The sequence below is a fragment of the Hippopotamus amphibius genome, chromosome 3 (genome assembly GCF_030028045.1).
Source record: "Hippopotamus amphibius kiboko isolate mHipAmp2 chromosome 3, mHipAmp2.hap2, whole genome shotgun sequence".
NCBI classification, from domain to species: domain Eukaryota; kingdom Metazoa; phylum Chordata; class Mammalia; order Artiodactyla; family Hippopotamidae; genus Hippopotamus; species Hippopotamus amphibius.
The window spans coordinates 3,836,412-3,980,590 of NC_080188.1; positions in this window are offsets into that span (position 1 = coordinate 3,836,412).

Consider the following 144,179-nt stretch of genomic DNA (forward strand, 5'->3'; position numbering starts at 1 on the left):
AAGGATGCCACTCTGTAGCATCCCAGTCATCATGACTTATAACTTCAATGCTTAGCTCTTGCATTCACCCAGCTGAAATGTAGGATTCCCTTATTTGCTTGCATAGTCTACAAAAATCTCTCTTTTGGCATGCATCATTTTATGAGGACTGCTATTTTTCTTGGCTAACTGGAAAATGAATAAAACACACATGTGAGAGAAAAAAGAAGAAAAAAAAGGCTAAAGGATGTGGAGGGTTTCAAGTACTTCTTCTAGTACTTTCAGCTTATTTCAGAAAAGAAGACAGGAACAGGAATTTATCTGGGCCAAGGGCATGAGTGCCATGTTGGGATTCCCTCTGGTGAATGAGATGCCCACATTCATCCTCAAGCTGGCTGGAGGAAGCCTGGCTCCACTGCCCGCTGCTTGTGTGACCTTAGGTAGGGTACCTAATACACTTAATTTTTACTTTCCTCAACTGTAGAAAGCAAATATTTAATAATGGTACCAACATCTTAGTCAATCCTCATCCCAATATCCTATTTTTTAAGCACTTACTACCTTATGTTCTTTTTTGGCTCACTTATTTTTTATCCATCTGTTTTATTTCTCTCCCTCAATGGGCCACAAGCACACAGACCTTGTTAGTCACGGCGTTCACCTTATGTCCAGTGTTCAGAGCATGGCAGGCCCACAACAAATATGCTAGTTATAAAGGAACTTGTATGTTTGATTTGGAAGTTGTGATTCCAAATGAAGGAATCAGCGAGGAGATGTAGTGAAACTACAGCCCAGATGCACTGAAGATACCAACCCAGAGCTTGGCCCACGGTAAGCCGTAAGAATTTCCATAATGCTTCATTTCCATTATGTTAATTTTTATACTTACTTTCCATTAATGGCAAATGGTATAGATTTTTAAATGTGTGCTAGTGACATAAAGTTGGCTTCATAAGCGACCTAAATGTCCATCAACATAAATGTTCATCGACAGAAGAGTGGATAAAGAAGGTGTGGTGCATATGTACAATGGAATATCACTCAGCCATATAAAGGAATGAAATTGGGTCATTTGTAGAGACGTGGATGGACCTAGAGACTGTCATACAGAGTGAAGTAAGTCAGAAAGAGAAAAATAAACATTGTATGTTAACGCATATATGTGGAATCTAGAAAAATGGTACAGGTCAACTGGTTTGCAAGGCAGAAATAGACACATGGATGTAGAGAACAAACATAAGGACACCAAAGAGGCTGTTATGTTATGTTAAATTTATGTCAAATAATATTCTTTGGTAAAATAAATAAATAAAATATTTTTTTAAAAGTAGGCTTCATAAATAAAGGTATCAAAACAAACAATGATGTAGGGGAAATAAAAAACCTATTAAGTAAATAATGGTATAGGTGGTGTGTGTAACTGGCAACAGTCACCGAATCGGTCATGAATAACCGAAGTTCTGGGAGCTCACTACACGGAGAAAGAGCACGGCAGGAGGCTGGGATCCAGAGTGAGACGGAAAGCCTGGGGTGGCCGGGAAGGTCTTGATTTTACAGCTGGGTTGAGGCCCGCAGAGGCAGGAGCAAGGACCCTCTACCTGGGGGAGTCTGACTGTCACTCAAGGAGCTGCAGATGTGGAGTGTATCTGAAGGTTTAACTACCGCTAAGTTCATGGGGCAGAACCCTTGACTGTAGACGGCCATGACTTACAAATTATCTACTGGATTTCAACTTGTAATAATGGGAAGCACCCATCATCTCTGGTTTCTCATGAACACCAAACCTAGGAAACGGGACATGCGAGTGAACGGCCTATTCTAAACGCTGAGGGTATGTGGAAGACATCTGGAGGAGTCCCTTGGCTCCGGGTCAAGAGAGGAGAGAGGGAGCACTACTGCCTTACATGTTTGGAAGCAGAAATTTTCCATTCCTGAGAAGCAAACTGAATTGGGGATGGCCAGCGGTAGTGTAGAATCACAGACTGCTGTACCTTTAAAGGTAACAAAGCGTAAAATGGGTTCCTGAAAAAAATGTACACCAAATATAAGTGGAAATGTGTAAATCCAGCATATATAAAATAGCACCAGCTCTTCTGCAGGAAGTATTGTGGGACATATCCAGAGATGTTCTGGTCTTCTAAAAAAAAGTAGTTATTCGATAATAGAAAAAAATAAAAGTAAAATTCATAACTTATAATTCAAGAGGTTGGAAAAGAATAAAAGTAAATATTAGTGGAATCCTCCCTTTATATATAAATATTTCCATTTAATCATTCAAAATGTTTCTATATAAACTGTCTTCCACTCTACTTGAAGAAAAAAACATGAAAACATACCAGAGGGGAAGAGAGTGTCTACGGCATCACCTCAGGTGTTACTCAAGCTTCTTCTTTGTCAAGAGCTGTACACTCATAAATGGTTGACCGAACAGTTCACTTTTAAATCAATGGTTTGGTGTCGTGAGAACATATACCTATGAGCACGGGCACTTCCTGAGGGCACCTGAGCAGAGTGACAGTCCCGACAGAGGAAAGGCCATGTGAGGACACGGGGGGAAGGCGGCCATCCCCAAGCCCAGGGGAGGGGCCTCAGAAGAAAGCAAACCTGTGGACGCCTTGACCTTGGACTTCCAGCTTCCGTAACTGGGAGACAATAACTTCCTGCTGTTTAAGCCACCCAGTCTGTGGTGTTCTGTCATGGCAGCCCTAGCAAACTGCTACAGTTCTCAAGGGAAAATTCCCTTCGGACCTACACTGTACAAGGCCCATGAAGTAAAAGGATATTATTACAGAACTTCAGGGTCAGGATGGAACAATTGTAAAAGAAATAGAAGAAATAGGTTACTTACAATATGGTCAAAGTAAGTGAAAATTTCAGATAAGCTTTAAATACTGCCCCCTTTCGCATTGTTAAAGGTGTTTTAGATGCCACTTCACTGTGTACATTGCACAGAATATACTTTTCTGTTGCTTTCACATTCCCTTAAAATAGGTTCATCAAAGTAGATGAAAGCACATGTTGTACAATCTCTGGTAAATTCCACAACTGCAACACCCTCTCTTCTTAGAAAAACTTAAAACCCAATAAACATGAACCTCTGTGGTATAGTTCGTACATGGTATAACATTAAAATACTTTAAATCAAGTTTTATTCTTTACTTGCATTTCTCATAGGATGCTAGGGAACTTGGCTTGTATTGCCTGAAACATGTTCCACACCCATTTTTTTTCTCTTCCCCAATGACCTGGAGTGCAGGTTCTCTAGAACCTTTCCTTCTCCATGAAGCTGGTAAATTACATACCTGAGGACTGTGCTGTTAGAGAAAATGAGCCATTTTTTAAAAAGCTTTTCCCTCCAGTTTTTGAAAGGAAGTAACCATCTCTAAGCACTTAATGTATGTGAGTGCTACTCTTATTTTTAAATAATAAATCTATATATTACTTAATGACGATGACAGTTTATAAAATGATATATCTATTATTTAATAACAATGTGGGTTGAGAATATTATTTTTATGTGTGAATCGTAAACATTCAGAGTGTGAATATGGGGCTGCTGTTTTCAGCAATCATTTAATTCCGTGGTCTGCAAGGGGCAAGACTATATATTCTGCAAAAGCTTAACGTTTGCGGCTATGTTGCCCTTTAGGTGGCTCGATGTTCTGTTGTTAAATGAAAGGGCAAACTGAGAAGAGTTATCATCAACAGTTGATGCCTCTCCTGCTCCCGTGAGATTTAATTCTTTAGACACTGGACAAGCTTCCGCCCACTCTGGACAGAGAGCCCCACGTTTATTTTGAATGAATGTACTGTAGTGTCTCCTACAATCACTGATCACAGAGACCATTCCTGCTTCCCATCCTCTCAACTGCTTCCTTCGAGGGACACTACCCAGAATTACATTACCGTCCCATCTCTGCCTCACTCATTTTCTCAAAAAGATTTGTTCATTCTACTTCGTCTGTTTGCACTTCTTATACAATATTTATACCCTATGGCTTGGTATTTCTTACAATGTAGTCTTTGTTCTTGCTAGAGATTTCCATATTTGAATGTTTAAAACTTCTGTTTTCCTTGCAAGCACCCCCCCATCCCCAATCAGAGGTTCATTGTTGTATTTGGTTTTTATTTTATTTAGTTTCTGTTGGGTATGTTCTTGGCACTGTGATTATATTCCAGGTACAATGGATTTTACCTGATCTTCCAATTTTATACCAAGAGAAATATGTAATATTACAACAAGACATATTTATTTCTGATTCTTAGAGAATAAATGGAGACTGAAGAAACTAGTTAATAGCAATAGCTGAGTAGGGTGGCTGTTAGTTTTACATGACACTCTGGTAAGATTCCTACACACATCCCTGCTATCATCACTATGTTTATGCGATTAATGCAGACGAAGGAACAGACACTAAGAGAAAAGGTAATGCCAAGCTATAAAGCAAGATTTTATGATGTAAGGATAAAAACTTTATTTTGATAAATATATTAATAGATTCTCCTCCACTCCTAGCCTACCAAAAACACCTTGTAGGTGTAATTCTCCTTTCCTTCTTTCTCTCCCTTTCAGATGTTGCACTTGGCTATATAAAATATGAAAATATATAAATATTTTATATACATATGATAACTTCTAATTCTAGCAGATTAAGTACAGACATCTGAACCATTTCCGGTGTATATGTGTATAGGATTTGGGCATGTGGATTATATATACTGAAGATTAGAAATAGCAATACATAGAGCCACTCTTTCAGGATATTATCCAAACAGTGGGAGAAAACCAAACAGGCTCCTTTGGGAAATGTACTCTGAAAGGAAAGAAAAATCTACATTCAATGGCCACTGAAAATTTATAGCTTACACTCAATTTCAGTTTTATGTTTGTGCATTCCTCCAAAACTAACTGAATGTCCTGTTTTACTTATGCTTAGAAAACAGATGAAACAAACCAACAACAGGATGGACAAAAGTTACTCGGCTTCAAAGTCATCAATTCTTTACACAGGTTAAAGACTACTAGTCTATTTGACTTAGTTATTTGGTCTATGAACACTTTTCGCCCATACATAATAAATTTCTCTTCCAATCTTTGACAGCACTAACAACATTTTTCAATTTGTTGACTATAAGTTGACATTTTCCTGGAAAAGAGACTGATTTTATGTAACAATCTATCCAGAAAAAACACCTATAATTTCAAACCGTTATAGCCTTGAAAGCATGAACATACCAAGAATAGCCTGTTTCGTACTTTATCATTGGTAACGATAACAGGTGACATTCACCAAGCTCTTCCTACGGACCAGGCACTGTGCTAAGTGCCCTCCAAGAATAACTTCCTGTGATACTCACAACAATCTGATGATAAGGCACCACATCCCTCTTTTACAGGTGGAATAATGCATTTAAAGAGGTGATGTAATCCGGGGAGGGCTTATTCTAGTAAACGACAAAGCCGGGAATTGAATCCAGGTATGGACAACTCCAAGTTCCACACTCTTAAACGTTCTTCAGTGTTGCTAAAATCGAAAAAGACTTCCCCAAGTGCTCATCTGGGCTTACTTTATTGGTTTTGATAATCCTTTATACTAATCTTGGTTAAGAGTATTGTTCCTGGAGTAATAAGGTCCACAACACCTGATCGTAGAAGGAAGGGGGAGGCAATGGCTCACAAAACAGCCCACTTAAATTCGCACTCTCAGATTGCTTAGCTATTTCCTAGGTAGGAGATGAACCTGGACTTTAACATGTTAAAAACAGGTTAGTAAATGGTGTTGAGTGGGCCTGGTGCCAAGGAGGTAGAGAACTGGAGACAGGATAAGGTACAATTCAACGGCCAGGCCCTCACAACGCCACTGAACAAAGACTCCTAATGGCTGGAATTCTCACTGTTGTGTACGTCATACATCAACCACGTGCCAGAAGTGAGTGGGTTCCCTCCCGTCCTTCTCTCCAGAACAGAAATTAGCAAACACAACCTAAGGGCTCAACTCAACGTGCTGCCTCTTTTCGCAAATAAACTGTATTGGAACATAGCCGCACCCATTCACTTACATATCATCTGTCTGCTTTTACCCTACCAGAAGAGAGCAGAGCAGTTATGGCAGAAACTGTATGACCACAAAGTCTAAAATATTTACCACCTAGCCTCCCACAAAAACATTTGCCAACCCTTCAGTTATATTATGCGGTACAAATAAATTCCTACCAAAGTGACTGAACATGTATCTGAAGCCATATATATTCGGAAACAAGGCTTCTATGAAAATAAAATCCCATTTTTTCCCCCTGGTTTCTTTCTTCCAATCCTTCCCTTTCCTAAATATTGTAAGAATAATATCTGCTTCTTTATTAAAACACATAAACACACACACACACCAATTACAAATGTTAGATCTGAGAATACAGAGGTGAATAAGACAGAGCACGTCATCAAGAAATTTTTTGTGAGGAAAGACAAACATTTTTAGCATATAATTAAAATGCAATGCTAAGCACTGCAAGAGATGTCAGCTCAAATGCCGAAGGCACTTGTGCCAGGGGTGGAAAATCCTGTCCCAAAGTCTGAGAAGCAATTTACCTTGTGACAAGCCTTCCTTTTTCAGTGAAGAAAATTGGACTTGATATGCTGTTAATTTGACAATCTGGTACCAAAAGGCTTAGGCCATGTCATTGCCAAAATATTGGAATATAAGGTTACCAGGAGAAGAAACTTAAGGAACAGGATATTCTTCAGGGTCTTTATATCCTGTTTTAAGTCATGGGTAATTGTGCAGGTTTGCTACTTTGTAATATTTACATAAGTGACAAGCCTTCTTCTCAGTACTCCAAACAAGAGGTTGTAAGTGGATGTCAATCTATCAATCATCTAGGTGCAGCATAGATGAAGGAACTAGGTCTTCTCATCTCAGGAAAACAGTGACCTGGTCATGTCTGTGGACCCAACCACAGACCAACTTCTCTCTGACTTCACCACCTAAAGCAGGGTCAGCAAACTGCCCATGGACTGTTTTTGTATGGACCATAACTAAAAGAGCTTTGATTTTTTTTAATTCTATTGAGAAATAATTAACAAATGTAATTGTATACAATTAAAGTGTACAATGTGATGATTTAATCAATATATACATGGTAGAAGGGGTTTTAAGGGAAAACAGAGAAGAGCATGTGATAGACATTATATGTCTATGCCTAAAATATTTACATAAAATGTTGCAAACCTCTGCCAAAGATACAAAGCCTGGACCATTCAGACTTGTGAAATAATTATAGAAAAGAAACTGAATCAAAAAGTAATTAAGAAACTGATGCAGGTAATAACTAATAATATTATTAAGTAATACCTTTGCCTATAAAGCTAAAAAATCCTCAGAAATAAAAATGGAAAGAGTGAATCCAGCAGTAAAATATAAAAATTCAAAGTCTGCAATGCCCTGTATCAGTCAGGATTCACACAGAAGTGAGAGGCCATACCAGAAAAATGGAGCAGGGAAGGGTTGTCAATTAAGTGAAAAGTGGTGAACTGCTAATGGGGGAGCAGGTGGACCCACAGAGCTGAGAGATGAGCTTGGGGAAGACTCCAGAGCTCAGGGTAAGCCCCCCAGGCTGAGGAGGAGCTCATGGAGCTGCCACTGTAACCACTGTAACACCTGGACCTGCTCTCAACTCTGAGATTTACCCAGATGGGGGTCTCCATCACAGGCCCTGTCTGTCTCTCTCTCTCTCTATCTATCTATGAAATTGGTGATAAGAATGATATTTTCTGGAATTTAGTCAAGAATTCATCATAGGACATAGAGAACTTTCCTCTTTTAATTTTGTCACATTTTAAATGCACACTGATATGACAGCTGTCACAAAAAAAATTGTTTCAAATGAAGTTAAAGACAACTAAGCGGTACTAGAGCCAACTTACAGAAAAAACAAAAAAAAAACAAAAAAGAATGCACATTTTGGCCAACCCGACAGAAAACAAAAGGAAGTTTGCTGAAAATCCCTTTTCACTTGTATCTATCTCTCATAATTCAGAGCCTTCTATTCACTGCTTCAAAAAAGAAAATAACCAATAATTTAATGTAGAACTTAGCAAGGAAAGGAAACAAATATTCTTTTCAAATATTGACACTCCCAATTTAAATAGATCTTTATAGCTCTACTGTTTATTGAAATATAGTTGGTTTACATATTGTGTTAGTTTTAGGAATACAGCATAGTGATTGGCTTTTTTGGAATGGTGGATTATATTCTATTATAGATTACTACAGGATACTGGGTATAATTCCCTGTGCTTTACAGTAAATCCTTATTGCTTATCTATTTTATGTATAGCAGTTTGTATTTGTTAATCCTATACTCGTAATTTGTCCCTCCCACCAACCTCTCCCCTTCAGTAACCATAAGTCTATTTTCTTTGTTGTGAGTCTATTTCTGTTTTGTAGACAGATTCATTTGTATTCTTTTTTAGATTCCACATATAAGTGATATAATATAGCATTTGTCTTATTCTGACATATCACAAAGCATAATATTCTCTAGGTCCATCCATATTGCTGCAAAAGGCAAATTCTTTTTTATGTTGAGTAATATTCCTGTGTGTGTGTGTGTGTGTGTGAGAGAGAGAGAGACATCTTCTTTATCCATTCATCTGTTGCTGGACACTTTGGTTGCTTCCATGTCTTGACTCTTATAAATAATGCTGCTATGAACACTGGGGTACACGTATCTTTTAGAATTAGAGTTTTCACTTTTTCTGGATATTTACCCAGGAGTAGAATTGTTGCATCATATGGTAGTTCTCTTTTTATTTTTTTAAAGAGACTCCATACTGCTTTCTATAGCAGCTGCACCAAATTACATTCCTACCAACAGTATAAAAGGTTTCCCTTTTCTCCACATCCTTTACAGCATTTATTAACTTTTCGATATTTTTCTGATAATAGCCATTCTGACTGGTGTGAGGTGATACCTGATTGTGGTTTTCATTTGCATTTCTCTAATAATTAACAATGTTGACCATCTTTTTATGTGCCTGTTGGCAATCTGTATGTCTTCTTTGCAAAAATGTCTGTTTAGGTCTTCTGCTCATTTTTTGATTGGGTTGTTTTACTGATATTTAGTTGTATAAGCTGTTCACATATTTTGGATATTAACTCCTTGTCAGTCACATCATTTGCAAATATTTTCTCCCAGTCCATAGGTTATCTTTGGGTTTTGTTGATGTTTCCTTTTCTGTGCAAAAGCTTTTCGGTTTGATTAGGTCACATTTGTTTATTTTTGCTTTTATGTCTTTTGCCTTGGGAGACTGACCTAAGAAACCATCATTACTATTTATGTCTAAAAATGTTTCTCCTATGTTTTCTTCTAGGAGTTTTATGGTGTCATGTTTTACATTTAGGAAGGACTTAAAACAATTTTGGATTTATTTTTGTATATGGTGTGAGGGAATGTTCCAATTTCATTCTTTTACATGTAGCTGTTCAGCTTTCCCAACACCATTTGTTGAAGAGACTCTCTTTTCCTCTTTGTAAATTCTTGCCTCCTTTGTCATAGATTAATTGACTGTGTGTCAGTTTATTTTGGAGATTTCTATTCTGTTCCATTGATCTGTTTTTGTGCCAACATCATGTTTTTTTAATTACCATGTCTCTGTACTACAGTCTGAAGTCTGAAAGGGTTATACCTCCAGCTTTGTTTTTTTCTCTCTGGGTTGCTTTGGCAATTCTGGGCCTTTTGTGGTTTCATAGAAATTTTAGGATTATTTGTTCTGATTCTCTGAAAAAATGCCATAGGTATTTTCATAGGAATTGCATTAAATCTGTAGATTGCTTTGGGTAGTATGGCCACTTTAACGATATTAATTCTTCCAACTTAAGAGCATAGGATCACTTTCCATTTCTCTGAATTGTCTTCAATTTCCTTGATAGTTTTCAACATACAGGTCTTTTGCCTCCTTGGTTAAGTTTATTCTGGGTTTTTGATTTTTTTTTTTTTTTTGGATGCAATTTTAAACAAGATTTTTTTTTTTACTATCTCTGAATTTCATTATTAGTTTATAGAAATGCAACACATTTCTATTTATTAATCTTGTTTCCTGCTACACTGCTGAAATCATTTATTCTAATACTTGTGTGTGGAGACATTAGAGTTCTCTATATGGAGGATCATGTCATCTGCAAATAGTCACAATTTTACTGCTTCCCTTCCAATTTGGATACCTTTTATTTCTTTTTCTTATCTGATTTCTGTTACTCTTTATATCTCTTAACCTCATGTTTTCCATTCTGTTATCTCCCTCTGCTGGTCTGGATAATTTCCTCAGTTTTCACCATCCAGTTTGTTAATACTCTCTTTACTTGCATCTAATCTGCAGTTTAAATCCACCCTCACACTTTATTACATATTTTATTTGTAGAAATTCTACTTTTTTACTCATTTAAAAATATTTATTGAAAATCCCCTATGTACCAGCTACTGTTCTAGGCACCAGAGATAAAGTAGTGAAGAAAAAATAAAATGCATTGCCCTCATGAAATTTATATTTCAGTGGGGCCAACATACAAATATATAAGCAAAATATATATCAGATGGTAATAACTGCTGTTTTAATAAATAGAGTTAGGGGAGGGTAGAGTGCTGCAGGGAAGAACCTCACTGTGCATGAAGTCTAACTGGATAAGGGATGACCTAGGATATATAAGTTACCATGGGCCTGACTTGAATAATGATGGGTAAGATGGATCTCATCACTCCTGTCAATGATGATAAAGAGAATGTGAATAGGAAATTTTATCCGGAACACATGAGACTGGCTCCTGGGCTCTCTTTGATCTTTTGATGATGGTTCTGCTTCTGTAATTATCTTGTAGATATGTTTAAAATACAGTTTAAGCTTGAATGTTTTAGGGAATGTACTGTTAACAGAAATTTGACCTACCAACTAACCCATGGGAGGTCTGGATTGTGGTTACAAGTGCCAAAGGGAAATTCTACTTTTCCCTTCCATCCATTGCCAAGTTTTGAAACAAATAACTTTTCTTGTTGCCTATTCTCTGCACACCTTGAGGGTCCAGCTTTTTGTAGCAGCGGGTTTCATATTCACCACCTAATATAGGCTCCAAGCTTTGTTCCCTTTCCCTCATGCCCTTATTGCTATCAAAACAGAAGTTCACAAATATCCATGGCAAGGGGGTACCTTGGGGCAAATCAAAATAGCTCTGGAACTGGAGTCTTACACCTATAGATTTCAGCCTCCTTTTCACTTCTGGTTTCTGAGGATCTCCCTTGCATTCTTGCCAGCTCAGCAATGCATCTGAAAAGATACTTCACATATTTATTCAGTATTTTTAGTTGTTTAGTAGTAGAGATTCTTTATGGAATATAGTCTATCTTGCTCTTTTCTCTGCTTAGTTTGAGCAAAAATTTTCCTTAAAAATCTCTACTTAGAGCACAAATCTTTGACAGCTGAGTGTAGAGGAAACTCCTGAACCTTCTCCAACCTCTGAACTAGAAATGAGTTCCTTCTCCCTAAAACTGCTCATTCTACCAGCTCATTAATAAAATTATGTCATTAATGATGAGATTATTTGAATCAGGATATTTACTACATTAATTCTCAACCACTAGGAATTTTGCCTATGCTATGGGGCTCGGTAACTAGCAATTTTCAGAGCTGATTTTATTGTTTTCAACTGAGGATGTGCTGCAATTCATTTCTTGTATATAACCTTCACTTTAGATTTATATTGGGTTTTTAAATGTTTAGCAAAAGGGCTTTTACCAGCATTTTCTTTCCTTCTCTAGCCAAAGCAAGGATTACAACATGAACCAGACTGGATCAATTAACACTGTGAAGTTATCATCATTTCTAAAGAAAACACACACATACATACATACAAATAGAACAGTGACCCTCAAGGCAAAATACTTCCAAATAAAATAGAAATTTACAATCAGAAGTAAATGAATTATTTGCCCTAAGACAACAACCCACTCCCCAAACATCTGCATTGTGTTTCCAATGAGCGATTTTTACTTTCATCATTGTTCACATGATGATTTGAAAAAATAAATAAATAAGCCAATAATAAAGCAGGGCCTAGAGGAACTGAAAGAAAAATTCAATACTGCTTATTTTAATAGAACTCCTCATACAAACCCTTTCCCAAAATAAATTGCAGATAAACCAGAATACAATACATTGTCAAACATTACATGCAATCTTGTGATGGAGGACATAAACCCTCCCTGATGCTTCAGGTAATCAAGCTCCATATAGCTTCTAAAAGGAATTCTAGTAATAACATTTGCCAACATTTCTCATAAGAAATCTCTCCTGCTTTCTTTAGTCCACCTGGGGCAAACAGTTTCATTGCATTCATTCTCTAAATCAGTTACTTTACAAAGCACTATGCAAGGTCCTTTTGGACATATCCTCTTATTGACTTCTCAGAAAAATCCAGTGAAGTGTTATGTACATTTTATAGGCAGCTGAGGTTCAGAGAATTTTATATATTTTCCTCAGATGATTTAACTAGTAAATAGAAGAGACTATATTCTAATACAGATTTTCACAGCTTCGTGTCCAAGGTACTTTTCCCATTATATCAATGATAGAAAGTATTTTGGCATGTAAATTTTTCTAATTTATGAGAAAAATAATATATGTAGTCAAAGAAGAAAAGTAAACAACACACGTAGATAAATGTACAGTAGCAGGTAACTAATAGGTAAAGAGTAGGTAAGAGTGGTGGTTTGCAACTGAACTTGAAATAATACCAGTGACCACCTACTATTCCCCCCAAAAGCCTGCTTTTTCTTTTGTATGTGGGATAAGAGAGGGAAGGGACACAACATTAGATGAGTGGTTATGGAAACTGTGCCATGAATTGGTTTAAGCCACTATGAAGAGATTTGTGGCCAAAGCAATACCAGTTTGGGACACAAGTGATAAAGCACATCTGCCTGGAACACTACTTGGAAAGTAGTGATAATTGGCACATGAAGGGCGTTTTTATGCAGCCGTGTGTCAGGAGGATATAGATGCTGGGCTGGGAAGCAGCTCTGTCTTAGAGCTGTGATGAGACACTCCTCTTAGGAGCTACACAGGCAGAAATCAAGAAAAAAGTGGGAGGAAAAGAATAGAGAACACAAACAGAATTCAAGACGTTAGAAAAACATGTATTTTAGATGGCATGGGTAGAGGACAAAAGAGACTATAACCCTGAAGTTTTTCATGGGAGAAAGAATGTGGGAATTAATTTTACTCTAATTTTTCATAATCTCATGCTTTTAAGACCTAGGGACATCTATTTATCTTACAAATCAAAATGAAAACATTTGTCCACTGTGTCCAAAATGCTAAAATCCATGACATTCTTCAATAATAAATATTTTAGGTTTTTTAGTGTTTTAATATTTACTATGACTACTATTTATTAGAACACTTAGTATTTAATATAGTTTTACATGTCTTATTTATTCTGAAAATGTTAGAAAAGCAGTAATATTATTCTCATTTTATAAGAAACTGAAGCTCAGAATATAAACCTGCCTCCCTAAAGTTGCCCATCAGTTTGGGGGCCACCTTTCTTTGTTTTTGCTTTCCCAAATAAAGGTTGACACCTGTGAGGTAATCAGGATACGTATTTTTTACTCCCATACTGTCAGTAAAATAAAAGCAAAGAAAGAATAAATTATTTAAAGAAACATACAGAAAAACAGAAACAGCTGAGATTAAAACTAGGTTTCCTGACTGCTTGGCCATACTTTACATTACATAACAAATACTCCTTGTTGTTTATCACCAACTTCTAGCAGAGGCCATGGGAATTAATCACTTTGGAAATGTTTCTGAATGAAGACACAAGTGGAGTGAATGAATGAAAGGATGACTCATTAATTTAAACACACAGAGCCCCAATTCTAATGAAACCTAAGGGAAAGAGGCAGTCTCCATACATACAATTACATTTCCTCAACCTCATTCTCCTCTCTCCCACCTCCCCCCTCACCTCTACTTCCAGAAAATGCCCTTTCCTGTTCAGGTGAATCTGAGAGAGTTTGATTTAAAATAATTGATCTCAGAATGTAAAAAGAGCTTCCAAAATGATTATCATAACATGACGCTATATTTCAAGACAGTGTCTCTGCTTGCTGCACCCAGTCCGTGAACCTGTTCTGAAAGTCTCCTAGCTCCATGTCTTTCCTTTTACCTTTTTTTTTATAGTACAAACAAGGGTTGAAAGTCAAAGGCAGAAAAGGTTTGCTCCAGAAGACAGAAGATGTGAGTTTAGTTCCGACATTTAGTAGTTTTGTAACATTAGTGAAGTCCATAAATGTAGCATTTATCAAGCCAAGGAATGACACCACACCACCTCTTTCGTTGCCCAAGCCAGAATACCTCCCCCTCCCTCACATTACCCTGCCTCTGAGCCCTTACCCAATCCTACTTAGCTTAACAATAAAGTATATCCAAAATGAGTCTGCACCTCTCCATCCTTACTTCCTCTGATGTAATCTTCACTTTCATGATTTCTTACTTGAATAAAACCCCTAACCTGTTCCCCCCCGTCCACTGTGAATTTTCACCAATATCTTCTTTATACAATATCCAAAAATCTTTGCACAATGCACTATGATATGACAAAATCGTGACCCTCCTCAAGACCCTTTGACGGTTTTCTTCTGCTCTTTGGAAGAAAAGCTTAAATACTCAACATCCAGAATCTCTAAAAGCTGCCTCATGTGCCCTCACCTCTTCCTGCCCTCTATTCCTTCTAGTCGTCGCTCAGGTTCTCCAGAGCCACACTTTCTCCAGTCTCAGGTCTTTTCCCTCGACCCTTCACATCAGCCCCTTATTATCCTTCTCCCGGCTCAGCTCAAGAGACATTTCCTCAGCGAAGCGTCCAGACCCCTGCTGCACATACAGCCAAATTCCTTTTTGCAAAGCATTGATTTCATTGGCAATAATCCACTACTTAGCAAATTGTTAATAATGTCTGTCTCTCTCGGACACGAAAGAAAGCTCAATGTGAGCTGCGACGTCTGTTTTACGTCCAGCCCTGATGTCAATGCCCCCCAGCCAGAGACCACAAGGGACAGCTCTGTAGTCAAGCCAAGTCGGACTTACTGGCTCATACAGTAAGACAGCAACCATGCGGAACTGTGGGTGCAGGCATCTCAGCAGAGGATATTTCTAAGGAGCTTGTTACAGGATTTGGATTGGTGGTAGATGATTTTGTGGAAGGGTCAAGAAAATGTGACGTTGCCTTGATTGGGTGCTGTGAGAAAATAAGGGCAATGTGATGACTGCACACGTGAGTTGCTTTACTTTAGGAGACAAGAATGGCAATGGGAACCTAAAACTACAAGTGGTAAAGGAACAGCAGTCACTCGTTGGTGAAAACAGCAGTCTCCCTGGAAGCTGGCAGAGAAGCGTACTGTGCCATTTTTGTGGTGTGGTGTGTGCTTCTGTTTTGTCTGACATCAGACATGATCGTGAAGTTGCCTTGTTTTTGCCTCACTCCATCGTGCTCACGCGGTGACTCCGTGCGACGTATGTATTCTGGGAAATTGGGTACATCCAATGGGTGAACACCATGAGTGTGTGGTGAGAGCCAGGCCAGCTCAGCGGGCAGGGGTGGGGGCCTGTTTTTGTTTTCTTTTCTCTTTTTTTAATTCTCACTAACATTTAACCCTGCGGCTTGAATGCCGAAGTCACTCAGATAACTGTTGAAAAACTAAATGAATAAATGCAGACTCTGTGAACTTCAACAGTCTCATGTTTTGGAGGATATTTCACTGGCCCCAAAATAGGTAAGAAGATTACTTTAGCCTCCTGCCACTTTAAAAACCTATGATTCCAGAGACTTTTAAGTTTTATTTTCATATCCTTATGACGACATATGTACGATCACAGGTTCTATAAGAATAAAGCGAAACTGTAGGGTTCTGTGACTTGACAAAGGCTTTATCCTCTCTCACCACACTGGCACTTCCTTTCTTAAACATATACTTTCATTCTCACCCATTCTAACCCCATTCCACACACAAATAAACAATAAATTTAAACCTGAACTGTAGAAACCGAAGAACAGATTTAGAATTTCTACCTGAATACAGAACGAGGAATATAATGTAATGGAGAAAACAAAAAGCACAAATAAAAAATACTGTCTCACTGGCTTTAACCTCCGATAGAAACTAAAACCTCCCCTTGGGGATTCTCGCAGTAAGCATGGGGGGCTGAGGACGGAGAGGCGTCCCGAGCCTTCTGAACAACCACAGGTCTGAGTGGTTGTGTTACTCCATAAATCTATTAAAAATCATTTCACTGGTACCCTTAAAATGGGTGCATTTTCCGGTATGTAAATTATACCTCGATAAAGCTGTTAAAAAATAAAAGTTGGTGGAACTATATCTAGATCTGTGGGTTACCTAACTGGGCTGCAAGGTTTTTCACCTGTTATGCTACAGCCTCACTCTAAAAACTCCTCATCTGTGCCATCTCTCTACGATCTGCCGCCACAAAGCTTCCCCCTCCAGGGAGGATTTCTTGAAGAATATGCGAAGCAGAACAATTCCTCCTCCAGCCACATTGATCCCAAGCCCTGGACAGTAAGCAAGCACACCCCACCCCAGCCACTAGGACTATGGACTTGCCTGAAGTAGAAGGCTTGGCAAGCCTATCAAGAAATCACCCTCAGAGCACCTATATAATTAATACAAGTTGATGGTTACTAATTAATTCACCAAGAACTGATTCTTTCTAGAAATACAGAGGAGGTTCCCAGAAACCATATTAATAAACCATGGCTCTAGGTTGATGAGAACATTAAATAATGTGTCAAGTCGTTCCTATATTTGCACCAGTGTTCCTCCATTGGCCACCTGGCATTAAAGTCCCCTATTATTCAGAGGTCCGCTTAATGGAACAAAATGTTTGACCTTTCTAATCCTCATCACGCACGCAACTAGCTGCATGCATGGATGGCTCGTTGAAATGAGAATTGGCCCCTGGTGCATCCTCAGTCAAGGGCAACCATGGCGAATTGGAGCCTGGCCTTAACACTGCTTCTGTAACTAAGATATTCGCGTGCAGAACTTTACATGTAGTTTAGGAATTTTAAAACTGAATGGACAAAATATTATACTGCCCTGAAAGTTTCGATTCCATAGGATTGTCCAAAGTGTTTGCTAACATAAGAAAATTATATAAAAATTGTAATTTAATCACAACAAAAATTCTATCAAACTAGAAATTTGGCATATATTAATCATGGGGTAGAATGAATGGTAATCAATGGTTTCAGAATCTGACCTATAGTTTTGATGTTGTCACACCCCAACATGGACCAGGACTTTCCTTCATCACTCATCTTCCTTAGGTCATGAGTAGTTAATATATGAAATAAATGACTAATCATAAATGATCTGTAAGGTACATTTTAATGAAAATATTCAAAATTTGGAATTCCTGCTAGAGTCTATTTACTTTCATTTCTCTTTCATGAACATGATTCCATTAGCTCTAAATCTGTTATTTTGGGGGTGGCTCTCCCCCAAATTTGCAGATGACCTGACCTGCACTCTAGCCTAGAAAAACAAAGAAGCCACAAAAGCTCTGCTAGAACTTCTCAAGGGAAAACCTACTCTGAAAAGAAACTCTCTAAAATAAGAGAATTCCCAACAAAAACAAAGCTGGGCATCACAGTTCAAAGATTTCAAGAAATGTTTCCTCAGTGAAGCAATAGGTCCAGAAAAATCCCGCTGGATATGAAAGCATGGGTTCACCTAACACATCTTGAATTTAGGGTTCGGAACTTCCCAGGCTTCCTCATGCATGCCTGGGCATTCATCTAGTGTATCACATGACACAAGACACACATTGTATTATGTTGTATATCCCTAATAGACTGAGTGTGTCTGTGGTTCAGTTACTCATTTAAACCAGAGGATATTTTCATTCCTGCTTATTTTTACTTTACATAGTAAGGATTACTCTGAAAGCTACTTTAATGGTCTGCACTTCAGTCATGAGTTTATTTTACTCATATAGCACCTCTCTGATGGGTCAGACATTGTGCTAGGCATTTGGAATTTGAGAGGGAATTAATTAATGAGGCCCGGGCCTGCCTATTCAGAGCTGACATCCCAGAGAGAAGCAAAGCATTAATCAAAGGACCATACAGGCCATGTAACTGCCTACTATGCTTAGAACTTAAGCCCTTGTTTTAAGGTAACACGGATGCAGGTGATGTTTTACAATTCGAGGGCTCACTCAAGAGCCTCCATCTTGGCAGCTCACAGGAAGCACTAGGGCTTGAGGACCAAGAGGATAGAGAAGGACACCATGAAGGGGAGTGACACCCGTGGGGACTGTGCAAGGTAGACAGGCAAAGCCTTCTGGGGAAAGAAGGCAAAGATGATAAGAGAAAAAAATAATGAAACTATCATTTATTTAACAGCAAATGTATATCACATCACCTATGCACATGATCCCAAGTCACCCTGAAAAGTACATAAAACACGGACTCCTCAATTTCATAAAGGAGGGAAGCGGTACCAAGAAGGATCACACTGTACAAAATCACAGAGCTAGTAAATTACACAGCAGGCACTAGAACTCCTAGCAGTCTGTTCTCTCCTCTAAATCTTTATCCACTCCTTGCCCACCTTCTCTCCACCCAAACCCCATACAAATCAGAAACTTCTCCCTGGTACCTGCAAACTTTTGACAAGAGAGGAGGACTATTATTGAAGATGACTGACCAATAGCTAGGCCAATGTTTTCCCAAAAGAGAGGCATTACATTCCTTTATATTTCAAAGACCAAGCAATAAGATATCCTTGAGTAAGAATCTGAGTAAGGTCAACAAATTCAGAAAGCTATGATCATGGTAAAATGGGGAAGGGAAATGAAGATATTGCTATCTTCCAATACCAACCATTGAGTTGGCATTTAAATACCTTTCTGTGGCCCCAACATATTCCATTCCCATTTTGCTTGTTTGGTAGGGAGTGGGTAGGGGAAGAGGGAAGGGCAAGTATTAGCAGCACATATATTAAGCAGAGAAAGACATTTATGACATGCTTAACCATAGCCCTCTGGCTCAAAAAAAATGTGGACAAATGTAACACATCATGAAAGAATTAGGGATACCTTAATGAATATCAACATATTTGAGGTTTATAACACTTTAAGACCTAAAATCTAACCTGCCACTTAATCCTACATAGATAAGCTGCCTCAGTCGCCAAAGTTAGAGAAAGGTGGATAAAAGTAAAACCCAGCATCGGATTATTACCTGAATCCTCCCATTACTATTCATCACGGGGTACATACACGGTACTATATAAGGAATTGGATAGAAGGAAATTTTTAGACTTTAAAGAAACCACAGCCCATATTTTTTTAAAAAAAGCTAAACAAATGAATGAAATGGATATTAATATAATGCTCTCAATTGTCACTCTTTGCAGATGACATGATATTATACATAGAAAACCCTAAAGACTCTACCAGAAAACTGCTAGCACTAATCGATGAATTTAGTAAAGTAGCAGGATACAAAATTAATGCACAGAAATCTCTTGCATTCCTATATGCTAAGAATGAAAGAACAGAAAGAGAAATTAAGGAAACAATCCCATTAACCATTGCAACAAAAAGAATAAAATACCTAGGAATAAAGCTGCCTAAAGACGCAAAAGACCTGTATGCAGAAAACTATAAGACACTGAGGAAAGAAATCAAAGATGATACAGACAGATGGAGGGACAAACCATGTTCTTGGATTGGAAGAATCAACATCATGAAAATGACTGTACTACCCAAAGCAATTTACAGATTCAATGCAATCCCGATCAAATTACCAATGGCATTTTTCTCAAAACTAGAACAATAAATTTTACGATTTGTATGGAAATGCAAAAGACCCCGAATAGCTAAAGCAATCTTGAGGAGGAAAGATGGAGTTGGTGGAATCAGGCTCCCTGACTTCAAGCTATACTACAGGGCTACAGAAATATAGATCAATGGAACAGAATAGAGAGCCCAGAGATAAACCCACACATATAAGGACACCTTATCTTTGACAAAGGAGGCAAGAATATACAATGGAAAAAAGTGGTGCTGGGAAAATTGGACAGCTTATGTAAAAGAATGAAATCGGAGCACTTCCTAACACCATACACAAAAATAAACTCAAAATGGATTAAAGACCCAAATGTAAGGCCAGACACTATAAAACTCTTGGAAGAAAACATAGGCAGAACACTCTATGACATACATCAAAGCAAGATCCTTTTTGACCCATCAGCTACAATAATGGAAACAAAATAAAAAATAAACAAACGAGACCTAATGAAACTTAAAAGCTTTTGCACAGAGAAAGAAACCATAAACAAGATAAAAAGACCACCCTCAGAATGGGAGAAAGCAACTGATAAAGGATTAATCTCCAAAATATACAAGCAGCTTATGCAGCTTAATACCAAAAAAGCAAATAACCCAATCCACAAATGGGCGGAAGACCTAAATAGACAATACTCCACAGAAGACATGCAGATGGCCAACAAACACATGAAAAGATGCTCAACATCACTAATCATTAGAGAAATGCAAGTCAAAGCCACAATGAGGTATCACCTCACACCGGTGAGAATGGCCATCATCACAAAATCTAGAAACAGTAAATGCTGGAGAGGGTGAGGAGAAAAGGGAACCTTCCTGCACTGTTGGTGGGAATGTAAATTGGTACAGCCACCATGGAAAACAGTACGGAGGTTCCTTAAAAAGCTAAAAATAGAACTACCATATGACCCAGCAATCCCACTACTGGGCATATACCCTGAGAAAACCCTAATCCAAAACGAAACGTGTACCATAATGTTCATTGCAGCACTATTTACAATAGCCAGGACACGGAAACAACTTAAATGCCCATCAACAGATGAATGGATAAAGAAGATGTGGCACATATATACAATGGAATATTACTCAGCCATAAAAAGGAATGAAATTGAATTATTTGTAGTGAGGTGGATGAACTTAGAGACTGTCACACAGAGCAAAGTAAGTCAGAAAGAGAAAAACCAATACCGTACGCTAACTTGTATATATGGAATCTGAAAAAACGGTACTGAAGAACCCAGTGACAGGGCAAGAATAAAGATGCCGATGTAGAGAATGGACTCAAGGACATGGGGCAGGGGGGTGGTGAAGGGGAAGCTGGGACGAAGTGAGAGAGTAGCATTGACATACATACGCTACCAAATGTAACACAGATAGCTAGTGGGAAGCTGCTGCATAACACAGGGAGATCAACTCGATGCTTGGTGATGACTTAGAGAACTGGGATAGGGAGGGTGTGGAGTTGCGGGATGGAGGGGATATGGGGATATATGCATAAATACAGCTGATTCACTTTATTGTACAGCAAAAACTGGCACAACAGTGTAAAGCAATTATAGTCCAATAAAGAGGCTAAAAAAAAAATATAATGCTCTTCATATATTTTCAATAAAGGCTTCCTCTTATGATCCTGTTTAAGGACTTATGCAAGTATACCCACATCAAAACTCAGAAGTGGGCAGGATTTACTGAGACTCACTCATGTGGGGATCGGAACTAGTAGTCCTAGCCCACTAAATTCCAAAGAGGAAAGCTTCAGAAAGAAAAGCTAAAATGACCTTGGGTCTAGGTCTCACTGTCTTTTTTTTTCTTTTCCTTCCTCTAAGACTGAATGAAAGTAGTATGCATGATTTGACCCAGAAAAGGAGTGTGTGACATGACCAGATAAGCCCACAATAAGCATGATGGCTGGAGGAATTTCAAGGGGCACATTTAAGGGGATTCCAAGAAAGCTATGAATTTTTGTCTCAATGGACACAATCAAGACCTGGGGGGGGGGGGGGGTTGGGGGGGGTGGCGTGGAGGCCTTGTCATGGTTGTAAACGAGACAAAAGGGAAATGAATACTGGCAATTATCTAGAGAGTTTTAATATCCACAAATACTCAGTGTTTGATATGAGTTATACCAATATTTCAGTTAAGTAATCATCATTGAATAAAGTTAAGTTTAAATAGTTGTAAGCAATGGTATGCTGGATAAAATGTACACTTTTTGACTCAACAAAATAAATACCAATAAGTATCCTTTATACCCAACACATTGGTATATTGATAATAACAAAATTGGGGTCTTCTTGGTAGCTATGCTTAGCATAGATATTATGCAGCTGTAACTGATGCAAAATCATCCCCTTATTCCTTTGTCTTTTTCTCAGGAAAAAAAAAAGAATGCACCTAGTTCTAGAGGAAGAGAAATCTATTTTAGATTCTCCCACCCCTTTGTTCCTTAATTTTTCCCCTTAAGGTGAGTGCTGTTATCTGATCACAGTCTTCTGAGAGTCCAGGAAAATAAGCACTGTGTGAATAATAAATATTGATTTTTATAATACTCTGCAGAAAAAGCTATAATGGTGGGAATTAAGAACAGATGTCTTAAGTGATATCCCAGATATTGTAGAGGATTCAAAGAAATAATGCAAAGACTGTACTCAAGGGACTCACATTCTAGCTCAGAAAACAAAGCCAACAATGAAAAACTAAACAGCACCATAAGACAACGTTGTGAGCTATTGGCTATCAAAAGGTTAGACTTGTTATTAAATATCAAGATTCTATAACAGTTATTTATGTAATCATTATACTTGGTGAAAATTAATCCCAGTCCACAAATCAAAATTGCAAAAAATGTCAATTTCTTTATTTTCTTAAATCAATACAAATCCAAGTCTATGCTAACATCACATCTTGTGATAGAACATCAACCACTGGAACATATAAAGATCTTAAGCTCCTACATAATGTTAAAGAATGGAGAACCCCCTTCAGTAAGGCCATTGGTGTAGAGCAGAAAGAGGAAGCAAGCTCTCTCAAGTCTCTTCTTACAAGGTCACTAACCCCATCATTAAAGCTCCATCCTCATGACCTAATTACCTCCCAAAGGCCCCATCTCCAGATACCATCACGTTGGGGGTGAGGTTTTCAACATATGAATTTTGGAGGGACAGAAACATTCAGTCCATAGCATCATCCTAGAGAAAAACTTTCAAGAAACCTGCCCAGTCGTCACAAATTATGAAACTTGACACAAGTCTAGCAATCCAAGGACACATATCTAGTTATCACTGGTACAAAACCATAAGCAAACATAAGTAAATAGGGAAAGAAGAGAAACAGGTAGACTAACACCAATATATTATTTTGGTTGCATATGAAAACATTTTTTTAGACCTTTATTGGAGTATAATTGTTTTACATTGTGCCAGTTTTTGCTGTACAACAAAGTGAATCAGCTGTATTTACACATATATCCCCATATCCCCTCCCTTGTGAGCCTCCCTCCACCCTCCTTATCCCACCCTCTAGGTCATCACCAAGCATCGAGTTGACCTCCTTGTGCTATGCAGCAGCTTCCGACTAGCTACCTATTTTACAGTTGGTAGTGTATACATGTTAATGCTACTCTCTCACTTCGTCCCAGTTTCCCCTTCCCCCTCCCCATGTCCTCAAGTCTGTTCTCTACATTTGCGTCTTTATTCTTGCTCTGTCACTAGGTTCATCAGTACCATTTTTTTAGATTTCATGTACATGCGTTAGCATACAGTATTTGTTTTTCTCTTTCTGACTTACTTCCCTCTGTATGAAAGACTCTAGGTCCATCCATCTCACTAGAAATAACTCAATTTCATTCCTTTTTATGATTGAGTAATATTCCATTGTATATATGTGCCACATCTTCTTTATCCATTCATCTGTTCATGGGCATTTAGGTTGCTTCCATGTCCTGGCTATTGTAAATAGTGCTGCAATGAACATTGTGGTACATATTTCTTTTTGAATTATGGTTTCCTAGGGTACATGCCCAGTACTGGGATTGCTGGGTCATATAGTAGTTCTATTTTGAGTTTTTAAAGCAATCTCCATAGTGTTTTCCATAGTGGCTGTACCAATTTACATTCCCACCAACACTGCTAGAGGGTTCCCTTTTCCCCACACCCTCTCCAGCACTTATAGCGTGTAGACTTTTTGATGATGGCCATTCTGACTGGTGTGAGGTGACACCTCATTGTGTGAAAACCCTTTAAAATAAATAGGAGCTACATTTCCAATATGCATATGCTATAATGCAGTAAATGCAGCAAAGTATAATTGAAGGAGGGCTTACCCCCTTCAGACAATTATTTATCCTTCACTAGATGAGCAATTAATGCAGAGATAGAAACATGCCCTGAAACAGTGTCATGAAGCACTTTTTCTGGTTTCTGTATAAAGGTAGAATCATTGATGTCCTAGATCTGAGTTACCACTGAATGAAACATAATACTAAAAATAATTTCCAGATGTACTGAGTACCTTTCATATGCCAGACACAGTGATACAGGCTTTACATACACCATTTCACATAGTAGAGCATTTCTTCTATGTCAGTATATTTATTATCTTTTTGGAAGTGAGGAAGCCAAGGCTCACAGAAGATAAGCCAGGATTTCAAGGCTGTACTGGGAATCATAGATTTATAATGCACATCTTTCTAATCTAATCTTTTTCAGTCTAAAACACTATGAAATGTCATGGATCCTTGATCAAAAGGATACTTATGCAGACATATTAACCTAAATGTATAGTAAAATCTAATTTATTCTCTAGGCATCAGTGGAGTTGACTGAACCCCAACAAGACCAAAAGACTAAAGAGGGACCTTTTCAGGCTGACACAGGTCTAAGTAGAATAGGGAACTGAAGCTCCATTTACCCAAACTTCACAAGCCCTATCACTACCTTCAAACTAAAAGCACACATGTGGCTGATTCACTTTGCTCTACAGCAGAAACTAACACAACACTGTAAAGCAACTATACACCAATTAAAAAAAAATTAAGAGCACAGGTAATGTCTCCTCCAGATACACGGTGTCCTTAATGACAGCCTCAATGTTTAGTTCCACAGGATACTATGTCCTGCTCCAGCAGAAACTATTAAAATTGATATGGACTTGTTGCCATAAAACTGAGGAGTGAATCCCAGCTCTACCAAAGAATTATTCACGCATCTTTGGCTAAGTCATGCACTCTTTCTTAAATCCATTTGTCACCAAATTTATAGAGGTTCAGGGAGTCAGATAATATAAACAAATGTACTAGGTAAACTATAAAGGATTATACAAATTATACGTATGATTAATTCATTTAATTATTCATAAGACATCCTATGGTCATAGTGTACACTGGGTTAAGAATGGAGAGTCTAGAACCGTCTGCTAGTTGACTCTCATCTCAAGCAGCAACTAGCTATGTGATCTTGGGCAAGTTGTTTTATGCATTGATCCCTCTTCCTCTTCATCTGTAAAACGCAGACAGCAATAGACTTGTGAGCATTAAACACGCAATGTCAAATGAGGATAAAAATGGGAAGTGGAAAAAACAATAAATGGAATAGACAATATAAAGGAATAAATGTGTAAATATATGTAAAAACTTTTATAACAGTCTAATAGGCTAGGCATCTTCAGTGGCATCACCACCACCACCACGTCCTCATCACCAGTACCACTGTCAGTAAAGGTCACTAAAGCTCTCATAGTTCAAGTGACAGAATCCTCAGAGCTTTAAAGTAAGATTAAACGAACAAACTTGACCTCTAGCTTTAACAAACACAGCATAATTATTTTCTGAGTGGATGCAGACAGATATCTACAGGTATGCACTGAGACAGAAGAAAATGCTGTTTTATCATTTTTATCACTTGAGAAAAGCCAGATGCAAATGATCATGTTTACAAAGCTAGTCTCCATTCTCATGAAAGTACAACTTGTGAAAATATTATTATAGAATAGTTTTCAAATGAAAAACAGAGTTCATGAAGTCTCTTCTTCAGATCTCTCCAAGCCAACACACTATTTTCCCCCCATTAAAGAGCTTTGGACCATCTGTCCCATCTAGGCTAACAGCTGCTATGATCTCCAGAAATATCTCCTCAATTGTAGCTACTAATTAGGTTTTTCCATAAGAACAAAGTGTAGATTAGCTGTATTTACAAATAAAAATTTTTAAATCCAGTTTTGTCTTTGCGGCAGGTGACTTGATTTCATTAATGAAGACGACACTCACAGACAGATCCCTTGGGAGGCTGAAATGTTTCTACTATCAAAACTACTGCTGGTGGGAACAATGACATTGGCATATTTTTGCTCTCATCAAAAATCACATCTAAAATTATGATATTATTTTAAAAAGTGACTGTAACAGAAACCAACTGTGGGTTCAGAAGAAATCACCAGATGAATGGGCACTACCAAAACGACCCTTAACACAGTATGTGTCAGGATGTTATACAAAGCACTCATCACGCAATTAACTATTTCTAGCTAATAGTGATGGTAACTCTGAATATCCAGGGACATTTTATTAAACCTTGGGAATTCAACAGTTAAGCTATAATACAATTCATCTTTGAAAGGGAAACAATCAAGAAGACGAGGAAGCAATTAGGAAACTGAAAAGGTAAAAGACTCCCCAACCCTCACTCCCTAATCAAAGAAAATGTCTATAGAAAGGCTCAGGCTGGAGGTTTAGACTTTAAAGGTCTTTACAGTCTGCAGATCACATCTCCATGACACGTCCTCCTACCCTATCTCCTAATACGCAGTCCTTTCTCTCTCTCTCCTTAACCCTTAACCTGGAAAGTCTCTTATTATTTTCTCATCCTCCTGCCATCCTATCTGTGTAGGATTCCTTGTGAGGAACTGTGTCTGCCTATCTGCTCTCTACATCCTACGCCTTATTTACTTGATCTCCAAGCTTCCATCTGGAGCATTCTGTGCCTGACTCTCAGATTTCCTGAGTTCAGATCTTGGCTTTGGCACAACCATTCAACCTTGGGAAGTGTGTTTGACCTTCTCACCCTCAGTTTCCCTATCTGTAGATTGAGGATAATAATAATTGAGATTAAATGATGGCATTTAAGCTTAGAAAGTGGTTGTGAGAATTAACTGATGCATGTAAAGCTCTTAGAAAAATGTCTTGTAGTAAGCACTTGGTAGATGTTAGTTGTTTTTATTATTATTATTATTATTATTATTATTATTATTATTATTATTATTATTATTATTATTATTTCCATGTCACTAATGCTGACTCTTTTTTCCTCCTCTCCTCTTGGTTCCTTTGCTCTGAATGCCCTTCACTCCAATCCCACATGTTAACAACTTTGCCCACCCTTCAAAGCCTGAGACCACTGCCACTTCTTCCACCATTGCCCCTTGGTTTCTCGCACAAAAAGCATCAATCCCTCTTCTGAAACCTCTAGCGGTTAATCCAAAACTCTGATGTGCTTCTCACTTTCTATGTTATATTCTAGAGATTCACATGTACATTTTATCATATTTATAAGTCTGTGCACACTTAGAGAGCAGGTTCTGTGTATTTTGTTACCTGCTGGCCTGCCCAACTGAGAACGTAGTGGATCAGGGCTGTTCAGTACAGTAGTCACTAGTGATATGCAGTTTTTAAATTGAAAGTGAAGGAAAATTATTAATTCAGTTCTTCAGTCTCATTAGCCAAATTTTATATAGTCAATAAGCCACACGTGAGAACTGGCTTCTACATTGGACAGTACAGCTACAGAACATTTCCACCATCACAGAAACTTCTATTGGACACTGTTGCAATAGATGGTACTTGAATAAATAAACAGTTTATGATTCTTAGAGCTCCTCTAGATTTTAGAATTGTTATATTCTGAAAAGCTCTATCTCACCATAAGCTTTTATCAAACAAATGCTCAAAATGAAAACAAGATTTACCTCATCGAGATAATTTATCCTATAGGACTAGTGAAAAAATAATTTCTATATAAGTAGTAATGAGGACAGAACCAGTTCCTTTCTGCAGCTAACCAAAGAGCGTCCTAACATGGGAAAGCCATCTCCCCTCTTTCAGGGTGATGGGAAGCCCACCTACTCTCTGGTTCTAGCATGACCCGTCTCTTAAATCACAGCTAATCCATATAAAATTCATGCCTAGATTTCCAAATTTCTTCATAAAGTTTTAAATAAATATTTTCCAGGAAATAAAAGGGAACCATATAGTTTAATTTGCACTAAAGCCTTGCAATAGCTTTCTGTTGCACTCAGAATAAAATCCAAGCCTCTTTGAATGTTCTGGAAGCTACCTATCCACTTAAGCTTCATCTGTCTCCATTGACTGCGAACTTCCAGCCACCCTGGCCTCCTTTCAGTTCATGGAAGCGGGCAGTTCTCCCCCTTCCAGCCCCGCCCCCGCAACCTCATCACAGTTCACATCACAGTGCACAGCACGCTGCAAGGCAGGCTGCTTCAGTCCTCACTTTGACTTCTGCTTCCTTGGTGCCGTCTTACATGACCAGTCAATACAAAATAGTTCCTTCCTTTATTCTTTTTTATAGTATCTCTCATTTCCCTTTATTTATAATTTGATATTTGTTTGTTAACCTGTCTGTCTCCTGTAGCGGACATTATTAAATTTCGTGAATGTCAGGACTATACTGTTTTTGTTTCTACTATTTATCCAGCATCTTATGTCTCTGGCCACTCAATATTTAAGAAATATTTATTAAATAAAGGAAAGAAGCAGAATCCCATATGCCTACATGATTGTGTTGGAGGAAACAATGTAATGATTTTTATTTTAAAGAAATGAATTTTAAACTAACTTATTTTTGTGATTGCCTTTGTAGATGTGTGTGTGTTGGGGTGAGATATAGAGAGAAGCAGAGGGAGAGAGGTTTTATTTTCAAAATACATAAAACTATAAAATTCTATCATTTGTTCTAACTTCTAAGGTCTGAGAGATGTTCACATATTTTAGAGAGAAAATTATGAGGCAGTCATTTTTGATGCACAATATGAGATTTGGTCACTCTTAGGGACACTGTGAACTAGGATTTAATCTTCAATGTTCATTACATTTAGTGGCTTAAAATACTGGAGCAGTACCAGATGGAAAGTGGCAAGATATTTAAGATTGATATAGCTAACTAAATGACCTTTGAATAATAAAAAAGAGGCTTTCCAATAAAAGTAATGCATTTTTTCACTCTATTAGTTGGGATGAATCAGAAAGTTGAAAGATAAAATAAAGAAGGCAGATCTCTAAGAAAATATGAGATGATCATAAAAAATTAGATATCCCTTTGGACTTATTTCTTCCCATCTCTTACGAAGCTCACATCAAATGTCAATGGAATAAACAATATATAGTACAATAAATCATTTTAAAAGACACTAAGTTGTAAGATATGTATGTACACATACACACCCAGCACTGTAACCTTGATTTCCTATATATGTTGACCCACATGCAGAACTGATTTAGCTACAGCCAGAAAGCACTTCTTGAAAATGATTCTGTTGAATCTATACAAATCTGGAAAAGCATTTAGGCTACAAAAAACCATCAGAATTATGGGCACTGAATTCAGCTGATCAAGAGAAACAAATCACTACCAGAGGGGCAACTAATTCTGCTTTCTCTTTCATTTTAATTCATAAAGTCAAGATACAGTCTTCATCTAATGTATTTTTAGAACTCGAACGGGCTTTGGAAAGGTCCAGATGCTTTGTTTATTTTGCTGTGCTGATCATTTCCCATTAGCATCATAATTGGATTTCTCCAAGTTCACTGACATTTCAGTTGGTTTCAATGATCATTACAGGCTTTCTTTTTTTTCCTTTAATCTAAATTTGGTTCCTGCTCATAGGACTGCTCATAATGCAAACAAGCCCATCAGAAAACCGCTGGCTTCCACATTAGAGGGCCATGCTACTTTGAGACTCCCAGGTTGCAAAATCCTTGTCATTATTAATTGAATGTCATGCAACTGATAACTGAGCATTATCATCACAGATAAGTGACCATCAGGCATATCTGTTGTGAGAAAAGACACTGAAATATAGTTTCAGCTGTGTCCTATAACTCATTCCAAGGACCATGTTACTTAGAGGGTGAGTCAAAAATTATATGCACTCCAGTTATACTAAAACTTCTGTTGGCCACACTGTCTTATCAGCGGTTTCCATTCACGGCTACTGTGTCCCCACTCACTGCTGTGCAGGTGTGAATGTGTTACATCAGTTCATTTGTAACTGTGGTACGAGCAAAAATGGATGCCCCACCTGTGATTTGCACGAAAGAGCAGCGTGCAGTGATTGTTTTTTTGTGGTCCAAGGTTGTGCATGACTGCACACTTCTGTCCACACTGTCGACACTCTGAAAAAACTTCGTTTCGAGGTGTTAAAGTATCCTCCCTATAGTCCCAATCTTGCTCCATCGGACTTTCACCCGTTTGGTCCCCTGAAAGATTCACTTCTGATGAAGTGATGAAGATTCACTTCTGATGAAGACGTGAAGACAGGGGTGCATTCATGGCTTGCAGCTCAGCCTAAAGCCCTTTTTAATGAGGGAATATGAAAACTTGTTGACAGATGGACAAAGTGTATTGAAAAGTGAGGAGATTATGTTGAAAAATGATGTACTTGTCTTTTCTAAAAGTTAACTAAAATAAATTCTACAGCCAGAGTGTGGATAATTTCCTCGTATTTAAGGAAGAAACAGTCTTTGTTGATGATTTCTAATCATAAGATGCAGGTGTCAATGGTAGCCATTGTTAACTGGGGAAAACTTGCTACTCTACTTTCTATGTAGCATGCTTAGAGGCCACTGGCAGTCAGGTGGTCAGAGCCCCTGTGGATAACCTGGCCTTCTGGCAGTCGTCGTGTATGTCTTGACTAACCTGGGAAGCATGAGTTTAAAGTTGATGCTGTTGAAGGCCCCATTCAAAAGATCTCCTCTCCAACACTACGTAAGACATCAGCATCCCCCTGATTGAGGCCCGAATAATTTTCATAAACTCTGCTTTTAGGGTCACGGAATTTTCTACCAGATAATATTAAAAATGATACATTTCCTTGGAGAAAAAGAAGTCAGAGCCATTCCATTTTAAAAGAAAAAAAAAAATTAAAATTTTACCTACCACTTAAATTGTACAGGAAAATTTTTAAAGTTTGAAGAGTGGATGGAACTTAAGTTTACATTGGATTTTAAAATTTTTCAGAGAAATTAGAAAACACGAGAATAAACATTATGAAAATGTTTTAATGTTCTGAACAAACTATTAAATATAGAGTGGCATATGTGGTGATGTAAAATGGAAATGTCTTCATTTCAGGATTTCTCGTGGATCATCACAGCCCCACTACTACCTAGCACTTAATAGGTTTTCAATAATAATGAGGTAGATAAATGAATGAATGAAAGAGTGAATGAGTAAATAGGTACGTGACGTCTCAGCAGTTACTCACACTGCTTATATTATATATAAGTAAACTTTATTTAAAACATTTAATTAAAAAATTGTAAACCTTATTAATTAAACCTTTGATTTTAAAATGTCAAAATAAAAGAATTTTACTTACAAAGGGAAGACTGCAATTTCTCACTTGGACTCTGAAGTACTTCCTAGCTAAGAAATGAGAAATGTGCTTAATAACATCTTTCTTAATTCACATTTTTAAATTATTTTCCTGAAAGGAAGCACATCTGACATATGCACCTAAAAATTAAAACTAGTCCAAGATGCAGCTCTGAAGCTAATGTTTACAAAATAAAACACAAGGGAAAAGAAGAGGTCCCCAACATATTCTGGAAGCAAAATGTATGAGCACTGAAATAAAGCAGGCATTGACTTTGCATCAGGATTATAAAAAGATTCATCAGGATTTTAACCTGCCAGCCAAGCATAAGATTTACCAAGAGACATATGACATACTGGTATTATCTTCACAGGACATAAGACAGGACAAATAACATTTCAATTTTTCTTACGCTTCCAGAAAATGAAATGGCAAACAGCATACCGAGAATTTTTTATTAGATGATAATAAAACTGTTTAATTAGTCTCCAGAGGCAGACCATTCTCCAGAAGTCTTCCTGTGATTTTCTACAGGAAGTTGCAAGGAAGAGAGCTTCTTTCCTCTGGGATTTTATTAAGGACAAATCCAGAGTCTCAACCCAATAATCAAACAAGCAGATATAATCACAAGGTATTAAAACTCACTGTGTTGCCCAGGACTCTTTGATATTACTCCAAAACAAATGTTTTTACACATAAATTTGTCCCTTGTTATTCTCTAACGATACATGTATCTCGCGGTCTGCTCCACAGAAAGCTGTTAGTTTTCATGGTGTTGTTTCAACAACAGGATTGTAAGTGGTAGAGATTATTTGCCTAGCATATATAGCATATGGCTTACCTATATTTAAGCAGATATAAATCAAATTTACAAGTTAAAATATAAGATTACTACAAATACAAAGCATTTTATCGAAATATTTATCCAATCATTTTCACATAAATAATATACTTGGCCAAAGAGTTAGAACCTAAATATAATTTTTCCTAAGTCATTAGGTAGAAATAGCACATATATCACTTGGAAAAAGTCTGATTTCCTACTTTCCTATTGCAGCTGCTCACTTTTCTTAAATCCACCATGTTCAAAATCAATAAAAAAGATCTTTTTTAGGCAAATGCTTCATACAAGATCAGATTCTGTGGAAGGTATATTATCAATTATAAGAACATATTGCACTTCTATGATATATATTTTAACAAATAGCTTTTCATACTCTTTAAGTTTATTTACATGACAGAAAATGTATCATATGGGCAAATAGGAAATTAACTCACCAGCGTTTGAGTTTAACTGGAGATGAAAGAAAACCATACATTGTTTGATTCAATTTTTTTCAAATAAAACATGAATTTCACAGAAATGCACGCTCTCAACTGATTGCCTCATACTTCTTGTCCAGACAGTAGCATGCATACCATTTCTGTACTGTCTTCAAAAAAATACTGTCCTTCTAGATCTCCTATATTACAATACATAGGTAAGTCTAAAAAAAAGATTCATGGACCTCACTCCAAATACAGTGAATCAGAATTGGGTTGGGAAAGAATGCTGTGATCTGCAAATCGACAGGCATAGAAGACGTTTCTCACACATATCAAAACTGAGAACTACTACTTTGGAAATTCAGGCTTAAAAGTTAGAAAAACATTCATTCAGTGATTAAAGCTTAAAATTTCTTGGCTCTGTGATATTTTGGTTTTAAAAGATGATTTTGGGAAGCCCTTCTAGTAAGTCACAAAAAATGATCACCAATCCCTCCCAATCCCATATGTATACCCCTTTACAGTGTGACTTCACAGCTCCTTCTAGGAAGAGGTGGTATGTGTATCTCTACTACTTGTTATCAGGTCTTGGGCACGTGACATACTTCAGCAACCGTGACGGAAGCAGAGACTTGTGTCATGGAGCATCCCGTCTTGCTGCTACCATGTGAAGAAGCCTGGGCTAGCCTGCTTGATACTAGGGACACATGACACGGTTGCCTCCATCACTGCGGTCAGCAGCCAAACATGTGAAGAAGGCCATCCAGTACCAACCTGCCCCTAGCGGACTGCAGCAGTGGGTGTGAGGCCAGGAAACACCTGGAGAAGAACTGTCCAACTGGGCCCAGCTCAAATGACCAACCCACAGTATTGCAAGTTAATAAATGATTGCTGTTTTAGGACACTAATATTGTGGGTGGTTTATTACATAGCAAAAGCTAACTGATATACCCCTTATTACAAAAAGAAAAATACATAGGAGACAAAGTTTTTGAAGTCAATTTTGGTGGCGCTAAAGCTTTACCGCACCGGATTATTTCAAGTTTTTCATTTCAGGACCTGATGTAAGTGGTAAACATATTTATACAGAAACAACCGGATTCCAGACATTGTGTTCTACCTAATCAAATGCCACTGAGAGATGTCACCTATTCAGGAAGAAAAAAAAATGCTGTCTAGAAATAAACATGAAAAAAACACACAACTGGGAAATCAACTGTGACATTTAGTTTTGAATATTATGAAAGAATTTCACTTGCATTATTGAAAATTTAAGTTTACCATGGTAACTGCTTCCTCATACATCACTTTATTCCCAACAAAGGTATTTGTAGAGGATGAAGTGAACTATACTAGAACATGAAATTCTCATCATAATGTTTGTGTGAGATATCTTAAAAATCCTATCATCAGGTTGCCTTTATATAAAATTTCTTTATTATATTTATGATAATTAGAACTGTTTCCACATAACTGAAGATAATGATATAAAGTATGTGAATATGCTTTAAAAACTGTCTAAGACTATAAAATGTTACATACTATTATAACAGCAATGATATTATATTGAGGAGAATTCCTTACTTCGACTCACTTGCTGATTTATTTACCATAAGAGTACCCACTCTGTGCCATGCACAGGTTTAAGTATCAGGGATGTTGAAGTTAACAAGACGGAAAATGTCCTGTTTTAATGGAAACTATATTTTAGCAGGAAGAACAAGATAATTTCCAATGTTTATAAGTTCTGTGACGAAAACAAAATGGGAAAATGGAAAAGATCATGGCAGATAATTTAGAATGGGGGATCAGGGACCTCTTAGGGAGGGGACATTTAAGGGGAGATCTGAATTTACAAAAAAAAGCCAGTCACACAAATTTTAAGGAGGGAGGACAGAAAGTTCAAAGGACCTAAAGTGGGAATGATATTGGCCTTTTTGGATTCCAAAAGAAGGCCTGCATGACCTAGTGAACCAAAAGGAAAGTGCTAAGAGAGATTACAAAAGTGTAGAGTAGGTGGAGGACATAGTCTTAGAAGTCACTAGAATTCATTCAGATCTTATCCTAAAAGTCTACGTATATTTGAAACCTACAAAGTTGTTTTTGACAGAGCTGCCTGGCTTTGTTTGCCCAGAGAACTATCTGACACTGAAAACCCGCCAAAAGCAGACAAGCTGTCTGGACTGTGAACTGAAGCAGTACAATGATTTCACATGGACTACAAAATGGTAAGAATTAGAAATATTTGGAGTGGCAAAATATTTCCATAAAAGGTTTACCATCCCAGTGAAAGCCCTTTAAATATTTCCTAAACTCTTCCCACGCAGATACCTTGGCCTTAACCCATTCATCAAGTACTAACAGAACAGCAACAACAAAAAGTACAGAACAAGTCAATAAAGTATCATATTAAAGAACTTATTCAAACCAGTCTAGAAGAAAAGCTATAGGACAACTGAAATTAAGAGAATGGTCACAAAATAAGACTGTTTTAGTAAATTAGTGTTCAGGCACATTAAAGATATCATCACGTGGAAAAAAATAGATTAAAAAATTGCAAATAATCTAAAGTCCAACGACTATTGAAATCCAATAAATTACAGTTGTCAATATATGAAAGCAACCTATATGTCCATCAACAGATGAACAGATAAAGAAGATGTGGTATACATGTACAATGAAATACTACTCAGCCACAAAAAAAGAATGAAATTTTGCCATTTGCAGCAACATAGATGGACTTGGACGGCATTATACTAAGTGAAATAAGCCAGACATAGAAAGACAAACACTGTATGATATCACTCATGTGTAACCTAAAAAATACAATAAACTAGTGAATATAACAAAAATGAAACAGATTCACAGATACAGAGAACAAACTAGTGGTTGCCGGTGAGTACAGGGAAGAAGGTAGGGGTGATACACAGGTAGGGGATTCAGAGGTACAAACTACTAGGTATAAAATAAGCTACAATGATATATTGTCCAAAATGGGGAACAGAGCCAATAATTCATAATAACTATAAACAGAATACAACCTTTAGAAACTGTGAATCACTATATTGTACACCTGTAACATATAATATTGTATACCAACTGTACTTCAATAGACACTAAAAAATATAATAAACTTCAACTAATTATAAATTGGAGAAAACTTCACTATAACAACAGATAATTTATTTCTACTAAATTAAGTATATACATTATATCACTTGCATATGATGAGAACTGAGTTAATAACAAGTAGAAATGCTTAAGTTTGAGATTTGAAGTAAATACTGAAAATCTAGGAATGATGGTATAAGGAGACTTAAATGAATTTTTTGAGTCTGTTTACACAATAGGAAAAAATGTTTAAAATATACAGAACTAAATAATATAGAAAGTAAATTACCATGGAAATGAAGTTGAACAAAGTGGTGTGTGGCATTAACATTTCTTTACGTGCAATATTTTTGATAGTGTCATGGGTTCCCTCATAAAAGTAAACTTAAGACTATATCTTACAATAATAATCCAACTGGTCAATAACATGGATGTATATAAGTAGTAAAATGTAAAATACAAAATAATGTTCACTTATGTTTAAATATTTCACACTAAATAGATATTCAATAAAATCTACAGAATACTGTAACAATAAATGGCTACAGTCTACATCTCAAATTTCTTCCAAGTAAAACTAATAAAACTGTGCTTAAGTCCCATAACCAACTAGTCAGAAAAATGTAAGAAGGGAGGAACACAAAGGACTTAGGAACAAACCAAAGGAAACGGAATAAAAAAAGTACTTCTTGGCAGACTTTAATGTCTAACACTACAGAGGAAATATTTAAATATTGAAAAGTTTAATGTACTAATAAATTGAAACAAAGGTGGAATTTCAAAGAGGCCAAAAACATAGTTAGAGCAGAAACTAGTAGATAATTAAGCATTAAAGTCTGCTTTCATCCAGAGGGTTTCTGCCAAATTCAGGAAAACTTAAGAGTCTTCTTTGAAATATCCAGGGCACAGAGGACAGGAAATCTATGGATAAATACAGAATCACCAAAGTGAAGAAGAATAATCTTGCCACACTAAAAGGATAACAAGCAAACCTATCTGTTGTGAATTTGGCCCTGTGTTGAGGGTAAATAAACTCTCCCGAGCCTTCATCACCGCAAGCTGGACCTCACATGGGTTCACAGCCTAATTTAGACTATCGTGTCACTAAAAAAGCAGCAAGGCTAGGTCTTAATTTAGTGTTCCAGGTGTGGCAGTGCTCCCCGATGTCTGAAATAACAACAAATACTTTCTCTAGGGGAAAACGCCTTCAACCAAGGCCCCAAAGTATTCCCACATATAAAACTTTAAGTAAAACAAGGAGCTCTAAGTTAAAAACAAGGAAAAAGGCACCATTAACAAGAGCTGGGGAAAAAACACAGTAGAATAAGATCCACAAATACTTCACTTATTAGAACTATTGCCACAGAACGCTAACTATATGTATTAATAACATCAAAAATTAAAATTTAAAATATGACAGGAATAAGAAACAATTTTTAAAATAACTGAGTATACTAAAAAAATAAAGACATTTCCATAAATAATTTATATAATTATTGACATTAATATTCAAAGAAATGACTAAACAGATTAGACACAATATTAGATTTGTAAACTGGGAAGCAGTTTCAAAGAATTCACCCTAATTTGAGCACAGGAAAACAAAGATATGGGAAATGAGAAAAACACTTACGATACACCAAAGTATCATGAGAAGATCTAACACAACATAATTGAATTTCCAGCAGAAGATAATAAAGAAGCAACAATATTTGAAGAGATACCAGAAAATTGCAAAACTGTTGAAAGATATGAATCACAAGCTCTAGTAAAATATATAAATTGAAAACAATATAAATAAAAAAAGTCATTCCAAGATACATACAGTGAACCTATAGAATACCAAAGACAATAAGATCTTAAAGCAGAAAAAAAAAAAAAAAAAGGACAGATAATTTAGGGCTAGACAGCAATGAGAATGATGACTGATTTCTAGATAATAATAAAGGCAATGTGAAATAATATCTTCTTATTGCTGAGAAGAAAAAACAAATCAAAATAAAATTATATACTCCAAAACCAAAAGTGAATCAATGAGATTTCAGACAAAATCCAAAATAGAGTGTACCACAAACTAAAATAACACAGATAGAATTAAGACTGAAGGGAAATGATACCAGATGGGAGCTTTGAAATGTAATAAGAAATGATGAGAAATATGGTGGTTAATATTTTGGTCACTCTGCAAAAATACACATGGAGGAAAGCAAGAGAGAATGACAATAGAGGGGAAAATAACACTGACATTGCAAGGAGGTGATGGCTATTAATATGTCCTTAGATTCTTGTGCAGCTCAAAAAAGATGGGTATACGTTTATTAATCTTAGATTTTATTAATTAGGAATGGCAAAGTGTAAAAGTAACTACTAATGGAATGAAAAGTCAATGTGAAACTTCCAAACAGCCAAAGGAAAAAAAATGAAAAAAGAAAAATCTAAAAGAAAGCAATAAAAGAAATTTTAAAAATCACAAATAATATAGAAACAAAGCTAAATATTGTAGCAATCAAGTATAGACACAAATAAAAGAATCTCAGATATATGCTGCTTACACAAGACACATCTAAAACATAACACCAAATGGTTGAAAGTAGAGATTTTGAAAAAAAAGATATATCAAGCAAAATATAAACCACAAGAAAACTAGTATAGCTATATTACTAGTAAACAAAATAGATTCAAAAGATAGAAAGCACTTTAAGAGCTAAAGGACAATGTAACAATAAATTTTTCCATTTACCAGGAAAACAATTCTGAACATATGTATATCCAAACAACACTACCCATGACATATAAGGCAAAAATTAATGGAATTATATGATAACACTGAAAAAGTCCATAGCACCTTGGAAATTTAAAGATCTGGTATACGTAAGTTGCCAAAGCTACAGAAGATTTAAACAACACAGTGAAAGATCTTGCTCAAACATACATACAATGAACAACACATCTGTAATTAAGAGAATATTTTGTACATGCTACAGTTACACACACATAAAGACAATATTCTCCCTGTGCCTGAAGGATTGGTATCAGAGTATATACCATAGTCACTAATCACAAAACAATTAAATTAGAAATCAGTAACAAAATAACAAAAAGATAAGTAGAAAAACTAAGTACATTTGGAAATTTTAAAACACTACTAAATCACTCAGTCAAAGAAGAATTCATTGGCAATTAGATATTTAAAACTTAACACTAGATACCAAAACTTGCTGGATGCAAGTAACTGGTAGACACAGAACGTTTGGGAAAAGTTCAGAATTAATAAGCGCAGCATCGATTTAAGAAGTTAAGAAAAGAACAACAGATTAAGCTTAAAGAAAACAGAAGGTAGGAAGGAGAAGTAGAAATTAACAAAATTGACTGAGAAGATCAAAACAGCAACAACAGCAAAAAATCCTAGCGAACTAGGAATAGAAGGGACTTTTTTGTTTTACATGTGTCTTTTTTCTCCAGCTTCATTGAGGAAAATTGACAAAATTGTATATATTAAAATATACAACCTACTGTATAGCACAGGGAACTTTTGTCAGAATATTGTGATAACATGTGGGAAAATAGTCTGAAAAAGAATATGTGTATATATATATAAACACACATATTATAACTATATATATATATATATCTCAATATGTATAACTGAATCACTTAGCTGTACACCTGAAAGTAACACAACATTATATATCAACTATACTTCAATAAAAATTAAAAAAAATAAAGTATACAACATAATGATATGATATGCACACACTGCGAAATCATTATCAAGATCAAATTAGTTCACACATCCAATACCTCACATAGTTAACTCTTTTTGTGCATGTGGTAAAAACACTTAAGATCCACTCTCAGCAAATTTCAAGAATACAATATCGTATTATTAACTACAGTCACCATGCTGTATATTAGATTCTCAGAACGTATGCATATTATAACTGAGTTTGTACCCTTTGACAAGCATTTCCCCATTTCCCTACATCCCAGCCCTGGCAACTACCACTCTGTTTTCCGTTTTACAAGATTTGCTTTTTTATTTTTAAGATTCCACAAATGATAATACCATACAAATTTGCCTTTCTCTATCTTGCATATTTCACTTGACATAACATCCTCCAGGTTCATCCATGTCCTTGCAAATGGCAGTATTTCCTTTGTTCTCATGGCTGAATGATATTCCATTGTATACACCACATTTCTTAATCCATTTACCTGTCAACAGACACCTTGATCATTTCTGTATCTTGCCTATTAAGAAAACTGCTGCCATGAACATGGGAGTGCAGCTATCTCTTTGAGATACTTAGTTTCCTTCAGATATATACCCAGAAACAGGATTTCTTGATCACACGTTAGTTCTTTTAATTTTTTGAGGAACCTCAATTCTGTTTTCCATAAAAGCTATACCAATCTACATTTATTCCAACAGTCTGCAAAAGTTCTCTTTTCTTCACATTCGCACTAACATTTGTTACCTCTTGTTGTTTTGATGCCAGTCACTGTAACAGATGTGAGGTAATATCTCATGTGATTTCCCTGATGATTAGTGATGTTAAACACTTGTTCATGTACCTGTTCACACACCTGGCCATTTGTATGTTTTCTTTGGAAAATTATCTATTTAGGTCCTTTGACTATTTTTTAGTCAAGTTATTTGCTTTTTTGTTATTGAGTTGTATGAGGTCCTTATATATTTGAATATCCACCCATTATCATATTTGCATTTATTTTTTCCTTCCATAGGTTGCCTTTTCATTTTATTGATTTTCTTTTCTGTGCAGAAGCTTTTTAGCTTGATACAGGGCTATTTATTTATTTTTACTTTGTTGCCCATGTTTTTGGCATGATAGCTAAATAATCATTTCTAAGACCAAAGTCAAGAAGCTTTTCCCCTATGTGTTCTTTTAAGTGTTTTATGGTTTCAAGTCTTATATTTAAGTCTTTAGTCCATTTCAAGATAACGTTTATGATGGGTGTAAGGTAGGGGTCCAGTTTTAATCTTTTGCATGTGAATATCCAGTTTCCCCATAACATTATGGAGGAGGCTATCCTTTCCCCATTGTGTGTTCTTGATGCTTTTATCAACTATTAGTTGACTATACAGTGTGGGCTTATTTCTGGGCACTCTATTCTGTTCTATTGGTCTATGTGGTATTTTTATCCCAGTGCCATACTACTTTGATTACTACAAATCAATTACTGTGTACACCACACTAACAGAATGAAGGATAAAAAAATCACATGATTATCTCAATAGGTGAGGAAAAACATGTGACAAAATGCAACACTTTGATGATGAAAACTCTCAACAAATTAGGTATAGAAGGAATGTATCTCAACATAATAAAGACAAACCTAACATCATACTCAACAGTAACAAGCTAAAAGTCTTTCCTCTAAGATCAGGAATAAAGACAAAGATACCCACTCTCACCACTTCTATTCAACACAGTACTGAAAGTCCCAGCTAGAGCAATTAGGCAAGAAAAAGAAAAGGCACACAAATTGAAAAGGAAAAAGTAAAATTTTCTCTGTTCACAGATGCCATAATCTTATATATAGAAAATATTACTCTACCACAAACTGAGGAACTAATGGATAAATTTAGTAAAGTTGTAGGACAACATACAAAAATCAGTTGCGGTCCTTCCTAGCAATGAATTATTTAAAAGAAAAATCAATATTTGTCCTTCTCTTTCTGACTTACTTCACTCTGTATGACAGATTGTAGTTCTATCCACCTCATTACATATAGCTCCATCTCATCCCTTTTTATAGCTGAGTAATATTCCATTGTGTATATATGCCACATCTTCTTTATCCATTCATTTGTTGATGGGCATTTAGGTTGCTTCCATGTCCTGGCTATTGTAAAGAGTGCTGCAATAAACATTATGGTACAAGTTTCTTTTGGGATTATGGTTAACTCACATATACGGAATCTAAAAACGGTACTGATGAACTCAGTGACAAGAACAAGGACGCAGATACAGAGAATGGACTGGAGAACTCGAGGTTTGGGAGGGGGCGGGGGGCTGAAGGGGAAACTGAGATGAAGCGAGAGAGTAGCACAGACATATATGTACTACCAACTGTAAAATAGATAGCCAGTGGGAAGTTGTTGTATAACAAAGGGAGTCCAACTCGAGGATGGAAGATGCCTTAGAGGACTGGGGCGGGGAGGGTGGGGGGCACACGAGGGGGGCGAGTCAAGGAAGGGAGGGAATGGGGGATATGTGTATAAAAACAGATGATTGAACTGGGTGGACCCCCCCAAAAAAAATAAATAAATAAATATATGCAAAAAAAAAAAAAAAAAGAAAAGAAAAATCAAGAAAGCAATCCCATTTACAAAAGCATGAAAAACAGTAAAAGACTTAGGAATAAATTTAACCATGGAGGTGAAATACATGTACAACGAAAACTCTAAGCACTGATTAAAAAAGACATTTCATGAGGTACCATCAATTAAAAAAAGAATCACAAATAAATGGAATGATATTCTGTGCTCTTGGGTTGGAAGAATATTGTTAAAATGTCTATATTACCTGAAGTCATCTACAAATCCAATATGGTCCCAATTAAAATTACAGTGGCATTTTTCAAAGAAATAGAAAAAGTAGTCCTAAAATGTATATGGAACCCAAGAAAATCCCAAATAGCCAAAACAATCTTGAAAAAGAATAACAAAGCTAGAGGCATCACTCTCTCTGATTTCAAACTATATTAAAAAAGCTTTGGTAATCAAAATAGAAGGGACTTTCTGAAATAAATAAATGACAAGTACAAAAAGCCTAGAGTGAACATTCCCCATAATGGTGAAATGTGACATATTAGTAATTTTTTTTTTTAACTAGGGGAAAGATAATGCCTGGTATCACCACTTCTCTTCTGTATTGTAATGAAGGTCCTAGCCAGCACAAGACAAGGAAACAAACAAAACAAAATAAAATAAAATACTAGGAAAAACATCCTTAGCCCATGATTTGTCTACACAGAACGTGCACACATACAAACATACAGATAAGTAATAAGAAATAATAAGAGATTTATATAAATACCTGGATACAAAATCAATTAAAATTTAATTATATTTAGATAAACCAGCAGAAGATAGAAAACTTCTATACTGAGGAAAGATACTTTTTAGGATAGCTAGAAAGGCAATAAAATGCCTACAAGCAAATCTAACAAAAGACATGAAAACCTTAATAAAGAAAATAAAACACTGTTGAAAAGTAATAAAGCCCTAAATAAATGAAGATTCCATATTCATGTATAGGACGATTCGATAAATCTCAATAGCATTGTCCAAAGAACATAACCAACTTATTCTAAGATTGATATGGAAAAGAAAAGAGACAAGACTAGTCAAGACACACTTGAAAAGAACAAAGTAGAAAACTTTCTTGGCCACAAGCAAAGATTTTTTAAAAACAAAGGTATGATAATTAATGTATTGTGGCACTGGTGCAAGAATGGAAAGAATACCATGGCAAGCTCAAAGACAGGCTCAGCACTACATAGAGACAGGGTGGAATCTGTGGACTGAAGGAATAAGTATGGTCTCAGGGCAACTAATTACCCATACAGGAAAAACATAAATTTGAAACTCCCTTTCAATCCAAAACAAATTCCAGACGAATCCAATCCATAAATATTATAGGCAATTTTTTTTACATTTTTAGAATAAAATACAGAAAAACATCACTATGAACTTAGAGTAAGATTTTTTTTAGATAACATACAAAGTGTAAACCACCATAAAAGACAGTGACAAATTCTACCTACATAAAAGTTTTAAAAGAGTGAAAAGACAAACCAGAGATGACAAAACACTGGGTAAACTGATGTTTGACTCTTTTGACAAACTCAATAATTAATAATTGAAAAACAACCCACAAGAAGAAATAGACAATCGCAATAAGCCTGTATTTGTTAGAGAAGTTGAATTAATAATTAACAACTTTCCAAAACAGAAAGAACCAGGTCCAGATGGGCTCACTGGTGAATTCCGCTAAATATTTAATGAAGAAATTATACTAACTTTCTATGATCTCCTTCAGAAGATAGAAGCAGACTCATTCTACTACCCTAATACCAAAATCAGACAGACATTATAAGAAAAGAAAATCAGTATTTCTCATGAACATAGATGCAAAGATCCTCAACAAAATATTAGCAAATATATGCAAGGTGGTGCAACATTTGAAAGTCAGTTAATGTAATCTATCACAGCAACACAATTAAAAAGAAAAATCACCTGATCACATCAACAGATACAGAAGCATTTGACAAAATCCAATACTCATTCATGATAAAATATCTCAGTAAACTAGAAAGAGAGAAACCTTCTCAACTTCTTAAAGACAACTTACCAAAAATCTACATCTAACATCATACTTCATGGTGAGAAAATTAAAGCTTTCCCACTAAGATCAGGTAAAAGGCAAGGCTGTTCCCTTTTACCATTCCTTTTCGATATCTTACTAGAAGAACTTACTGATGCAACAAGGCAAGAAAAGGAAATAAAAGATATACAGATGGGAAGGCAGACATAAAACTGTCTTTTTTGCTAGATAACATGATCATCTATGTAAAAGAAATCCTAAAAAAATCACCAAAAAATTACTGGTACTGATAAGCAATTATAGCAAGGTTGCAGGCTTGCTCTCCTTTATGCCAACAATGAGTTAGCAGATTCTGAAATTAAAAATACAATACCATTTATATTAGCACCCCAAAAAGGAAATACTTAAGTATAAATCTAATAAAATATGCACAATATCTACATGAGGAAAACTACAAACCTTTGATGAATGAAATCAAAGAACTAAATAAGTGGAAAGATATTCCATATTCATGGGTAGGAAGACTCAATAATTTCAACGTCTGTTTTTTTTCAACTTGATATATAGATTCAATGCAATTCCATTAAAAATCCCAGCAAATTATTTTATGGATATTGACAAACTGGTTCTAAAGTTTATATGGAGAAGAAAAAGGCCCAGAATTAAAGAACCAAACTGAAATACTGATGCTATACAACTTTAAGACTTATAACACTTCAAGACAGTGTGATACTAGCAAAAGAATAGACAAATAGATCAGCGGAACCAGACTAGAGAGCCCAGAAATAGACCCCTATAATATAGTTAACTTATCTTTGACAAAGGAGCAGAGGCAATAAAATGGAGCAAAGAGAGTCTCTTCAACAAAAGGTGCTGGAACAAGCAGATATCTACATATTAAAAAAAATATCTAAACACAGACCTTATACATTTCACCAAATATGCTCAAAGTAGATCATTAAACTCAAAATGGATCACAGACCTAAGATGCAAAACTAGGAAACTTCTTAGAAAATAACATAAGAGAAAACCTAGATGATCTTGGTATAACAATGCCTTTTAAAAATACACCAAAGACATAATCCATAAATGAAATAACCAATAAACTGGACTTCATTAAAATTAAAAAACTTCTGCTCTGCAAATGACTATGTCAAGAAAATCAGAAGACAAGCCACAAACTGGGAGAAAATATTTGCAAAACACATCTGATAACAGACAGTTATCTGAAATATACAAAGAACTCTTATCACTCAACAATAAGAAACTAAAGAATCTCATTAAAATACGGGCCAAAGACCTTTACATTCACCTCATCAAAAAAGTATATAGATGACAAATAAACATATGAATAGATGTTCCACATTATATGTCATCAAGACAATGCAAATTAAAACAACAGTGACATACCTATTAGAATGGCCAAAAACCAGAACACTGATGATACCAAATCCTGGTGAAGATGGGGAGCAACTGGACCTCTCATACATTGTTAGTGGAAATGCAAAATGGTACAGCCATTTTGGAAGACAGTTTGGTGGTTTCTTACTCAACTAAAAATACTCTTACCATACAATCCAGCATTCACACTCCTTGGTATTTACCCAAAGGAGTTGAAAACTCCCACCCAAACCTGCAAAGGGATGTTTATGGCAGTTTTATTCACTACTGCCAAAACTTGGAAGCAACTAAAATGTCTTTCAGTAGGTGAATAAACTTCAGTACATCCAGACAATGGAATATTATACCGCACTAAAAAGAAATAAGTTCTCAAACTATGAAAAGACATAGAGAAAAATCAAATGCATACTACTAAGTGAAAAAAGCCTATCTGAGAAAGCTACATACTGCAGGAGTCCAGCTATGACATTCTGGAAAAGGCAAAACTATAGAGACAGTAAAAAGAAAAGTGGTTGCTACAGATTAAAGATGAATAGGTAGAGGATTTTTAGGGTGGTGAAAATATTCTATATGACACATAATGAGGAATATATGTCATTAGACATTTGTCCGGACCCATAGAACGCAGAGCACCAAGAATGAACTCTAAGGTAATCTAAGGAATTGGGGTGATTATGAGTCAATATAGGTTTATCCTTGGTAAAAAAAATAAAATAAAATAAAAATGTACTATTCTCTTGAGTCACCTTAACAACAGGGGAGAATATGCATGTGTAGGTATAGGGGGTATACGGGAAATCTCTGTACCTCTCTCTCAATTTTGCTGTAAACCTAAAAGTGCTCCAACAATTTGTCTAAAAAAAAAATAAAAGATTTTAAATTCCCTGTCAAAAATAAAAAGATGCTCAGTCTTAGTGATTTGGTAAATGCAATTTAACTATGAAATATCATTGTATAACTACCAACCACCTCAAAAATTTTAAATTGTCCGATAATAAGCATAGATGACCATGTGAATCAATTCAAGCTTTCAGCAACTATCAGGGGGTAGAGGGTAGTAAAATGGTGCAATAACTTTGGAAAACACTTTAGCATTACAAATGATGTATTTAATTTTCATACTCTATAGCCTAGTAACTCTTCTCAAAAGAAATATTTGCACATATGGGGACATGCATGAAAATCATCTTTGCTGTTTGTAATAAGAAAGACTAGAAGCAAACCAAATTTTAATCAAAAATAGAAAGAAAAAATGGAATGAGGAATATTTATTCCATTAGATACTGAAAATGAATGAACCATGGGTAATTGCTTCAGTATGGATTGATCTTAAACATGTAATATTTAGCAAATTAAACAGCCACAAAAGAATACCTGTAGTATAACAATTTTATACAGTTCAACTATAACCAAAACTAAAAATACTATATTTACTAATGGGTACAGGCATAGGTGACAAAATTCAGGGTGGTAGTTACTTTTGGGGGTTACTGGTTGTAAAATCAATAAGGGGCCCACAGAGGGCCCCTAAATTACCTGCTGTTTTCCTTTTGTGCTGGAAGGTGGGTACGTGGGTTTTCATTTTGGTAATCTTTAAGTTATACACAATTTAGTATTACATATTTCATACCAAAAGTTTTTAAATTAGAGAGAAATGAATAAAAGGACTCAGCTGTACTTCCTGATAAATGCCCTTTCTTCTTTAGACACCCTGGGAAAACTCATTTATTGTACATCAACAGCTTTTGCCTTAAAGTAAAGAGTAGAAGGGAGATAATTGTCTCACCTTTATCTGAGATTGAGAAGCTATAGCCTGCTGGGAAAACCCAGGTGTTCAATGATGTCAAGAGATGTCCTATTTTCCCAAGTTTTAATCCAAGAGAATGGTGTTTACACTCTACCTCATTGTATTCTACCTCAATGCATATTTTCAGGCAAAAAAAAACACCATATTTTGAAATAAATCACAAAACATGGCTGCTAGTAAACTGGCAGTTAACTAGATCTCTAACATTGCAGTTTTACCATGACACTTTCACACTGTAAAAGGAGCTGTTCCCTAAAGAAGAGGGAGATGCCATGGGAAAGAGAAATAAAAGTCCCTTGTCTAAAAGCAAAGGAACTTCTTCCCATAAAACCCCAATACATGTTTTCTTGGTTTAATTAGTTCCAGGGCCCTGAAAACAGCTCTGTGGTCCGAGCCTCAGATGTACTCACGGCCTTAATCTAGGAGTTGGATGGATTTATTTTTTCCCAAAGTTCAGAGGCTTTGTGGGGAAGATCTGGAAGCTCAGACACAAGCTGGGATAAACACCAACAGGCAGGGGCAAAGATACCACACAGACCCACCAAAACAGACAACCATCCACTTGAAGGGTTTCCACAGATTTTCCCTCTCTCCTCTAAAGTTCGGGAGCATAATTAAACAATTAAATTATGTTGTGTCCATAGAAGATGTTCAAAATGAACCTGCTCCCAAATTTAAATTTGCTTGAGATGGCACAAAGAAAGAAAATTTTATAAATCAGGTTTTTGGACCCTGGATTATCTAAAGTTGATTACCTGCCTTTGCTAGTGAATAGGCTTTTCTTAGACATTCCATCAGTATTTCTACCAAAAGAATGTCCTAAATTCTTTTGGATAGCACTGGGCCAATTATCTCCAGGCACATTTTTCTCCTTACGTCTGTCATTTTGTGGAATTACATTAAATTCTGTTAAAAGCATTCCATAAATAATGAATTAGGACAAAAATAATTCATTACTCACTTAAGTGCCATAAAATATTGAATACAAAATTTAAGCATGAAAAAGTAATTTCTAATTCACATACTTTACACCAGTTAATAAGGCCTGCATCTTCTGCTATACTGTGGAAAAGAAGATATTCCACTTGATTATTTCCTTTCAGGCTCCAGAGGGCAGAAAGGAGGGGCAAATTCTTTTTATCCTCAACCCCGCTGGACCAGCAGCAGTAACTAAGAGGAACCCATGAAAGTAACATGAAGAAAAGTCAGGAGACCAGGGTGCCAGGTCTTTTTCTGCCAACCTAATTATTTCCATTGTCTTGAAAACGTGTCCACACTCTCATGCTGTAAAAGTGGGGCTACTGCAACGAATGACCCCTAAGGCCCTTTCCTGGTCTAGGAGTGCATGGGACTACATGACTCTTCCCCTGGGACCATGGTGAGAGGGCACTGCCTCACAGAGAACCTTCTCATCTCAGCTAAGGAAGAGTGAAATTCCTTCCTAATGAATTTCTTCTATGTTTTCTGGTTCCCTGCTGGTTAATCCTCATTTTATATCTCCTGATATGTAATATTATGATCATATGACCTTTTTATGAATTCATATTAGATTATATTTCAAATGTTGATATCATTTAAAATATTGTTCAGCCATCAGTATTAAGTTCTCTGCTGAACTGCCCACCATTTCCCTTTGGCTAGTTTAAAAATGTGTACATTTATATCTATAGGGAGGTGAATACAATTTGGGGTTCTATATCCTCAGGTTAAAAAAACAATCATCTGTACTTTCTCAAGGGACTATGAAATGTTCTTCCCATATTATACTTGAACAAGGAGGAACAAAATTATACCTCAGTATCTCATATTCCTATTATTCATGATGGTTATATAATATTTACTGCTACACATGATTTTCTATGAATTACCCTCAAATAGTTGTTACTTAAGATAGAGTAAGCAAGAGAAAGAGTTATTTGTTTTTTAAGCTCTTTATTGGAATATAATTGCTTTACACTCTTGTACCAGCTTATGAAGTACACCAAAGTGAATCAGCTGTATTTATACACATATCCCCATATCCCCTCCCTCCCGCGACTCCCTCCCACCCGCCCTATCCTACCCCTCTAAGTCATCACCCATCATCGAGTTGATCTCCCTTTGTTATACAGCAACTTCCCACTAGCTATTTTTACAGTTGGTAGTGTATCTATGTCTATGCTACTCTCTCACTCCATCCCAGCTTCCCCTTCGCCCCGCCCCCCACCCAACCCCATGTCCTCCAGTCCATTCTCTGCATCTGCATCCTTATTCTTGCCCTGTCACTGGGTTCATCAGTACTATTTTTGTTTTTTTAGATTCCGTATATATGAGTTAGCATACAGTATTTGTTTTTCTCTTTCTGCCTTACTTCACTCTGTATGACAGACTCTAGGTCTATCCACCTCATTACATATAGCTCCATTTCATTCCTTTTAATGGCTGAGTAATATTCCACTGTGTGTGTATATATATATATATATATATATATATATATATATATATATGTCACATCTTCTTTATCCATTCATCTGTTGATGGACATTTAGGTTGTTTCCATGTCCTGGCAATTGTAAACAGTGCTGCAATGAACATTATGGTACATGTTTCTTTTTGGATTATAGTTGAGAAAGAGTTATTTTTAAGGACACAGTTGTGTTCCTTGAATTAAATTAAAATTACGCTTTAGAAGGCAATATGGCGCCAACAGTTTAGATGAAGATAAAATGCTCTCTTTCTTCAAAACTTATATTCTCTCAACACTGAGTTTTATTAAATTTGTTGTTTGGTATATATAAATGGATAGATATCCTGACAGTTACATTCACATGGAAAACGTAATTGAATGAATAATAATTCAAAATTAAATCTTAAAAAATAACATCATACTCAGAATTTACAAGTTATTTAAATTAGACAATAATTTATCTGTATTAAAGTTCATGTGATGCAATCAGACTATTATGAAAATCTGAAGTTAGATATCTCTAAATCTTCCAGAGGAATTTTTTTAAATGCCAAACAGGTATTTGAAGAATTCACTGTAATATATAATACATGCGGTGATTCACCTCCTCCCTCTTTCCCACAAAAGGGAGAATATGCACACTCTTGTACAAGTACATTGTTTTTTTGAAAAACGTGAACCAATACTGAGCACGAATTCAAGTCTGGCATGGGACAAAGCAGCTGCAGGATAAAGAGCTGTCATGGGGGTTATTAAACAGGTATGATGACCTAAATCTCCATTTCAAATTACATGGAAACTATTCCTCTCCATCCTGCATCCTGCTACCATGCTCATGAATTTCAGGACAGCTGAGTTTCCTGGTGAAGAGCTTGCTTCCCAACAACTTTCTGTGGCATTTGTGCAGGCCTCTTCTGCTATTGCCTCACTCCACACTGACGCGCCACCACTCCAAAGAACCATGAACTTGGCGCCATTCTGCAGTCCGGATCACAAGGCAGGTTTAGGGTAATGGAGAAAACGTAGGGCATGGGAAGTACAGGCAAAAACTTACAAGAGAATATTAGATGCAACTGTGCTAACTCCCCATCAATCGTCCCCCCCGCCCCAAGGAGGAAATTCATGTCAGCCATGGCCCTCCATAGAGCCCAGACATTCTGCATCAGTGGGGCTCCTCTGTTACCTCTTTTCATGGCAGAGAACTCTGCACAAGCTGCTCTCTGAATTTCCAAATGCCTTTCATTTTATATGCACAACACTTCATCAGCTTCATACGGTGCCCTGCTCTTCCGCATGCATTTTAAGAAGGGTGGGCATCACCGAAGGACGCTGAGAGAAGTTGAGAATTCATGGCTCAACCCAAAGTGGGTCATGATAGTGCATATCTGTGTTCTCCTCTTACACGTGCCGCATATATGCCTGCCGCTAATAAGCACCACACTTTTGCTTTGGGAAATTATCTCCCCCACCCCCACCACTGAATAATATGTCATTGAAGGAGTTTTTCTTTCCCAGGCCAATGAGTGAGTACATGAACCAGGCTAAGTTTTGAAATTATATTCTCTTCACATCTTTTTACCACAATTTGAATCTCGAGCAGAGTGACACCGAGACCTACACTGGCCAGTGTTATCCCTCTGATGGCATCCTGGAGACACGATACATGAGTCCCTGATACCCCCGATTTCCACAGAGGCTTTGGTTCCTGTCCTTCCCAAAGCCAACATCACAGAATTGCCTTCAATTCTGTGAGCTGTTTTTTTTTTTCATCAATAAATTCCACTGTTGCTCATGTCATGCACCAACCGGTTTCTATTGCTTACAATCAAATCACACTAACTGATCCCATTGAGATATTTTCCTAACAGAGATACAGCTGCTCTGAAATTGTTCCTACCTAGTATGTGAAAGAAATCACTATAAATTGTCTTTTATTTACTTTCCAAATACTTGTTTCATACATTTTTAAAATAACCATGAAAATTATTTTCTCTATTGAAGTTATCCTTTTAGGAAGATCTCTGAGGTATTCTCTTTCTTTAATTCTTATAATGCTCATGAACTCAGGTGGTGATCTTCAACACTGTATCAATTTTCTTTCTCAGATCACCGCATTTTAAAAGGTCCATACAGATCATTTAACTCGAACTCATCAACCCAAAAGAAAATTTTCCCATAGCATTCTTAATGAATGGTTGACTGGTCTCTTTTTAAATTCTCATTTATTTCTTCAATCAATCCATTCCATTTTAGTGGAACCTCCTCATGGGAATATTCCTCCTTATGTGGAGATAGAATTTGATTTGCCATCATCTTTCCCCTCTTCCTGTGTCTTTTCCCCTTCACACCTGCCTTTAGATTCTATTTCGGCATGAGCAACGCCTTCAGTCTGGCCACTCTCCAGTGATTTCAAGATGGCGATCCAATTTTAGGGCACATATCCTTGTGGTCGTAAAATTACTCCATGCATGTGACTGAACCATATGGAATCTATAGGTCAAATGGTTGTTTTGAAATTTTCTGAGGAGTCCTTAAAGTAAATGGATATCCACATTGTCAAAAGACCAGGACTGAGATTTTTTAAAATAAGCTTGGAGATAAATAAGTTATAAGGAAAATGTTATGTTGGCTTCTTTTTTGAAAGAGTCTGTTTCTTTTGTGCTTAAGATTATCTGAAAACAAAGTACTGTTGTAACTTCTGGATATCACAGAGTTATTTTACCCAGCAGTAAATTAAAGACGTCTTCTGTCAGCAGCAAACCCTGTGTTGTCGGAAACTACTGGAACTCCCCTTCTTTTTAGGAATCCTTCTCTCAGGAGTTAACAGCAACCACAGGAGACCACACACCTTGGCAGGACGTATGTATACTGAAAATGTAAACAGCTTTGAAATCTTGCTGGAATAAAATCTTCATAAATAACATGATTTATCTGATAATTTACATCCCAGAATAATGCTTTGCGTCTCGACAACTTTCCAAAATAGGTACAGTATGTAGAAATCTGATTCAGAGTTAACTGAGAATTTTTTAAATGTCTATCACCTATGTGCTCTGATTAGAGGTTTCTCATACATTATTTCATTATGAATTGGACCTACATTTTAAAAGTGCAAATACTTTTATACTAGATTTTTGGAGCTCCATGGAGATGCTTTTACCTTTCTTAAACATTCTGTTGCGATTTCTATCTGGTATATATTTTCACCTCGTACAAATTTCTGACAAGTAATATTTGTCTCTGAATAGGACTCACTACTCAAAAGTAACTCTCCCTAATATTGAGGTAGCATTTTATGATGATTACAAGAGCAAGGCTGAGAGTTAAAAAGCTTAGGTTTCCAGCCAGGCTCCACCATTTCTATTCCTCTCGGTACCTCAATTGTCTCATCCATAGTGAAGATCAGCATTGTACCAGCTTCATGGGGTTGCTGTGAAGATTTAGAGTTAACCAACTGTGAGGTACACAAAATAGTCCCTGGCACTTAATTAGTGCTCAAAAAAAAATTAGTGTTTCGTCCATGTCTTAATAGCAGGAAATATTTCTTTCATCCAAAAAGAAAAAAGATTTTTGTTCTTGTATTTTTAAAGTGGATGTTACTAAAATCCTCATTAAGAAAAAGCTAATAGCCTCAAAATCCTGCAAAATTTGTACTTATATACTGTCTCATAATTGACACAATCACACCAATTAATTTTATAAACTATTATCCACATCAATTAGCATCTTTTGAAATCTAAATTAACACTTAATAGCTTTTGCTATTTTTTGTGAGAATGGGAAGAATAAAACCCCACTACTAATAATAACTACCATTTCTTGAACGTCTTCTACGTTCCAGATACCTCATCAAGGGCTTTATATTTTATTTCATTTCATTTAATCTTCTCATCAGAATCATGAGACTGACATTTCTAGTTCCTGGATGAGGTAACCTAGACTTGGACAACACAGCTAATAAGGGACAGAGCCAGGCTTTGACCCTGATCTGATGTCAAAGCTCACGTTCCTCACTAAAAGGTATAAAAAGTCTATAATAGTCTAACCCTCATTATAGAGGCATCAACATGTTTTGATGATATTAATCTACCAAGAAACCACTTTCAAAATTAGTTTCCAAGTAATATTCTCTCCATATCCAATGATTATGTTTACAGCATGGAAATACATATGGGTTATTTAACTTAACTATTTACATATTACCTGCGGTTTGAGATGATTGGCAATCCAATGAACTTTATGTACAGAATAGATAGATCTGATAGTACCTAGTATCCTAATACCCAGGCCCTTGGTCTTACTTTCTCTATATTTTTTCACAAAATATAAATTCCAGTTCTGAATTCAAAATTATTTATGTTCAAGTGAGAATTTCAAGAGCTGCTTCACGTTATATGTAAAAGTGGTTCATGATGAAGGCACTCAATCGAAATGTTTACTGAACCAGAATAAGGTCACTTATAATCGAATCAAGTCTCAATCATGCATTTATCTGGCCCTGAAAAATAAAAATGCTCTTGAGTAACAACCTGAGAGTAAAGGTGGCATATCACAGTACTATTTTAACTTATGAATTAATCAGAATCCACCCCCTTTTCCTTTTTAGAGGAGCTAGAAATTAGAACTTAAAAAAATAGCCTCTTGGGGGATGGATAAACTTAGAGAACAGGATAAACAAATACACACCACTAGGTATAAAATAAATAACAAAGATTTACTGTATAGCACAGGAAACTGTATTCAATATGTTGTAATAACCTACAATGAGAAAGAATCTGAATATATATGTATATTTATATCTGCATCACTTTGCTGTACACCTGAAACTAACACCATGTTGTAACTCAAGAATACTTCAATAATAAAAAAATAAAATAAAATACACATCTTTAGAGTCTAGCTTCAAATTATATATCATTTCATGTGTTCTATAAGGACCTTATAACAACACACTCCCAATATTTCTCCCTCCATCATTTATGATTTACATATACTATAAATGCACAATATGTTCTACTATTTTTGCTTAAATAGTTACCTTTTAGAGCAATTAAAAGTAAGAAAAAATGAGGGAAAAAAAAGCCTCTCAAAGCAAGCAATGGCATAAATAGAGACGAACAGGTCAAATAGTCATGGTTTGTTTGAAGTTAACTGCCACCTCGGGAGAAAGAATGTTCTCACTGGCTGATAAAGCCAAGTCCAGTAGTGTAGAAGCGTCACTAGGAGGACAGGAAAGGCTTTAAAAGAAGTAGGGGGAACTGGAAAGTGGAAAAGAGAAAAGACTAGCCTAGAGCCCCAAATGACATGAGCTCTACGGACACTTTCAAACATGAAATGAGAGCATCAAGATGGAGAACAGCTTGACGTGACTAACAGAAACAGCTGGAGAGAGAGAGAGAGAGAGAGAGAATATGACGGTCACAGTATACGTAACTGGAGGTCTTCAATACATAGATAAGGTAGCTCTGAACACTTCAATAGCCTCTAAGGGTCCTGCTATATTGTATTTAGCACTTTTGAGAAAATACCCAAACAACCCCTAATTCACAGCACCTGTTCCCGGACATTCAGGAGGGCACCTGAATGGAAAAACAAAACTTTTCATGCAATTCAATCGCAACATTTGCCAACTGCCTACTCGGTGCCCCTAAGCTAATAAGCATAAGAAACAGACGATGAAAGACTTCTCTTCACAGAGCTTACAGTATATTCACTCATTCATCCTACATACATTCATTTAAGCACTGACTTTGTTAAAGGCGATGTCCTGGGTACTGTGGGGGGAAAAGAAACAATGAGCGAAGGATCATGCCTTGAAGACACACAGTATTTCAGAGGAATATAGGACACAAGCAATCAAAATCAAAGATAGAAAAAGCATTCCCTAAGAGCAGAGAAAAGGGCAGAGGAGAGAGGCGTGGGCGCAGAGACACTCATCATTCTTCAATCTTCAGAGCTAGATGCACATTTCGTACATATTTTATGCTTTAAATATTTTTAAAGAAACAGACATGTTTTAAACAAAAGAGAATACATGGGTAGCGTTTATCAATACAGAGATAAGAAAAACAAGCGGATAAGGGGATTGGTAATTATAGACAGACAACATAAGCACAATTCTGGCTGTGAACGCCAAGTGCAGAGTTACTCTGCCCTTTTTGTGTGTATTCCTTTCTTTTCCTATCATACATCTACACCCATCGAACTGAGATTTCTACATTGTGGTACAATGGAGCACAGGAATCATAATCTTCTTGCCAGCTGACATGCATCTTTTTATCCTAATTGCCTTACCAAATCCATTCATGGGGTGAAAGAAATCCAAGAACTGTTCATTTCACAAGTTTAATTAGGCATGTTAAGAAAACCTCATTCCAAAACCGAAATGTTTTCCTTCTTTATCTTCATGAGGCTACATATTTTAACAGGACACAGTTTACATAAAGTCTTTCCATTATTAAATAAAATACGGGAATGAAATTGATAGCCCACTACATCACTTGTCAGAGGATGATATAAACTTGTCACTAAAAAAATCCTAAAAGACAACTGCATATTCTGAGTCAACCACAGTTTATGATTTTAATCCAGGACGTAATAGCAATATAAACGACAGGATGGTTAAATCTCACACACACACACACACACACACTTATTTATTTATTTATTCGGCTATTTGTTTATTTGTTCCCTTCCAGGCACTAACTCTGCTTCCCTAGGATGAGATGAGCATTTCAAGTGTTTCCCAGGATCATAGATTTATAATTCTAAGACAGGGTCAACAAACTGTTTCCATAAAGGTCCAGAGAGTAAGTGCGCCATGCTTGGCGGGTAAGAGGGGCCCTACTCAACTCTGCTGACACAGCACACAAAAAAAGCCACACACAATATTTAAATTCATGACTGAGGCTATAGTCCAATTAACTTTATTTCTGGACCCTGAAACTTGAATTTCATCTAATTTTTAAGAGTCACCGAATACTATTCTTCTTTTGATTTTTTCTAAGCATTTAAAAATATTAAAAATATTCTTAGTATACCAGCCCTGCAAGAATAGATGGAGGGCTGGGTTTGTCTCAGTCGCCTACCCCAGCCCTAAGATGCAATCATGATTCTAACACATTTCTTTTCTAAAAGCATAAGAACAGATTTTTCAAAACTGTTTACCTACATTCTTTTTTTGCCTTTGTTTGCAAGATATGATAGGAACTGATAGGACCTTGACACTTTTTAAAATGACAAAATTTATTTTTTTATGGCGGCCTATATCAGTGGTACACAGTGAGTTAACTCTTTCAATTCCAAATACCCCTTGGCACAGGATTCACTAATTATAACTTAGAGTTGGGAGTCCTTGCAAAACAGACCCAGATTCACAGCCTAGGGACTGAATGGTGCTTTGAGATTTTTTTTTCTGAAGTATCTCAGTAATTTTTCTGTAACTTTTCCGACACAGTGTTTTCCTGTTTTCTAGCTTTATGGTAACATCTCTAACTTCACAGTGTCCCAGTACTTGGCTTGGTTATATGTTCTGGCTCACAAAATGTTTTCATTTTCAACGTCTGTTTGGAGATTCTTCCTCACTGCAATGTTTCTCTCAATAACAATCACATAAATTGCGATCTGGGGCCTACACCTAGCTGTTTTGTTTTTTACTTCTGAAATGGATTTGACCACCTAACTATCCGCTATTTCAGAGACTTAATGCCATAAAACATGGATGCTTCAATATTACACTCATTCATTTTAATTTTCCCATTTATACCCTTTCAAGACACTCATAAATCTATAATTTTTTAAGCTCTAGTAGTGATTTCTATTTTCACCATAATCCTGGAATAAAATTTAAGATACTCATTTCCATGCACATAACCAACATTAATCTTCTAATGTATAACATTAATTCGATTCTTACTGAAAAGTTTCAAATTACAAAGACAAGTGTATATATATGTGTGTATATACACACACACGCATACATATATACATAAAGATAAGGCATATATAGGTACATAAACACCTCTCCCTCTGGGTTCAGATCCCAGTTCTGCTACTTCCTATCTCTGCAGTCTAAGGGCAAGCCATCTGACCTCTCTTTGCTTTAGTTTCTTCATCTGTGAAATGGAAATAATAATGGTATATACGTCACAGGACTGTTGTGAGACTTTAATGATTAATGCATGAAAGTTCTTAGAAGAATGCCTCACAGTAGAGCATGCATTTCACTAAGCGCTGACTTCCATCATTCCCCACCAGCCACCTGCATTGATACATGACTCTGATTTGATAATGACCAAATCTCAAGTCACTGAGGATCTATTTGCTAGCTCAAGTGGGACGTTCAAGGATGCAGCTGATTCTTTTTGGAGGCTCAATCAGGGGGGCCCAGGGCTCTCTGCTCTGAGTTTTCTGTCAGGCTCCCTCCACAAGTTGGGTAAGACAGCAGCTGGCAACCCCAGACCCACATCCCCCTGACCGATACCTGTGGAAAACAACAGTCTTTTCCACCTACTCTGGCAGAAAGTAACCAAGGAAGACACTGATTGGCTCAATGAGGGGCACATGCCCATCCCTGTTGCTTGAGGGTAGAGGAAGGGTGAAGGGTGAGTCCCACCTACTGTATCCGCAACCAGGAAGACGAGAAGGGAAAAAAGTCCTGGGCAGGTAGGAACACCATCACCTCCGTAGGTCATACTCCCTTTGCATGTGCTGCAGGTGTCGATTTGGCTTCCTGCTTCCGTTGCAAAGGCCACTGCATTTTCAGCTCACCACCCTCTCTGACTGTCCAAGTAGACCTATGACATACTTGACCCCTATTCTATAGTGAATGAACCATAACTAGCCCAGGTTAGTAAAATGCAACAGGTGAAACACACTCAGTGCTGTACTTTTATATACCTTTATCCCTATGGCTATTTCCAGTTAAGAAGATCAGATTAGTCCAATGACTAAACGCCCCAAGTATATGTAGAAAAGCTGTCCTAGGATAGATGTACTTTTAACATTATCCAATGATGCCCAGCAGTCCATAGTGAAAGAGAAATGGGGCCAGAACACACATTTTCTTGTTTCATCTCCATCACTTATTCAAGAAAGTAGGCAAGTCCCTCAGCCTCACAGATACTAGAGTTCCATATTTCTTTTTTTTTTAAATATCTGCTTACTCAAAGTATTTCGAAGCTTGAGGTTTTTTCAATTAATTATTTTTTTTTAATTGCGGTATAGTTGTTTCACAATGTTGTGTTAGTTTCTACTGTTCAGCGAAGTGGAGTTCCCTGTGCTATACAGCAGCTTCTCATTTATCTATTTTATACATATTAGTGTATATATGTCCATCCCAATCTCCCAATTCATGCCACCCCCTCTTTTCCTCTTTGGTGTCCATACGCTTGTTGTCTACATCTGTGTCTCTGTCTCTGCCTTGCAAACCGGTTCATCTGTACCATTTTTCTAGATTCCACGTATACATGTTAATGTATGATATTTGTTTTTCTTTTTCTGACTTACTTCACTCTGTATGACAGTCTCTAGGTCCATTCACATCTCAGAGTTCCATATTTCTAAAACAGAGACTGAAGCATCCACTTAACCTATTACACAGAACCACTGTGAGGATTAAATATCATATGCAGAAGTGATTAGTAAATTTAGTAAAAAGAATTAGCAATGTGATCTCTAATAATTAAATTGTTCTTTGTTCCCTAACCCTTCTCTTAAACACAGAAATGATTTCTCCCCTTAGTCTGATTTCTCTTCTGCTCTCAGAATAGCTGTCACTTGACACCCTGTTGACACCCTTTATATACAGTACTTCACCTTCTCTTACCTTTTCTGCCACACATCCGCGTCCTCTGCTATTTGTCTCACTCATCTCCATTTTTCACCCTCTTAGATTTTTTTTCTTCCCTGTGCCTCTCCTTTTTAATTGGGTCACGATCCCTTCACTGACGACGAAAGCCCACCTTTCTTTTCTATCCACGGTGGGGCCACTGCAGCACGCCTGCTGCAATGTTCAGGTCCTGACTTCACCTTGGCTATTTTACTTGATTCTGTCTATTCACAATCACTGCAGAGGAGATTTCTTTCTGAGTTTTACTGCTGAGTTTGGCACCATTCAGAAGGTTTACCTTTGTGGAAAGTCTCACTCCAGACAATTTAAACACTTCAACGGTCCCCAGCAGCTCAGGTATTTGAGTAGCCTCTCAGATTCCATGCACTGGATGAATTCTCTGTGCTTCTGGAAAAGGGAAGCCCTAGTTCTACATGAGCGGGCGATGGCGCCACCTGCCTGCAGCACGAGGATTCAGTGCGCGTGGGTGTTCAGGGAGACCGGATCAGAGGGGCGCTGGGACCAGAAAGAAGGAGCAGCAGCACTAGCCAGAACACGTCGGTGACAAGACAGTGCCGAGCTCACACTCCGGCGGCATCGCTCACCAGCTGTGTGACCTCCAGCAAGGGACTTAAATGTTCTGGGTGTCAGACTACTCCTTCATAAGAAAGGACATCTTAACACTTTCTCGCAAGGATTTGTGAGGACAGAAAGTACTTGACAAGCAGCATCTATCATCTTCCTCATTATCATTTTTATTATAAAGAAATTCTCAAAATTGCTCTAAAATATCCAGAAGGGCTGGTTCCTCCAAGAGAGCTGCCGATCGTGTTGCAGGTAAACGCAACGGTGGGTTTGATCTCAGGGGGCACCAACCAAATGAGAATGCTTATTGCACTCAATCCCAAGATTCTTTCCGGAATCAGATTATGGCTGGGAAAATGTTTTCACTCTGGCAGCAACTATCTCAGAGTCATCAAAGAATCCACAAACAGTAAATGCTGGAGAGGGTGTACAGTGAAGGGAACCCTCCTGCCCTGGTGGTGGGAATGTGAACTGGTGCAGCCACTGTGGAGAAAGTATGGAGGGGCCTTAAAAAACTAAACATAGAGCTACCATGTAATCCTGCAATTCCACTCCTGGGCACGTATCCAGAGAAAAACATTGTCCAAGGGACACAGGCACGCCAGTGTTCACTGCAGCACTATGGACAACAGCCAGGACATGGAAGCAACCTAAATGTCCATCAACAGATGAATGGATAAAGAAGATGTGGCACATATATACAGTGGGATATTAGCCATTAAAAGGAATGAAAGAATGCCATTTGCAGCAACATGGATGGACCCAGAGATTGTCATACTGAGTGAAGTAAATCAAAGACAAATATCATATGATATTGCTTATACACAGAATCTTAAAAAAGATACAAATGAACTTATGTACAAAACAGAAACAAAAGTAGAGAATGAAATTATGGTTACCAGGTAGAAAGGGTGGAGGGGAAGGATAGTTAGGGAGTTTGGGATTGACGTGTCTACAATGCTATATTTAAAATAGATAACAAACAAGGACCTACTGTATAGCACAGGGAACTCTGCTCAATAGTATGTAACAACCTAAATGGGAAAAGAATTTGAAAAAGAACAGATACATGTGTATGTATAAGTGAATCACTTTGCTGTACACCTGAAACTAACACAACTTTGTTAATCAACTATACGCCAATATAAAATAGAAAGTTTAAAAAAAAGAACATATATGTGGTCTATAAATGAGGGGTACCTAAGGAAGTAGCACGACAAGAGAAAAAGGGTTATTTTCTGAAACACACGTTTCCTTTAAAAAAAAAAATATGGTGACTGAAATAACTGATGAGCACATGCCAATCCTTTATTGAGTTTTTAACATCTGTTGAAATCATCTCTTCTGGGAGAAACAAAATAAAGAACGAGCTCAGGCTACCTGCCTGTCTCAGTTCATCTGCAATGAAAATATTCATTTCTAATGAATGGAATATTTTATGAAATAAAACCGGCTTAATTCTGTTGTACAATCCTGGGTCTTTATTCTGCATTCTAAACCACCCTATTCTCTTAGCTGTGCAAAAAGAATGGGAGCATGCCTATGGCAATATCAATTATGCATATCTTGAAAAGGGGCTCTGTAAAGGGAGAACATCAAGGTCAACCACATTGTTAGCACATAATTTCTGCTATAAGTGGTTTTTGTTCTAATCTAACCATGTCTCTTTCTGTTATAAAAGCACACCTTCAAAATCTGCCCGCAAATCAATATGGACATCAGAGAAGAAACACCAAAACAAAACACTTATTGAAATTGTGCTTCATGCAGTCTGATCAGCAGTAAAAATCAGCTTGACTGGTGTACACTCACATCATCCCGGTAGGAAAAAAATCAATCAGAAATATTGATCACCATGTTTTATTGTGTTGTCAGAGACAAATTAATCAGCATCACATATGACAGTACCTATATAAAATGACAGTGCTTACCTAAATTTATGTTCAATTTAGATCATTAATACAGTTATTTTAACAGTATAGAAAAAGAATATTGGATGTGAAAACTTCCAAGAAGGTAGATGCTGTTCTTCTAAAACCTTTATGTACAGCAAGCAAATTCAATATCCTAAAAGTACTGAATCAATCACATATTACCACATTCATGATAGTGTGTGTGCTTTGCGTGTGCTTTGGAAGATGGGAGAGGTTATGATAAGACAAGTTTCCATGTTCACTACACACATAAAGAGAGCATGAGCGTCTTAACTACAATAACAGCTACAATGACAGCACGCATTGGTGGCAGCAGTGGGCCTAGAAGTCGTATTATAAATCCTATTCCAGTATTCCTGCACCGTACTTAGAATGGCAAAAATAAGAAATTCAAGAGAAATCCACTAAAAGTCATTTTGTGAAAAACAACAAAACCTACAAACTTCAAATAACTTCAAATATTGAATAAAATAATTTATTTTAAAGGTGTATTAGAAATTCTTATATTTCACCCCTATCCAATGGAGGTCTTTAGGGCTTACTTACAAAATAATATCTCCCAAACCAACAATAATAAATAGCAAAATCTTGGGCAGGGTCCTCTTATCCCAGCAACACAGAGAACACTATTGAGAAGTTTAATTGGTTACTAACCTCGGTGATAACACGGCCTTGTTGTAGGGCCCGTTAAATTTCAATTCTATGGTCTTTCCATTTTTAAACTTTAAAAATGACAGAAAATTATATTGTTTCATTTCAGTTCGACCCAGAGAAGATGATTTTGAAATTGGGGATGGTCCCATTCAACTCAGTTCATCCATTCCGAAGTCAGGGACGCTCTGGTTCTCATGATTTTTTACCCAAACACTACATATTCTTTCATTAACTGGGTACTCAATACTTGTGCAGGATTCTAAACTGATTGACATGCATGCATGCAAAATGCAGACAAAATCCCGCATCATCATGAAGCTTACAGCCTCACAAGGCAGATGGACACAGACCAGAATTACACACACACACACACACACACGCACGAAAGTAAAGAACCTCACTTGCTTTGGTGAAGGGAGGGATGACACCTAAGTTTAGAGAAAAAAGGAAAAAGATAAAAGTTAGTGTGAAATATACTGACTTTTTAAATTTTAGATCCTGCCAGGAGAGGGAGAAGTTAGCCCAGCAATGAGTGTATGGAGAGAGGAGGGCGCAGGGGAAGTACAGCCAAAGCTGAGAGGATGAGGAGGAGCTCGGAAGGTACCAGGCAGATTCACACTCAGGATCCTGAGATGCCAGAGCACATTCCTGTACCCCGCAGGGAGAGGGCACTGGAAAACAGCCCCCCTATGCTGAAGGGTGCTGATTTCTGGGAAACAAGCCACATAGAATATCTGTTTTAAAAAGAAAACAAAAAAGGGCCAACTTGAACATCGAAAGATTTTTTTCCTGATTGCTAGATGAATGCATGAGTAAATGGGGAGGAAAATACTGATCAGGCTACCAGACACCAGAATCCTCATCTCAGCTCTGCTTTAATAATCTTTCTGATTTTAAATCAATTGTTTCATATCTATATGCTGTCTATGATGGTCTTTTAGGATAAAGAGGCTAGACAAAAAAAAAAACAACTCAATGAATGTACTAGACATGATGGGGTGTGTGTGTGTATGTGTGTGTTTTAAACAGACGTTTGTATTATAAAAATCATTTAGAAAAGTCAGGGACAGCAAGGCCCTGAATTTCCACTGCAAAGCCACAAAGAGAACCACATATGCATTTGCATTGTTATATCTGCCATGATGACATCATTTATTATTACAGCCTGTGACATGGCCTCATTTTTCTTCTTTGAAATAGAATCCCGCTTTAGGAAATATTTTGTTCCAAAGAGGTCTACTTTTAATGTAATCAACTAGTGCCTTTTCCAAGGTCAGCTGAGAGTCCTCACAAAGTACTATGAGGAAAGTAAATGAATCTAGCTAAATACAGTTTCTTTCAATTTAACAAACACCTGCTCAGCACGTACCATGTGATGGGCATAATCTTTGCTCTTAAAGGCTGGTGGAGTAAGGCAGAAGTGACCCAACAGTTGAAGTGGCATAAGTGCTATAATAAAGCTACCTTAGAGGAGCACACCTCTGTGCGCCAGGGATGTGTCCTTCAACATCCGGACGGTGGTGATGACAGCAACGTCATCCCCAGCTAACAGCTGCGGAGCATGTGCTATGGGCTTAAACATTGGCATGACTGTGTAAACAACATAGAGAAAAGGAAGTCTAGAAAAGTGGTTAAGACGTTGGGCTTGGGAGTAATCCTGTCTGTGTTCAAATCCAAGCAGCATTAACATGTGTAAAAGGTAAGGAGAATCATGTACAAAAAATAAACAGGCACGAATTTCCAACATGTGATGTTCTCCCACCTCTTCCAGCAACACAGATTTTGAAGCATTCAGGCAGTTTTGTATGTTTACATTCAGGCTAGATCAACCACATTGGCAGAGCTCTACAATCCTTGTGACCTCACTTGGAGATTGCAACAGTGGGAGTTGAGATCATGTTTGTGGGTGAGGTGGAAACCCTTAGGTAGAGAGGCAGATTTCTTTGCATAGAAGAGCAGTGATAATATTTTGACACAATTTTGTAATTGATACTGAATGAGTTTTCCTTTTTCCTAATGACGTCAGTATATAAAGCAACAGATTTATAAAGTAATCATCCCAATGTCTTGCTTGTCCATAAGCATCGCTAAAATATGAAGAGGGGTGCTCTTGTACATACTCGTCAAGAACTTTTCACTGGGTTCTAAACCCCATATTCCATGTTGGACCCTCTCCTCACCCCAAGTCTGTCTTCATCTCCTGTCACTCCTGGGACCCGCAGCCACTGTGGGGTGCAGCCCTGTAATGTCTGAGCTCTCCACAGTGCAGAGTCTTGGGGGATTTATGCCTTGATTCTTTGTTTGTTTTCCTCTCAAGCATCTAGTATTTTTTGTTTGTTTGTTTCTAACGGATGATGTGGAGTTTCTTGGCCTATGCTTGACTTCATTCTGTGAAAACTAAAAAACGAAAGTCTTTTGCATGCTCCTCAAAAATGCTTCTATGTTTCTAAGTAAGACATCTTTAACTTTAGTGTAAGACATTGCATGGTTTAAAAAGTGCTTTATCCTTCTTATACATGACCACTCTAAGCCTCAGATTCAGCCCTGTTACTCGAGAGAGAGACAACAGTCGTTACACCCCAAGGCTGGTGGCATGGAGAAAGAGATCATGGTGATGTCCTCAGCATAGAAAGTGCTCAATAAACGTTAGCTGTTATTATTACAATAACCCTTAGAGTAGATGTTACTCCAGATTTTAAAGATGAGGAAACTGAATATTGGTGAGGGTTAAGTAACTCACCATTGGACACAACATGGACTGAATCCAGAGCTTTAACACTGAACTAATTGAGCTAAGTCCGGATGGTGTGTCTGTCATTTTAAATTTTATAAAGTATATTGAGGAAAAAAGAGGCCAGCGTAACAAAAGAGCACCTACTTTTATGTTCAACATTATTTGTTCTTCCCTATAGATAATAATTACATTATTTACAGTTATATTTTATATACATGACTTATAATGTCTTATATTTTATTTATACTATATTATAGTTTATTATTTATATACTATTTGTATTCCATTATGTTATGTTTATGTTATATTCAGTGTGCAATGACAGTACATAATGCTTCAGATCAATAGAAGCATTATGCTCTTTTTATAAATAATCATTCCCCTCTCCCTTACCTTCATGAGTTAGGGAGGAAATGCTGCCGAGAACTCATTCCTTAATCTTTTATTCAATAAATACACATTAAACATCATTAGGCAATGGTATAAAGGCAAAGGAGATTCACAATTGACAAAAAAATTTAAAAAAATATATAAAGGGCCTTCTGGGAGAAGATTTTCTGTTGGGAAAGACATGTAAACCATCCATTACAACCCATTATGGTCACAGGTAAGGAAGCCCAGGGAGTCCACCTGGGAAGGTTCCAGACTAAGTCACTGGTTTCTTTGGCCCACGTTTACTAGGTTCCATTATAACCCTCGCCCTTGTTGAGGTCCTGGGGACAAGCACTGTGAACAAAGCATGGTCCCTACCTTCCATTAGGTACCTAACCCACAATCCCAATGAAACCTAACCCCCTGAAAAAAATAGAGCTACTCAGCTACTTAGCAAAGATTCTGGAAGAGTGGGAAATGTTTTCCTTCTCTTCGTGCTTTTCTCTCATTCACATTTAATTTAATCAGAAAGAGTCTCGATGGGGCTTCAGCAGAGCAAAGCAGCAAAACAACTGGGAAACCTGATTTGTTAATTGGGTTGATCTAGGTCAACGTTTTTAGCATAGTACACATAGCTTCAATGCTTTCTAAGTAGAAAGAGTGTGCAGCCCACAGAGACCATGTTCCCCTTGAAGTCCCGCTTGGAAACCCAGCACTCGGGAGGCTGCTCAGAGCAAGTCGCATCAGTAATTTAGCATCACACCTGAAGCATTCAAGCTTCAACCAATTTGTAGATTTTATTTTTCTTCCTCTTTCTGCTTAGATCTTTAACTGGAATTCTGCAAGTTTTATCATATACCATTGCCTTAGCCCACTCAGAATATGATTTCAAAGTTCTTCACCTTTCTAGCTAAAATAGCAAAGAGCCACAATTTTCTTACTGTAAGAATTCCCCACAAGAACAAAAGCAAATCAGGATAATATAACCTGGGTGACAAGAGACTTGGAGAAAGCTTTTTAACATACAATCCCAAGTCCTTCCTTGAAGAATATCTTTGCTAACAAAGCTTTGTCTTGCTGAATTAGAAAAAAAAAATTCTTTCAAAAACAGTATTAAGAGGGAGAGGATCAAGATGGTGAAGTAGGAGGATGTGCACTCACTCCCTCTTGCAAGAGCACTGGAATTACAACTAACTGCTGAACAATCATCCACAGAAAGACACTGGAACTCACCAAAAAAGACACCCCACATCCAGAGACAAAGGAGAAGCTGCAATAAGATGGTAGGAGGGGCGCAATCACGTTAAAGTCAAATCCCATAAATGCTGGGTGGGTGACTCACAAACTGGAGGACAGCTATACCACAGAAGTTCACCAACTAAAGTGAGGGTTCTGAGCCCCACATCAGGCTTTCCAACCTGGGAGTCCAGCAACAGGAGGAGGAATCCCCAGAGAATCAGACTCTGAAAGCCAGCGGGACTTGATTGCAGGACCTCCACAGGACTGGGGGAAACAGAGACTCCATTCTTGGAGGGCACACAAAAAATAGTGTGCTCACCAGGACCCAGGGGGAAGGAGCAGTGACCCCATAGAAGACTGAACCAGATCAACCTGCTGCTATTGGAGGGTTGCCTGCAGAGGTGGGGGGCAGCTGTGGCTCACCAAGGAGAAAGGGGCACTGGGGGCAGGGGTTCTGGGAAATGCTTATTGGTGTGAGCCCTCCCAGAGTCCGCCATTAGCCCCACCAAAGAGCCTGTAATCTCCAGTGTTAGGTAGTCTGAGGCCAAACAACCAACAAGGTGGGAACACAGTACCACCCATTGGCAGACAAGCAGATTAAAGTTTTACTGAGCTCTGCCCACCCAGCCCTACCCACCATCAGTCCCTCCCATCAGGAAGCAAGCACTAGCCTCCTAGATAGCGTCCTCCACAAGAGGGCAGACAGCAGTACCAAGCAGTATCAGCAGCATTTTGTCTTGTGGAACTGAAAACCACAGCCACAGAAAGATAGAGAAAATGAAAAGGCAAAAGACTTTGTACCAGATGAAGGGACAAGATAAAATGCCAGAAAGACAATTACATGAAGTGGAGATAGGCACTCTTTCAGAAAAATAATTCAGAATAATGATAGTGAAGACGATCCAGGACTTTGAAAAAAGACTGGATGGAAAGATCAAAAAGTTGCAAGAAAAGTTTACCAAAGACCTAGAAGACTTAAAGAACAAACAGAGATATGCAACACAATAACTGAAATGAAAAATACACTAGAAGGAACTAATAGCAGATTAACTGAGGCAAAAGGAAAAATAAGTGACCTGGAAGACAGAATGGTGATAATCACTGATGCAGAAAAGAATAAAGAGAAAAGAATGAAAAGAAATGAAGACAGCCTAAGAGACCTCTGGGACAATGTTAAACACACCAACATTCACATTATAGGGTCCCAGAAGGAGAAGAGAGAGAGAAAGGACCTGAGAAAATATTGGAAGAGATTATAGTTGAAAATGTCCCTAACATGGGAAAGGAAATAGCCACCCAAGTCCAGGAAGCGCAGAGAGTCCCAGGCAGGATAAATCCAAGGAGAAACACACCAAGACATATAGTAGTCAAATTAACAAAAATTAAAGACAGAGAAAAGTTATTAAAAGCAACCAGGGAAAAACGACAAATAACATGCAAGGGAACTCCCATAAGGGTAACAGCTGATTTCTCAGCAGAAACTCTGCAAGCCAGAAGGGAGTGCCATGATATATTTCAAGTGATGAAAGGGAAGAATCTACAATCAAGAATACTCTACCCAGTAAGGATCTCATTCAGATTCGATGGAGAAATCAAAAGCTTTACAGACAAGCAACCGCTAAGAGAATTCAGCACCACCAAACCAGCCCTACAACAAATGCGAAAGGAACTTCTCTAAGTGGGAAACATAAGAGAAGAAAAGGACCTACAAAAACAAAAAAAAATTAAGAAAATGGTAATAGGAACATAACATATCGATAATTACCTTGAATGGAAATGGACTAAATGCACCAACCAAAAGACACAGACTGGCTGAATGGATACAAAAACAAGACCCATATATATGCTGTCTACAAGAGACCCACTTCAGACCTAGGGACACATACAGACGGAAAGTGAGGGGATGGAAAAAGATATTCCATGCAAATGGAAATCAAAAGAAAGCTGGAGTAGCAATACTCATATCAGATAAAACAGACTTTAAAATAAATATGTTACCAGAGACAAGAAAGGACACTACATAATGATCAAGGGGTCCATCCAAGAAGAGATAAAAATTATAAATATATATGCACCCAATATAGGAGCACCTCAATACATAAGGCAAATGCTAACAACTATGAAAGAGGAAATCGACAGGAACACAATCATAGTGGGGGACTTTAACACCCCACTTACACCAGTGGACAGATCATCCACACAGAAAATTAATAAGGAAACACAAGATTTAAATGAAACAATAAACCAGCTTGATTTAATAGATATCTATAGGACATTACATCCAGAAACAGCAGATTACTCATTCTTCTCAAGTGCACATGGAACATTCTCCTTGGGTCACAAATCAAGCCTTGGTAAATTCAAGAAAACTGAAATTGTATCAAACATCTTTTCTGACCACAACGCTATGAGATTAGAAATCAATTACAGGAAAAAAACTGTAAAAAACACAAACACATGGAGGCTAAACAATACACTACTAAATAACCAAGAGATCACTGAAGAAATTCAAAGAGGAAATCAAAAAATACCTAGAGACAAATGACAATGAAAACACAGTGATCAAAAGCTATGGGATGCAGCAAAGGCAGTTGCAAGAGGGAAGTTTATAGCAATACAATCCTGCCTCAAGAAACAAGAAAAATCCCAAATAAACAATCTAACCTTACAGCTAAAGAAACTAGAGAAAGAAGAGCAAACAAAACCCAAAGTTAGTAGATGGAGAGAAATCATCAAGATCAGAGCAGAAATAAATGAAAGAGAGACAAAGAAAACAATAGCAAAAATCAATAAAACTAAAAGCTGATTCTTTGAGAATATAAATAAAATTGATAAACCTCTAGCAAGACTCATCAAGAAAATGAGGGAGAGGACTCAAATCAATAAAATTAGAAATGAAACTGGAGAAGGTACAACAGACAACTCAGAAATAAAAAGCACCATTGGTGGGAATGTAAGTTGGTACAGCCACTACAGAAAACAATTTGGAGGTTCCTTAAAAAACTACAAATAGAACTACCATATGATCCAGTAATCCCACTCCTGGGCATATACCCAAATAAAACCATAATCCCAAAAGAAATATGTACCATAATGTTTATTGCAGCACTATTTACAATAGCCAGGACATGGAAGCAACCAAAATGCCCATCAACAAATGAATGGATAAAGAAGATGTGGCATATATATACAATGGAATATTACTCAGCTATAAAAAGGGATGAGATGGAGCTATATGTAATGAGGTGGATAGACCTAGAGTCTGTCATACAGAGTGAAGTAAGTCAGAAAGAGAAAGACAAATATTGCATGCTAACTCACATATACGGAATCTAAAAATGGTACTGATGAACTCAGGGACAAGAACAAGGATGCAGATGCAGAGAATGGACTGGAGAACTCGAGGTTTGGGAGGGGGTGGGGGGTGAAGGGGAAGCTGAGACGAAGCAAGAGAGTAGCAGAGACATATATATACTACCAACTGTAAAATAGATAGCCAGTGGGAAGTTGTTGTATAACAAAAGGAGTTCAACTCAAGGATGGATGATGCCTTAGAGGATGGGGAGGGTGGGGGGGACTCGAGGGAGGGTTGGGGGGAGTTGAGGGAGGGAGGGAATATGGGGATATGTGTATAAAACCAGATGATTGAACTTGGTGTACCCCCAAAAAAATAATAAATAAATAAATAATTTTTTTTTAAAAAAGCACCATAAGAGACTACTACAAGCAACTATATGCCAATAAAATGGACAACATGGATGAAATGGACAGATTCTTAGAAAGGTATAACCTTCCAAGACTGAATCAAGAAGAAATAGAAAATATGAACAGACCAATCACAAGTAATGACATTGAAACTGTGATTAAAAATCTCCCAACAAACAAAAGTCTAGGACCAGATGGATTCACAGGTGAATTTTATCAAACATTTAGAGAAGAGCTAACACCCATCCTTCTCAAACTCTTCCAAAAAACTGCAGAGGAAGGAACACTCCCAAACTCATTTTATGAAGCCACCATCACGCTGATACCAAAACCAGACAAAGATGCTACAAAAAAAGAAAATTACAGACCAATATCACTAATGAATTTAGATGCAAAAATCCTCAACAAAATACTAGCCAACAGAATCCAATAACACATTAAAAGGATCATACACCATGATCAAATGGAGTTTATCCCTGGAATGCAAGGATTCTTCAATATATGCAAATCAATCAATGTGATACACCATATTAACAAACTGAAGGATAAAAACCACATGATCCTCTCAATAGATGCAGAAAAAGTTTTGGACAAAATTCAACACCCATTTATGATAAAATCTCTCCAGAAGGTGGGTATAAAGGGAACCTACCTCAAAATAAGAAAGGCCATATACGACAAACCCACAGCAAACATAATGCTCGATGGTGAAAAACTGAACGCATTCCCTCCAAGATCAGGAACAAGACAAGGATGTCCACTCTCACCACTACTATTCATCATAGTTTTGGAAGTCCCTGACACAGCAGTCAGAGAAGAAAAAGAAATAAAAGGAATCCAAATTGGAAAAGAAGAAGTAAAACTGTCACTGTTCACAGATGACATGATACTCTACATAGACAATCCTAAAGATGCCACCAGAAAACTACTTGAGCTAATCAATGAATTCAGTAAAGTTGCAGGATACAAAATTAACACACAGAAATCTCTCGCATTTCTATACACTAACAATGAAAGATCAGAAAGAGAAATTAAGGAAACAATCCCATTCACCATTGCAACAAAAAGAATAAAATACCTAGGAATACACCTAACCAAGGAAGTAAAAGACCTGTACTCAGAAAACTATAAGACACTAATGAAAGAAATCAAAGATGACAAACAGATGGAGGGACATACCATGTTCTTGGGTTGGAAGAATCAACATTGTGAAGATGACTATACTACCCAAAGCAATTTACAGATTCAATGCAATCCCCATCAAATTACCAATGGCATTTTTCACAGAACTAGAACAAGAAATTTTACGATTTGTATGGAAACACAAAAGACCCCGAAGAGCCAAAGCAATCTTGAGAAGGAAAGACGGAGTTGGTGGAATCAGGCTTCCTGACTTCAGGCTATACTGCAAGACTACAGTGATCAAGACAGTATGGTACTGGCACAAAGACAGAAATATAGATCAATGGAACAGGATAGAAAGCCCAGAGATAAACTATGGTCAACTAATCTATGACAAAGGAGCCAAGGATATACAATGGAGAAAAGGTAGCCTCTTCAATAAGTGGTGCTGGGAAAACTGGACAGCTACATGGAAAAGAAAGAAATTAGAACACTTTAACACCATACACAAAAGTAAACTCAAAATGGATTAAAGGCCTAAATGTGAGGCCAGACACTATAAAACTCCTAGAGGAAAACATAGGAAGAACACTCTTCGACGTAAATCACAGCAAGAACTTTTTTGATCCACTCCCTAGAGTAATGGAAATAAAAACAAAAATAAAGTGGCACCTCATGAAACGTCAAAGCTTCTGCACAGCAAAGGAAACTATAAGCAAGACGAAAAGACAACCCTCAGAATGGGAAAAAATATTTGCAAACAAATCAACAAAGGATTAATCTCTGAAATATATAAACAGTTCATCCAGCTCAATATCAAAAAAACAAACAACCCAATCAAAAAATGGGCAGAAGACCTAAATAGGCATTTATCCAAAGAAGACATACGGATGGCCAAGAGGCACATGAAAAACTGCTCAACATCACTAATTATTAGAGAAATGCAAATCAAAACTACAATGAGGTATCACCTCACACCAGTTAGAATGGGCATCATCAGAAAATCTACAAACAGTAAATGCTGGAGAGGGTGTGGAGAAAAAGGAACGCTCTTGCACTGCTGGTGGGAATGTAAATTGATACAGCCACTATGGAAAACAGTATGGAGGTTCCTTGCAAAACTAAAAATAGAGTTGCCATATGACCCAGCATTCCCACTGCTGGGCATATACCCAGAGAACACCATAATTCAGAAAGACACATGCACTCCAATGTTCATGGCAGCACTATTTACAATAGCCAGGACATGGAAGCAACCTAAATGTCCATCAACAGATGAAAGGATAAAAAAGATGTGGTACATACATACAATGGAATATTACTCAGCTGTAAAAAGCAATGAAACTGGGACATTTGTAGAGACATGGATGGGCCTAGAGACTGTCATACAGAGTGAAGTGAGTCAGAAAGAGAAAAACAAATGTCGTATACTAACACATATATGCAGAATATAGAAAAATGGTACAAATCAACCAGTTTGCAAGACAGAAACAGAGACACAGATGTAGAGAACAAACATATGGACACCAAGTGGGGAAAGCAGGGAGGGTTGTGGGTAATGAATTGGGAGACTGAGATACCAAATTGTACACTCTAAATATATGCAGTTTATTGTCTGTTAACTGTATCTCAATGAAAGTGCTTAAGAAAAACAACACAAACAAACAAACAAAAAAACAGTATTAAGACTGAACAAGTTTCACTGGGTTCTCTGGATTTGAGAAAATTGAATCACTCTGGTCCCAAGTCCCTTAAAATTCTGACTTTTGATTGCCTAATTGGGAAAACAGTTCAGTTGCCTTGCTAGCCTGATAGGCTTGTAGCAGTGGGTCCTGTAACATAGGGCAGCATTTGGGAAACTACAAGAAAAATATAAACCATGATGATGTCACTTCAGATTTTAGGTTGCTAATATTTTGCTGCCTGTCACTTTGGAAGCAGTGAGATATGGTAGGAAAAATATTGGCCTGGGAATTAAAAGACCTAGGAGAACTGAGTTTTCATTTGGGTTTATCACTAATTAGCTGGTTGAGCTGAGAACAAATCATGTAACATGTACTGAGTTTCATCCTCACTATGGAGGAGAGGACCTGACAATATTATTTCCAAGTCCCTTTTCACTGATAAGAATCAGTGTTTCAATGATCATCTGTTAATTCAATTAGCATTTGCTGAGCACTTAATATGCTCAGCACAGTATCAGTCACGATGGGTCTGGGTAGAAAAAGCTGACATCAAAATCTGACCAAAGAGGCAAGACAACATTATTAATCAACCAGGTCGTCAGCACGTGGCAGTATCTGAGGTAAAAGTATCAGTCTGTGGAATCTGTATGACAAGATTAGGCATGAATAAAACAGGGCTGCAAGGTCAGAACTAGCTGTGCAGCCCCAGGCAAGTCACATAGCCTCTCTGGGCCTCAGTTCCCTCATCTAGAAAATGAAGCATTTGGGACCATGTCATTATTGCCATAGTCCTTTTGATGGCATCTAATGGAGTCATTGAATGCTACTCTGTGCAAGGCCTTGAGATAAAAGAACCACGTGGCCCAAGTAGGGAAATAAATCCGGTGACCACACGGCCTGGGGGGCTCAGGACAGCCCCCGTGTGTGCCCGCCGTCCCTCAGGAATTATTCACGGCGCCAACAGCCCTCTCCCTCTCCCGGTTTCATTCTCCAAACTGTTTCAGTTTGGATGCCCAGTTACAATCATCATCCTAGTAATCAAACATTACACACACACGCCAATAAGGCAAGGTGGTACGACAGTAACTGCCAAGGAAGGAACAGACAGAAGTGCTCTAGGGCCTCAGAACTGGCAGATTTAACAACCAGTTTGCTTGATGAGCTAAGGCATCATGAAGGAGTAGGGACAGGATTTAACCTAGAAGGTGAGACGGCAGAGGGGAGGGGACTGAGCACAACCACTGTACTTCTGCTGAACTTGAAATTGCGTCCCAGCTCATCCTGCATTTTAATAGCACAGCAGGGTTTGAATCCCTTTTGCCCTCAATGGCATATTTAACTTAATCATCCCCAAACCTTTATCGGCCTTCTCCTCTTTCCAGAGTCTATGACGCCAATTGCTTAAATGCCCCTCAATGATCAGGTCAAGAACGACAAAAGTATTGCTTATTCTGTGTGGATCTAGTAAATCCCTGCTTACCAGATTTTAAGCGTCTGCGTCTGGGCTCCACCGTTCGCACACCATTCTTTTTGCTTCACATTTTCTCTTTGGGAAACATCAGTCATCTCCAACCTTTGCTAGAATTGATTCCCAAGCTATATTTTGAGCAATTGTTTTCAATCATGATGTCTCTTTTGGAAATCAGGCCCTTCTTTCCAGCCTCTGGACATCGCCACTTAGATATCTATTCCTTGGATGCTGGAGCTCAATCTCTCAAACGGCGAATACAATATCTATTCTATGCTATTGCTATTAGTTGTTTAAATGTTTATCTGCCTTGAGAGCTTGGACGATGTCTTAATCAATATTGAATCATCAGGGCCTTGTCTTGCATCTGACAGTACCCAATAAATTCTGTTGAACTGACATGACTGTTGCTTTTTATTCCGTGTTCTAATATTCGCCCCCTGCCGACTCTTCTTACTTTTGTCTCTGAATAGAGATGAGAGATACCACCACGATTTCAAAGGAAATTTAAACTTTGTCTTTATGCAATAGACAGAACGTTCACTCTACAGGAAGCTCAACAGAGAACCACCAGTTGTTCAATGTTCAGTATCAAGCTAACTCAGGATGGGGACATTCACAGCTGTATCTCCCCTTGCCTATTCTTCCAGCATCATGGTCACCATGAAAGCTTTTAGTTCCTGGCTTCACTTCTCTCCTGCCTGTGACTGCAGACTGAACTCTGTTTGCTTTTCCCCCATCTGTTTCACAAAATCACTCTGCTTCTATTTTCATCTTTGCTGTCCAGCCTCTAAACCTCTGAAGCTGTGACCTTTCAAGCAAGTGTAGCAATGGTATCTGTGCATTTTCTGATTGAAAAATCAAGACTGAGCCCATACATGGTATAATTATTCTGTGTGCGCAGGAGTGGTGCCTGCACTTGCGGAAGGCAGGTAATTGGATTTGAGATTACTGATAAAAATATGCACATCCCACCTGAGCCCCAGCAGTTGTTTTTTTTTTTTTTTTTTTTTTTTTCCCCTAGGACCCCAGAGAAACTTAAAACTTGAATTCTTCCACAGGCTCTTAGCCCTACACAGCTGACTTCTAGGTCCTGCCTGTTCTAACTCCTGAAGGTCTCTAGCCCACCTCTTCATTCTTCCTCTGGAACTACGAGGGTGAGTCAAAAATTATTCACACTCCGGTTAAATTAAAACTTCTATAAATTCTACAGCCAGAGTGAGAATAACTTTTGACTCACCCTCGTATCTGCACTGTTCCAATATGAGTCTTCAATCTCATTCATCTGGCCATTTGGTCCTTAACTACTTCCTACCTCCAATCATGCCCTCCTCCCTCCATCTCCCAGGTGGTTACCATAGTTACCATAAAACTTCAGTTGGATCTTCCCTTCAAACACTCTCAACAAGGTTTCCTAACCCAAATAATTTCCTTTAAAATTTAAACTCGTTGCCAATATTGAAAAACGAGGAGATTTTCCACTAAAATGAGATGTCTGTCTTCACAGACGCAGCACCGTGCCCAGGTGGCCATGATCTGACGGAGCTGAGCAGTGGCCGCCCGGCTAGGAAAGGACAGCAGCTGTCGCGTTTGCCGCAGTCCTCTCCACTCACTATTGTTTCATCGTCACCTGAGGTGGGGCCATTTCTCATGGGCTGATGTACCACCAGAGACACTTCACGCATCTACATAGCCCGGCTGGTTCCTGGGGACAGTGGTCCTTTGCAATCCTGCAGTATGATTCTCACTAGACGTAGGAATGCCAGAATAATAATTAGTAAACACTTAGAGCTACATGTGAGGGGTAATCCCGAACCAGGCTTAAAATGAGCCGCAGGTTCTCCTTGAGGATATAAAGTTATGAGTGACTGTCTTTACAGACATTTTAGTTAATACTTTTATCACGGTGCCACATCTATACTTGGATATTTGGAGTGTAAAGGGAGAACAAAGAAGAAAAATGGTTGGGAAAAAAAGTTAGATTTCTTGACAACTCTGAGAAATACTTCTCTTCTCATTTTCTGGACTGATAACTAACACAAGGAGAAAAAAATAAAAAATGTCTCAGATTTCTCAGAAATGGAATTTAATTAGAAACTCCAGTGGCTTAATTTCTGTACATTTCATTCCCCAACTCTCCGGAGAATTTAAGTAGAAATTGTAGCTATGCAATGAAGGACTCAACACAAAAAGTTAGCTATAATATTATAATAAAACATAATTTTAGGAACACAATGGTATTTTTAATATATAGTCTAGCTTATAGTAAAGTGGCTTTAAAATAAAGTTAAAAGCAAGTTAACTTGCTATCACTACTAATTGTGTGTACTTTTGCTATTCACATTCTTCTTAAGTAAATTTTTAATACAGCTTCAAAGTTTTCCACATAAATTAGAATTAAAGAATTTTCCTTCCTTTAATAGTGTTTGGAATATCCTGTTGATGATAGTTTTGAGACAAGATATTTGCCTGACATTATTGTAGCTGATAACTGAAACCAGAGTCCTCTAAGCCATACCCTTATAACATACTGGTTGTTTGTAGTTATTAGGGCTGCAGTTAGAAAACACTGAACATTTGTCAAAACAAACATTATAACAAAACTGTACAGGATTTGAGGAGTAGAGATAGGATTACATAGGATTAGCCAGTTTCTTGTAAACAGCCCTAAAACAACAACAGACACAAAGGAGATTCTGAAAATCACTGCTCTTGGAAAAGGAAAACTTATTCAGACATAGGATATAAGACCTAAAAGAATATGTGTGAGTAACATACCATATGCAAACATAAATAACCTGACAAATTTCTACTGAAATAGTCATTCCTTCTCACATTTGGCAAAGGACAGGAAATTTCACGATTTTTTTGTGCAAGTAGGCTGAATGTTCAAGAAAGACATTTGAATCACATTTACCACTGTCCTGCAGTCCCTTTAAAGACCATTTTCCCTTATTTAATTGGCCTTTAATGTGCTGTTAGAGTAACCACTTACTTAGAACAGTGCTTCATTTACCTAAAGAACCATCTCTAGAGCTTTACTTTTGCACCTAAAGAGCTGTTATCAATTTGTTTCTGAAGGGAGTTTAAGAAAGTGAATCAGAGGTGTTGCATCAAGCACAGTCAAAAAGAAACTCATGTGTTTAAGATCAAGAGAGAGCGATGAATAATTTAAAAGAGTTTAAAATGTTTCAAATTTCAGATAACTATAATTTTAAGTAAGTTATTGAATTTTTTTCCTATCCTTTGCTAAAACAGTGATTATCTCATCTCACCAAAATATGCTTAAAGAGCAGCCTGCAACTTCAACAATGGAATTTGAATTCTGTGAGGATATCTCAGCCACACTTAAAATAATTGGCTACCATGTATACTCTCAGATTTCTACTGACAAAACATAATCAGGTAAAATTTTTTGTTCTTAAAGGAAGTTTAGACCCTAAATCTCAAGGTAGATATCCCTGTGCAAAAAGTCACACATATTGAGAATTCTGACATTCTATCTTCTGAACCTCCAAGTTGCACGTCCTTCCCATCCAGTCAGCTCCCACCTCATTCCACAATTCTCACTGCTACAAAAGACAACTATATTTTCCAGCACAGAACAAACTGCTCAAGAACATCAAAATTAGAGCATATGTTAGGCACACATGGATATTAAAGACGGAGTATTTTGTCATCAATTATTCAAGTTGTAAAGTCCTAGAATTTTTTTTCTTCCCTCAATAGTTATATATGCTCATGTTAGCTATCCTTCTCATATTTCAAATATTACAAAGTTGGACTTATTTCCTCACATATTATTTTAAATGTAACTATATAATGGACTTTAACTTAAAATTCACTAGTTTCAAGGGTTAACATCCTTGGCAAACTTATACAATCATTCAAATTAAAAACAAGTCAAACCTTAAAGTCATTTTTAATGCCTTTTTTTTATCATTTCATATCCAATCCTTTATTCTGATTCAACCTTTGAAATACATCCAGAATCTACTTTTACAACCTGCACTGCTATTACCTAGTCCAAAGCCTCTGGCTTCTACCTGGACTCTTATAATGACCAACTGGTCTTCCTTCTTGGCTGACAAAGAATAGCTCAAGCGATCTTTTTAAAAACATAGCTCAGGTCATGTCACCTTTCTGCTCAAAAATCCTCAAACTGCTGCTCTTCCTACTAAGAATAAAATCCCATCTTAACCATGGGGCTTGTTCTAAACCCTGTATACATCGCCTGTCTTCCACTCCAGCCTCCTTGACCATCTCACTGCTCCTGGACTAGCCCAGACACAACCCCACCTCTGAGCTCTTTACCTCTGTTCGTTCTACTGTGAAGTCTTCTCTCCCAGATACTGGCCTCCACAGCACCCTTTTGTCACTCCAGTCCACATGTCACCTCCTCAGCAAGGCCTCTTTGACCACCTAATCCAAATTAGCATCTCCACCACCATCCTCTGTGAATTTAGATCGCTTCACTTTGCTTCTTAGAAAAAGTTCAGCAGGTATACTAGTTAGCATAGCTAGTATCCATATACAGGGGGCAGAGACAGAATGGAGATGACAGCCAGGACCTCATCTACTCACTCAACATAACGTTTACTGCTCCTTTGTGCCAGACACTAGACACTGAGGATACAACCAATGATAAAATAAATTATCTGACCTAAAGGAGCTTACATGCTTAATCAAGACAGAGAAATAAGAACAAATAAGTAAAATATATGCAGATGGCAGCAATTGCTACGGAGATAAAAAAGCAAGGCACGTGGAAGGGTAAAGCAGAACAGAGGGGCTCTGTCTGTCAGTTGAAGAGGCAGGGAAGGCTTTGTTGAGAAGGTGACATTTGAATAAGGGCGATATTTGTTCTGGTCACTTGTGATTCCCAGGCTGATGGTAGGTATTCGAAATAAATATTTGCTGAATGAATGGATAAATGAAATTAAGGCAGAATTCCCAAGAGTACATCTTAAGCAAACAATTAAACATCTACATCGCTGTTTTTGGCAGTATCACCAAAAACTGTTACTCCATGTAGAAAACGTACTCTTCAGCAAAGGCAACCCAGAGTCAATTTAATATCATTCCTAGGCAGCTTTTAGTAAGTGTGTTATCCATATACGTGGCTCATGAACCTCACAGATCAAATTCTTTTAGTTTTGCAAACGGTCTGAGAATGTGAAGCGAAAGCTATTTTAAGTATTCCTGTACACAGTAGTCATCAACAGCCCTCCACTTCCTGCCTGTGGAAGTGGGCATGTGACATACACCCGAACAATCAAATAGGCACCATCCCTTCTCAATTTTCACTTGTCCATAAGGGGGCAGGTCTACTGCCCTAGCAACGATAACCAGGTCCTTCCCATTATTTTTTTGTTTGTTCGTTTGTTGTTTTTTAAGCTTATTGGAATATAATTTCTTTACACTCTTGTACAGCTTATGAGGTACACCAAAGTGAATCAGCTGTATTTATACATATATTCCCATATCCCCTCCCTCCCATGACTCCCCCCCACCCTCCCCATCCTGGCCCTCTAAGGCATCACCCATCATCCAGCTGATCTCCCTTTGTCATACAGCAACTTCCCACTAGCTATTTTACAGTTGGTAGTGTATACATGTCTATGCTACTCTCTCACTTTGTCCCAGCTTCCCCTTCACCTCCCCCCAACCCCGTGTCCTCCAGTCCATTCTCTACATCTGCGTCTTCATTCTTTCCCTGTCACTGGCTTCATCAGTACTTTTTTTTTTTTTTAGATTCCGTATATATGAGTTAGCATACGGTATTTGTTTTTCTCTTTCTAGCTTACTTCACTCTGTATGACAGACTCTAGGTCCATTCACCTCATTACATATAGTTCAGTTTCATTCCTTTTTATGGCTGAGTAATATTCCACTGTACATATGTGCCACATCTTCTTTATCCATTCATCTGCTGATGGGCATTTAGGTTGCTTCCATGTCCTGGCTATTGTAAATAATGCTGCAATGAATATTGTGGTACATGTTTCTTTTTGGATTATGGTTTTCTCTGGGTATATGCCCAGTAGTGGGATTACTGGATCATATGGTAGTTCTATTTTTAGTTTTTTAAGGAACCTCCAAACTGTTTTCCATAATGGCTGGACCAACTTACATTCCCACCAACAGTGCAGGAGAGTTCCCTTTTCTCCACACCCTCTCCAACATTTATTATTTCTAGATTTTTTGATGATGGCCTCTCCCATTATTTCTAATATATAGTTGGGAAAGGAGAGTGTCACTTTTCCTTTCTGAACAAAGAAGAAAAGAGTGAAATAAATTTAAGAATGGTAAAACCCATCTCACCCAGCACATAGGGAGAACAAGGCTAGTTCCAAAGCAAAGCAGTGGCATGCAGGGTTGAGAGCAAGGAAAAGGAAGGGACAGCAAGATAGGGCAAGGAGAGAAAGAGAGAAAAACCCATCACCATTTTGTTTGAGCTCCGAGATCCAACCATACCTGAAACTGTACCCTCATTTCCACTTACTCTTTTTAGCTGTGGAATTTGAAATCTGAGATTTATGACTCAAGCTGACCTATGAGCACATTTACAAAATAAAGGACTTATTTATTATATGGATCTCAGTTTTGCTTGGCAAATGCAAATATTAAATAAACTACATTTCTATGTCGCTTTAAATGGAAAAGCAATTAAGATTTTGCTGTAATATACTCAAATATGTAATTTTTTCCATAGCTAAAAATGTAATAATTCTGTGAGACTTTGACTAATAGTGACTTTGTTACATAATTCATACCAGATAAATATTCGCATATACCCATGGACTCACACTGTTGGTATATAGTAATCCAAAGATGAGTTCTAGTATTCAGTGTACTTCCTCACTATAAGGTATGGCTAAGCTGTCTCAATTCCATTTATGCTGCTTCTTACTTAACTTCCATGTATAATACTGCAACCTATTCTACACAAAATGAAGATGTTCTTATAAGCGAGGTACACACGATATGTCATAATTTTTATTTATTATCAAGAATATTCAACACAATAACTCCATTTATTTCTGGCACCTAGTGATGTAAACATGCTTTTTCATCATAACCGTGTTTTCCAGGGCGAGCTTATTTTCCCATGTGTGCTTTATGAAAGATTGCCGTGTGTGTGATGAGGCCCCAATGGACAAGCAATGAGAAGATACTCATGTACGGGTCTTGTATCAACACTGCCAGACTGGAAAGCTCAGGATTTCTCCAGTTACTAGACATCTGTCATTCTTGTGCATGTCTGGGTTGCCAGAAAATAGACAATATTAGAAAACAGAGATTTGTTTTTCAATAAATGAGACACTAGGAATGCTTCTTTCCCACTCACACATTGACTTTTTTTTTTTTTGACAGTACTATTGAGAATTTCTTTTCAAAATTTTTTCCCCATCCTAGAATTTTTTTTGGCTACTTTATTATTTTTTAAAATTTTTATTGGCATACAGTTGATTTACAATGTTGCATTAGTTTCAGGTGTACAGCAAAGTGAATCTGTTATACGTATACATATATCCACTGTTTTTTAGATTCTTTTCCCATATAGGCCATTACAGAGTCTTGAGTAGAGTTCCCTGTGCCATACAGTAGGTCCTTATTAGTGATCTATTTTATACATGGTAGTGCATACACTGACTTTGATTCTCACATCTGGTGTTGGGGAAAGGAATGCTGTGGCTAGACTTCAGATGTGTCAAAAAGACAGAGCTCCTGGAATCCTTCAGGCTGAGTACCAAGTCCATAAAGCAAAGATCCAAAGCCCCAAGAAGGTAAGTTCACAAAAGTAATTTTAATGACCTTCCAGTAAAAGTGGAGAAAAGAAAGTCAAAAGAGAGAAAGAAGGCTGGTGGGGAGTCATAAATTCAGGAAGCCGGTTTGTCTAGTAGATGCACGCAGGCACGATTCCCTTTCGCACATCCCACCTGATAACGATCTGACCTTCACAAGGTGAAGCTTCAGGAAACAAACTGGATGGCTGAATTAACACTTTTTTTAAAAATCAGCAGTTAGTGATGGAACCACATGTGTTATCCCAAGGAGCTATAATTGAAAACTGATTCTTTTTTTATGCAGTCTCATATTTCAATAATTTAAGTCACATAAAAGAAGCACTCATTCATGAGAAGAGGGGAAAAATTCTACACAACTAATTAACTTCTTTTCAAAATGATGATCCGTCTGTTTGACTTCTGAAAGGTGGATTCTTACAAGAAACAATAGATGATTCAATCACTTATTAACTTACTGAGACAGTCACTCACTATTTGTGATCAGTTTCATCAGTGACAAAACAAAGGAGGGAAGGGAAGGGAAGAGGAAGAAAGGAGGGAGGAAAGAGTAAGGATGGGAAAGGAAAAGCAAAGAAAAAAGAACAGAAAAGAGATGAAAAGCCAAAGGAAAAAGAGATCAACCTAAAACTCATTACTTGATATATCGATTTCTAAATTTCACACTAAAATATAACAAATGAGACTATTTTAAAACTACTAGAAAGGTTTCAATGACACTCACCAAAAAATAAAAATAAAAAATAAGCTATTAAGAATCTATCTAAAGTGACTGACAAACTCAATAAAAAATAAACCTCAACTCAAAAATAAATGCCATGAGACTAGAAGAATTGTTTCTGAAATGATTGCCACAGCTGCATGGGGCCTTTAAATAAAGCTTTCAGAGTTATATTCCTGAGGCTTGGTTATCGAAGCAATTTGCTTTTCTACATGTATAAATAGATACTACTTTAATTTGCAGCTTAAATCAAAATTGGTACAAATACTATGAACGGAGACTTTGTTTGCAAACCATCACCGGATTCAGGCAATTCACAGCAAGTCTTCTCCTTCCGCACTGCTAGTTGAAATTTATTATATAAAATTGCTTTCTCCCTAATTCCCAGAGGGGGACCAGGATCACACCCTATGCTGAGTGTTTATTCAGAGGAAGAAGCAGGAAGCAGTCCCACTACCATAAATAAGCCTGTTGTCCTTTGCCGTCACACCCATGGGGGAGCTGCTGCTCCCATCCCTGGTACAGATGGCCCCAAGTGCAGGCAGGTCTGGCTATGAGAAGCCGAGATCCTAGGAAAAGGGTTACTCTCCTGTTTCAGGGCCCCCAAAACATTCTTGAAGAGTAAGAATAGCCACTTGCATAATGCATACAGGAATGCCTAGAAGGAGGGCTCAGAGAAATGGAAAAGGAAAACAAGATATAGAATATGCTGCCTCTCTCCACATATATCAACAATCACAGCAGAAATACATGTCTAGGAATATAGGTAAAATTGTATTTGTTTCAGAAAAAGAGCAACGCTTCCAATCCAGTTCCACCCCCATCTACAGCTCAGTTTGGAATCCCTTATTATAGTGCTTTCAAGATTATTACAGTGCTAACTTGTATCAGAATTATTTAAGTATGTGTCTTTCTTCCTCATTAGAATATATTAAAACTATAACCTAAATCACAGTCTGCCATGATACATTGCAAACAACAGAGATGCAATAAATTGTTTAATTAAACGGAATTAATTTAGTGCCACAAATTGGGAGAAGGGGATCATTTAAATAACCCATCCAACTGGAAATAGGAATGGGTCTCACCTTTCATAAAAAAAATCTTACTGGAAGTGGAGGTTGTAGAGAGCAGGCATACTACCCTTGATCTCATAAACCCTTGATATAAATCACTAGGATCAGAGTTAATCTGCAAATTCCCCATCATGACGTTCTTTGTCTCTAGAATTCAAAATGTACACATGAGTTTAATACAGCTTCTACAGAAGACCGATACTGTTCTTCCCATTGTTCACACCAGACCAAGCCACTGGTTAGCTCAGCACTGGCCACTCCAAGGTAGCGATGCTGATAAAGCGGGCAGCTGAGCTTGCTCAAGACAAGAGAGCCAAGGTGCCGCAGGGTCCTTTAGCACAAGCCACAGCCAGAACAAAATCTCCCACATGGAGAATGGCTCTCACCAAATCCACCGAATAAGTAAAATTCCCTGAATGGCAGGAACCATAATTCTAGGAGTCACTCAAATATGATGACACAGTCATTCTAAAATGAGTCTTCTAACCCAAAATTTCTTAATTTTTCAGAACCATGTTTTCTTCACAGTGAGTGGAGGAAACAAAAGCATTGGCAACCTCATAATTCACAGAGATGGTCTATGTTTTTAAGTGCTTAAATATCTTCAAGGACCTTTCAGAGGTCATTCTCCATACCAAGTTCACCAAAAATTACCTTCCTATATTTTTGCCTGTTATCCTAATTGTTAAATCATCTTTCACTCAATAGAAGTTAAAACATGAGAATCCTATATCTAGCCAATAAAAGATTTTCCTACCTAGAAGTCCTGAATTGTTCTGAGATAACCAGTGGGAAGAAAGAGTGAGCCTTTCCAGTCTCTGAATTCTTTTGGATAATATTTCCATGTGCATCCAGCGACTTTAGTTCCCAAAGTCTGTTGTTGAACATGTTCATTACCGACAGCCCTTTGACAAAGCAGCGAAGGTGCTTTCTTAAAAGGCTTGAAAACAATAAAGTGGAATTAGCCAGGCTGTGTTATTTCCAATAACCTGAAGTTATCTCATCAAGAGGCTGTACAGTTTGAGAGTGGAATATGACGGCCTGAGTTTGTGTCCTAACTGCTACCGCCACTGCTATGACTTCTTGGTCAGAAGATCTCATGTCAACACCCGCTCAGTTTCTGTACCATTAAAGTGGAAGTAAGAACAACAGCATCCTCACAGGGTTATTGGGAAGATTTGATGGTTAACACCAAGGCACCTGGAACGGCGTCTGGCTCACAGGCACCCAGTAAGTGCTGGCCATTGTTGCTAAATTTATTCTATTCCTCAAGAAAACACAAATGCATTGGGATCCTTTAAAAAAAAAAAAGTCGTAATTGACTGTTGATTAGGAGATAATGAGAATCCATCTTGAAACACATTCCAGGGAGCTTTGTTTGGAAAATATCTGCAAAAGCAGAGTGGGATAGAGCAGAGGTGATTCCATCTCATGCCCCAGAACACAGCACCATAAAGAAAAATGATGAAAGCCAATTGGCACCCATCTTCCTCTGCCCAGATATTTATGCAACATGTTGAGAGCAAAACGTGTTTATAAAAACTAGCTGACAGGAAAAGAAATATCTGTTGAAACGTTCTTACTGGGAGAACAGGTAGGAGGTCCAAAACAAAAAAAAAAATCTGAGGAGAAGCAACTTTTTGTTTCCCCAAAGCACTGAAAACCCTGTTCAGGAAGTATCCCCATATAGCCCCATGATCCGGGGTTACAGGTACTCTATAATGTCCAAGCAACACAACTTCAGTCTCTATCCTGTTTGCCTGGGGAAGTCCAGCACTGCTGCTGTTATGTCTGAACTTTCCTAGGGGCGGTAGCCTATATTTTCTTGTCACTTCTCACTCCTGGTTTCTTCTCCCAGCTGGACCCTCACTGACCTCCCACCCATCCCCCACACACCCTCCCCACTTCCTGTGGGTGCTCAGCTCTGCCCAGCGTGCGCTCCTTCTCCTTCACTGTGCACAGCGCATCAGATACCCAGCGGTCCCCGGGAGGCTGGAAAGGAAGGATGCTAGGGGGTAGAATCCAAAACCAAACACAACCTACAGTAAGTCCCTACATACGAACGAGTTCTGTTCCGAGAGCTCATTCATAAGCCCAATTTGTTTGTAAGTCCAACAAAGTTAGCCTAGGTACCCAACGAACACAATCGGCTATATAGTACTATACTGTAACAGGTTTATAGTACTTTTCACACAAATAACACGTAAAAAGCAAACATGCACACAAAAAATAAAGAAAACATTTTTAATCTTATAGTCCAGTACCTTGAAAAGCACAGTGGTGCAGTACACCAGCTGGCACACAGGGGCTGGCATCGAGTGAACAGGCAGGAAGAGTTACTGACAGGAGGAGGGAGAGGAGGTGGGAGAGGGTAGAGCTGAAGGATCCTCAGTAACAGGGGACGGAGGGCGAGCTGCCGTGTCACTCACGCCTGACGTGGACGGCACAGGGGCTGGGTCCTTGCTCATTCAATTCTATCCACCCTCCTGAAGAAACGATCCAGTGAGGTCTGGGTAATACTATACCGGCTACATCACTGCCGCTTTTACACATGCTTCCAGACATCCTGGGCTTACAATAAAGATACTGTTCTACTGTACTCTATACAGTGCTATAAAGTACACAGAAGCACAACCACTTGCAGAGGACGCACGCACGTGACAATGTATGCCAGACGTGAAGTGACGTACGTGACTGGACACGCGAAGGCACGTTCGCATCTTGAAAGATCGCAACTTGAAGGCTGGTATGTGGGGGACTTACTGTAAACTGTACTCTCGGACACATTCGAGTTCCTAGGCTTTCCCTCCTTCGAGGTGCTCCGTCTCACTGCTCAATCCCCTCCGTGACTCCCGGCCTGCTGTCTTGGCCTTTATCCTTCTCATGATCCTTCCTGGCCTCTGTTTCCTCCCCACATCTCATGGTCCCACACTTTCCTTGAACTTCCAGAAATCAGTCTAAATTAACTGCCACTTTATTACACAAAATAGTTCAGTTCTTTCCCTCTTATTCTCCCTCATCAGCCTTTGGGGCCTACCTCTGTAATCTGAGGGCCCTTTGAGGTATTTTCCCAAATAAAAGAACAATCCTTTCCAGAAACAAATTACGTATTTCTTAAAGGGCAGGAACCAGAAACTCAAGTACCTGCAAGGCCTTTGTGGGCTTCTCTATAGATACAGATACAGAGATAGAGACACAGATATAGATACAGACATTTAGATCTGTTTATCTACATTATAAGTGCACGCGCGAGCACACACACGGCCTGATGCCTGGTGTAAGGCAAAAGAATCTATTCAAGGGAAAATACATCAGTCTAAAAGCGTTTAAATTAGAGAGATAAAATGCCTAGAGATACCATCATTGTAACGATGTGGACCTTTTTAGTCAGTCAAATCTGGGTTCATATTCTAGGCCTACCATGTACCAGCTGTGTATCCTTGGACAAGTCAAGATTTTAGAAATCTTTCTGAATGGAGAGGGGGAAGGGGGAAGGATGGATTGGGACTTTGGGATTAGCAGATGCAAACTATTAGATATAGAATGGATAAACAACAAGGTCCGACTGTATAGCACAGGGAACTCCAACAATATCCTGTGACAAAACCATGATGGAGAAGAGTATTAAAAAGAGAATGCATATATATGTATAACTGAGTCACGTTGTTGTACAGCAGAAATTAACACAACACTAAATCAACTATACTTCAGTAAAATAAATTTTAAAAAAAGAAAAGAAAACTTTCTGGAACTCATTGCCTCTTCTGTAAGAGAGGTCACCACATTTCAAATCTGTTGGCAAGATAAAATGACATGATGCACTGAAAGCAATTAGTGGACAGCCTGGATTAGAATACGCACTAGCAAAATAAATAATAGCTCACCAAATTTAAAAAGGAAAAATAATAAAAGGGGAAAAAATAAAAACCACAAAACTCGTGGGGGAGGGGAGAAAAAGCAATAAAAATGGTGAGGCTTTGTCCCACAGCTGCAACCCCTTCCCCTGGGAATCTCTGCAGCCCTCGGAGAAGGGGAGCGCCCGCAGGGCCCAGCAGATCCTGGCTGGGAAGATATCTGTTCAGTATCCATAAGGCTGAGCCAGAGGTTACGATATTTCTGAACTGCTCTGTAGCCAACTGTCCTAGACGTCGAGAATAAAATCCCTCCTAGCCCACCTACCCCCGCCCCTCCACCGGGATGTTCTCACGATTTGATAACTGAAGGTGAAAGAACTCCTGGCATGCATGCCTAGGGCGTCTGGGCCCCTGTTCCAGCACTACAGGCCGGCCTCTGCTCTATCAGGTGGCTGCCTTTGCCCTCAGGTTGTTGAATATTTTGATTATTCTTGCTGAAGGCAGAAGAGATCCACAGGTTAAAGTGAATCGGCAGGTGTTTCCACCACTGTAGAGAGGGGAGCAGAATACACTCCCCCCAAATCTGCCATTTTGGCACGTAGACTATTTTGAGCTAAAGGCAGCCAAGATCCAGCAGACTCAAGAAAAAAGTTTACCTCTCCCTTAACTACCTAAAAGATCGGGGGCCTGGACCAGAAAGAGAGCTGTTACCAGAGATAACTTCTTATCTGAAAGACCCATCTGCGTGGCAGGGCAAACTTCTAATCATGATACAAACATCTGCTCTTCTCATGCTCCTGTGAATCCGCCTCCTCCCCTCCGGAGCCCCAGACCTCTGTCCCACACAGGTCAGGATGGCTTCTGCGTTTCAATTATCCGACTTGTTCTTAGGTCTCAAATCTTTGGGTCTCCTGTACATAGGAAGTTAATTTTTTTTCCTGCTGTTAATGTGGCTTATGTACTTAATTATTACACCAGCCAAAGAACCTAACAGGGCAAAAAGGAAAAGTTGTTCTCCCTTCCAGTAGGTATGCTTTCGCTTTCACTCCAGGGTAAGGCGTAGAATAGTGAAGCAAAGGCTGGTGAGGTGTTTTTATGCCTTAGAACACTTGAAGAAGAGAGGGAGGAAAAAAAATCCGGACGCCATCTGATAGAATTACCTTAGGAAGGAAAAGAAAATGGATTCAATTCCGCGATTCATCCACTGTTTCCCTGCCTCACAGGTTGTGTGTGTAACCATAACACCTGATGACTTCATTCCCTTCACCAAGAGAGGTGCTCCTGAAGAGATGTGGTACTGAGAAACATCTTTCAAGAACTGTTAAAATTGTTCTGAGTTGTAAAATTTCATTGCTTTTAACTAAGGGACAAATGTATCACCACCTTTTTCTATGAAGCTGAGGTGAACACCATGTAACTGTCACAGGCAGAAAATGTAACCTTATGCTTCAACGTGCAATTGTTTCTCCGATTCCACTTGGAAGCGGTCTGGAGCTGAAAACTCAGTCATTTGTGATGTAAAACACGTGCCGTTAGCCTCACCATTCATATATAGATTCACAGATACCCGTTAGTGAAAATCTTTAGAAATGTGAATGGAAAGGTATTCACCAATTTATATGTGAATTTTTAACTGTCACTTTTTAAAATATGACAATAGTAGGAAGAAGAGAAAAACTGAGAACTACACATTGTCCAAAAAAAGGCTAATTCCTTTGAGGGCTTAAACCATTACATTAATTTATTCAACAAAGATTTTGAGAGCCTTCTGGGTGCGAGGTAACATATACTTGTCTGTTACTACAAAGGTTTCCCCTCATTGAAAAGAAGTGGTACTAGACCTGACAGGTGCAGTGGCCGACCAGGTGAGCTGAAGTGCTACTCCTCGTGCACAGGCCTGTCACAGACACTGCCCATCTGTGACAGAACTCTTTCTGCGGAGCTCAAGCTAGACTTGAGACGTGATCTCAAGAGAACAATGCAAAAACAGTATCATCAGTCTATCAGAATTAAAAGAACTGAAAGTGATTTACCCTATTAGAGCCAGATGACGCATCTTTCACAACTACCACAGTGCCTGGCACAGAACAGTCGCTGAGAAAATGTCTGGTGAATGAACGATTCGCTGAACGAATGACTGCGGAAGGTCTGAATTTTTCTTTTGCATAAAATGACAAGACCGAGCATTCGGAACAGTTTCGTTGAACACGCAAACAACCTCATCTACCACAACGAGATTGTAAATAAGGCCCAAAGGAATCCCTTGTTGAAAGCATCCCTGTCACAAAAATAAGTCCTGAATTGCATTCTGTAAACAGATCAATAGAAAGCTTCAAATGAATAGGTCTTGCAGGATCCATCAATGGCAGCTGAGTGAAAGATTCAGCAGGCTCTGGGACAACAGAGAGCATTTATCTTTGAACAGATTACCCAGCTGCTTAAGGACAGGGAGAAAAACAAGGCTGAGACCTTCTGTCAGGTTAGCTGCAGTGTCTACCTCCCCACGCACTGGTTCACTCTGTCCACAGAAGCTAATTCGCTTGCGAAGCTCCCTCCACAGTTCCCAGACTTGCAAGGCAAAACCCCTGCACTTCCGTGGCGCGGCCGCACATCCACTGCGGCTGAGGATACGAGAAGGAACCGCACCGTCACCTGAGGGGCCTCCTGACCATACCATCTGGTAGAACTGTTACGGCTAAATGGCTGCATCACACTTTAACATACACACACGTGCCTAGAGCAGGAATTATTACAGGACCAGCTTTCACGGTGGGAGCGGCTTTCTGTGACTATTTTAATTCTTAAGGTGCCCTCCTTCTCTGAATTTCTAAATGCTTGCAATATTTTGCTATATTCTGTTGGACTCTTTAGATTCACTTTCCATCCTTCCCCATCCTGCTTCGCGAGGCTGTCTTTACCTGGGTTCCTGAGATCTCTGGCTTCCGGTCACGTTTCAGGTTTGATGAGGACAGAGATCAGGATATATATCCCCTGGGCTCCCCCCACGTTGTGGTGGAGAGTGGCTAGGTAAGGCTATAAACTCCTGTCAGGAGAGGTTCTTCTGCAGTGATAGCCACGGCTCTCCCCAGGTTCTGGTAACGGCTTCCTGCCCTCCCCAGTTCATCGGGTAGTAACGGCTCCCCAGGTTTTCCAGCCCTTCGGTGCAGCACCATTCTGTCTTGGTTCCCTTAACCTTACCCACATATCTGTAAATTGTCCTTTCATTAGAGACTCTTCTGTTTTGTGCCAAGATAATGATTAATGTAAATATATACCATAACATTTAACATTTGTTTTTACTGCCATTTGGTATTTTCCATTTGATTCCACCCCATATACATATACGTTGGATTTAGAATTACCTAAATATATATGTAATTTCTAATGCACAGTCATCCTTTGGTAACTGTGAGGGATTGCTTTCAGGAACCCCTCAGATAACCAAAGCTAAGAATGCTCAAGTCCCTCACATAGAGTGATGCAGTACTTGCATATGACCTACATACATTCTCTCATGTACTTTAAGTCATCTCTAGATTACTTATAGTATCTAAAATAATGTAAATGCTATGTAAATAGTTGTAAATATAATGTAAATGCTATGTAAATAGTTCCTTGTGTGTGACAAATTCAACTTTTGCTTTTGGGAAATTTCTGGAATATTTAAAAAAATATATTTTCAATCCGCAGTTGGTTGACTCCTCAGATGCAGAACCTGCAGACACAGAGGGCTAATGATATATCTATATGTATATCTATATGTATATGCAATCATATGCTATCTAATTTCTAACTTAATTGTATTTCCTTGAGACAAGGAGTATGTTATCTCCTCTGGGTCATGGTAAGAGTTAAACTGAGTTTAGGATTTGACATAATTCTTGAACTCACTGCTAGAAAAGAGACATATCTGAGCAGAGTTCTGACAACAAGTAACAATTAAAATATGTCAAGTGGTCAGTCTGTACCAGAGAACTATGGCAGGCATTTTCCATATAACTCTTTTGACCCATATAACTCATTTTCCATATAACTCTTTTGCAAGTCATATTTTATTATTCTCATTTTCAAGACAGGCAATTGAAAGCTCAGGTATAATTTTAACATGGTCTCAGACCTAGAAAGTAGTAGAGCTAAGATGCAGACTTAGGTCCGTCTGACACCTGAATTCAAGTGCTTTACCAAGATCTGACATCATCTCTCACAGTGAAAGTAGGGGGCTCCTGCTGCAATTAACCCATCACTGCAAATGGAGTTGCCTCTTCATTAGCTACAGAGTCACCAAGCGCCAACTGAGACTCGGGATTTGATTAATTCTGGAAATTCAATTCAAATAAATATGCAAAAATATGTTGCTGTGCTTTATCTTTTTTCGTCTGTTTTCTCACATAGTGCTTTCTAACGTTAAAATATTCTATGGTTATTTGGGCATGCTGCGTTTAGTACTCTGTGTGTTGTATTAAACATTCATACACCAATAAAAGTGGATATTATTTGCACAGTGTCTAGTATATTGTAAGCATTTAATAAATATTTTAATCAATTAAGTTGTTATAGAATCCCTTTTGTCATAGAAAATCAATGCCTGTATTCAGCAATTGGAGAAAGAACATCTTATCATTCATGGCAGAATAAGAGTTTTGATTATTTGATGCTGAAAAGGGAAACAGAGCAAATTTTCAGATGAGTGTAATTGCACTGTGGTAATTACACAGGTCTGATTTCATTACAGAAAATGTTAATTTAATGTCTGATTCATTTTTCTAACTGGCACTAAAAATGCCTTTATTTCACATGCAATATAAAAATGTATTAGATCATAGGATTTTGGAAGAAAATACAAATTTGTTGACTTACGGGCATTTCAGGGTAAGTAAAGAACATTCAAACTATGGTTAACATAGAAAAAAGAAACATCAGAGAAACCAATTTAAGTTCTTAACAGTTTTTGAACGATGGACTCCTTTTGCAGGTTTATGAAGCCTATGGACTCCTCAGGACAATGCTTTTAAATGAATAAGAGGACATACACAGGATTATAAAGGGAACTAATTATACTGGGAAAAGCTATCAAAACAGTACAAAAATAATTGTGATACCATAATACGTTTCCTTGTAAAAATATTAAGTATCAGTATGTAGCAATGCACCCAATAACCACATCAGCAACAACTGCAATGTGCTGTTATATCTGTGATTCCACTGCTGACGGGTTGCATGTAATTTCTATTGTTTATTGATACCCATAACTGAAGGACTTGCTCAATTTCAGTTAGCTAGAAGTTAGTAAAATAAGGACAGAATTTATACTCTGATGTAGATTTCCTGCACGCCTGAATTCTGCTGCTGGACCCCAGGTGAAGGAACTTGACACAGTAGAAGCACTGTAGGCAGAGTATTTAAAGAGGAAATACGGTAACCAGAAAGAGAGGAAGCAGGAAAAGCCTTCCTTTCTCCAAGACTGAGTGGAGAGAAAATGAGAATGGTTCAAGTAGAATTAATTTTATATCCTTGCTCCAGAGAATAAAAGAAAATGCTATTAAAAAAATAAGTTAAAATAGATTTCAAGCAGACTGCCGCATGAAAGTCTGTGAAAAAGTAATGTACTGGCTTTTTAAGTAATTGACAGCACGAAGCCTCTTTTTAAAATTTCTAATGTATATTTCATCATAAAAAGTGAATGAAAGTTCAAAAGGAAAAATGGTAGGACTACTCATTTATTTGATACACATAGAAAAGCAAATGTGTTCTATCTCCTGGGGGCTTGAATGTAGTTTATTAGCATTAGCATGCTACCAAAGCTGTAGTGACATAACAGGCCAGGTGCAGACCAGCCCATCTGTTAGTGGCCAGCCAGTCTCAAATAGGCACCACTCAATTGCCTGGAGTTCAATCAAAGAGGATTAAATGTCAGCAAAAACACACTGACCAAGACCAAAATCAGCAAATTAAAAATTAGCTCCATTAAAACCAAATACTGTTCCCATTCTCATTAAATGTTTAATACAGTGCCAAGATCCACCACATGGGGACATCCTAGAATTGATCAGAGGAATCGATAACATAAAGGGAAGACAGAAGATGCTACCTAACAGGAGCAGATGGTGACTATTAACCAAAACAAAAAACAAAAACAAAAAAACAAAAAATTAGATAACAGGCCCCAAAAGGAGCTGCTTATACTAAGCCCCACATCACCAAATCAAGACTTAATTACAGCTTCCCCTTTATTCTTGCTCTGTCACTGGGTCCATCAGTACCATTTTTTCAGATCCCATATATATAAGTTAGCATACAGTATTTCTTTTTCTGTTTCTGATTTACGTCACTCTGTATGACAGACTCTAGGTCCATCCACCTCACTACAAATAACTCAATTTCATTCCTTTTTATGGCTGAGTAATATTCCATTGTATATATGTGCCACATCTTCTTTATCCATTCATCTGTTGATGGGCATTTAGGTTGCTTCCATGTCCTGGCTATTGTAAATAGTGCTGCAATGAACATTGTGGTACATGTTTCTTTTTGGATTATGGGAAGCTGGGATGAAGTGAGAAAGTACCATTGACATACATACACTACCAAATGTAAAATAGATAGCTAGTAGGAAGCTGCTGCATAAAACCGGGAGATCAACTTGATGATGGGTGATGACTTGGGTGGGATAGGGAGGGAGGGAGGGAGTCACGGGAGGGACGGGATATGGGGATACATGTATAAATACAGCTGATTCACTTTGTTGTACAGCAAAAACTGGCACAACAGTGTACATTATATTCCAATAAAGAGCTTTTTTAAAAAAAGACTTAATTACATCTTCAGCTCTCCCAGAAATGGAGTTTTAAACCAGTAAATTGGGAATCACCTGATAAACAACAGTTGAGTCATCTGTCTATAGACCCCTGCCATTTCCCAAAGGAAAGTAACCTTGCAATAACCAACCCCCTTTTTATCTAACATAATCTGCTGGTTCCTACTGCCTTCTGCCTAGAAAAGTCTTTCATTCATACAGCTCTTTGGAGCGCCTTTCTATCTGCTAGATCGGATGCTGCATGATAAAATGTTATTTTTGCTCAAGTAAACTCTTAAAATTTTTAACATGCTTCAAGTTATCTTTTAACATTACCTTAGCACTCTAATGTCTTGTGCCTTAGATTTCTTCTCCTAATTCCCTCTCTTTTCAAGGTCAAAGTGAACTGAAGTTCAACTGTCAAACAAGAATTCTGGGGGTTCTTGATTTTTCCTACACCTCTTCTTTGCTCTCTGGTAGTTACTGTCCTCCTGCCTACCCCTTTCTTAACCACTGCTTATTCTGACCTAAAATACTTAGTGCATTTTTTATACAAATCACCAATCCCACTGCAGATGCCCCAGCTCTTCCTGGGTCACCAGATGTTCTCTAGTCCTGGTTCTATTTCTGGCTCCTCTCCTTTTACAGAATCCTCTTAGGCAGTAAACCGTGGCCCAGCAAAGAGATGGAAGGTCTACAAATTTATCCCCCAGTCGTTCAACCTTCAAGTAGACAGTGGGGAATTTTCTGGGGTTGCAGGCAAAGAGCCAGACCTCAGAGCAATTAGGATGAGCTGGGAGAGCATAAAGATATTTCTGAGAGTAGGAAGGTAGAGCCTCTCAGAAGGCCCTTAATATGGGGACATGAGGTACCTAAGAGCTTGTCTCTTTGTCTGAAAGGTCACCATGTTTTCGGTTCAAAGCTCTCTGTGTATGAAATAGTTATTGCATTTTCTGCCTATAATTGATTAAGCTGTATTATTTCCCAACATCGGTTGCTCTCTTTTCATCCATCACCATCACCGTCTTAAGAAGCAATTCTCTGTAGATTCTGGTTCCTCGTTCCCTCCTGGCTTAATCTAGACAATGAGCAAGGGTTTCAATAATTTTGTTTAACAAATTTACTATTTTAAAGCTTAGGTCACTCCTAAGGTAATTTCTATATTAAAGTCAATTATTTTTTCTTTTTATTCTGGACAATATGTACACAAACAGGAGATGGCACAATAAAATCTGGTCAGATAAGCCCAAGTTCCTCCTAAACCACCTGGGTCTCAGCGCCCTCATTCCTACAAGAGGATGATGACCATTGTTAGAATGCAGTGAGGAGATTACAGGGAAGTTAGTGGTTCCTTAAGTGGGAATTTCCAGACTCATGTTGGTCCGTGGTGATGCTTTCACATATCTAGAATAAAACTAAAAGAAAACTACAATGAGGTTTTCATAAGGCAATATTTATCCAATGGAAATATTGTCTTTTATTCTCAAACTATAATATGCTGCCTACATTTGGGGACAGAGCTCTTTCCCTTATAAAATCACCATGATTATAGATGGTAGTTTTTCCTCTGATGTATTGGGATTGCAAAATGAAAATATGACCCTATGCCACGCTATGACTCTCCACTTTTTGAGAAACTATGTATCTTCAAAAAGTAGAGAAGTCTGAAAACCCGAGATCCTAGCTGTGAGGTACACCAGTTTCTGAGAACAGCTGAACTTGAGTTTGTTTGGAAGCCCAGAGGAATCATGTTGAAGCCAAGCAAACCCCACATTAGAAATGTCTGTCAGCCCTGCTGTGCCCCATCCCTCGGTGGCCTCTCCTGGAAGATGCCAGAAGCTTGTGAGATGCTCCTCTTGGATAAGAGGCTGATCTGACCAGCATATCCTGTGAGTAAAAATAAAGAAAGCTTACCAAAATCCTATCTTTGGAAGACAACCACTGTTGCCATTTGAGTCTTAATTTCATGTCTTAGATAATTTATATATTCTTTTTTTAGCATAATTTGAATCAGACTCTATGTACAGCTGACTATCTTTGCTTTAAAAAAACAGAAACAAAAAAAACATGGTCTTGAGAGACTTTTCTTGTTATGAAGCAAACTGAAATCACTGTGTTGAATGACCACATGTTTCAACACATATTTTTCTATTCTTTAAAAACAGCCTAATGGAAATCTTTGTTTACAAATCATTGCGAGAAATGCAATTATCTCTGTAAGCAAACTAGTAGAATTACTAAATCAAAAGATTTGAAATTCTGAGATGTTCAGTGCAGCCTAATTACTTTGATTCTCCCAACTTACACTCTTACCATCAATGTATGAATACTTGTATCTCCAATATTGATATCTACTGTTAACCAGAGGCAATTTAAAAACTACAAAGTCAGCATCTAGTTATTTTTATTTCTTCATCTTAAAACCCTACTGAGGTTGAACATTTTTGGTGTTTTCAGTCACACCTGTCCCTCAGCAATTTTTCTATCACTGACTTAAAGTTTCCTCAACAAAATGTCACTTCGCCTGTCAGTTTCTAAGGAAAAAAGGAAGGAAGGATACAGTGTATGTTAATTAAGATCTTACTATATGGCATATATAAAAATCCATTCCAATCTTGCAGTAACTCTTGTAATTATTCTACTGGGCAACCACCTAGATTACCCAGTAAAAAGACAGGCTAGAATCCAAACCCAGCTGTGTTTCTCTCCAAAATCTTGAGCTGTGCAATACTGTGCACTTCCAGGGATGCCATCAACTTGTGCGACTTAACAATGACTCTATAGTTTTAACTTCTTACTCAAATGAATTTTACCAAAAACCAAAGTAAGCCAGGAGTGGCACAAATAAAGATAAGACCCTTATTAACTTGCAGTTCCCCATGTCTTCCTTTCCCAAGGATACCTGCTTCTTTATGTGGGAAGTTTTCTGATATCAAATTGTTAAATTGTATTCTTTTAGGAATGCAGTTGATTTTTTAATCATTATTGTGTATTGCGGTATTTTTAAAAGTCTCAAAGTTCTTAGTTTTCAACTTTGTTTTAAAAGAAGTACCTTTATTTCACTTTAGAGAAACCCTGCTCCCTTCTTTTGACTAACACTTTTTTCTGCATATAAGTTAGCCAATCGTTCTTCACCAAAGACATCATTCCAAGAGAAATTCACTTATTATATCAAAATAAAGGAAAAGAATAAAAGTGCCGTCATAATTGGGTCAATATACAGCAGCCAACTATTGTTTTCCTAGCATTGATATGTTTAATTACAGTAAGTTTCAGACGCTAAATATTCAGGTAATGAAAGGGAAATGGCACCTCGCAAAAATAGTAATTACTATTTTCAATTAATAAAATAATAATGAGGATTTAAAACATTAATTTCAAATCCATTCAAGAAAATACCCGATTATAACTAGGTCACCATCCTTGGGATTTTAAAGGGCTTCTGGACTAATCTAATGGTTCTGGTGCTAGGAATAGTATTAACACATCAGATTCATGCGTAATATGTAGAGTTAAGAAGCAGCACTATATCTGGGTTTGTGCAAGCTGTCTGAACAGAAGTAAAAATTTAAGCTCATTTACATAGCTATAATTTTCTAAACATGTTTTAGTTGAGTTTCAGGTAGCCCACTATTAATGACCATTTCCAAAAAGCATCATCATTCAACTTTAAAGCCTTTGAGTAGGTTAAATTGCCTTGACCCAAATTTGGCTCAGTATTTTTCCATTGGTTCATATAAAACAAACAATAGCAGTTGCTCATAGACATCTCAGAGCCTGCCGTTTCATTTGTTACAAGTCCATATCCCATGGACATATAAAGGTATATATAAAGCATGGAAGAAGCCTTTTCCACTTCTGCATACTAATTGAAAAGGATCTCTGCTGACTCCCATTGACAGAGATTTGAATCTACTAATATACTAATGTTTATTAAGCAGAAATTGTATCTGCTACTTTTATAGTTAGGTATTTTGTTCATATGATAGTGAGTACTGTTAAGTATATGTACTACATCTCTGAGATGCTACCTTCACTTTTTAAAATTATTGTATAATTAATAGACCTCAGAGGTGAGATACCTAAGAAGGGAAGCACCATGCTAAATATTTAAACAACCTTGGCTTATTTCATGCTCAACTGCCCCAGGAAGTGGGTATTACTGTCTCACCTTTGTAGGTGAAAAAACCAAGGCCAGGAGAGAATAATTCGCCTAACACCACAAAGCATTCAGATCCTGAAAGCATGGCTTGAAAAGCTATTCCGGAAACAAAGGGCAGAAAAGAGTGAAAGGAATAGTTTTACAGAAACACGAAGAGTTTTTCAGACTTTACGTTTTGATTCTTATTTGGTCTTTAATGTTTCAGAGGTGGACTTAGAAGTCCATAATTGTGTGTATTTCAGGAAGAGGAGGGGAGAGCTTTTGGAATCTGGATGTGGGGCTAGTGGATGGGCAGAGGAAAAGCCTGCAGAGGGAGAAAGGCAAGGATGTAGGAGACCAGGCAGGGATAAAACAAAGACTGAGACTGTGCCAAAAGGCAGTCTAGAGCAGTCTCTTTCAAATCTTTGAGTTCCTGCCTTTTGTAGGAAGAGAGCAGAGGGACTTTGAACTAGCATGGACTTTGTGAAGCTCTAACGTTTATTTAAAGGTATGGAGAACTTATGAGCAAAAAATGGAATGGGAAATCTCATTGGTGAGAGGTTTTCCTGAATAAGGGTCTCAAGAACTTCTCATCAGGAATAATCAGATGCTACATGTGTGAGTTTCTGATGTGCTGCACTTCGCTGAGAGAGTAAAAGTGAGTAATAAATAAATTTTGACAAAAAATCTTAGTACTTGATTTTTTCCCCTGAAGTTCATCTAAATTCAGTGTAGTTATTCAGAACCTCGAAATAAAAACAGACTCATCATAGACCTTATTTTCTGTGCTATCTAGGTCTAAATAATAAAATTTTAAGAGCACTGAATTGGCATCAAAAAGGGGCAAATAAGCTCTGTAAAAGTAGACTTGTAAATAGACAAAACTATAAAACATTTGTAAAGGGGAGAGGAGTTAGACTAGATTGACAAAGGTATGTTAATGGAAAAAATTTTAAACACCCTAGATCCATAAAGCCACATGCTAGGAACTACTGATCTTACGTTCCATCTAAAAGTAAAGACGGTACTATTTTTCTGACCACTGCTCTGGCAGACAATGATCCTAATTAACATTGCACATATTTTCCTCACAGCAATTGTCATTCTACAGCGTCACTGTCTACACTGTGTTTCTGTGAACCACTAGTTTACTGAAAATAGAGTGTGGATCTTTTCAAGGTGTTTTTGTCTTTGCATCCACGGCTCACAAAAGTCCTGACACATAAGAAGTGCTCAGTACTTGACTGATTAAAAACCTTCCAACTAACTGGTCAATGACTGACATGACTGGAGGATGGATGGGTACCCAAGCGAATGGTTAAGTGGAGACCCCTTTGTCTGGAATGAGCGAGGTAGGAATTGACTACTTTAATCATTAGAGTTATTCAGAGGTGGATCACATCAGCATTTGCTGGGAATATAGAAGAAGGAGCTCAAACATGGGGTGAATGAGAGACTAAGCTTGCTTTGGAAGCTTCCACCAAGCGGAGAGCCTCTGGTTCTATCTGCTATTTATGGCATGAAAGGAAGTGGGGCCTGTCTATGGGAGATGCAAGGAGATATATTTTAGGATGACAATAAGACCCACAGCAATAACAGACATTTTTTTTCCAAAGCACAAATAAAGCAAACTGTGCTTTCATGTGCTGAAGCATGCTGGCCAGTTCTTGAGGACAAGCCACTGTGAAACAGAATACCCCACTTCAACAGAAGGTGACGGAGAAAAGCAGATGCAGAAGGATGGTGGTCGGCGGGCCACTCGGTTCTGAATACAGTGCCGTCAGCCTTGGGAGGCGACTGCCAGAGGAGAAAGCTCAGCCAGAGCAGCTGTCGCTGGAGGATGACGCCCCCATCACAGCTCCCAAGCCCGCCACGCTATCCCAGCACCATCAGAGCCAGGGGCCCCCTCAGGGGCCCAGTGGTTCCCCAAGCCTGGCCCACTACCTTTAGAAAACTCAGAAGGGGACAAAAATGATTTATTTGTACATAATTCCCCAATGTAACGACCATCTGGGGCACTGAATGTTGCCATTTTGAATAAGCTAATAAGAAGGAAGGGGAGAAGGCAGGAAGAGAGAAGGGAAAGACAATTCTGTGTCTTCTTGCAGATTCAACAAAAGAAATAAGAGTGCGTTCCATCACTTCCACACACTACCTGGTAGATCTGGAATTTTCTGGAACACACATCGACATAGTTACCTCCCTTCCCGAATATGACTTGTCTTTGCAGCACTTTCCTCACACACCCAAACGGAACGTAAGTGCCAGCAGAATAACGACCACACCCAACACCCCCGAAAGCACAAACGCTTTACACTCTCAACCCGGAGGCAAAGCTGTGTCTTGAAGCCTCAGACAAAAATATTCATGGGGAGCTAGTTTTGCATTCTGTCCTCCTAGCTAACAAAACATACATCAGCACGAAACACAATGGAAACCCTTGGTAAGAAGCAGTGTATCGTCCAGACGTCCATTGGATGCCAGGGCACAGACCCCACGCCTCGCACTCAAGCTCTACGACCTCAGGTTACCCTCCTGCTCCGACAGCGTTTCCTCCTCTGTAAGTGGAGATAAAGACAGTATCCACTTCGTAGGGTTATGAGCATTCAGGAAACTTAACTCATATAAAAGTACTGAGCCCGACACCGGCCATGTAATATGTGCTCAATAAATGACATCACTGTCATCATTAGCAAGTCTTGAATTTCTGCGGCTTTCTGTGTTGCCCGTCTCACAGTGAAGAGCAAGTGAGAAAATTATCTATAGTCAGGATGACTCGATGATCGCTCCCCCAGAACTAATTCAAGGGCCCGTGCACCTCAGATCCCTGGCTCGGCGACCTGCCAGGCTCTCCTCTCTGTGAGATGTCGTTCAGCATCACGCTGAGGTATCATTCACTGCTCTCCTCACTATGTCCACGTCACCTCTGCAGGGAGAACTCACCTGGCCCTCCCCACCAGTCCGCTATCACACTTCTCTGCTCAGACCTCCGTGTGGCACTTTCCATCGACGCTCACTCTGCTTCTCTATCATCTGCCCTCTCTACCTCCCCCCAGCCAGGCCTCGTCTCTCTGCTGATGTTCCCCAAGTGCCTAAAACAGCCCCTGGCCTTGGTAAGTCCTAGAAACAACACCTGTTGACTGAATGAATAAGGGCCGACACAGTACATGGTGGATGTGGGCACTGGGTCGCTTTGGTAACGAGGGGGGACTGCACTGTCGTGAGAGCCCAGTCAGAAACCCACCCAGCACGGAACCAAAGTGAGCCCTATGAGCAGGGCTCACACCGCTGTCTTCCATATTTGTTTCTGGGAACAACCAGAAGGAAAGAAATGACACAGTCTGCTTTCCCACTGCAGGTCTTCCTTGACTTATGATGGAGTTCCATCCTGGAAAGCACATCATACGTTGAAAATATCATAAGTTGAAAATGCCTTGAATACACCTCACCTACCAAACACCAGAGCGTAGCTGAGCCCAGCTTGAACGTGCTCAGAACACATACTGTAGTCTATCGTTCAGCAAAATCATCTAAAGCAAAACCTATTTTACAATAGAGTATTGAGTATCTTGTGTAACTTACTGAATACTGTACTGAAAGTGAAAAGAAGAGTAGCTGTCTGGGTGCAGAATGCTCCTAGGTGGATCAGTTGTTTACCCTCGTCATCATACAGCTGGCAGCTGCAGCTCACAAAAAGATCAAAACGCAAAATTCAAAGTGTGGTTTCAAATGGGTACCACTTTCTCACCATCGCAGAGTCAATGGATCATACGTGGGACCATCAAAAGTCGGGGACAGTCCACTTTCCAGCCATGCCACCTCTTTCCCAGATGCTGAAAGGTGATGTCACCACTACAGCCACTACCATTCCCTCTCCCCCGAACCCTCTCCCATCATGTCTTCAACAGCTGGCAGCTCCAGCCCACCCCGCAGGGAACCATCTCAGAGATACTCTGCTGGCTGCAGTACCTTATCCTCTCTACCACCACTGCTGGTTGCTAATTTAGCTGCTTGATTGGGTCCTCCACGGCACGTGTCACAGTCTGTAATTACTTAATATATTTACTTTCTTTGATTCTATTTTGCCTATTAGAATACACACTCCATGAAAGACCAATTTTTTTGTTGTTTGGAATTGCATCCTTGGCACCTTATACAACTCCTGGCATGTAACTTGAGTTTGATAAATAAATATCAAGGGAAGAGAGAAGAAAGGGAGCCGGGAGTAGAAGGAAGAGATACTTGGACCAATCTATCTCATTGTATAGAAGTCTTTCCAAAATCCACTCAATATTCACTTATTGAGAAGCTACTGTTGACTACAGAAGAGAAGCTAGCACCAGTCTCTCCATGAAGACAAATGCAGATACCATGTCTAGTAAATGCTTAGCATTTTGCTTCACTGTTATTGCAAAATCCTAAAATAAAACAGTTCATTTCTTGACCCCCAATCCACAGCTCTCTGTCCTTCAAACCAGGAACCACAGGAAATAGCAATGAATCACCTTCCCACCAACTTCTATTTCTCATTTTCTTGCCACTGGCTCTGTTCACCCACTTCCAGAGTCTTAAGTCAATCAAACTTTTATAACCAAATCTCTCCTTAACAAATCCAAGACTCACTTCCCACCAAACAACCCTAATTTAGCACAAACTTTAAATTTCAAAGGAAATTTAAACGTGCTTCGCTTTAAATGTCAGGACTGGATATTCAGATGGAATAATTAAGGGGGAGGAAACATTTCCTTCCAATAAAGAAAGGATTGCCAGTTTATGCAAAGTTCTAAGAATATTACATTTTAAATACGCCTGCCTCTGTATACTGCTAATGGACATCCTGGCTGTCAGCATGGAGCGTGTCCCTGTGTCCTGACTGCCAGCAAGATGGGGACACTGGCACTGAAATTCAAAGGACAGAATCACCTCTTATAAGACAGATCCATCAACTCTTACGTCCTGATATGCCAGCAGTTTTCAGTGGTTGCTGTTCGTTTTCACGATACTCTAGAATCCCTTTCCCACATGCATGAGGTCAGCGGATTCCTGTTTTTCTTACTATTATATAAGCAAGCCATTCTCAAGCACACACCATCCTGTATTGCTGAGGAATGAGGAAGGTTCTGGCAGTTTTATAAACAGTGTTTTTGTAAACCGTTTGGAAATTCTATTATAACATATTATGATTTTCCAGGTTTGATGTTGAGAATCTGAAAACCATGACTGTGAAAAGCTATGTTGGAGTATATTAGACTGACGTGAAGCTCTAAAGATCCCGGAAAACAAACAAGAAGCAGATCTTCAGAAAGTATTTGTTCACAACACAAAAAATTTCACATAACTCCTCATTTTCTCTCTAAGCCCATTTTCCAAAGGTCCTTGGATTTCTCTCATTGTATCAGGGAAGATTTCACAGTGAGGTACTAAAATATACCTAACATCCCTCTTCCACATTTACGCCTCGTGTGTTCTTACATGAGGGGGTAAGCTATGTGTTTTCTGCCAGAGTCAGAGAGCTACAACCAACTTACTGGGGCGGGGAACAGAATCTACCTAAAGCTTAGCTCAAAACTGTGAATCCGTACTCTGTGAATCCAAAGATTGAAAAATTTCATCAGGGTTTTTGTGTCTTAAGAAGGGACATGGTATTTACGAGCTTCAAATGTCTCTAAAGACTGATTGAAATATCAGTGATATTCAAAGTTAAGTAAAGGCATCCAATACCTGTGGCACTCAGGGCACAAAAGAAATGTTATATTTAGCTATTTCCTCATGTCCTTTTTTATCTTTCACTTCTTTCATCCTTATAATGTTCATTGTTAGGAAAGTAAGACATATGTATAATAGATGCTTTTGCTCTATAGGGTTTGAGTGCTCAAATGATTATGGCTTGGAGATGTACAGACAAAACAGTTTGAAGACAATGAAAAGACTGAATGAAGTCACACAGTAAGGAAATATGCTGAAAGCCCTGGTCTTAAAGATGTCCTGAGTAGCGAGTTTTCGACATAATTGTCAGCTTCAAGACAAAGCCAAAGTTAACCATTTTTTCAAAAAAGAAAATGACTTTCTTGTATAAAAATATAGACTCTTGAGACAAAGTACACAGGAAATGTTGATTTTAAGGGTAGACGATAATTCCTTGGGGACAAGGAATTTTACTTTACAGAGATGCCATGAAGATGTCTGAATGTTGGATTACCCCTTCCCCCCATTTATTTTGTTAAATTGTTTCGGACATATAGACTTATGGAAGAAAACGAACCTTCTCTCTTTAGTGATTAGTGTGCTTAAGGAAATTATGCTAAACTCATTTGCATGCAGATGATTCAGTCCTTTGAATAATGATTTCCTTAACTAACACAGTTATTATTATAGATGAGGTTATATAATAGAAAAGCATAAAAGAGGTTGTAACCACCTTTGATATATTCTAACCCATAGAGAAAACATTGTTGCTGATTGAAACCAGTTGATTTCGCTGAACAGCTGCTGAGCTTGTAGAAGAGTCTTAGCAATTACTTTCTTTCATACCTAAACTTTGGACAATTACAAAAAACTGTTAAAACTTCCTATCTAGTGTTTTATTACTAGTTGTTGGATCCTGATAGTTGGCTATGTTCCAGGTACTGTTCTAGCTGATTCGTGTTCATGGTTTCATTTTATGGCCATACTCTAATGGCATACGGAGTATTAGGTATGAATATTAGCAACACTTTACAGAGCAGTGTAATCATTAAAACTAAGGCAGAGAGGTTAAGGGACTTATCTAAGGTCTCACAGATAATAAGACCTGGAGCCGGGATTCAGAAACCAAGTGGTCTAGCTCCACAATCTTTGCTCTTCACTCTACTGCCTGAACCCAACTCTGAACAAGGATACACCAAAGACAAGTTTAACACTCTGACTCATACAGAGAATGCGTGATACAGGGGAGAAACTGGCGTGGGCCAGAATCGTCACTTAGGAACATTCTCTGTGGAATTTCATGCGACGCGTGTTGGATAATTTTTCTCTCTTAACAGAACAGCAACAAAAATAGAACTGTTGACTAAAGACTTACTCTTCTTGCCTAGACTCAGAGGAGTCAGGTGCAATAAAGACAAGTGAAAACTTCAAGTCCACATTTCCATAATAACTCTGCACCCAAAGCCTGTGAGCCCAAGGAAGAGAAGGAGATAAAGGGAAATTAGACGGGAACACGGGACTTTCTGAAAGGGCCATGACACACAACAGTAATTCGGAGCCATTCTCCTCAATGACTGCTTTTTCCACCCTCAGGTTCAATCATACCAGAAGTACTTAATTATAAATCCTCCCCTTTGCTACTTTCGTATCTTGTATGTGCTGTCCCGTTGCACCAACCACAGTATATTAACTGTCCAGCACCTACTAAAGGGCTCTGTCCAGCCTCAGAACTGGTCTAGAACTTGCCTCTCTGTGGATCGTGTAAATGTTCCAGTCTTTGCCTCACAGCCTCTGACCTGAAACTTCAATCTCTCTTGAGAGGCCTTCTTCTAGTCCCCTGGGCTTTGGTCTCACATCTAATTTGATTCCTTATTTCCAGTCAAAAGGATCACCTGTCCAGTTCTACTCTTACTACTGCTTCTAATAACTACCTGCAAGCATCATGCTAGATACTTAAGACTCATGTACCTCAAATGCTGATCAACATGTCAGTCACAAACTATAATCCCTGTTGGCTAATTGTAGAGGGGAGGCTGGAGAAGGTTTGTCTTGGGAAGTGACATTAAGCTAAGAACTGAAGTGTAAGCAGGGTTTCAACTTGTAAAGATTAGAGACAAACCACTCCAGGCAGAGGCTTCAGTAGACACAAATGTCTTTAAGTAGGGAAAACTCTGGTATTTAGAACAAGCTAATGTGACTATCAAAAAGTATGTGAGGAGCAGAGCAGTGGGGTATCTCAAGATGAAGGACATATGGGGCCAGCTGGCTTTATATACATGCTTGACCAGAGGTAGACCTGAGGATTCGAACAAAGCTGAATTTAAATAATTTACAGCCCTTAATGATCACACCCTTAACATAACTCTTTCTGCACTTCTAAAACATGCTGTGGCTCTTGTGCAAACACAGCCTAACCCTACCTGAATCCCCGAGCTGTGACACTGTTACCCGGAAATGTTCTCTCTACAGGGGATAGATTTGGAGAGCTTAAAGACAGATTTTATAGTTTGGTTAGTAAGTCAGTATTCATCCAGAAGGGCAAAGGAGCCGGGGAGAAGAGGAGCTTCCTCTTTCATGAGAATATTATCCACCAGCCAGGAGGACTTTTATAAATCACAAGTTCCCTTAAAAATTTATAAGCACCCTCCTACCAAATACTATTACGGAGATGAATAAGACATAGTCCCAGACCTTCAGCAGCTATTAATGATACCATTTATTCAGCACCAAATACGTATATTAAGTTCATAATATCTATTATGTTAATCTAATGGAAACATGATACCAATTTCATAATTGAGGTAACTAATGCCTAGAGAAACAACTACTTTTCCTATTGAAAAAAGCCATGCACTTGCCATCCATCAATCTTACCTCCCTTCCTGCTCCATGGATAAGGACACCAGGAAACATTTACTAGGACTTAATGACATCAATGAACCTTAAAGCTAAGGATCTAGGGTCCAAGGCAGAGAATCCACAGGGAAGTCCCACAGCACCCTCAGGATCCGCAGAAAAGCACCCCAGGCAATCAAACACCTGAAGGAGGGGCACTGCTGCTGTCACTGAAGCGGAACACACCCTGCGAGCAGGCTGACATACTGTGACCGGTGGTATTTGGTAGAAGGGGGCCGGGACTGAACGGGGTTAGGAAACCTGTCTGAGTACATGTGGTTAAGCAACAGTTAGTGAGTCACCAATTAATTACTTAATCATCTTGAGTTTTCTCATAACAGTTTGTTCAAAAAATTTTAAAACAAAACTCCCTATCAAAATAACAGAAAACCATGTGCTTAACTCCGCCTATGATGAGCTCCTGCTCTGAAATTCCACAATCAAAAAGTTGTCTCTTTAAATCAAGATACTGTCCTCTGAAATAAATGTGGAATTAGCAGACATGGCATACCTTAAAGTAATGTGCCCTTTCCTTACTTCAGAGAGGTTTTGGTTAATGAAGTTGGAAATGTCGTAAGAATTACAATAAGTAAAAGAATAGAAAGGTTTGGAAGGGAAAAGCTAGAGGTGACTTCTGCCAACTTAAAACTTGCAGTTTGAAAAGTCTGAGATTTTCCTAGGTATATACTGAATAGAAGTGTGTACGTGTTCACCAAAGATGTGCACTAGAATGTTGAGAGAGTTCCGTTGGCATTAGATAAAAACTGGAACTGTGAAAACTTCCACCAGTACTAGAATGGATAACACGTGTTGTATATTCACACAAAGAAACACTATAAGCAATAAGGATAAATTAATCACTGCTGTACAATACAACACAGACAAATCTCACACATGTAATGATCATCAAAAGAAGGTATACACAGATGAGTACATAGTGGGTGATTCTGTTTAAATACAGAGCAGTAGATGAATCTCAGCAGTGCTGTTAGAAGTCAGCATAGTGATGCTCTCATGAGAGAATCAGTGATGGGAGGAGGCCAGAGGAGAGCATTTGTGTAGCTGGTTACACAGGTGTGTTCAGTCTGTGAAAATTCACTGGGCTGTACATGAATGGCATTGCCATTTTTTTCCTGTATGTATATTATGGTCCCCGAAAAAGTCAGAGGAAAAAGAGCCAGTGATTTGGTATCGGAAGTCTAGATTTAAAGTGAGATGTACACTATTAGGCGATAATCATGTAACCTCTCTTAAAGCTTGAATGTTTTGTCTATAATATAGGATTGATGCCCATCACACCAAATTAAAGGAGATTAAAAATTGGGACATGCTTTGTAAACTATAAAGCTCTGTACAACTGTCAATTATTTAGGCCAGTGGTTTGCAACCCTAGCTGTGAGTGAGAGTCACCTAAGGAGATGAAGGAGGACAAAGAAATAGATGCCCTAGTCCCACCACCACCCTAGAGATTTTGACTCATTGGTCTGGGGAGGGAGCAGTGCATCTCCCGTTTCAGAAGCTGCACAGGTGACAATGGTTTTGGACCACCAATGTAGAAAATAGGGAGTGACAAGTACACACTACTATATTTGAGATAGATAACCAACAAGGGCCCACGGTATAGCACAGGGAACTCTGCTCAATATTCTGTAATCATCTAAATGGGAAAAGAATTTGAAAAAGAATAGATATATGTATAACTGAATCACTTTGCTGTACGCCTGAAACTAACACAACATTGTTAATCAACTATACTCCAATATAAAATAAAAATTAAAAAAAAAAAAAAAACGGAAAAAACATTAACACCTATGCCATCCAGGCTCATTTCTGGGATCCGTGCTATCCATCTACGAGCCAATCACAAGTTATGCAGACACAATGAACTTTCAGAAAGTCCGATGCGGTGGAGTAACAGATACCTGCAGAGCATGCAAGGCCCAAAAGGTAGGATGGGCCACGAGGTATCTCATATTAAACCAGGTACCCGGAAGCAAAACACCGCTTCATATGTGAAAAACTCACAAGTGAATTATAAGAGCAGAACATCTTCGCAGTAATACCCAAAGTCTAAATACATATGCCACTGCTTATCTATGCCGGGAATCACCATCCAACGTACGCTTTGGTTTTGCTTTTCCTCCACTGAGGAAATGAAAACCAGATGTTGGAACGGTTTTTGATAATACTTCTTTTGACATCTTTTTGTGTTGCTAATAGTATACTGTTTCAACAGCATGACTCTTTAGACTTATAAAATTGCCAGACTTTGAGAAGTACATCAATTCCCACCAAAGAGTAAAGTGCGTAGTCAGACGTTTTTTTGGAGGTTTTTCTTTGAATCTCTATGACATTCAAACTGCTTCACTTCTCTCCCCTTAATTTCTGACTTTCTCCTTAGATAAAGTCATTACACACAAGAAAGAGTCCGTAGCAAGGCAATCTAACATTTGGATGTTGCTTGGGTATATGTTGCTCCAACAGGAGGCACTGAATAAATAATTACTGACTTTCACAGATTAGTCATTTTGAGACTAGATCATTTTCTCTAGCCAAAGATAAGACCATAGATTTTATGTGGTCTAGTTGTTAAAATGCAGTTAAAACTAACAACTCTTCATTGAATCTATAAAGCTATATTTGGGTGAGACTTTTATAGGCAAACATATAGTGCTGCTGTAGATTACATCTGAACTGAATTTTTAACGCTGCTATGTGAATATTAAGAGTTGCCTTTATTTCCTGTTTTAGGATCCTGGTTAGCATTATTCATAGCCTGGAAAGAGTCTATTCTAATAGCATCCTACAGTTTTGTCATATATATGTCTGGAAGAATTTGTCAACTAGGTGAAGATTTGAATTAATTAAAAAAAAAACCAATGAAACAATGAAAAGACAGTTATTAATTCAACTTCTTAGAAACTTACTTAGATTTTCTTAGAAACTTGTTTAAATTTAATTAGGTGTAGTTCTTCAATTCCCAGCTATCTTGAACAATAAAGCATCACAAAGATAGTAGGTACATCATTTGTGACTAAGACTGTGAAGAAAAACAGAAATTACAAAGAAGTAACTGAGTAATGATATTGGGGTATTATGGAATTTTCCATTTTCAGCCGATTGTGTCATCCAAGACATAATGCAGAAAATTATAGAATATTCAATAATGAACATTAAAAATTCATATTCTGATTAGTGTTACTTTATCGCTTATAAATAACTTAAATAAAAGTTTGGTACTGCCCTGTTGTTTGACATTGTTAAGGTATTAGCACTTTCAACCAAGGTTATTTTGGGTGTTTTTTACTTTCAAAGAAAACCTTCATTTTTTCTTCTCACACAGCATAGGGTTGAAATCTTCCCACAGCTTAGTAAAGAGAAGGTGCCGAGTTAAATGTCTTGATATTTTAGTACTCACCTTCGTCCCTAAACGTTAAAGCCACCTGAGGGTCTGACTCTCCTCCCTGCAGAGCTGCTCTCCATCCTCCGAGGCGTACTTTTGCTGCTGCCTCTCACTGTCCACTGTCCTCTAATCCATGTTTCCTGATCTCTTCTTCCCTGACATTCTCCCCTTGTCTGCCATGTGAGTAGAGGGTCTTTTCCACCTAAAACAGGACCACTACTTTTTCCCCCAATTCTAAACTAGAAAGTGAGTGGGTTGGAGAATTTCATGGAACATCTTTGATATGGATGTCTTGCTAGACTTAACAGGACCAGATTTTTTTTTTCCCTATTATGATAATAGGATAACATTGACTGAGCAAAGACCTAGGAAGATGAGGTCACTTTCAGTCAAACTGGGACATACAACTGATTTCAACATACATTTCTTTTTCTCTTGGTATGTCATAAGGAGAGAGGATAAAACTCTCAAATGGCAGTCAGAATGCAGATTTAACAGTGCCCTGAACGACAGTGTTGCCTTCAGAACCATTTCATCAGCACAGTGCAGTGGTGAAAGCATGGGCCTCTGAGATGTACACTTCGTAAATTCAAACCCCAGTTCTACCACTTATTAGCTGTGTACCCAGGGCAGCCTCTCTGTCTCAGTATTAGTAATGATAAGAATCCTATTTCATAGGATCACTGTGGGAATTAAATAAGTTCATACATTTCAGACACTGAAAAGAGGGCACAGCATAACTTAAGTGCTCAAGCGTTAAGTTATTATTAACATCTTTTGGATTCCGTTAGGCCGGTGAAGGCCGCAGGAGTGATGCGGTCGTGGCAGTGAGAATCATGGTAAGAACCCGTGATTCCACGACACCTCTCACGATCAAAAAGAAACTAATGAGAAAATGGCCCATCATGGAAAAGAAAATGGAAATTCCTCAGAAAATGAAAATTAGATCTACCATGGGATCCACAATTCCAATTATGAATATACACCCAAAGGAAATGGCAACAGGATACTGAAGAGAGACATGCACTCCCAAGTTCACTGCCACGTGGCTCACCGATAGACAAGGTATGGAAACAACCTAAGTGCCCGTCAATGGACGAATGAATAAAGATGTGGTATAGATGTATACAATGGACTACTCTTCAGCCATGACAGATAAGAACATCCTGCCATCTGTGCCAGGAAACCACGGCGAGATAAGTCAGACAGAGGAAGACAAATGCTATATGATATCACTTCTATGGGGAATCTAAAGAAGCCAGACTTGTAAGAGCAGAGTAAAATGGTGGTTACCCGGTGCTGGAAAGTGAGACGATAGGAGAAATGCTGTTTAAAGGTGCAAACCTACAATGAGTAGTAAATAAGTCCTACAGAGCTAATGCACAACATAATGAAACATACAAGGCTGTATTATGATCATTAAAATTGCTAAGATAATAGATCTTAATTATTCTAACCATTCAAAAGAAAGGATAATTATGTGACATGACAGGTGCTAATTATCACAATGGCAGTCGTATTATACAAATGTGTCAAATCAGCATGTTGTACAACTTAAATTTATACAATGTTATATGTCAAATATATTTCAATAAAAAATGAGTAAGGGAAAAAAAGAAAGTGGCCCAGAACATCTGCCCTCTGATCAGGAATGGGGAAAACAACCTGTCCCCTGTCCACCTCCAATTGGTTGTCACCAATACCACTCAATAAAGCTCAGATCATTGATTGATTGATTGATTAATGTTCCCCATCTTTCTATCAAAGTGCCTTAACTTTGCTTCGTAATACATTCTGTGGTGCCCTCCCTGAATCGCCTAGGCATCTCTAGATTTCTCTGGGTCAAGAGTGGCGTGGGGAGGAAAGCTGTCCAGTATATACTGGTGAAGCTTTGCCAGCTCCACCAATAATCCAGGGCTCTAGGTGTCATAAAACAAGTCCATTCTAACCCAGGCTAAGCTCTCCACACAGACTGTCTCATTTCCCCCTTATAACTCTCCTATGCAACAAAGCCTATAACTTCCTCCATTTTACGTACATGCATTTACTATTTGCCTGGCATTTAAAACCACAGATAAAAAAGGATCCAGACAGACACACTCGCTACCCTCCTAGAACTGACATTATCATGGAGAGAACAGACCGTTAACTCTAATAACAATACAATTTATTTACAACTGTGATACATACTTGAAGGAACAGTACAGGTGCTACGAGTTCACATCTCAGGGGGATCTGGGTCTAGGGATCCAGACAAGAATAAGTATATGCATGGAGATAGGTGGTTTCGGGGGTGGAGGGTGGGGGAAGTCCAAAAAAAAAAAAAAAGAATTTGTGTTTGCAATGAACCTCGAGTAAGAGGTAGCACGACCCATTCTAAGATATAAAAGAAGACCTGGATTGTTAGAAGACAGAGAGAGAGAAGGAGGAAAATGGCAGAGGTTAATGTGAGTGAGGGCAGTTGGGGTTGAGTTAATGCAAGGCCTCACAATCACATAAAATACTTTAAACTTGATTCATAAAATAATGTAGAACCATTGAAATATTTTAATCATGGAAATGGCATGCTCATATTTGTTTGTAGTATACAGACTGAACTGTGCCTCTCTCTTAAATTTAACTCTTCATTCTTGTGTGGTACTTTTGCATAAAGCTTTATATAACAGATTTTAAAATCTACGCTTTACTTTTAGTATGATGGAACCGTATGCGTTTCAGCCACATTTCATTTTTAAGAGGATATTTACAATCCTCAAGAAAAGTCAGTAAAGGTATTGACTACAAAAATAGGGATTTGGGAATAAGAAGATACTTTGCCCTTCTGCCAACATTCCAGTATTTCAGGGATTTTGATAAGACAGCAAAAGAATAATGTACCTTTAAAAAAAAAGGGTTATAATTTACATACCAACTTAATTGGCCATGAGATCTTCAACTTCACTTTCTTCTAGCCAAAGTGTCAAACTTTTTTTCTTGCTCTAAAAATCCTCAAATGGTAAATAGATTTATATAACCCAAAGAAGTTCTTAAAACTTTATCCTAGTCATAATTCAGTGTTATTTTAACTCATTTATAAATAAGTTCTAGGCAACATGCTGCAGTGTGAAATATGAAAGTGAAAAAGACACATTTTCTGTCTTACAGAGTTTGTAGGGCAAGAAAATTTTTAAAAAACAACAACAACAACAACAACAAAAGAGAAACCATGAAAGGTCCTTACAATGGAAATTATATAAACTTCCAAAAATCAAACTAAAACATTCATAACTTTGATGAGATTGGAAACATATATTTTATAGTTATTCTGTTCCAGAAACTAAAACCTAATATTTAAACAATATTTGGTCATTAATCCTTTGATTGTTCTTCTAATAGCAGTAGTTTTTAAAAATGGTGGGAAAATATAAAGTTGACATTTCAAATGCAAAAACATATCAGTAAGTTGTGGCCAAGATGGTAGAGTAGAAAGACTCTGAGCTCACCCCCTCCCATGGGAACAATAAAATTACAGCTATTTACAGGGCTATTATCTACAGTGACTACCTGAGGACTAGCAGAAAAGATTTTACACAACTGAAGATAAAGAAGGAGCCACAATGAGACAGGTAGGAGGTGTGGAGATACGGTATAGTCAAGACTCACACCCCTGTGTTAGCATCCCACAAACAGAAGGATAATCCTAACTGCAGTGCTTCTCCCTAAAGAGCGAGGGGTCTGAGCCCCACCTCAGGCTCCCCAGCATGGGGTGGGTCCTGCACTTGGAAGATAAGCTTCCAGAAGTCTGGCATTGAAGGCCAGTGGGACTTGCGTACAAGACAGCAAGAGGACTATAAGAAACAAATACTCTGCTTTTAAAGGGCCTGTGCAAAATCATACACTCTGAGTCCCAGCAAGGCAGTAATTGTAAAGGAGCCTAGATCAGTCAGACCCACTTGCTAATCTTGGAGCACCTCCTGGAAAAGTGGGAGGCAACTGGGACTGCCCCTGGAGACACAGACACTGGCAGCAGCCATTTGGCGTCTTCTGCCTAACCTATTAGTACAAGGGACTTACCAACTGAAAGTGGACCAGCACCAGTCCCAGGCCCCCACCGGGTCCCACAGCCAACCACCCTGGGACAGAGTCCCACACACCAGTGGCCTGGTACCAGCCTCAGGATTCCCCAGGCTGTGCAGCCAGCCATACTAGGACCTGGCCCCAACCAGTGGGCCAGCAACCACCAAATAAGAGAGGGCTTGGCAGCCAACCAGGACAGGGGTTAGCCCTGCCCACCAGCACACCCATAGTAATTGGCCATGCTACAACAGAAGGGCCCATGCAGCCCAATAGGGGGCACCCTTAGAGCATACAGAGCTGGTAACCAGAGGGGAGTGTGCTGCTGGGCCCCACAGGACATCTTCTACACGAGGCCACTCCTCCAAGATTGGGAAAGGTAACCAACATACATCACACACAGAAATAAGCACAGAGAATGAGGTAAAATGAGGAGACAGAGGAATGTGTTCCTAATGAAGGAACAAGACAAAACCTAACCTTACACCTAAAACAACTGGTTTGGTTGGTTGTTTTTTGATATGTTCCTTCCTCATTTCAGGGTGATGCTGGCCTCTGAGAATGAGGCCAACGTCACTCTGATGCCAAAACCAGACAAAGACAACACAAAAAAGAAATTACAGGTCAATATCACTGATGAACATTGATGCAAAAATCCTCAACAAAATATAAGCAAACTAAATTCAATCATACATGAAAAGGAACAGATACCACGATCAAGTGGGATTTATCACAGGGATGCAAGGATAGTTCAGTATCCACAAGTGAATCAATATGATACACCACATTAACAGACTGAAGAATAAAAAGCATATGATCATCTCAGCAGGTGCAGGGAAAGTTTTTGAAAAATTCAACCTCCATTAATGATAAGAACCCTCAGCAAGCTGGGTATATAGGGAGCAGACCTCAATATAATAAAGGCCATATATGACAACCTACAGCAAACATCATACTCAATGGTGAAAAGCTAAAATATTTTCTTTAAGATCAGGAACAAGACAAGGATGCTCATTCTCATCACTTTTCTACAACACAGCATTGGAAGTCTGGGCGACAGCCATCAGACAAGAAAAAGAAAGAAAATGCAACCAAATTGGAAGAAAGAAGTAAAACTGTCACTGATTGCAGATGACAAAATACCATATGTAGAAAATCCTAAAGATGCCACCAAAAAACTATTAGAACTCATCAGTGAATTCAGTAAAGTTGTAGGATACAAAATTAATACACAGAATCTGCGGTGTTTCTACATACTAACAATGAATTAGCAGAAAGAGAAATTAAGAAAACAATCCCATTTACAATTGCATCAAAAAGAATAAAATACCTAGGAATAAATCTAATCAAGGAGGTAAAAGATGTGTACTCAGAAAACTATAAGATGCTGATGAAGAAATGTGAAGACAACACAAACAAATGGAAAGATTATATTGTACTCATGCATTCAAGGAATTAATAATGTTAAAATGACAATACCATCCAAAGCAATCTGCCAATTTAATGCAATCCCTACCAAAATACCAATGGCATATTTCACAAAACTAGAACAAATAATTTGTAAGGAAATACAAAAGAACCTGGAATAGTCAAAACTATTTTGAAAAAGAACAAAGTTGGAGGTATCATGCTTCCTGATTTCAAACTATACTATAGAGTTACAGTCATCAAAACAGTATGATATTGGCACAAAAATAGACACATAGATCAATGGAACAGGAAAGAGAGCCCAGAAATAAACCCATGAATTTATGGTCAACTAATCAATGACAAAGGAGGTAAGGATATATAATGGGGAAAAGACTACCCCTTCAATAAATGGTGCTGGGAAAAATGGACAGCTACATGCAAAAGAATCCTACTGAACTACCTTCTCACACCATCTACAAAAATAAACTCAAAATGGATTAAAGACTTAAATATAGGACCTGAAACCATAAAACTCCTAGAAGAAAACATAGGCAGTAGGTTCTCTGACATCAGTCTTAGCAATATTTTCTTTTGATATGTCTGCTCAGACAAGGGCAACAAAACCAAAAAAACAAATGGGATTACATCAAACTGAAAATGTTTTTTGCACAGTGAAGGAAATTACCAACAAAACAAAAAGACAACCTACTGAATGGGAGAAGATATTTGCAACAAATATATTCACAAGGGGTTAATATCCAAAATAGCAAAGAGCTCATACAACTCAACATCAATAAAATAACCTGGTTAAAAAATGGGCAGAGGGCCTGATAAGACATTTTTCCAAAGACATATGGATGGCCAACAGACACATGAAAAGATGCCCAACATCACTAACCATCAGGGAAATGCAAATCAAAACCACAATGAGATACCACCTCACACCTCTCAAAATGGCTATCATCAAAAAGACAACAAATAAACTTGGCAAGGATGTGTATTACCCTGTTGGTGGGAATGTACATTGGTACAGCTACTAAGGAAAACAGTATAGAGGCTTCTCAAAAAATTATAAATAGAACTACCACATGATCCAACAAGTCTACTTCTGTATATTTATCCAAAGAAAACAGAAACACTAATCTGAATAGATATACACACTCCAATGTTCACTGTAGCAATATTTACAATAGCCAAAATATGAAAGCAACATAAATGTCCATTGATAGATGAATGGACAAAGAATATGTGGCATATATATATATATACATACATACACATAATGGAATATTACTAAGCCATGAAAAATAATGAAATCTTGCCATTTATGACAACATGGATGGATCCAGACATTATTATGCTAAGTAAGTCAGACAGAGAAAGACAAATACCGCAGGATCTCACTTATATGTGTAATCTAAAAAACAAAACAAAACGAAATGAAAACAGGTTCACAGATGCAGAGAACAAATAGGTGGTTGCCACAAGAGGGGCTGGGGAGTGGGAGGTGCCAGGTGAGGGGTTGGAGGGTGAAATAGGTATATGGGATTCAGAGATACAAACTTTTCAGTTAAACAACAAAAAGTCATGGGGATATAATATCTAGCATAAGAAATATGGTTAATGATATCACGATAAGTTTGTATGGGGCCAGAAGGTCACTAGACTTATCATGGCGATCCGTTCACAATGTAGGCAAATACTGCGTCCCTATGTAGTACCTGTAAAACTAACACTGTACGTCAACTATTTCAATAAGAATAAAAAACATAAAATCAATCATTTTTATCATCCCTGAAAATTTGGGTTCAGAACATTAACACTAAGGGAATTTGCTGATGGATCATGAAGATAAGTCACAATGAAAAATAATTAGAAAAATCTGAGGCACCGCAATTTAAAAAAAAAATAAATAGAAGCAAGAGTGCTAACAGAAAACCAGAGTCTCCTGCTAAGGCTGATATAAACCTCCTGAGAGTTTAGAGCCAGCTTGGTTGGCTGATTCATTACCTGAATGTGTAACCCTCACCTCTGCCTTCACTTTAGCCAAGTAAGAGGTCTTCTCTCCTGGCTCCAACACCAATACATGCAGCTGCAGTGGATTTGGCACCTTGCACTGGAACTGCCATAGCTTTTGTGAGGACAGTCACACAGACCATCAAGAGACTGAGCAAGAATTCTGCACATTTGACTCACTAACTGCATTTTATTATTTATAAGTAATTCTCCAAACTTTTCCATAACCACACTTCCTGTTTACTACACTTATAATAATTGCATCTTAAGTTTAGATTTTTGACCCAAAGTTTAGTCCCCAGAAACACCAAAAACACTGTTACTTTAGCCAGAATCTATACTTTTCTACTATTCCAATATTGCAATTCTAAGTGAAATTATATGCTTTCTCTGTGTTTCTGTTTTCTCTGTTCTCTATTGTATATACTTCTGATCAGTTAGTAGACACCCATATTCAAATTCACTTAAAAAATACTGAGTGTTCTGGGTACCATTTTAAGAGGCTGCATAAATGTCATTTTAATTTCTGCATAACCATCCACCTTACGAGTATACCATGATTAAGTGGCTTATTTCTGCAGTGTTCAACATTTAATCTATGTCTACCCTTTCGCTATTACTGATGCTAGGATGAGCATCATTTCCCTTACATTTTCATCTGCATTTTATGCTGAGCTTAAGGTAGAATCCCACAAGAGAGATTCAAAGATCAGGAATACTTTCAAGAGTATTGAAATATATGGCCATGTGCTTTCCCCAGAAGTTGTAAAAGTTTTCAGTTGGGAATTGCTTATGATAAAGTGTTGCTCAAAATGCTTGGGATAAAATTTAACACACAGCGTGCTCTTTATCTCTGGGGTACCGGGTGGGGGTGTGGGAGTGGGTCTGGCTGGGAGGGAACTATTCATCACTGTCATTTTCTAAAATTGCCCAAGCTTGGTGATCATGAAAAGCAGACCCACTTTTGGTTGCTGCTATTATTGTCATTTAAATCTACAGACAACACACTACCCACTTATGCCTACAACCTAGGCAGCCACTGCTTTCAACTATGTACATTTAAATACATAAAGGAATATACTAATTTTCTGACATGGGCAATGTATAGGTTAGTTACTAAACAATGTTTACTGTGCACTTGTCATGTGCCCACACCACTTACGTGCTAGAGACAGAATGTTGAACAAGATAAGGTTCGGGCTCTCAGAGGTCAAACGGGGGCTGATATGATGAGTGATTGGTTATTCTCTTCTACATACAGTGCCAAATTTGTAAAAATGAACAAATTACTTTTATTATAATAATGATAAATGTGTTTATTGCTAGAAGTTAAAACTGGTAAAATGAAACCTAGTGATACTCATGCTTTAATCTTGCAAACCTGATCCAATACTCTGTCAACAAATGCTTGTTTTTGTAAAAAAAAAAAAAAGCCACTGAAGGGCTCAAAAGGAGAGTTGAGCATGTGGGTTGACAAATTTGGGGACATCTCTGTGTTCAAAATGATCCCTTCTCTTCCCTTTTCCCTTATCCCTTCCCTCAGCCCACTGATCTGCCCAGACACACCCACAGAGCCTCATGGAACACCTGAGACACAACCAACCACAGATGCTTTACAAACGTAACAGAACCATAATCACAAAAGGCTTGGGGACATTAGAATCTGTGTCCGGGTCATTGCTAAGTCACCAGACTTATCACTTGAAACCCCTGAAATGCTTGAAGAACATGTGCTCTTAAGTAGCCTGGGTGATGTGGATTACCTGGGCAAGTGAAGCAAAGAAGGAAGGAACTAGCAGACGTGAGGACGGCTCAGGTCCTGTCATTTAAGATTTGGGGCTGCACCTCAATGAACGCAGGGCACTTCACTACTCATGCACACGGTGCCATCAGCCAGTTATTCATTCACAAATTCACAAATATTTTTCAGTGTACTTAGCTAAGTTATTACCACAGAGTACTACTGGATATAGAAAAGTAAATTAAGTAAACAAGCTTTGCCCTCATGGCCCTTGTAGTTTAATAAGGTCTAATAAAACAAGAAAAAGTAAAATTACATATTTTCAAATGTGGTACAAGAGAACAGGGCGGCCTGACGAGAAGGAAAAGGGTCCCCTATGTAAGATACAGTGGGCACAGAAAGCGCCTCTGGGAAGATGATGTCCCATCTGAACCCACAGAGCAGGAAGCCACACTTTACAGAGTAAAAGGAAGATACCTCTGGTCAAGGAAATGGCAAATAAGAGGCTATTAAGTAGGACTGGTAGCATGGGAAGCCTTGGTATACCAGCTGGCTGAAATGAACAAGTAGAAGAAGGATACAGGATAAATTTGGAAAGGTGAGCTGGGACCACGTTACCAAGAGAGCTATTTGGAGATCAGTGAGCAGAAGAATATGGTTAAAGGTTAGACGGATTTGGGTCAGGTTCGATTGGAAGGGACTTAATATAAAGAGGACTGCAGTGAACTCGACAGCTATAGGAAACCACATCTTCCCTTGGAGGAGAGGGACACAGAAAGGTGAGTCCACATGGAACCCACGACATCACAGCGGCAATGCCTCCCTGGTACATCCCATGTACCAGGAACTGGGGAAAAAGGGGACCCCTGCCCATCACATCAGATGGTTAAGCAAGATGGTGGAGCGTGGTTACCAAGCAAGCCAGAGTGCTCATTTCTCATTCGGGTCTCACGTTATCACACAGCTACGTGGGTTAACAAATAACATCCTTTATGGAGGAAAGACATGAAACTGAATTCAGCATCTCTCATCGCTGATTATGTCTATAACATGCACAGTATGTTTAACTATGATAGAACTGTAGGTGAAAGGATGGCTCATTCCTTTATTCCTTCTGAGGTCATCGACGTCTCAACGTAAAGAGATCATTTTGATATAGATAATGCAGGTTATAGGAGGAACACTTTTTTCTCCCTTTGAAAGGCTGGATGTAGGAATAATAAAATAATAAATAACTGAAATTCAAGTCCATCTCAAGCAAAAAGGAATTACAATGATACAATATTACTAATCATATGGAAAAAAAATGCTTTCATTGCTACACTAATTCTGCTACCAATAAGATTAGTGCAGGAAGGACTGAATGTTGCCACTTCAATATTAATTGGTTTTTCAAAGCTCAAACAGAAATGGCCATTTACAATCAGTTTAGGAAGCCTGCAGGCACTGATTCTTTTTTCACTAGTGTCATGAAAAGGAAAAAAAATAAGTGTTAAGAGGCTTAAGGACATTACTAAACCCGTTTATTGTTCTTTTTTTAATACAGAGTAAATTATAGAAATCTTACCAAATCAACAAAGGGAAAGATAATAGGCTATAATGAAATATCTATTTTTAAATGGGAAAAAGAACTATTAAATCATAAATGGCAGATCCGTTAGGAAGTTATGCAAATATTTCCCTTCCAAGTCATATAAATTCCATAACACGCTAATGTCTACGCTCCAGTTTACTCATTATTGTAAATTTCAGAAGTCTCATTTTTTCATAATACATTTCAAAGACACTCTATTTTCATTTTAACAATTAAACAATTTTATAGTCACATCTCTTCAAAATACATTCTGCAACTTGTTAAAATAAACTTCCATCTCTCCCCTAGCTTCAGTTCTTACCATTTTCATGCCCTAATAAGAATTTGGATTCCAGAGTCAGATGTACTTGGATTCAAATTCCTACTCTTCCATTACCGTGACTATGCATTTGAATAAGTTATTAAACCGTTTCTGGGCCTCAGCTTACTACTCTGGAAAATAGGCACACTGATACTCCAAAGGAACCACTTACAATGTATGTAATAGGGTCTAACACCACGCTTAGCCTTAACTGGATGGTCTATAAACATTAAGTTCACTTTCCTTAGAAATCAGTTGGTATATGTTTTTTTCAAAGCCTGGCTCATTGAACCTGTGTCTCACCAAATTTCTTTTTCAAAGTCTAGCAATGTCTTAGTCCATTCAGGTTGCTATAATAAAATATCACAGACTGGGTGGCTTATAAACAGCAAAAATTTACTTCTAACACTTCTGGAGACAGGGGGTCTAAGACCAGAGTGCCAGATGGTCAGGTAAAGGCCCTTCTGCTTCATAGCTGGCACCTTTTCACCGTGTCTCACATGGTGGAAGGGTCTAGGGAACTCTCTGGGGTCTCTTTTGTAAGTGCACTAATTCCACTCATGAGGTCTTCACCCTCATGACCAAATCACTTCCCAAAGGCCCTACCTTCTAACACCATCACGTTGGGCACTAGGATTCCAATGTGGGAATTTTGACTAGGACAAGCAATCCCCTACAAAAGCTAAGAGTTAAAACAGTGGAATCAGACTGAGTTTTCTTGAACAGATGACATCAACAGGGTTCTCCTGGTAGCTTGCAGAAGTGAATATCGCTGCTTCACAGGCTCGGATTCCCTTAAGGCTTCGCAAAGCAGAGGTCTGCCTTTCTGAGCACGTGCGGGTAACCAACAGCATGTCTGGGACGTGCCACAGGGTGATGCTGAGATGACCTCTGCTGCAGGCACTCGGCCTGCTCCTATGAGGGCATTTCTGATGGTTCACTACCAAACCCACTCTCTAATGCCGGGGGTGAGGCCGATAAAGCCACCCAAAAATGTAGATGCCTTTCTTTCAACAAATTTCTACTTTTCTGGGAAATTCAAGAATTTACTAACACCATCCAAATGTTGAAATCATTCCTTTGTGACAGCTGCACCTTTGAAGCACACACAGAAGATGTGCAAAACGCTGGTGACAGTAAATTTGGCAGAAGGCTTTCTGCAAGGAAGGAGAGCCTGAAGGAAGCTGTAATCAGCTACAAGCCTGTGCTAGCCCCACAGAGAGCCAAAGACTGGCATCAACTCAATGCTGCCCCGTGGCAGGTCCCAAGGTCGGTTGGTTACCCAAGCACGCTCAGAAAATACAGACCTCTGCTTTCGGAAGCCTTAAGGGAATTACAAATAATAGGAGCCTGTGAGGGAGTCCTCATTTAATCCTGCCAGATGGTTTAAGGCACAGACAAGACTCAGTTACGGATAACAGTGTCCCAGGTTCTCCTGATAGTTTGCAGAAGTGAATACTGCTTCTTCACAAGATTGTCCTGATGGATTTATCTTTATTCTACGTCACAGGTAGGGAGACAGCCTCTCTCACCATATGCTAATGTGTGTGGTAACAGATACCTCATTGTTTAAGAAAAAAAAAAATTTTAAAGCTACGTACAGTGCTCATTTGCACAGGACACCAAGACCGCAAACTTCAGCACCACCCTCAGTCAAATGCAGTCACTTACCTGTTTCGTAAATAAAGTTTTTATGAAACACAGCAAGCTCATTTGCTTTTGTGCCATCAATGGCCACTTTCAGAGGACAATGGCAGAGTTGAGTAGGTGTAAGAGATCAAACAGGCCACAAATCCTAAAATATCCTTCCTTCCCTGTAGGAGTCTGCTAAGGACTCCCAGGGACACAGCATGTCCTGACCTGTGAATGTGATCTTATTTGGGGAAAAAAGGTCTTTGTAGATGTAATTAAGTTAAGGACCTTGAAACAATGAGCTTATCCTGTTTTATCTGAGTGGCTGTAAATGACACGATAAGTGTCCTTATGTGAGAGAGGCAGAGAGATAAGACACAGAGGGAAGAGGAGAAGGCAACACAAAGGCAGAGGCCGAAACTGGAATAATGCGGCCACATGCCAGGGGATGTGAAGACCTGCTGGGAGACACCAGAACCTGGAAAAGGCCGGGAGGGATTTGCCTTCAGAGCCTCGGGAGGGAGCACCGTCCTGCTGACACCCCGATGTGGGATTTCTGGCCTCCAGAACTGTAGGAGAACATCTTTTATTTTCTTTAATCCACTAAGCTCGTGGTCATTTATTTCAGCCATGCCAGGTGACGAACACAGTGGCCTCATACAGAACAAGTTTGCTGCCTCCTGGCATAGACTGCGATGTGCTAGTCCCCCCATGCCCCGCCCCCTGCCACCGCGCAGCACCGTGGACCTCCAGCACTAAGCCAAAGGCCGGAAGGTCCGGGTGTCGCCAGATAATCGCAACCTGCACTAATGCGTCCAGGGGTCTGTTACGGACTGAAGGTTTGTGTCTCCCAAAAACGCGTATCTTGCAATCCCAACCCTGCAGCGCCATGTTATTAGGAGGCGTGACCTCTGGGAAGTGATGAGTTCATGAGAGTGGAGCCCTCGTGCGTGGGGTCAGTGCTCTCATAAAAGAGACCCCAGAGAGCTCCCTCGCCCACTTCCACATTGTGAGGTCACAGCGAGAAGGCAGGAACCGGGAAGCAGGCCTTCCCCAGACACCCGATCTGCCCGCAACGTGATTCTTGGCCTTCCCAGCCTGCAGAACTGTGAGAGATTAATGCTTGTTGTTTAAGCTACCCAGTGTAGGGTATTTTTGTTACAGCAGCCTGAATGGACTAAGACAGTTTTGTTCTAATATTTTTGGAAAGATAAAAGAATATTGCTTATGACTGTGCAATTGTGACAATATTTTTATTCTTTTGCTTATTATATATATTTTTTAAAACACCCAAAACCAATAAATAATAAACAAAAATACTTACGTATCACCCAACCTAAGGAAAAATAAAACCTTACACACGTTGTTATAGCCATCTACAGGCCTTTCTTGATATTGTCTAAATGTGATGTCTAGTAAGCCTGTGCACCTATTTTTACATTCACATAACAGGACTGTCATGAATGTTCTTAAACACATCTCTTGTGCACAACTGCAAGGGTGACTCTAAGAGTTTTACTTGGGAATGGATCTTCTTGGCTACGCAGTGTATGTGTCTTCAGTTCTATCTTATGATGCTGAACTGCTTTTGAAAGGGATATAGTAATTTACATGGCCAGCAGCAGTGTTGAAGTGTTCCTATTTCCCTAATCCTCACCAAGGTGTGGCAAAAGCATGATTTTAAATATTTGCTAATTTCATGTGTATAAAGTGAATGTATTATCTTCAGTGTAAAGCTCTCCTTAGACAATAATAATGTTTCCCAATGTAACTCCTCAATCTTATACTCACAATAGACATAAGGAAATAAGTCTGTGATGAAAGAAACAATGATAAAAATAATAAAAAAAAAAAAAAGAAAGACTTTCTGAAACATAAACCTAGTTTGAATTGTATCCAGTGTATGTTTGGAGTATTGGCAAAAATACTGGATTAACTGTGTGTGACTTAGGTGTCTTTTCAACTCTAGTGCGAGTTTTCTTGCCCATTAAACAGGTGGCTAAATTACTCTCTCTGTGGCTCTTTCCTGCTCTGAAAGTCTCTCCTTGTATTAAGAAATAAAGAGAATCCAAAGCAATGTTGGCAATTCTATTACCTTAATGCCTCTTTTATTCAGGATGTATGATAACCTGCACAAAACAGTCATGTGTCCCCCGGGTGATGTTCTGCTACATCCACCTATAACATCCCTACGAAGTAGGAGCTGGTCCACTTGTCTCCAGCTGCCCTGGCCTTCTTTCATTTCCTCTTGCCACAGGGCTTCCCACCTGCTGTTCTCTCTGCCTGGAACCCTCTCCCCTCCTGTCTGGGCTTAACTAATGCTTCCCCGCCTTCGGGTCTCGGTCAGCTTCACCTCTTTAAGGAGTCCGCCCTCAAACTCCCCAACAGATCACATTCCCCTGTGACAGCCTCCTGGTCAATAAGCCCATCCTTTTAGTATCGTCAGGTCTCCATCATTATACAATAAACGAAGGTCAATATGCAATCATACACAACGTGGGGTCACGTCAGTATGAAATGAGTGAAAAATAATACTTCTTACTTTCTCTCTACAGTCACAGAATGCAGAAAAGGGAAACTGTGAATGGCACGTGGTATAGAGTTGATTGAACTGAGAGTCCCAAACACACATGAGGTATCATGTCCTAACGAGGTTCCGCCCCAAGAAATTAAGGGCTGAGAACTGAGAACAAAGACTGGGCAAAGCATGAAAGTCAACTGTGTTGCACCTGATCCCAGGTTATTTCCGAGTCTGTGCACTGGGGGAGTGTTTCCTTCAGCGTCAGTCCACATAAACTCCAGATTACCTACCATCCAGGCGGATGTCCACCTCGCTGCCTGGACTTTAAACGTCATGAGGGCTGAATTCGGTGCGGTATCGGGTAAATGCCAAGTAATTACTGGTGAAAAGGAAATGAACAGAAAAAAAGGACCATAAAAACACTTTATGACTGGGGGGAAAAAAGAGAATCAGACATACAGAAATGAAGTAGTTTGCTATTAAATTTAGAATAAGCTCTAAAGTCCTTGCTAAGCCCTACAAGGCACTGGCTAATCCCCCGCCCTCTCCCACCTCACATCACCCTCCCCCTCCCTTGCCAGCCTCCAAGTGAATTTCTCTAAGTTCCTCAGATCACACCAAACTTCCTCTGCCTAGAATTCCTTCTCCCAGGTCTTCACTTGACTAACTCTTCATCTTTCTCATGTCGGCTTGAACGTCATCTCCTGAGAGAAACCCCATCTGAACAGGCTAGCTATCTAAAGCCAATCCCATCTCCCTCTGACTCAGTCACTTTCTCCTGCTTGTTTATCTCCTAGATCTCCTACCAGGCTGAAGACCTGCTGTTTTGTAGCTTACTTTGTTTCTCAGGTCTTGACTCTTTTCCCTATGGAAGCTGTGTGAAGGCTTCCCTCTCTGTATTTCCAACTCCTGTTACAATGTTTATCCCAGAGTATGTACTCAATAAATATTTGGTGAATAAAGAAATGAAGATGACTCTACTCTGAGAGCATAAAGCAGTGGCAGAGGGAGGGCACAGAGCCTCTGGGAGAACTCAGAGGAACTACAGCAACACACAGCTCAGGCACTGATCCATCCACCCAGGAGGAGGAGGCAAGGCTGAGACGTGGGACTGCATCTTCCCTTATGACCAGCAGGGCAGGCAGCTCCAGTCCTCCACATCAGAGCAAGTGTGCGATCTGTAAAGTCCACAGGATGTCAGCTTACACTCAAAACCAATGCTCAAAAAATAATTTTTAAAGAGAAGAACACACAAGAAACATGTAGAAGAGTGTTTTATATCAAATGGCTTAAATGGTTTCTCATGAAAATCTGGATCTTTTCAAGATCATCCAAAAATAAAGCCAAAGCAGACTGGATGCTTCTACAGATCAAGTCTCCTAGTTTCATCACAGAATTAAATATGTCTTATTTAGGAACTGTTTGTGAAGCCCCAGAGATGTCCCCCAAATTCATTCTGAAATTACAGATTTTATTTCTAAAAACAACCATGATTAACATGACATCTACAGATGCCTGCTCCTCAGTAAAGCTGCAATTTGGGAAAAATCAAAGCCATAAGGAACTAAATTATATAAGGGAGGCTTTTCATTACTCTCTAATCTAGCTCACTCTGAGTTAAGAGGCAAATGAAACTTGATTATCCAGCCAGTTATGTTACAGCTTCTGTGTTTAATTTACTTTTCCTCAGAAGATTAAAAAAGTTATATGAACTATTATTATATATAGATTTGAACTTGACTTTGTTTTGTTGTTTTTTTTTTAAGCTCATTCGTAAAGTGATTAGCGTTTTTCAAGAGCCAGAAGCCCTTCATTTTCTATGATTTACCCTTGCTTGGCCAATAAGATGCCTTAATTAAAGACTAGCTGAAATCTGCTATCCATTTTTTAAAAAACCTATTCAAAATAAAAGTGAAAAGCAACCTTATTATTTACTGACTGTTTAGAGCTTCCTTGGTGTATGCAATGAGTTGACAGCTTTGACTAAACAAAGAACTTTTTTTTAAAAGAATGTTTTTGTATTTTCACATTGAAAGTCTTCTTTTTTAAAGTAGTTTGAAACATAGTCTCTCCTAAGATATTATTGCTTTTTAAATTAAGATTTAAAACAAGACAGACTTATAAAAAGATATCCAGCCCCTAACATCTACCGCAAACACTCCTGTATTTGACAATTAGACAAGATGCTGGTTTTCTGCATAAAGGGTGGCATCTATTTATATAGTCCACAGAGTTTTAATGGCTTAAAGGAGGAAAAAAAGTTGGTTATAGGACTCTCATTTTAACTGATTAGTACTTCCTAACATCTCTACCCATGCAATGAAACCATCTGAGCTTTAAAATAGAAGAGAGATCTTTTTTTTTTACAGCTCCAATTCTGAGATACACCAAGTTGACTTTTGAGGTGGGTTTTCTAAAAACTTTCCTGAGTCCCAAAAGTTGGTAAGAGTTTGTGTGTTAAAACACATCTCTCTCTCTCTCTCTCACACACACACACACCCCACACACACATCTTGAGTCTGGAATCTGTAGCACATGTATGTTTGCCAGACCCCTGCCTAATATCACAAGCAGTAGTTGGGTTCCTTAGTATTTGCTGCTGGGTCCATCTTTTAATTCAATCATATCACTGTCCTGGTTCCCAGTGCAATCACAGCCTTCTACTCCCCCATTGGTACAGGTCAGGATTCCTTATTCTTATTGCCTGACTCAGATGCTATCTTTTCAGTCCTTGCTCTTTCAAATAGTAATTCTCTTTACATCTGCAGTTGCATACCTTGCTCTCAGTAATTCTGCAACCTGTGCAAAGCAGCAAATCACCCCCAAAGGTCTCCCAGAGCACAACAAATGCCCTCTCCTTATCCCTTTTCCATCTAGCAACTGACCTGTGCTGTGGCTCCAATGGCAACATTACTCCTGTTACTGCTCATCTAGCGTACCCCTGACTTTTCTTTTTTTTTTTTTTATAAATTTATTTATTTATTGGCTGCATTGGGGCTTCATTGCTGCACATGGGCTTTCTCTAGTTGCGGTGAGCGGGGGCTACTCTTCGTTGTGGTGCACGGGCTTCTCATTGTGGTGGCTTCTCTTGTTGCAGAGCACAGGCTCTAAGCGCATGGCCTTCAGTAGTTGCGGCACGTGGGCTCAAGAGTTGTGGCTTGCCAGCTCTAGAGTGCAGGCCCAGTAGTTGTGGCCCATGGGCTTAGTTGCTCCGAGGCATGTGGGATCTTTCTGGACCAGGGATCAAACCCATGTCCCCTGCATTGGCAGGTGGATTCTTAACCACTGCGCCACCAGGGAAGCCCCTGACTTTTCAACATGGTCATGTTTTATGACCTATAATGAATATTTACTGCGTCCCCACTATGTGCTGAATATTGTTATGGGTTTTGGGGACACAGGTGATTATGGTATTGTCCTTGCAGCCCAGGTGTTTATTATCTAGCCCAGCGAATGGAGCATCTGATCTTTATGGTGGTGTGAGGAGCGCCAATCATCCATGTATTCAGCAAATATCTGAACACCTCTTACGCACCAGCTCCTTTGCTAAGCACTGGGTGACAAGGGTGAAGACACCAGTTCTGGTTTTAGTCTACATGCTCATGGAGGTTACGATCTAGGGTAGGAAACAGACAATAAACACTCATGCAAGCACAAGCTAAAAGTCAAATTGGGTAAGAGCTACGAAGGAAACGAAGCACCTCCGCAGGTGAAGGAGGAGAACCCACTGGGAGGAGCAGGCCTTTACAAAAAGGGGAGTCTGGGCGAGTGGGGGGTAAGCGGACCCTGGAGGCACAGAAGCTGCTGGCCATGCCGAGACCAGCCACGTGCAGCCCAAAGGAGCGGCCCGTGCAAAGGCCCTGAGGCCACAAGGAGCCTGGCACAGCCAAGGACTCGAGGGACTAGTCATACACCCAATGTGACCAGAGCCTAGAGAGAAAGCAGAGGTGAAGAAAGAGGGAGAGGGAGACCATTAAACAGACTGTGAACAGATGATTTTAGAGAGGTTTGTACATTATGCTGTATATATTATATATCATATTATGACATAACACATATTCCCTTCATTACAATAAGAAACACTGACTTCTTTTGATACGGTCCATAGCCCGCCTATCTCGCTATATTTTAAAATTTCCCTCTGAACACCATGTAGAGAATAGATTAGAGAAAACAAAGTGGGGGCTCTGCCGTTGTCCAGGAGATGATGGTGACTTAGACCACGGAGCTGTTTATTCTGCCAAGAACTGTACCAGGGATTTAGCGCGGAAAAAATCACATCCTAGCGATCAAAGAGCCATAATTCTAGTAAGAGAGATGAGAGATGACAGACGTAATCAGATAAACAGGTCACATGGCGACAAGGGCTAGAAAGACAACGCAGGGGGGTGAGGGACCAGAGGGGTCTGGAGTGCTGAGGGCGTATGCTCGGAGTATAGCAGACGCTCTGAAAGGGCTCTGCATCAGCCCGGAGCGTGAGGCAGGCTTCTCAGAAGAGAAAACCCTCGGGCTTAAACTGCAGCACCAGTAAGAACTGGCCAAAGAACACGAGGAGGGGGAAATAGGGGAGGGAGAGAAGAACTGGATGCAAAGGTTTAAGGCACTAGATCCTGAAGGCCTGCCCAAAGGGTAGAAAAGGAAGACGAGCCCAGAGGGGCCAGCAGAGGCCACAGCTCGCCGCAGAGGCCTGGGCAAAGCTAAGCAAGGGACGTAAGCAGGGCAATGAATGAGACCTCTCATGCACTTGGCATTGTGGAGGCCAGCTGTGGGGGTCCATTAGCAAACACTGGCTGCGATCCAAAAGCAAGATGCTGGTGGCTGTGAAGATGGTGGGAAAAAAGGGTGGATCTGAAAGATGTCAAGGATGTGGAATGGTCAGAACTGGATGACTATTTAGATGTGTGCACAGGGGTGGGGGTGGGGAGAGGACACCCCAGTCTGCCACAACATGATACACAAAATCCTTCAAAATGTGCCCTTTACAGAGTCTCTGACCTCACGTATACCAGCGTTCCTGCGCACTTCGGCATCACTGGCTTTCTTTCAGCCCTTGAACCCGCCAAGCTCCTTTCCAGCTCACGGTCTCCGCCCCAGCTGCTCCCTCTGCCTAGAAAGCCGTCTTCTTGGGTCTTTGCTGAGCTGTCCCTTCTCGTTCAAGCCTCTGCTCATAAGTCATTTCCCTTGAGAGGCCTTCCCCGGTCCTCCTAGGCCAACCTTGATTTCACATATTCATCACACTCTTCTCTCTAAAATCAGCTTCCTTTTAAATTATTCACGTGTTAATTTTCTCAGAGGCTTATTTACACGTCTGTGTATGTGTCTGTTTATTTACACTTCTGTGTATGTGTCTGTTTATTTACACGTCTGTGTATGTGTCTGTTTATATAGATGGGTAGGGTCCCGCTGAGCTCCACAACAGCAGTGGTCTCACCTTCCTCATCCAGCCCTGCCTCCAGGGCCTTGACAGCACCCTTTGAATGAACGAACGAAAGAAGGTTTAGGGACTGGGTAACGAATTACATACAGAGCTTAAAGCTGAGTGGTAAAGTTGCCAAAACAAAAAGTTTCCTGTTTTGGAAGATACAAACAGAACACAGATTGAAGGTACACATACGGAAACAATGCACAGAAGAAAGGAAAGAAAAGAAGTCCAACTGATTCATGAATCCAGGGACCAGAAAACTTTTCCTGTAAAGGCCCAAACAATAAGTATTTTGGGTTTTGCAAGGCTGTGAGGATGCTGTTGTAACTACTCAACTCTGCTGGCGTAACACGAAAGCAGACGTAGAGAATACAGAAACCAACGAGCATGGCTGCGGTGCAGTAAATTCTTATTTACAAAAAAGACAGGACAAAATTGGCCAGAGAGGCATAGCCGCTGACTCCTGCTTCAGACTAATCCAGAACAGGTACGAAAGGGTAGCATATAATTGAAACATATAGGGAGGACAAAACTAACCTTTATTGAGAATCTACTGTGTGACAGACTGAGGGCAAGAGTCTCTGCCTGCGTACCTCATCTGATGTTTTTAACAGTCCTGGTAGATACGCATTAATACAGCTATTGGGCAGTAATTAAGAGTTCAAAGAGGAGAAATAATGTGCTCAGGTCATACAGTTAAAGAGACAGGATTTAATTCCAGGAAGTCTTCCTGACTCTCAGCCTTATCATTTATCCTTTTACCGATTATCCTCTTACAGCCTCGAACTGCCTTCCTACCTCTTTTTGGAAAGAGGTGTAAAAATCTGTCCACATGACATGAGTGCATTGATTTCAATTCCACAAACACTAAGGAGTACATACTGTGTGCCACGCAGTGTGACAGGTGCCAGGATGCACCGCTTACGGACCATCTCTTTGTTTTAATTAAAGTATAGCTGACTTACAACGTTCTGCTAGTTTCTGGTGTAGGGTAAAGTGATTCATTTATACAGGATTCATTCATACTCTTTTCCATTACGGTTCATTATGAGATACTGAATACAGTTCCCTGTGCTATACAGTAGGACCTTATTGTTTATTTCACACATAGTAGTTTGTATCTGCTAATCCCAAACTCCTAATTTATCCCTCTCCCACCCCCCTCCCTCCAGTAACCGTGTTTGTTTTCTATGTCTGTGAGTCTCTGTTTTGTGAACAAGTTCATCTGTATCGTATCTTAGATTCCACATATAAGAGACATCGTATGGTACTTGACTTGTAGACTGTCTCTATGATGTGTCTAAATTGCAGCTTGTTAATATCCAATGCTGAATTTCAAAGCCTACCACTTGGCATTCCTATATTATATTCCCATTTATTTTGCTAGAATTGCTCCTGGTGCTTTCCACCATGTGAAGGATGACTTTTCCGTGGGCCTCTCTGCCCTCTGCAAACAACCATAGGTGTGGGTTCTGTTCTGTCTGCGTGCGAGGCTTCCCGCTATCTGTCTCCCTGCACAGAAGTTTCCCCATCAGACCGCTGCCCACAGCACCAGCTGCTGTTCTGTACTGACGATTCCCAGCTACACAGCTTTCCTCTACCAGTTGACTCAGATGGTGTGATTCACTGTGTCCTGGAAGCACTGGTTCCATATGTTTGGGTTAAATACCCTTCCATCCTCACAGGGTCAATAACCAGAGTGTTCTTTCTGGGTTTTAGATGGATTTAAGAGTCAAGACATACATGGAGATACCACTTGCATCTAATTTCGAAAAGTATCTGCTTCTCTCCAGCATTGTTCTGTGGGACTTCCAGCTGAACCAATAAAAATCCCCTGCATTTCTTATCTAGTTATGAAAATTATCTCAGAAAAATGCTACGGTCCAGCTTTTGTTATTGTATAGAAAGTAATTGGAAAACATCAATATTGGAGAAAAATGTTTGAGGAAAAGGAAAAAGTCTCACTGTCATAAGCAATCTCAGACTGCTTTTCCCAGAAACCACTGCCTTCATTTCCTTGTCAGCCTATACCTTGCCAATTTAAAGTATGGGTTCATTTAGCAGAGATTCTTTTTTTTTTTTCTTCGATCTTTATTGGAGTATAATAGCTTTACATTGTTGTGCCAGTTTCCACTGTACAGCAAAGCAAATCAGCTATATTTATGTATATATTCCCATATCCTTGATGATTACGTTTCCCTAATCCATTATAATTTTTCGTTAAATGGAATCAATATTTCGCATCATCTGTGTAGTGTCCATCAACATCCTGTTCTACCTAAAAAAGTCATGTAAAGAATACGTAGTCTATTGTTTTCAAAACCCCGCCACCTTCCAGCATTTAGCATGGATCACAGTGTTGGATCAACGTGAAAGCTATTTTAGGGAAAGCTGGGCTTTGAGGATCTACAAATAACAACCCAAATGGCCTATTTGTTACCCAGCTTGTCTTGGCCAGAGTTCTGTCTGGAGTGGAATTGGAACTAACCAGGAGTCTGGATTTTCCTTCTTGTTGTCAGTATCAAAGCTCTCCCCTCTCTTTCACCTTTTGAGTCAAAATAGTTAACTAAATACTATAGATTCTCTTTCCTACATCGGAAATTACCCTTGTGTCATCTCCTCGTCCGCCTCTATCACCCAAGCCCTTTGCTATTTCTCAGCTCCTGGGTGAACAGACTCTTCACGTGGCTCTTTCCTTCAGGTTTGCTCCCCTGTGGTCCACCCTCTACACGCCGGCTCGAGTGGTCAAGTCATTCATGATAGGAATGACCGCTGTGTATTGGTACTTTACATGCACCACTCATTTAATTCAAGTAGAAACACACACACACATATACCCCAAACCAGTATCACTCCCATTTTTCACATGAGAAAACTAAGGCTTAGTGAAGTTAAGAATTTGACCCACTTCAAAGAGCTACTAAGCTACAGAGCTAAGACTTAAACCCACGTATGTGATCTTGATGCGTCATTCTACTCAAAATTCCTGTTCCACAGATGCAACATCCGATCGGGTAGAGCTTAGGCCAGACGTCACCTTTTGTTGGAGAGGATGAAGCATCATTAGGAACAGTTCTATTAAAACTATATCCAATAAAAGAAGGGTAGATCCCCAAATAAAATCAAGTTGCAATTACAAGGAGAGTAAATGTGCACTGGGTTGGCAAAAACAAGAGGTCTTATGATAGCTTCTCTTAATAGTCAACTATAAAACCCTCACCCAGCACTGACTTCAAATTCTGTTATTAGAAGGACACAGCAGACACTATTTCTTGCGGGTGGAAGATACCAGTAACTTACAAAGCATCTGGTTCTTATAAAAAGGGTGCTACAAGTACAGACACTAAAATGTAAATTAGCTGAATGGAGTCAGTTGGTTTAAGAACAGGGAAGAACCAGGAGGTCCAGGCTAGGACATCTGACACCCTCATCAGATGGTGGCAGAATGTTCGGCCAAGTTGTCACCTGATTTACCTTGGTTTACAGATCTCATGCCCCCTGAGGTGGTAATATTAGGAAAAAGTAAGGAGGCTGGCCAGATCTTGCAGCCTTCAGAAGTGTTCCATAAGAGAAATGAATCTACATCAGAGTAGACCTAAAAGATACTTATGATAAAAGAAGTATTTTGGACTCTCTGAGTCCTATAAGTTGAAGTTGTGCTGGAAGAAAAGCATATTTTGGTACCTCACGATAAAGTGAAAGGTTTGGGGAAACTGGAGCTTAGCAGGAGGTAGAGCTTAAGAGCTTGGGGAATGAGTCCTTTCCCACGCATTTCCATGATAAGGTGTTCTGCCAGCCAAGAGGGAAATAGTACTGGTGCTTCTCATTTAAAACTAGTTTCATTTTCTTAGGGTAAAGGCCATTAAGGTAAAAGATAAGGAAGCTCTGACTTTAGGACTATTTCCAGGCAAGATAATTGACTGTGTAATCAATGCACGAAAATTTTAGGGGAAAAAAAAATTAGACTGGAAGCCTACTAAGGATTTGAGGAAAGGATATTGCCGAGGAAATCCAAAAACTAGCCACCCCACCCCTAAGCCGATTCTGTGATTTCAACTTCACGTCCTGGGACCTGTACTGTTGCATCTGTGCAGTCCCATGAAGGGCATCCTTACCAACAATTTACCTCATGTGGAACCACGGAGAAATACCAACAAAAACCTATAAGGCAGAACCAGGGGCCAAGGGGAATGATGGACAAGAGAGATCCTTTCGGAGTGCAGATCACTTAACCTGTCCAGTGGGTGACTAAAGAACTTCATCCACTGTCACAGTGGAGAGTTTTGTCTTAACAGTTCCACCCTTGTTCAGCAAGCTACGTGTGCTGCAGACTGCCCACGACTGTTTTCCTTCCCTCCTCTCCTTTGCTGAGTGGGACCTAATGGTGTGTACGATTGTATCAGAATAATGGGGGCCTGTTAACCTTTCACTGAGTTGCTCAATTATGAAAATCCACATCCAGGTAGGACTGAGAAGACCATCAGTCCCCCAGGGATCTTGGATGTATCAGATGGATAACTGGGTGAAGCTTGGTGTGGTCACTCTCAAGGAGAGGGTGGCCACGCAGCTTGAGCAATGTTAGATCTATGTTGGGAAGAAGGTTTGATAGGAATGTGGGGTAGCCACAGACACGACCCACAGCACGCAGCATCCCTAGCTCACCCAACAGCCATTTCCCCTTTCTCCCTTGCTAACAGAAATACGATTACATCTAAGATGGCGATGTTCCCAGCTCTGGGAATGAATCATGGTCTATCGAGATAAATCATGGGATCCCCAGAGCCTTTTGCCAAATACTGACTTTCCCAATCATGCCTGTAGCCCCAGTTAGCTAAGTGAGGCCTAAAGAGTGAGTTCATTGGGGTGAATGTGGTCTTATACTTTAATAAAAGAAATTATTTTCCTTTATTTCTACCTCAAAAAATGTGTAAGTCAGACAGAAACAAAGACTTCAAAAACAAATTTAATGGTTACCAAAGAGGAAGCGGGCGGTGGCGGTGGGAGGGTGGAGAATAAATTAGGAGGTTGGGATTAACATATACATACTGCTATATATAAAACAGATAATCAACAAGGACCTACTGCACAGCACAAGGAACTCGACTCAATATTCTGTAATAACCTATACGGGAAAAGAATCTGAAAAAGAATAGATATGTGGGTGTGTAAAACTGAACCACTCTGCTGTACACCTGAAACTAACATGACCCTGTAAATCAACTATACCCCAATATAAAATAAAAATTAAATTTAAAAATATGTAACTCATTTTGTGACCATGAAGCAATGAATGCAAGGATAAAAACCCTACATGCCAGGGATGGTAAAAGGATGGGAGAATCTGGGGCCATATTTCCTGTTATATAAACAAGTAAGTCAACTTTATAAGTGAGGTCATAAGTGAGATTTCTGTTATTGCCTTTCATGTTATTAAAACATGCCTAATTCACAACTTCTCATATGTGCAAGATGTGGGGGAAGGACACACATTTGAAGAACAGAAGGAAATGGTGAAGATAAATTCTCACTGACTCCTCACTTAAGACTCTCTCCTTCTTGAAACGTTCTTTTAACACAGTAGTAACTTTTCTGGAAACCGATTCTCCATTTATGTAGTATGTAGAACTTTTAATGAATACACAAATGGCCGAAACCACAGCAAAGTAGACAAAACAAGTATCCTGGCACTAAATATAACTGAGCGTTTGCTGACAAGTTATCAGTGGACTGTAGATGCCAAAAGAAACTTACAGTTGAAAATCTGCCCAGCATTTTACCATACCTTTCCTCTTATTCATTTAAAAGCAGCTTCCTAGAAGCTAATTCTACCCCATGTTAACCTTTTCACATCTTATGGAATTTTATAAACTTAGACCACATAAATGTTATCCCTCCAATTAGTGAACTTTTAATTTTAAAGTCCTCTTGAAAGACACTTACTTTGGGGCTTCCCTGGTGGTGCAGTGGTTAAGAATCCACCTGCCAACGCAGTGGACATGGGTTCCATCCCTGGTCCGGGAAGATCCCACATGCCGCCGGAGCAACTTAGCCCGTGCGCCACAACTACTGAGCCTGTGCTCTAGAGCCCGTGAACCACAACTACTGAAGCCCGTGCACCTAGAGCCTGTGCTCCAAGAGAAGCCACTGCAAAGAGAAGCCTGAGCACTGCAATGAAGAGCAGCCCCCACAAGTGGCAACTAGAGGAAGCCCACGCGCAGCAGCAAAGACCCAACACAGCCAAAAATAAATAAATAAGTAAATGTATTTATTTATTTATTAAAAAAAGACACTTGCCTTTAAGGGCTCTAGTATTGCTTGTTTAGCCTCTCTGATGTGACTTCATTTACACTTCATACTATACTCCTTTATTCTTCTCTGTTCATTCTTTTCTTCAACAAATTAGTTACCTCTCTAATTCAAACTCTCTGCTGCATGTGAATCAGTGAATCACTCCCTCCTCCTTGGCTTCTGTGACGTCACCGGCTCCTGGTCTGCAGTCTCCATCTGTGGCCTCTTACTTTTGGTGTCCTTCGCTGGGCCCTTCCTTTCTCCTCCTCTAAATATCGGGAGTCCCAGGATAGAGTTCTCACTGCCTTCTCTTCCCTATGCACGTTTCTGCCATGAATGATCTCATTCTGGCTCAATGTTAAGTGTGTATTTTAAGACTCAAATATTTATATCTTCAGCGCTAACCTCTACCCTAAAATCTATCCTATACTCAACTGCCTACTTGAAATCTCCACTCAGATGTCTAAGAGGTACCTTAACCCTAACATATCCAAAACTGAACTCCTAGCATTTCAACCCCCTCTCAACGTTCTCCCAGTTTTGCCATGTCAATAAGTAACACCACCACCCACCTAGTAGCTCAGGCCAAATGTCATCCTGTTGCCTGTCCTCCCTTCCCCACATTCATGTCATCAGCAAATCTGGGCAACTCTACTTGCACAGTAGATCTTGACGCCTCCTCCTTCTCTCCACTGACATCCGAAACCCAATACATCTCCTGCCTGGAATACCACTCCTACCTCCTAACTCATCTCCCTGTTTCCATTCACTCTACCTCACTCTTCTTTTCCCATAAATTGGCCAGAGTGCTCTTTTTTAAAATGCAAATTATATTCTGTCATTTCTCTTCATAAAGCCCTCATATCTGTGTCCTAACATATTTAAAGTCAAATGCAAATGCCTTCTTCTAGCCTCCAAGGTCCTCCCCACATGATCTGGCTCTTCCCCACATTTCTGACTCATCTTAAATCTCTCCACCTTACTTCCTACACCCCAATTTCTCTGTCCTCCTATCTGACCTTTGTACAATCATGGCTTATTATGCTTTTGGGTCTTTATAGAAGCTGTATCTTCTGTCTGGAAAGCTTTCCCTCCCAGATAGTCACACACACGACTTTGTCTCCTGATCCAGGACTCCGCTCACAGCTCACCTCTGCAAAGAAGCCTTCCCTGCCTAACAAGCTGCCAGTAGCCACCCTAGTACTCTTGGTCCATTATGTTGTTTTCCTTCCTTCACAGCAAGTATTGTTATCTGATATTTTCTTGCCAATTTATTACCTGGCTTCCTCCAAAACATTCTATACTCCTTGAGAACAGGGACCTTGTCTGACTCTCTCATTACTGTGTCCCTAGACACTCCACAATGCTCAATAAATATCTGGTGAATCCGTGAAGTTTACTGGTACCAGGGAAACTCTTCCAAAAGTTCCATTCAGCATCTCTGCCTTTAAAAAGGTACTTTCTGTTATATTCTTCATGGTTGTAAGATTAATCAGGAAATACATTTTGAAGCCAATCCTCCCTTTATTCAATCAAGAAATATTACTGTGCCAAACTTTTTTGCTATACAAAGAAAAATGAGACAGCAGATTCATAATCCAGTGGCAGAGAATGACATGAATAAGTATAATGTAAATTGTGATCAATCAAACTGCTAAGAGACCTACTAATGTTGCCTAGTGCGAAAGGGTTCAGGAGTAGAAAGAAACAAAATCAGTGGTGAATGCAGAAGGAAGGTGACATTTGCTTATACCAATGAGTCAGAGGTTGAGTCCTATAAACTAAAAGAGGAAAACACTGCATTGGTTACATTTCTCAGTCCCATGTAACGTCACCCCCAAACATGACAAAGACAGAAGGAGGGGTTTTTTTTTCCGTATGTCATAATGTTATTACAACCTGAAAGTCAAGTTTTACTGAATTTAAGGACACTGCTTCCAAATGCCTTATGTGAGTCAATCACACTCAGTTCTATTTTTTACCATCATGCAAGGTGAAGATTAAGTACAATTGCAACAAAATAAATGCTCTCCCAATTTCCTTCTTCCTTTCACAGCTGCTACCCTAGTCTCTGCTGGTCTCCACCCCACCCCCTCCATCAACACCTACTGCCTGTGGGTCATGATTTCCCATGACTCTCTGATCTCAGATACAAAGGAAATTCTACTAATCCTCTACAAACAGAAGAGCCTGCTCATGGACCCTCTAACGTGCCTTATCTACTCTCCTTTCTCAACCCAGCAACCCACTTGAAATATTTTTCCATTCTGTTTCTATTACCCAAATGCCACCAATTCTCAAACTCAAGAGGCCCATCCCTCAGTCTTCCTCTCCTGTGCTTCTGGCCCTCTGTGAGCTCACCCTTCTCCGACTGCCTGCAGCATTCACTGCTGATTATTTGGAGTTATTTCCATACCTCCTGGAACTGCTGTTCAACCTTTCATGAATTTGGGTCCTAACAACTTCCTACCTAGATTACTGAATTTTTTAATACAATGGTTTTCTCTTCCATCTCTTGTCTCACCCATACCCTAGACGGTAATGGTACTGCCAGAGGAAATGACCACTCCTGCAACTTCAGTATTCTGCCTGCACGTAAACGCTTATTTCCACAGTGTCACAGGAGAGAGGCAGGTACAGGTTAAACCAATGATCAGGTCTTCCACTAGTGCACTGAATTTTCTTCTGCAGTTAGACCAACAATTTTGGCGTCTATATGTCACATGTCAAGAAAATCAGTAGATACAAATATTCTCCAAGAAAAATCAGTTTTGTTGTTGAATAAGGAAATATGAGTTCCTCTGAATAAACAGATCTATGGCTCCAAATAGTTTTTGTGGACAATTTCTGTTTATGAATAAGTTTCTACACATTTTGGCCAAGCAGTCTTTGGAGGAGGCCTTTGGCTTAGAAATGACAACAAAAAAATCACTTTTCCTCTTGCCTGCAGGAAGGAGTATGCCATCCCCTCTATCAATTTTATATGGGTTTGTGTTGACTCCACAAATCTAGATTTGGGGTAAATCACTTGTAATTTCAAGCAATTTCCTCCACACTTATGATGGAAAGAGTTCTCCAGGATGCTGCCCTAGGGTCTCCACTCCTCCCTTCCTCTCCCCTACACGATTACTCCTCTATAATCTAATCCCCCCTGCCAGTTACACTTTTAAATGTGAATCTGATCATGCCACTCCATTGATAGCTTCCGCCATCTTTAAGCAAATGTCCTGAGTACTTAAGATGCTGGTCAATGATCTCTAGTGTGAATTTTTGTCATCTCTCCGTTCATCCCTCAGCCCTCTCCCCCTTACTCACTCCCCTCCAGCCAGACTGGATTTCCTTCCACTTTTCAAAGACATCATTTCGTTTTCAGCTCCCAGGCTTTGACTCATGGGATTCCTACCACATGGAATCCCTTTTCCTCATCCTCTATAGCCTACCTAACTCTTACTTCTCCTTCCAATTGAATGTCATTTCTTCGGGAAGAAAATTCTAGGAAGATTAGGTTTCCCCTGATATAGTCTCTAATGACCATCATGAATTTTCTTTGGTAATACTCATGAAAATAACATGTTGTAATATCGAAAGGCCTGCCATAGTTAAAGGTCCCACAATAAGAAAGACTGTGTCTGTCTTAGTAACTGTTGCATCGCAGCAAAGTGTCTGGTGTCATGGCATACAGTTCACTCAAAAAATCTGTGGAATTGGTAAGTGACAATGGGGCACTGGAGTTAGAAGACTTGGTTAGAACCCACATTTGCTTGCTGTGACCTTGGAAAAATCACTTTAGTTCACTAATCTTCATTTCCCTAATCTCTGTAAAGGGTATTATCTGTACACAGCTCTACAATATTGAAAGAGTAAAATGGTTACGGTCAACCAAAGAGTTTCCAAAGTCGGAAACGATTTATAAAAATTATCATTTTTGATTGAATAAAGATAGTCATAAAGTTCCTTGAGCTATATCTATATCCAATATTTATTGGGTCATTGCTGTGGCTAAAAGCTTTATATGCATTAGCTCATATGAGTCTAACGCATACAATCCTCTTAGGAGGTCCATAGGATCAACCCATTTAACAGGTGAGAACAATGAAGTTATAAAGTAATAAGTGATGGAACCAGGATTCATACGAGCAATTTCACTCCAAGGCTTCACTGTGATTACCGGACAAGCCTGCCTCCCCCTACTACAGATCTTCTCTCTGTCTTTGAAGAAGAGAGTTTAGCTTTCACCGGAGACACAGGATACCTTTGCCCACAAGCCCAGCTGTGGATGCTAATAAACTAGGTAGCTTTTCCTATTGAAATAACGGAGAGAAATACAACACTTTAGAAATCTTCATCATCTTTGTGACCCATTTGTTAAACAGCCAACGTGTGCCAGGCACCAGAACAAGCACTTTACAGCTGCCAATCCTAACCTTCTTAATAACCCTCACTTCAACAACAAGGAAGGTGAGCCTCAGGAAGAATAAATCAAACAATCTGTGTTCCCGGAACTTGTTTAGTGAACACACCTCTCTCTGGCCAACGCGATGCTCTTTAGCTTACTAAGTCGAGGGACTGCTTCTAAGAGTGTGCGGAGAAGCACTATAAAAACATACGTCCTTAAGAAGTCTCTTTAAGTATGTTGCTTATATTATTGTAAAATATCCATGAGATACTCAGGTAACAATATGATCAAGTACACTTGTTCTATATTAATGCCGTAACAAATTACCACAAACTTAGTGGCATAAAACAACATAAACGTATTATCTTACAGTGTGGTGGGTCAGACATATGATACCGCACAAAGACCAAAGTGTTAGGAGGGCTAGATTCCTTCCTAGAGGCCCTCGAGAAAAACCCATTCGCTTTTCCAACTTCGAGAGACCACCCACATTCCTTGGCCAGTGGCTCCCTTCTTCCATCTTCAAAGCAACAACTGTGCATCTCTCTGACCCTTCTTCCTTAGTGGCATGCCTCCCTGACCAGAGCCAGGAAAGGATCTCCACCACGTATTAGACTGGGCCCCCTTGACAATGCCAGGCGGTGTTCCCATAGCAAGGTCCTTAACTTAATCACACCTACAGCTCCCTATCGCCTTGTAAACCTGCATACTCATAGGTCCCAGGGATTAAAACACGTATGTCTTTGGGGGCCCATTATTCTGCCTGCCACACCAAAGCAACAGATATACCAGGGCACACTCCATCTAACGTTCCAAAGCTTTCCGAGAAGAGGAGAGTACTCAGTCACTCTCAAAGAACACGGACTGAATGGAACCACCAAAGCAGAGGAGAAGAGGCCTAGGAATAGGGAACACAGCAAAAGCGGGAGCTCCTGAAGGCCTGAACCCCAAGGCCAGGCCTCAGTCACACCATACCTCCCAGAGCCAGGGCACCCCAACAATATTTCAAGATAGTATATTTACAGTTGTAGCTAGAGCATGAGCTACAAATTATCCATCTAGTTTTTAAAATTTTCATGTTTACTATTCAATTCACATGACTTGTTTCTAATTAATAGAGCACATGTATTAGTCTACGATACAAATTTGGGAGATGGCTGTGAAGAGTATGGAGAACAAAACCCTTGCACTTGGACGGACATGGACTTAAATCTGTCAT